General features: G+C 37.7%; 5 protein-coding genes across 9 annotated transcripts; all 5 read right to left on the reverse strand.

Moving 5' to 3' along the window:
* Positions 1 to 525: 525 nt before the first annotated feature.
* cisha (cytokine inducible SH2-containing protein a) lies at positions 526 to 4,433 on the reverse strand. The gene is made up of 3 exons (XM_081381676.1): positions 3,823 to 4,433; positions 3,062 to 3,219; positions 526 to 1,587 (listed from the first exon to the last, which is right to left on the reverse strand). Exons 1-3 carry the CDS (start codon positions 3,840 to 3,842, stop codon positions 1,097 to 1,099), a joined length of 669 nt encoding a protein of 222 aa, XP_081237802.1. The 5' UTR covers positions 3,843 to 4,433; the 3' UTR covers positions 526 to 1,096.
* A 1,516-nt stretch (positions 4,434 to 5,949) lies between these two features.
* twf2 (twinfilin actin binding protein 2) lies at positions 5,950 to 19,502 on the reverse strand. 2 transcript variants are annotated; one of them, XM_081380663.1, is made up of 9 exons: positions 19,139 to 19,502; positions 13,068 to 13,246; positions 12,030 to 12,125; positions 11,049 to 11,153; positions 10,875 to 10,889; positions 10,311 to 10,436; positions 10,069 to 10,219; positions 9,843 to 9,964; positions 5,950 to 7,342 (listed from the first exon to the last, which is right to left on the reverse strand). In XM_081380663.1, exons 1-9 carry the CDS (start codon positions 19,233 to 19,235, stop codon positions 7,175 to 7,177), a joined length of 1,059 nt encoding a protein of 352 aa, XP_081236789.1. In that variant the 5' UTR covers positions 19,236 to 19,502; the 3' UTR covers positions 5,950 to 7,174. The 2 variants fall into 2 exon arrangements, with proteins under 2 accessions (XP_081236789.1, XP_081236790.1); XM_081380664.1 differs by lacking the exon at positions 10,875 to 10,889 and having other exon boundaries at positions 19,139 to 19,501.
* A 996-nt stretch (positions 19,503 to 20,498) lies between these two features.
* wdr82 (WD repeat domain 82) lies at positions 20,499 to 26,441 on the reverse strand. Its single transcript, XM_081381089.1, has 9 exons — positions 26,032 to 26,441; positions 25,202 to 25,299; positions 24,542 to 24,608; positions 24,364 to 24,463; positions 24,170 to 24,286; positions 23,927 to 24,082; positions 23,773 to 23,842; positions 23,535 to 23,677; positions 20,499 to 21,609 (listed from the first exon to the last, which is right to left on the reverse strand). Exons 1-9 carry the CDS (start codon positions 26,190 to 26,192, stop codon positions 21,580 to 21,582), a joined length of 942 nt encoding a protein of 313 aa, XP_081237215.1. The 5' UTR covers positions 26,193 to 26,441; the 3' UTR covers positions 20,499 to 21,579.
* Positions 26,442 to 26,771: 330 nt separating this feature from the next.
* cplane2 (ciliogenesis and planar polarity effector 2) lies at positions 26,772 to 33,112 on the reverse strand. The gene is made up of 5 exons (XM_081381090.1): positions 32,890 to 33,112; positions 32,576 to 32,728; positions 29,259 to 29,383; positions 29,026 to 29,162; positions 26,772 to 28,327 (listed from the first exon to the last, which is right to left on the reverse strand). The coding sequence occupies exons 1-5, from the start codon at positions 32,993 to 32,995 to the stop codon at positions 28,090 to 28,092; spliced, it is 759 nt and encodes a 252-aa protein (XP_081237216.1). The 5' UTR covers positions 32,996 to 33,112; the 3' UTR covers positions 26,772 to 28,089.
* Positions 33,113 to 33,988: 876 nt separating this feature from the next.
* cadpsb (Ca2+-dependent activator protein for secretion b) lies at positions 33,989 to 117,093 on the reverse strand. Of its 4 annotated transcripts, XM_081381633.1 has the most exons (31): positions 116,494 to 117,093; positions 90,673 to 90,786; positions 87,000 to 87,332; positions 76,752 to 76,832; positions 75,458 to 75,691; positions 74,111 to 74,232; positions 68,771 to 68,882; positions 66,968 to 67,107; positions 66,363 to 66,429; positions 66,070 to 66,178; positions 65,512 to 65,724; positions 58,404 to 58,540; positions 58,058 to 58,245; positions 57,592 to 57,696; positions 56,641 to 56,742; positions 55,823 to 55,886; positions 55,473 to 55,596; positions 52,460 to 52,492; positions 50,198 to 50,304; positions 49,687 to 49,716; positions 46,395 to 46,551; positions 46,098 to 46,239; positions 44,929 to 45,090; positions 42,772 to 42,927; positions 42,490 to 42,637; positions 41,982 to 42,056; positions 41,798 to 41,881; positions 41,581 to 41,613; positions 41,366 to 41,473; positions 36,424 to 36,528; positions 34,000 to 35,335 (listed from the first exon to the last, which is right to left on the reverse strand). In XM_081381633.1, the coding sequence occupies exons 1-31, from the start codon at positions 116,830 to 116,832 to the stop codon at positions 35,159 to 35,161; spliced, it is 4,101 nt and encodes a 1,366-aa protein (XP_081237759.1). In that variant the 5' UTR covers positions 116,833 to 117,093; the 3' UTR covers positions 34,000 to 35,158. The 4 variants fall into 4 exon arrangements, with proteins under 4 accessions (XP_081237760.1, XP_081237759.1, XP_081237761.1 ...); XM_081381634.1 differs by lacking the exon at positions 52,460 to 52,492 and having other exon boundaries at positions 33,989 to 35,335; positions 116,494 to 117,078; XM_081381635.1 differs by lacking the exon at positions 57,592 to 57,696 and having other exon boundaries at positions 116,494 to 117,078.
* Between the last annotated feature and the right edge of the window lie 26,831 nt (positions 117,094 to 143,924).

Consider the following 143,924-nt stretch of genomic DNA (forward strand, 5'->3'; position numbering starts at 1 on the left):
TTCAGCACGCCTCAAAATTGTAGGCATTTAAAATAATAATGTAGAAATAGACTACAATGTAAATACTGAAATTTTCATCTTTTCTTTGACATTGTTTAGCAGTGAAACCTATATGGCCGGCGATCAGGGCACATTCAGAATGCCATCTAATAATCTTGTAGAACACATTTTGTCCTGAAATTAACTAAATTGCACAGCAATTTAATGCACATTTGTTCATCCAATAATCCTATTATTCTGAGATTACAGTTCTGAGTGACCTTGTTTGATAGTCTTACTGGAAAGCCAGTACTTAGAAGAGGAGTGAGTCAGATTGTTTGATTCTGTGTATCACGTGTGTTTCATTCTGTGAAAAGGTCCAATTTATTCTCTCTCCAAGTTAATCAGCACCTGCCCTCATCATTTTAGTTTTTTTCTCCATGCCATGCATTTTACATGATTATACTCTTCTATAAATAATTCTTATAATTATTCTCAGAAGTGGCAAATGACACAAAGTGTTGGATAAAACAGTATGACATCAAGTAAATTTGATTGTCACTTTTATTATAAAATGAAAGGATCTTTCATCCATAAATACATACAAACTCCACATTGAGCGCATAGAAAAAAATATGTAAATCTTGATTAAAATAGTAAAAAAAAAGAAAAAAAATTCACTGCATTACACTTTCAAGAAAAGAAACTATTCCAGTCAAGGCAGCGCAGTGACTAAGCTCGGGCGCTGAAGACCAAGCCACGTATGTGCTTCTTGTGAGTTTCAGACAAGCTGTGTGATCTCATTTCAAACCATTTTTGAAAAGGGTCATGTGACCTGTACAAAAGTTTAACGACATTACTTCAAGCCTGTGGTTTAACCTGTCACACTTTTAACAGTATGACATGAAGGTTGAGTCCCGACTTGCTTCTCATTGAGTCAATTCAAAACAAAGTATCTATCTATTTAGATAGACTTGCTGACCATCAAAAACTTGCTCCAGAAACAAGTGTCAACACTTCTTTTTTGACCCCAAACCTCTCGTTGGGGCTGTGCATTCCTTCAAAACATCAGCATCCAACCTCGTGATTGGCCGTGGTGTGCGATTCCATGGTGACCTCAGAGCTGGAAAGGGTAATCCTTAAGATATTGAAGTACCGGTCTGGGTAGAGGCAGGTGCTCTGTGCAAGTTGTGTTTTTGTTGATCACCAAGCGAGTGAGATGTTGCAAAGAAGGAAAGGCTTGAGGACGATGGATGGGCTTTTTGAGTTTTAGCAACATCGCACATTCCTTGGGTGTTAAGGAAGTAATGTGATCAGACTCCTCAGTCTTTTCCCCCTCCTCTTTGTTCCTGGAGCCCACATAGTGCTGCAGGAGGCTGGGGACGTCAGGGAAGGACTGCAGGCGAGATCTGACCGGGGAACTGGAGTCCAGATGGAAATGTCCATGACTGTACTCGATCCGTACGTTCGTGGGCCCACGGCTGGTTTTAACAGACAGTGTCAACATATAGAGAGGGTGGCTGCTGTCCCGTATTAGGAAAGTACCCTCCGATGCCTCCTGTAAGACAGAGTGGGCCTCACTGGCAGAGATGGCACCCCAGTACCAACCTGGAAAAAAGAAAGGGATAATTCAAATTAGTTATTACTGGAGACTTTTATGGATATGGATATAGAAATAATAATAGTTATTTATTATTAATAAATAACCCCCCCTTCTAGAACAGTGTTTCCCAACCTGTGGTTCGCGTCCAGAGGGGTCTTTGTTTTAGCTATGAAATGGTTAACAGTTTGGCTTGTGGTTAGTATTACAATTTAGTATTTTAATAATCGTTAAAACTATTTGATTGCTAGGATATTAACTATTTAACGTTAGCGCTGTCCAGTATTAAGCGAAAAGTAAGCAACAGCAAGCAGCGTTGGTTTCGTTTTGTTTGAAAAAATGGCGGAAAGAAGTGAGAGAGGTTTTACAAACGAGTGCTGAGGGAAATTATTAAATTGAAGTATGAATTAATTCTATGAATGTATCTCTGAAGGGAACTGACGGTCATGAGAAATGTTTTGATGGTAATTTCTTGTCATCATCCTTCCGGGTAACAGTAGTGTTTATAAGCATAGCTGCTTTGTTTACAGAGGTTCCCGTGGTTACCGAAGCTTTATTTCTGCTGTTCCATAAGCGCCACCTACTGACTGAAAGTGGATTTACATTTTCATTCAGTCTGTCTGTCGTTTTTTTTTTTGTGAAACTCAGACCACATTTTTATGCTGCTGTAAACTTTAACCAGATAATGGAACATAAGCTAATGTGCATTCTAAAAATCTAAGTAAAAAAAAAAGAATCTTTAAAAAACACCTATAATCATTTTGACCCATTCTGTTTCATTAAAATGCTTTAAAGGCTCGAATATTAGGTGTTTCATTTTATAAAACATTTTGGTCAATAGGCTACTTTAATTGAACAGTTAGTACATGTTAGTAGATAACATTATGTTGTAAGTCAAATACGGACGTCTGCTGTTGTTGAATTTATTTAAAAATAAACTGATTTTGTAATCCCTGTCATTAAACAAAATGTGTGGTGGCTGGGCCGTTAAGGATTTTGAATGTTAAAATAGGGGTCTCCAGGAAAAAAGGTTGGGAACCACTGTCCTAGAAAATCGGTGCTTTTAGAGCTGTTTTTGTAAGCGTTTTTTTAAAGCATGTCCAACTTCTCATTGCTGTATATACACATTTTGATAATTATGTTTTCAGAAAGGTCAATTTTGATAGCTAAAAAATGACCTTCCTAAAAGCAGTGTGTATGTATATGTATATATATATAGGCTATATGTGTGTGTGTGTGTGTGTGTGTGTGTGTGTGTGTGTGTGTGTGTGTGTGTGTGTGTGTGTGTGTGTGTGTGTGTGTGTGTGTGTGTGTGTGTGTGTGTACTTGAGAGTAGACACATTGTGCAAACTGGAAAAGGCACCAGTTTTACAGAATGACCCTTGAATAATTATTTATTATTTGTGGATTTATGAATGAATTCTACTTGCCAAAAATAATCATAATAACAGAGATGTATTTTTTATTATTTTCTTGTCTTACCTGAGGCATCCAGATAGCAGAAATTTTCAGAGATAACTTTTAAATCTTTGCTAGGGTCCCATGAGGTAATGGCCGGGTGAATGCGGCGAGGAGAAGAGAAAGTCACCACCGGAAACCTGACCGTCGGATCGGAGGTATCAGTCAAATGAGCTCTTGGGCTGGAAAAAAATAATGATAAAACAACACTATTTTAAGGACTTCAAAGTTTACAATCCTTTCAAAAAGAAGGCACGTATTATTTTATTAATAATATTTGTTTATATACTGACTTATTACCATCTATTCAAATGTGCACAGTAATACACATTTTCAGAAATTAAGCTTTTTCATTTCGTTCAATTTAATGTTAATTCTGAGCCATGAGTTTCAACAGTTTCAATTCACAGGAGCATAATGAAAAATCATGTGAGAGACACAAATACTGTAAAAAAATTAATAAAAATAAAAATCCCTGTTACCGTAGCCTATATATTATTAATGTATATAATCAACAAAAATATATTTAATTATTGCAGACAGCTTTAAATATCAGATGAATGTAACCTGCCTGAAGTATTTCACTATTTTTAATGCAATAAACAATGTATATTTATATGTACTATTTTACATATAATAAGATAATTGTTTAATAATTTAGGAGTCCTTTCACAGGATGCTTAGCGCATCCTAAAGAATGTGTTGTATTTAGTTAACGAACTATTAGATGGTATGTTATCCATTTTGTTGTGATATTTAAAGAAAGATGAGCCGCTAAAACTCACCCTTGAACGCAGAGAATCATTGTGAAGATGTCCGGTTAGATATCTGCCAGATTCCTTAAAGTTTCTTTGTTCCTGAGGTTTTACTCGGGCTGGCAAAATAAAATGTTCTTTTTTTGAGCGATGACAAACAGCTCAGTAATGATATCTGTCGAACTGGAAGGCTGTTGAAGAGGGTCAGGATTCTGTCAAATAAGTGCGCGCGACTCGTCTACGGATTTGTTTAAACTACGCGAGTAGATCAGACGGACGTGGTTCTTGAAAACGAGCGGCGTTTCTGTTCAGCTCGAGCCCTAAAACTGAGCAAGAAGCGCTACACTGCAGGGCTTGGCTTGTTCAGTTCGTCTGACTTCCCAGAACTGGTTTTCTCAGAATCCCCCCGTGTTTAGCGCCTCTGACGCCATCGGCAAGTACAGCTCTGTGAAACCCACATAATCAATCCCCTCTTCTTCCTCATTCAAGCATACAGCAGTCTCGTGAGTAATGAAATAGCACTGGAACTATTCATTTGGGAGTTTTATTATGATGGTGGTCGGTAATTGCTTCCTGATGTTTGTGATTGACGTTCGAGGATAAAACCGGCGTTTCTCCTGAAATCGCATGTCTTGCGTTCCAAGAACTTTCCAGGAAAACTGAGCGCCTGCCCTGAGTTAAGCCAATCAGGTTCCTCCCATTCGCCGAGGCCCCGCCCCCTCGAGCGGTCAACGAATTAACCATTTGTTTACTGCTGAAATGAGTTTCTGGGGAAAAAGACACACCCGCTTTGGATATCGAGGAAGATAATTTCTTTTAAACGTGAAATTTAAACTTTTAATTAGGCCAGTGCATTAAAATATTGTGAAATTGTGTCCATATGCATCTTAGCGATTGATATATTCTAGTTTTTTTTATAATTTACAGAACAACAATATACAGAAATGTACTGAAAATATTCATTCATTAATCAAAAACTATAGTCTTTTTTTGCTTTTTTTTATTAGCAATACAAACAAGTATGGAAGCTTGTTTCCGCCACAAAATAAAAAAAAAAAAAAGATAATTGCGACTTTTTATCTCACAATTGCGAGTTTACATCTCGCAATTCTGACTTTATTTCTCAGAATTGCGAGATATAAAGTCAGAATTGCGTGTTTTAAAGTCGCAATTGCGTGTTATAAAGTCAGAATTCTGACTTTTTTTCTCGCAATTGCGACTTTATATCACGCAATTCTGACTTTATATCTCAGAATTCTGACTTTATATCACGCAATTGGGAGATATAAAGTCAGAATTGCATGATATAAAGTCGCAATTGCGTGTTATAAAGTCAGAATTGTGAGATATAAACTATTCTGAGGTAAAAAAAAAAAAGTCCGTCTTTTTTTCCCCCTTAGAATTGGATTTTATATCTCACAATTCTGAGAAAAGATGTCAGAATTGCGAGATATAAACTCGCAATTATGTGTTATAAAGTCAGAATTGCGTGATATAAAGTCAGAATTCTGAGATATAAAGTCAGAATTGCGTGATATAAAGTCGCAATTGCGAGAAAAAAAGTCAGAATTCTGACTTTATAAGACGCAATTGCGACTTTATATCTCGCAATTCTGACTTTATATCACGCAATTCTGACTTTATTTCTCAGAATTCTGACTTTATATCACGCAATTCTGACTTTATTTCTCAGAATTCTGACTTTATTTCACGCAATTCTGACTTTATATCTCGCAATTCTGAGAAATAAAGTCAGAATTGCGAGATGCAAACTCGCAATTGTGAGATAAAAAGTCGCAATTATCTTTTAAAATGTTTTATTCAGTGGCGGAAACAAGCTTCCATAGTAGTAGTCCTTGATCTCCTGGAGAAAGTGAACGAAATTTGGCTTGGACCCTGAACATTTCTTCTTATGTATGTATGTATGTCTGTGGAACTTCCTCAAAATTGATATTTTAGCAGCATCTTGATTTATTAGCGTTTCTAACGTTGAGTCTATTCTAAACACTTATTTTTTACTGCCATCTAGAGGCTATCAGGTGTAAGTTGCAGTATTTTTGCAGGGATGCCCTCTTTTTCCCTCTGTGATTTTACATTTATTACATTCATAATTTGTGAATAGATCTTGATTTACCAAATAATAATTACCACCAAACACTCAGTGAAAGTTTTTATTGATTTATGCAACAATATGTTCATAAACAATGCAAGAGAGGGCTGTAGATTTTCATTTACTGTTAATTACAATAAATTTTTATTACGTATGAATATCTTGTGTATGACCTTTCACTCTAATCACTGACAGACAAAAAAAAACGGGGGAAATAAATATAAATGATCCATGTCAACATAGTCCTGGCCAACCATCAATAACATACATGAAACAAATTAAAACACATTTTTGTTTAGATATAGCTTTACCTTGGTTCTGCTAACCATGATGATTTTAAACATTTCACTAGCTGAACTATTCACTCAATTAGACAATCATATTTTCAATGCTGATTTTTTTTTTATATTTGACATACAAAAATATTTCATTTGGAATTGTTCTAATTACTAACAGAAGCTTATACACAAAGTATGTGTTTCACAGTAAATACTGTACTATGGGGCCATGTAAATCAAAGAATGGAGTTATGAGACATGTTTGTGTATTGTAAGAAAAAAATGAAGACACCCAACTGCAACTATAAAAACACCTAAAAGGTTATCATCATATACATTTTTTAAATATTAATCCTAAAATGAATCTGAATCAAGTCTAAACCTCCATACATATCTGTTACTTAACTGTAACTTGATTGGCTCTCACGTAGCCAAGTATAGCATTTTGTCTGCATGTCACATTTGGCTCTGGTGAGTACGTGTATATATGAGTGTGCCTTTGAAATCGCTGTAGGTTCTTGCTCTTGTGACTATTTCAGTTTTTTTTTTTTTTTTTAAAGCTTCTTGGACAACTTCTTTTCTAGACTTTTAAAAAACACTTTTAAAATAAGAGTGATCTATCATATTTCACAATAAACACTTTTAATATGCTTAAAATTTTGTTGAGTTGAGTTGAGTGTGAATGCATTCACGAGATTACGTAACAAAAATATGCTCAGAAAATTTACTGAGATAAAATTAATTCCTGAGTTTTTCTTTTAAATATATGCACATTAACACACCAAATGAATACGCATCTGATAACACTGAGTAAATACAAGCCAAAGAAAGTAAGAAAGTTTTTAACAACAACTGAGCACAGAATCCCAATTTTTCCTTTACTATACCTGCAGGATGAACAAATTAGCCTGAAAACAGGTGGAAATAGGGAACTGTGGAAAATTTAGGGTACAACCGAAGTTCATTTATCTCTCCCTCTCACTTTCTGTCCTTCCTAGCGGTTGCCACCATTCTCTCCACCTCCCTTTATTAGACGTTTGTTTCCCCTCTTCCCAGCAGGGCCACGAGGTTTGGCGAATGCTTGCTTGTGGGCTTGCTGCTTAGGATGGACCTCATCATACAGATATTCCTCAGTCAGCTCCTCTCCACTATCTATCTCCAACTAAATGAACATAGACACATTTACAAGAACACACACACACACACACACACACAAAAAAAGCAGAATATATTGTCAGTGTAACTGTATATAAATTGTCTCTTATTTGTTAAAGTCAACATGAAAAGACATCCACAGTGCATTTTTTTCCATATTAGGGCTTTTCACACTTTTCACACTCTATTTCGCCAACGAAAACAGTTCAAAACAAAGCCACACATGGCGGTGTTTCCTTACTGAGTGAATCAGCTTTTTGAACGAATCAGTTGATTCGCCCATTAACAGTGACTTGCTGCCACCTATGGCGGATTCAATTTCACATTTAAAGTATCTTTTCTTGTTTTAAATAATTTTAAATATCAATATTCAATATTGCAAAGCTGAATTTTGTTGATACTGATTTCATTTGATTGGTAAAAGCCCTATAGTGTTTTATTTTTATACCTGAATTTGATTACATTTATGAAATTGACACAAAAGATGATGCATGCATATAATTAGGTTTAAAAAATGGCTTTATAACGTAAGAATGCCCATATAAGGTAAAAATCAATTGAAACATTGGAAAAAAATAATTTCTGTCACTGCTGTGAACTGACCACCACACAGAGTATGAAGAATATCAAAAACTTTAAGAGTCGGCTGTCCACGACAGTCCTAAACCTGCCAAAGTACCAACACAATAAACACACTCAGCAACATACCGTCTAATAATCATTATCGAGAAAATCCCAGAAAATTTCGAGATATAATTTTTTGTCAATATCGCACACACCCCTAGGTCCCCCCAGTCAGGGAGTAAAACAGCTGGCAATGGGAAGACTCTGGAGAGGCGAACAGGTCTACATGCATGTCTCCGAAACGTCTACAAATCAGCTGGACCACCTGGGGGCAGTAAGAAGCGGCTTCTGGCAGTAGAGGTGCCTTCCAAGACTTTGAGACCTCCTCATACACCTTCGGGAAGAAAGGAACCGGGGTAGGACGATGCTGTGCAGCACGCCCCATCCCGAGAGACCAATTGTCCAACTGCATACGTTCGAGACAGTGTGGAGGGTTCCACTCGAGCCCGACACTCGTGATGACCCAGTAAAGTAGTCAACTTAGTAGTCATCCCCAGTGGACATAAGCCCGCTCTCTGATGCTTCTATTGACATCCGGTCCTCCATGAGAGCTCCAAATGAGATGCTGGGTCCCCCATGAGAAGGACCCACAGCCTCACCAGGAACCTCCACGACCTTCAATGTGTGTGAGGAGTGGGAGGGGTGGGAGAGGTGGGAGAGCTCCCACTATAACCCTCAGATCACTCTGAGTATTAACTGAATTGGTCCTCTGCGGTGCAGAGAACCGCAGAGGACCGGAGAGGTCTCAATCTCATCATCGCGATGGTCATGTTCAGTGGGAACATAAGTCATCAACAGACACTGCCTCAGCGTGCTTACGGCCCAGACACGTTAGGCAGTGATCGTGGCTGTCAGACAGGGCCAGGAAATGGCCGCATCCAGAGACACACGGGTGAAATGCCATCTTTAAAAAGACGCAACATCACCTGTGCTTGCTCTTTTAGGGAAACTGCTCTTTTGTTTGTTGAAGCACCCAGGTGTGTGATCACTGCACTTAACTGTACACATTTGCTCTTCCTGCGAAAACACACCGCTGAATGCTCCATCTCTCCAACTCAGAACGTCTCCTCTTTGTCAGCTCGAAGGCAGATTGGCAGAGCACTGAAGATCAACCTCTCCGCTCTGAAGCAAAAAGCTAAATGAGTGAGTTGCAGGCGAGCTTATATACCCATAAATCCAGGGGAGGGGCTTGCCATGCAAATCTCACTCACCAATGCTTATTGGCTAGTTTTCTTACCACTTGAAGTTGATTGGGTGTGAGATCCCACAACGCAAGCACAGAATCCCATTTTTTCCTTTACTATACCTGCAGGATGAACAAATTAGCCTGAAAACAGGTGGAAATAGGGAACTGTGGAAAATTAGGGTACAACTGAAGTTCATTTATCTCTCCCTCTCACTTTCTGTCCATCCTAGCAGTTGCCACCATTCTCTCCACCTCCCTTTATTAGACGTTTGTTTCCCCTCTTCCCAGCAGGGCCACAAGATTTGGCGAAACTACCACTATAACCCTCAGATCACCCTGAGTATTAACCGAATTGGTCCTCTGAGGTGCAGAGAAACCAGACCGGGGAATAACACAGGGCACTCCACCATTTTCAAGGTATTGGAGTCTCGATCTCATCATCGCGACGGTCAGTTTGTCAACGTAATGCCAAACGTGACTGACTGATATGGAACCATATTGTGCTAAAGCACAACCAAACAATGTTCTTCCGCAAAATGCATGCAGTTTTGTTTAACAACCACTACAGGGACAATAATTACAAATTGTACCTTTAATTGCATGTTTACTTTAAACAAAGTTTTGGGATTTTAAATCTGTGAGAAATCGGGAGAAAAAACAAAATGAACATGTGAGAAGTGTGATAGAGTGTGTTTACCTTTTTAGCCACTTCTAGGTGGAAGTCCCTCTCTACTCCTTCCAGAAGTCGACTCTTACAGCTGGAATACAGCATCCTTTCCTTGATGCTGCAGCTGTATCCTGGCATGGAGTATATGAACACTATGGAGAGCGATAGAGGAAGACATGTGAAAAAATTGACATAACTGTAACACAAATTGATATAGATGAGATATTTATAAGGAATGGTGGACGGAGTGACTAACCCACAGACTCGAGGTAGTCTCCTTCATGTGAATGTTTGTAGAGAAAGAAGTGGTATCTGGGTGTATCCAGGGGGATCCGGCAGGGTAGATCACGGATGTCTGTCGGGCTGGTGTGCACTAGTTCAATTGTTTCCTTCTCTGTATCTAACTTCTAAATATTAAGCAAAAATTTCTAGTCAGTTTGGTAAGAATGTATCTGATAAGAACACACTGAAGTATAAATGTGTATGTCTGTGTCGTACTAGTTGAATGTAGTTAATGCGTCTCTCTGCGAGCTGCTGTAGAGCACGTTTGGCCTCGGCCTGTAACGGGAAGGCAAGACCCTGTAGAGTCTGATGTTTGGGGTCCACAGTGATCTCAGTTTTCACCTGAAGACACAAACACAAACACAACCAATTTTGTATTCCAGCACTGTAAGTTATGACCTAAAAAGTTCCTGTCAATCTATTAAATACATTTTCCCAAACAATTACTATGAGCTTTCAAAAAAAAAAAATAATAATATATATATATATATATATATATATATATATATATATATATATATATATATATATATATATATATATATATATATATATATTAATGGTCATAAAAAAAAACATTTTTGGCAGATTATATTCTTACTGCACATGTACTGTATGTTGCAAATCAAAAAGATGAAAAAGTCTTTGTGTTGTTGATATAATGATTAATTGAAGTATTTGAGGTTTGTCCTTTAATTAAAGTTGAAAGGACACTGTAATCAGCATACAATTTGCATACATACACAGTAATGTGTTTTACACAATACCGACAGTACTCACCTGTTTAACTCTGCTCTGCAACCATAAAGATTGAACATAGAATATATTAAACAACGAACTGAAGTAAAAAACAAATATAAGAAGAAATATAAAACAAAGAGCTTAAGTAATTCATGGATGTATACTATAATTATGCTTTTAGATGGATGTCTGCACTCTGCAGTCGTTTCTCACCTCTGTGATTCTGATTCGCTGTAGCTCCTGCTCGGCTGCAGTCAGGGGTGCTGGTGCAGAACATGAAGTCACATGTCGCAGGTAGCCCTGAAAACAAACGTCCTCCTGGTGATGGGGGAAAAAAACAAAAAATTGTACTCACAAATTGTATGTGTATTTATTGAGCCATTATTATAATGTGGTTCATTATTAATTGATCAAAAATTAAATAAATGTAATTTAATTCATTGTAGATTAATTCCCAGACAACCTGAAGTACAGGGTGGGCCATTTATATGGATACACCGTAGTAACATGGGAATGGTTGGTGATATTAAAGTCCTGTTTGTGGCACATTAGTATATGTCATGGTCACCACCCATCTTGAGGAGTTTGCCCCCTCACATATACTAATGTGCCACAAACAGGACTTTAATATCACCAACCATTCCCATGTTATTACGGTGTATCCATATAAATGGCCCACCCTGTAGTCATTTCAATATGTCAAAATTATAAATAGACTTCTTCCCATAAAACTTTGTTGTTGTTTGTTCAATATTTTACTCTATGTGTATGTAGAGTATATATTTAGTCCTCTCTGTGTTGACCATGACTGGTAAGCATTTCCAAGAACACTGCCAACAGCCACAGGTTGTCCAGTTTCTAAATTAAGGAACATGGTGGTCCACTCTGCAAACTTTTTCGACTGTAAATAATACAGCTTCAGGGTATTTGACTGACAGCTGAAGACACATGACAAGTTGAGTCCATTTATCAGCAGATCCCTCATTATAACTTTATAACTATTCACATAGGCAAAATTGTTTGAACAAATGAATTGTGGTCCATATATAAAATTGGTGGAAGTGAAAATAATAATAAAAATAAATCAAAAAGATAGATAAAGCTCCCTTTGTAAATATAGAGAGTATAGAGAAAACCATTTACCAATTGTACTACCAATATTATTATTCTTGATATTCCAGTTTATACTAGTACCTCAACTGTGCCGAACATTTCATCTTTGACGTGTCCACCGCCAAACTCTTTCTTAACTGTGGCACGAGTGGCAGCATACAGCATCTTATGTCTGACCTGTAGCAAAAGCAAATGCTCACTTTATGAAATAAATAAACAGTAACAAAATAAATACTCACAGCTCTAACCACAATGAAGCGTACCCTATTACAATGAATTTGATTTTTACATTTTCTGAAAAAAAAAAAAAATCAAAAAAAAAATCTTGCAAATCTATGCTTCTAAGAGTGTTTTAAATATATTTATGCAGTTGCTAGCGTTTTGTGGATGCTACATTCTTATAAGAAAAGGTTCTGTATAAAACATTAAAGGGTTCCTTTAAGGTGTTTCATATATATATAACCTTTTAGGGGTTCCCATCATTTTATGGATTTAGTTTTAATTCACTTAGTTTTCATTTGTTTTTTATTTGTATGGGAAAAAAATTGGGGCATAAAAGGTTCTTTAAAATTCAGTCCTGGGGCCTCATTTATAAAACATGCGTATGCACAGATTTGATCATAAAGTGTGCGTGCGCTTAAACACGCGCTGGTTTAAAAAACAGTCAGTCTTTGACGTGAAAATATTCTTAGCGCCACGTCAGGTTCTAAGCAGCCGTACGCACTTTTTCTTTGTGGCAGAGTCGGAGTACTGCAGGTATTTGGAAATCTAAGCGCGAATAATTATGATAATAATAATAATAATAAAACCCTGTTAGCATAATGACACAGAATCAAAGTTCAAATATTTAGTATTTATACTGTGGCTTCACACTTGCAAATTGTGTTTCACATCTGGATGAGAGGCATACGCACGGTTTTGTGTGAGCATGTTGGTTTTTTATGTGTAGGCTATGTTTGTTTTCTCTGAATCACACGTACACACATTTGAGAAAGGATCTTAGATCAATGTACAGTTTCTAAGCAACATTTTATAAATGAGGCCCAAGAACATGTTTCTATATGAACAGTTGCATAAGCTGTTCGCTTTATATCTTCATGTCTGGATGTTAAAACCTACAGGAGACTGGTCTGGTGACCAGGAGATGAAGAGCCACTCATAGCCTTGAGCGTTCTTAGAGTCCAACCGGTATAAAATGTAGCAGGGCTCGAGAGGGTCCAGCAGGGGGAGCAGGAAGTGGTCATAGTCTTTGTCCCAGGTCTGGCGTGGCTCTCTATATGCCCCCAGCACCAGCTGCTCTGAAACACACATAAAAAAAGCTTTCTCATTACAAACCTGGTGCAACCAACATTGCACACAACAATTCCAAAAAACTGTTGCGTAATGCGTAATTTGATGTTGCATCAAATAGATCAATCTAAATGTGTTTACAAGGCAAGCCTTGGGTAATGGCCTACTGCTGATAACAAATAAGGGGAAATATTATCCATTATCTACGTCCTGCTATAAAAAGCGCATGACACACCTTGTATCTTACACCCAATATAGCACATGATGCTTAGTTCACCTAGAGACACATACACAATGATACACATCAGTTTAATCTTCAGTTATATAGCCTGCCTGGTGTATTAAACAATCCAGTACTGGGAAATGTCTAATATCACAATCTATTCTTGTCAATAATGAACTGATAATCATATCACATTTAATGAACTGAACCATATTTAGTGTATCTTTGTTTACACTTTGTTTTTGATCAAATTGGTCAGTGGTATAATGGTGACTTTGATACTGCTGGTGTTTTATAATATAATATAATATAATATAATATAATATAATATAATATAATATAATATAATATAATATAATATAATATAATATAATATAATATAATATAATATAATATAATATAATATAATAAAAATGACTTGAAAAAATAATATGAAATAGTTCCACTGAGAATGATACCAATCAGATGTGATTTTTAAGGGCCTTTCGATATGAAAATAGTTCTTAGAAGCAATTCATCCCCATTTGAAAAGAAGTGGTCATATTTATGAGACTTTTGGCTTTATAAATTCTCTGTTATGTACAGTGTTCTGTATAATGCAGACCATTGTAACACTTGTAAGATATAGGTTTTCAAACAAGACTCCATTAAGAGTCCACTGGTAACCATTTCTAATATAACAAATGATTAGATCTTTCTATAATTTCCTATTTTCTCGTGACTGCATTCACCCATCAGCCAGTTGAGCAACACAAAAATGCATGCCCATTGCCCACATGAAAAACAGGACAGCATGTATCACTTAATGTTACAGATGTCACACCTGATCCTACTGTTTCTCCATTGTCTCAGTTTACAAACTTTGCACTGATCACATCACACTCAAGCGCACGTAATTTGCTTCCTGAAGAGTGCGACCAGAACACCCTCTGTACTGTGCACTGGTAGGCTTCATCTTTTCTAATGGGTCCTCTTTATGATTCATTGAGAATAGTGCATGTCCTCCAGAGCCCCACCCTCTGCTTTCAGGCGTCAACACTCAGATTAACAGCTATGGTTCTCAGTACGCATCGCTTATCACATCAATAATCTACTTACTAGTACATCTGTTCACTTCCCTCCCTGCTCTCCTCAGATTTTCTTTGTACACAGACGTAAAAATGCTGTTTTTGTTTAAAACGTAGTGATTATATTTAAATTTTAAATGTAGAATATAAGAATATTTTACTTATATTTTAGTATTTTTTTATTATAAAAAAATGTTAAATTTTCCTGGACATAAAACATATACATACAGTCAGTCATGTTATGTTAACAGATGACAGTTCACTCCAAAATCAGAAGACAAAAATATAATATTATATTTGACAAGATAGATAGATAGATAGATAGATAGATAGATAGATAGATAGATAGATAGATAGATAGATAGATAGATAGATAGATAGATAGATAGATAGATAGATAGATAGATAGATAGATAGATAGATAGATTATTTGTGAGAAAAAGCTTCCCTGCCATGTTTTTAATCCAATGGCCTTGGCCGTGATTGCACTCGTCTAACCTGTTATAGCAAGAATGTTGTTTCATTCAGTCTTATACAGCAGTCCAAACTACAGCTTTGTCAATAGTGGATTAAAGCATCTAAAGGTCGTGCAGAGTGAGTGAAAGATTTTGCACCAAACAGAAATAAACCATTAATGAGCACAACGTCAAAACAGCTAGTGCGTCAATAACCACATCTAATGCAAACATCATCCACCCACATACACGTCTAGTCCGAATGACCTTGGAGGGGGATTTCCTGATGGTCTTTTGCAGCAGCTGCTATTCTGAGGTTGCACACATTCCAGCTATTAGCACAGACACATACTTTCCATCAGCCTTTTACTCACCCCTAAAAAACACACGGACAGAAAGCTGTTTGCACACACACATGTGCCAGTTTGAAAAGATAAACATCTGTCTACCTCCCTGAGTTCTGTCATACAAATACATTCATTCCAAAGAATATCACACATAAACACAATCCGGCTAAATAACTGAGTGTCTGAACCGTATGTCGGCACACTGCCCAGAAAGCCATGGCTTCATGTTTTTCTATCACCATGAACACTGACTAGCACCTGACCATGTGGTCTGATCTACCCACCAATAAGGGTTGGGATACACATGTGACTTGGTCACCAGAAAGATCCAAAACTGTGTTGACCTGTTTTATGTTTCCTGAAATATCATCTCTGTGAGATCAAAGGCAGCCTGTGAACCCAAAACAACCCGATCTATTCAGATCCAGACGTCTTCATACATCCCAGGCGTCAAACAGACAGTAGTCTATCCACCTGTGACAGCCATTAGATGTCGGAATGGCTGGAGCTGTCTAAAATGGCCACACAGTCTACCTGATTAGAAATCTTATCTCATTTCACCATCTAGGTTAACTATAGACCTGATATAGTCTGGCTATGAGTAACCCACTTCAAGCCAAAATAACCTTGAATTTGGTTACATGTCGTTTTTGCCAAAATAACTTGCAAGATGTAGGCTATGATATTCCAAGCAAAGTAAACAGTGATTACAAGGTGTTTGCTTTCATTTCTTCACTCATTTCATACCTTTGTTATCCTATTGATGACTAGTCTATTCTTGGGCTATGATTAGACGTCTATGTTCACTGACAGCCCAAATTTTGCCATGAACGTCTGGGCTGTGTTTGGGAGGCTATTAGACGTCATTTAAACGCAAAATTGCTTGCTGGGTAGCAACCATCATCTTTCCAGGACAAAACTGTCCTGCATTATTGAATTGTTTCATTTAAAATGTTAGGTTACTATCACTAATAGTTTGAAGCTAATGTAAACTTAGCTTCTAGAAATTTACACTCTTCTAAAGTTTGGGGTCAGTAAGATTTTTTAATGTTTTTGCAAGAAGTCTCTTCTGTTCACCAATGCTGCATTTATTTGATCAAAAATACAGTAAAAATAGTAGTATTGTGAAATATGGTAACACTTTACAATAAGGTTTCATTTGTTAACATTAGTTGACTACAATAGTTAACATGAACTAAAAATGAACAATACTTCTGGAGCATTTATTAATCTTAGTTCATATTAATTTCAGCATTTACTGTAGATCCAAAGTTCTATCTGCTAACATTAGTTAATGCATTGTGAACTAATAGGATCATGAATATGAACATTTTATTAACTAACATTAAGAAAGGTTCATATGGCATAACAATACATAGTTATTGTTAGTTTATGTTATTTAATGCATTAGCTTAACAAAATGCGTTAACAAATGCGACCTTATTGTAAAGTGTTACCAGAAATATTATTAGGCTACCATTTAAAATAATTGTTTTCTATTCTTAAAATATAAATATATAACTAGCCTTATTTAGACTGAATTTTGTTGCTCAGCTAGCTTTTAACTCCAGTCTTCAGTGTCACATGATCCTTCAGAAATCATTCTAAAATGCTGACTTGTTCAAGAATTTTTTTTTTTTTATTATTATCAATGTTGAAAACAGTTGTGCTGCTTAGTGTATTTGAGGAAATCGTGATAAGGTTTTTTTTTCAGGATTTCTTTATGAATAGAACGTTAGCATAGCCTATATTTGAAATAGAAATCTTTTGTAACATTATATTGTCTTTACTGTCACTTTTGATCCGTTTAAAGCGTCCTTTTCTTTCCTTGAAAAAAATAATAATGCTGACCTCAAACTTTTGAACGGAGTAGCCTAATACTGCACTTATTAGGCTACTATTCTACTATTCGCTCGGAGCTACGTGTGAGTAGGCCTAATGCTGCGTTCTATTATTTATCCGTGTCGGAGTTCCGACTAGAAAGACAGACGTTGCCTAGCAACACGCACCAACACGCCCCCTTTCCTCGGATTTTGCCGCTCGGAAGTTTGGACAACCGTGAGGACACCGAGCAAGAATTCCGAGACGGAATCCAAGATGGCTGCGCCCTGTGTGACTTGTTTTCATTGTTTGTGTACCGCTTTGGTTGTTTAAATGACGTTGTTTAAATTTTAATCACTCGTCTACTGCGTCCGTATCACTGCCTGTGGGTGTGGGAATCGGTCTTGTTGTGAGTGCAATATTGAATGAAGCCTTGTTTCAAACAGGTGTTACTAACGTGGCTAGCGTTGCTAACAGAAGGTAAACTAGTTACTAGGTGAAGCACATAGTGCTACTTATTTTGGAGCGCCTGGTACTCGGCCAGAGCTACATAGCAACAGCTTTCCGGGTGGCGTCCATGTTTTTCTCCGACTCGGACGCGCAAAACATACCAGAACGCTTGAAGCGTTGAAGTGACGTCATATCCGAGGTCCGAGTCGGTTCGTTGACAATAATAGAACGCACCATTAGTGCATTAACACGTCATGTCAGGCAATGGCAGAGTGACTTCACTCAAATTTGATAGTGTTTTGCCCTTTCCTTCCCAGCAACTGGATCTTGTCATCTGATAGTGACTAGTGAGCTAACATTTCAACAGTAGCCTACCTGACACTCGGCCTCGTACGCAAACGCACGCTCACACACAAGCGCTTTTATTGCGACAGAGAACCGTTTATCGTTCCATGACCTCTGCACAGTTAATCCCTCAAGAACCATTCAGTTTCCACGTCAAATGACGCGTCATCCGACCTACTATCAACATTTGAATGCAGAATCAACATACATTGTGAAATGTGTTTTGGTCCTATTTCCTCAAGTCAGCTGATACCTAGGCGGTAAAACAACAACAAATAAAAACCTCACCTAAAAACAACAAATAAAAACACAACAAATGATTAATAAATATTAAATTCAAATTGTAAAATCACCCATTTATGATAAATACTTTAAACTCCAAATCAGTGGATAGGCTACATCAGTAAATATCAGTAAAGTTGCCTATTTATTGGCAGAAGCCTAAAGTCGTCATTTTAGTTTACCATTAATTAATGGTCCAAGCATATTTCTATTTTAACAGCCTAATTGTTGCTGAAGTACAGATTTTAGTTGAATCATAGGCTACATGGGAAAATACTGTTACATATTTGCAGCTTTGATAGATGACCCACATAGATGATAGAGATTTTAATCCTTCTGTATGGCTCTTGAACATTTAGGAAGTGAAAATTAAGGAAAATTAAATGAGAGAATATTGATCTTCCACTAACAAAAGGTGTTAAAAAGTACAATGGTACAACCACGATTTTTGGACTAGGTACCATGGCCATACTAGAAATATTTAATGTAGGCTATTTGTTGAAGTCAACCTTGGACTAGGCTACTATGTAAATGCATTAATATGGTTATCATTCAGAACCACAGTATTGCCCTCTGACACCCTCAGTGTACCACGATACAATACCGTGTTAGTGTGTTAACAGAATAGGAATACTGAAAGTTTTATCTCACTGATTGCTAATATTTTCTAGGCCTCATTAAGATTAAGATGGTTAAGATTCATTATGAGTTGATTTACCTGCAGGACTCTTTTAAATCTATCAATTAAAATAGTGAACTTGATTTATTGGTCAACAAGTGTGCACAAGCATTACTGCTGGATTTTTTGTTTTGTTTGACTCCTCAAGATAGCAATATGTCACCTTCCCCTTTCTGATTCATTAAATTCCCTTTGAACTGAGTGAACCCCTGAGACGTCCTTCTCACTCACCGTCTCTGATCAACACCTGGATGAGGCGGCCGGTTCCACTTCGTGCCCGGGACAGGAACTCCCTCAGCTCCTCTGTAACCACCAGAACCAGAAACATGGCGGGTCAGTGTGGTGCCCTAATTCCTCCCCGCCAAGGATCCTTCTGAAGTTGGATGAAGCTGGACGCACAGGTCGGGTCACCTGGAAGATCTTCTTTTTACAAGCTATCTTCAAGCGATGGTCAATGCCAGATTTGTGCCTTAACCTATCAGAAACTAAACGATATGCAAGCAGCAGTAAGAGTATATGATGTAAGAGTTTGGTGTTTGAGAGACTGTCTGCTATCCAAGTGAGAGGGCATGTGAGAGCAGTAAATGAGTGAGAGAAGGCTCCTGTAACTAGGACAGGATCGTGTGTGCTTGCAGAAGGAACCCGATCCCTCTTGCCCCAAATTTAGCAGGCACACTGTCTGGCCTCGGGTAACAGCCTGACCATCCCCCAGCACAGCCCCGGGGCCAGTTGTTTAAATCCTCTGATTTGGATTTGAAAATAACTTATTAAGGATCAATTCGTTCACCAAAGCCACAACTAGACTCATTTCAAATCTCGTAGCACCCTCTCTTGGACAGGTAAGAAACTGCATATCTGAATGAGTTACTTTGTTGTGACGTCATTGGTCAGCATCTTCGCACCATAACGACAATTTCACACACTCATTCTTGGAGAGACTTTGTTTCTAATATTTACTAGGTTAACTCTAACTTCTCAACGAGGCAAAATCATTTTTTTTTTGTGTTAGTAGACGGCATGATGTTGTAAAGTGCTCTAAAGTCGTCTTTTATTCAGCGAGATTACAAACTAATATGCTGACGTAATTCGTAAATTTTACTCAATAACAACTCTCTTTCTGGTATCCCCCCATGTAGCAAGTTATCTAACGTTATAGCCAACGATTTACCGGCTTCACATTAGTAATATCGTATATCGATACATTTCCTTTTTAAAACTGATAAACATTTCCAACACTATACTTAAATTATATTACCATGGCATTAAATTACAAACAAAACCTAGTTAACACTGCGAGGGTGTTTCTAATACAAAGGCTGAGGGAAAAACTATAAATCTTATATTTCAAATTAAGTAGGCTATCGTGCTTTTCAATAACATGGTCAAATCATCTCTTGCAAGGTTATAAATTCATGTTATGTATCCTAAATGCACACAATATTTCACTTTTTGGATAATTTAACAAGATTGCTTGATTGTAAAACACACAAAATAAATATATTCTGATTTACAAGTAATAATTAACTTTTCTTCACGTCTCAAGCCTTTGGTTCACTGACACAGCTGGTTCTTCAGTAACTGCTTTGTTTTTAAAACTCTTTATTGGGGCAAACATTAGTCATATATATAAAAAAAAAAAAACATCTTATTTCACTCTTCGTGTATATTTTCCGTTTTAAAAACATTAAAAATTATATTATGGATTTCATAGTTTAAGACTGAAAGGCTGGAATTTGAAAAGTAACATGCAGAAAACAATAATAATGCAGTCATTTTAAACAGTTTGGAAGGGAGTTTTAATTTGACTTTCTTAAAAGAAAAAAAAGTTGAAGCCTGTTAATAAAACTTAACCCTAAAGTGCCCATGTTGGTAATTCTGAGAAACTAAACTGAGAAAACTAATGAAATATACCCATTTGGATGCAAAATAACCTATATTGAATGAATTTTAAAAGATCTTTAAAAAGAATTTTAAAATCTTCATTTGAAGTATTGAATTAACTCATATTCTCCCCTTTCCCCCACAAAACTAAAGTAAACACAACTGTTTCCTCAATAAGTGCAAACTTTAATAAAATAAAATCAAACTTGAGAGAAGGGTGATCCATTGATATTGGTTATCAGATTTGTTTTATAAGCAATTCACAAGAATGCTGGTATTATAAAAGAAAAGTATGTAAAAGAAACCTGTAAAAGAATTGCATAAAATCAATTTTCACTCACACACGGGTACAATCATCAAGCTATGATTATTAAATGTTGGAAAACCATATCTTTGGACATTTGTATAAACACGTTTATTTAAAAAAATGTTTCATTGACATTTCTTCAGACTGCACAAGATACGAAATCTACATATGCAGAGTTCTGTTTTATTTTGATTAGCTAAGATCAGGTCTGCAAAAATGTTTCACCTCACCTCTCACACAAGCCAATTTTATCGAGCATTTTGTTGCAACCTCAAACAAAAGAGAAATGTTAACAAATTACTTTACAATGTTTTACAAAAAAAGTTTTAATACAGATATAAAATAAACAACAAGGAAATACAACTTGGCATCAAGGCCAATCTATTTACAGTCCATAAGTCCTAGGTTGAGCAAACCCATGTGTGCCAAGAGAAGAGTGAATGCTGCCACCTGCTGGAAGAACACGACACTGACAGCTGCCCAATCAGTCATCAATCGTGGGTAACCAGAACGCCTGTGGAAGTGAGAATTTAATGTACATATCAAGTTATTGTAAACTGGTGCACAGTGAGTACTGCAGTATTTATAGTTATAACCAGACCTCCAGGAGAATATGGCACAGAAAATTGTGTGAATTTTTATTTTTTTATCATATTTATATATATATATATTTATATATATATTTATATATATATATATATATATATATATATATATATATATATATATATATATATATATACATATATATTCATATATACTGAAATGCTTTGGTACCTCTTTGCACTTGTTTGTGTTTGTTCTTTAATATTTGTTCTTTCGTGCAAATTAATCTACAGAAAAATGTGTTTTTTCACAATCTCAAGTCAAAATCAGCATTAAATCAAGGCCCGCTATTATTTTTTATCATTCAATATTTAGTTTCACTTAGAAATAAGTCTCAATACTTAAAGTCAGTCAAACTTGAACATCATGAACTGTGATCAGTCACTTGGAATCAGGTGAATAGAAAAAAAGATCACATCAGAGTGCACATGCCTCTTGATGCAGCATACACGCAGTGATAATTTTTAACTGGATGATGGAAAAGTTCTCTCAAAATAGGGATGCACGATTATGACAAAAATCATAATTGTCGATTATTAATTACGATTATCACAATTTACATTGAATGATGTTTTGAATAGCTTTATACCAGTGGTTCTCGTTTGGCCATGGGACCTACATTTTCCCATGGTCATCAAGCCTACTTTTTTAGGAATTATACGTATCACACATGACCAGAGTCGCCCAATAGTGAGCCTACGTGGTGACGTGCAACACAGACGCGCTACGCTTAAACACTACGTAAAAAGACTCAAGGTCCAGAGAGAAGGAAATGAAAAGTGGAATAAAGTCGTTATTTTTGTTTGTTTTTGCGCACAAAAAGTATTCTCGTCGCTTTATAAACATAAGATTGAGCCACTGGAGTCACTTGGACTAAATTAACAATGTCTTTAATACATTTTCTGGGCCAGCAAGTTAAGGTGTCCATAAGCCTGCAGGAGGCGCTTTCAGATTTCATCAAAAATATCTTAATTTGTGTTCCGAAGATGAACAAAAGTCTTACGGGGTTGGAACAACATGAGGGTGAGTAATTACTGACAGAATTTTCATTTTTGGGTGAACTAACCCTTTAATACAATGTTGGTATGAGCCACCCCAGTCAATTAAAAATATACAAAAAAACATTAAATGAAAATTAAGTGGCATTTTGGGGTTATGGAAACAACAGTTACCACGGTGAATACACAGTGCTAACAAGGACTGTTAATGAAACGTGGAAACTGCTCGTGATGAATAGAATGAACATCATACCTGCATGCAAATCCTTCTCAGCAAACACATGACGTAGCAGTATTTTAAGCTTTATATATAGTGAAGCGATATACAGCGTGCACCTCCGAATTTGCGCGTGCAATTAAAAAGTGCGTGCCAGTAGCGCAGTATAACAGCTGACAGGACAGGAAAGGCTATTTTTCTGAGGTGAGAGACTTTTTATTTCAGCGTACACTTACGTCACTGGTAGTTCCTATTGTGCTGGGTTCTCTGAAGTAGTCTCACAACGTAACATGCTCTAAACACCCCTCTTAAGCACGCAGAATAATGTTAGTGGACTTTTTTGCAATCGCAGCGTTGAACGATTACGTAATCGTGCCATCCGTAATTAATTGTGCAGCCCTATCTCAAAATTAATTCTAAAACCTATAAAATTCATAATTCGCCTTAATTTATGGAGATGAACAGGAATGCTAATGCATAACTCCCTCTAAGTATATTAAACCTTTACAAATTTCCCTCAAACCAGTGCAGAAATTGTGGAAAAAGTGCACATATTCCATTTACGCCGGGCTATAACCAATATATCAGATACGTTTCTACCTTATGGTTAAGCCTTACCATGTTAGAGCAGGCACTGGCAAAGGTCATGAATTTGGGGTTAAACTGCAGACAGGTGACCGGACCAGTGTGCTTCCCATCAAGAAGTGCTACTTTCATCCCGCTCTCAGCGTTCCACACATGAATCTTCCCATCCTCTGATCCTGAAAATCCAAATGTTGAGGAGACAGGCATCACTCTCTGTGAACTCATTTCTAGTCCTTTCTCAATCCGTTGAAGAGCGTTGGTGAAGACTTACCGATCATGACAAACTGAGAGTCTGGTGTGAAAGAAGCCTCTAGAATGACACCTTTACTGTTGTTATAGCCCTGCAGTAAGGAAGAGAGACACTCCATTAAACACTTAAACACAAACTTGGACAAAACTTATTCAAAACGGAACTATTTTCTCACCCCAAACGAGTGGAGCACAACTCCTTTGAAAGCATCCAGCACTCTGAGCGTTCCTCCATTGGTGGAGACCAGAATGAGCTTTCCGTCATTGCTGAACTTGAGACCCGTCCACTCGCATGTTCGCTCATATTGTAGTTTAAATGTGGCGAATGGGCCCTGAGGTAGGATACAAATGTATTAAATTTTACCATTTAAAGTCAGATATCATTACAGCTTCTTGGATGCAGTTTTATACAGTGCTACCTTATCAAAGGACCGTAGATCGTAAAGTTTGACCATCTCTGAGTTCACTCCCGCAGCAAAAATCAACCCCTCAGGATCAAAAGAACACACAGGTTTCCCTTGCAGGTGCATGAGGCCCTGTGAACACAACCAAGATTAGAATCAAAGACAGGCCATCAAGAAAAACACCAACCCAAAATAAAAACACTGCTTACCTGACAGTTAGGCGAGCGAAGGTCCCATAGGCGAATAGTTTTATCAAGTGAGCCAGAAATGAATGTGTCATCAACAGGAGACATAGACAGAGCAACAACCCTGAAATAGCATAACATATAATAAGCACTATAACTCAAAAGCCTTCTTGAAACCAAGAATAGACAATTTAATTCTCACCTCTTATTGTGTCCAGGAAAGTAGCGAATGTACTTATTGTCATGTAGAGACAGGTATCGTATAGTGTCTGTAGAACCACATTGGTAGTGAGAAGAAAATATCACATTTCAAAGTAAAGCTACAAAAACAAGACTTTATAAGAGAATGTGTAAAATGTATGGTATATGCTGTCGGATGAATGGGCTCAACCCTGGGCAAGGCAGTAGTCTGTACAGTTAGCTCCTTAACAGGGCAGAATAACAGACCCTAAAAACTGTACAAACAACTACCTCAACCCAGAGCAGGCACAGGTAGACACAGCCTCACACAAACATCAGGAGAAAACCACTAATCCAACAACAAAATTGACAAATTATTTTTAGAGTTACAAATATGCAATTTAATCTCTCATTTAATATAAAGTCATAAAGCTGCACGTAATTGAACAAAAAAGTATGTATAAATAAAATGTGATAAAAATAATCGATTTTTTTGGGTGAAAAAGCATATCATGTTGCAGGACACTGCTGTCATATGTAATAATAATAATAATAATAATAATAATTATACTAAACAACATACTTCTGCATAAACGTCTGGATAATTTATCCACATCGTAACAAACCAGAACGGCATAGGAAGTGAAAAACAACATCATACTGAAATTTTATAGAGTCCTACCATCAATCTTGTTAGAGCTGTAGACGACAGTGTTGGCGGCATGGGTGTATCTGATGAGATCCACACCATACTTCTTACTGTAAAGCGTCCGTTTGGGTCTGATTTAGAGAACAGAAGAGGAAATAAATGTTAATCTGGTGTCTTATTTAGATACATAAAATATCTGTATATATACACGGAACACTTCACCTTAAAACCAATATATCTGACTAGTCACAAGGCAGGGTATTTATCTCTTAAGAAGGCGTGAATGCTAACGGTTAGCACGCGACCTCTATTGCACTGTACATTTGACTCGTTTACGCGAATCGGTTCTTTTGAAGAGATCCGGTTAAAGGATCAGCGATTCTTTTATGTCATTACGTGGTCATTGACGTCCGAACGTGACATTTACATTAAATAATTCAGATTAAGCCATACCCAGCGCTCTTAACATTTTTATTACAAAATGAACTTGGAACTAAATTATAATTTGCATCTATAAACAATACTAAATGCATATGAAGAGAATTGGTTTTAGTATGTTGATAAAAATGGAAAGTCAGTGAACCGGTTCAACTGATTCATTGAAAAGATCCGACTCAAATAAAAGAATCGTTCACGAACCGGACATCGCTAGTGTGCATAAACACATTCAAACCATTCGCTATGAACAGTAAACTTCATATATCTCCTTTATTACTACGGGAGTAGATGATCTTGATCTTTCACATATCTCACAGTAATGCGCCTGTAATCAATATAAGTGTTTTAAAACTGCAGTTAAGACCGAATTAGTACAACACCACAATTGTAGTAAAATCACATTGAGTAATTTATAAGCGACTTACTTTCCCTCCTGGCAGTCGTATAAGACAATAGAGTCATCATCGCTACTCGATATTACTGTTTCGCCGTTTGAACTGAAGTCAAAACAGTTGATTTTGTCCGAATTCTCTCGGAACACCTTCGCAACCCTAAAACTCCGCAGCACATTGTCTGTGAGTTTCATTGTGGCCTTTCTGCCTGGCCAGGCGTTAGGGGTCGTCTAGCTAAAAACAGCGAGTAGATCTGGATGTGGTTAAATAGCTGTGTGGGTTACGAGTGTGTCGTAATATTATTTTTAGATGAAAATAGTTTTCAGATGTGCATATCTGTCACGTTAAAAAAGCCCGCCGACAAAATTCGTCAATGAACTGGATTACGGAAGACGAGATGAAGCAAGAGGTAGTAAGCCGGTTTACAAAATGGCCACCACACCTGCGAGCGTTTTAGAATAAAAGTCCCATATCGAGTTGAGTTGAATGTTGAAGCGAAGGGTAGATTTTTAAGTTAGTTAGGGGTCTGTCTATTTATTCTACCCTTTTATATTAACTTTCCATCACGTACACGAAAAACGACAAGGGAACTTCTGGTTATTTAGTATTGATATGACAGCTGTAATGTAGATGTGGAATTTCACATCAGCTCTCTGTTGTTAATTTAAATGTGTTGCTAGGTTGAGACTAATTTTTATTCAGTCATGATCAAATTATCTCACATTTGTAATCAGTCAACATATCGTTTAGTTTTACCATTATACCTTTTTTTTGGTTCCAAATTTCTAAGGTACTCTCTAAAATACCATTTTAATGCAGTGCTGACCAGACAGAGGATATTATTATCATCCTACAAGATGAATCTCTTCTCTCTATTATATGATACATTCTGCACATAGACACCATACAAGCCTCACCCAAAACCAGGCTGTGGTATAAAAGTAGCATCACATTGTTCTTTCTAGACAATTTCACTGAGAAATTGAGCATCAAAAGCTTACTGATTACAAAGCAGACAACATATTAAGTGAACTAAAGAGCTGGATTAAGTGTCCTTTGTTTCCTTTCTAACCAAACAAATCTACAATGGCAAGTGGTGATTCAAAGGTAAGTTTTGTAATAATAATTCCTTTAAACATGGTGTTTGTAGACCTCTGCAAATAATTTATTCAAATTTCTAACACAGTGAACATATTAATATGAACATATAACTTATAACTAACCACAAATATCTGTTTTTCAAAGGGGGGAATTTGCACTGTTGGAGATATGTATATATTCACAGTGAATGTCAGTGAGTTTGCACCAGAAGAAGTTATTGTAACCTCCACCAATAATACTATACAAGTATGTGCGGAAAAGGTAAGCAAAATAAACTAATGGCTCTATAGATTATTTAGTATTGGATAGGATTGAAATCTCTAGGCATGTTTTTATTTTATTTTGCTCTTAAGTTCTTATGTTTGGTTTAATTTCTTTTCTTTTCCATTTTCCCTACCTGATGAATCAGTTGGCATCAGATGGCACAATTGTGGACGCTGTTTGTCAGAAGTGCCAATTCCCTGCTGATGTGGATCCAATGTCAGTCACATCTTCAATTGGGAAAGGTGGCTTGTTGAGTATTAAAGCCCAAAAACACACAGCAAAAGGCCCGGTAATCATGGATTCAATCAAAGAAGTGAAGACCTAATGCATGGGTGTATGTTTGAGCATTTTAGGAACTTGAATTTGCTTTCTCCTTTAAACTGTTTTACTTTAAATGTCATAATTTGGGTTAACAAACAAAAACATAAATGGTTTTTGACTTCAATATATATGATCTGAGGTCTATGAATATATGCACATAGCAATTTATACAAGCAGACTAATTTTGTGACTTTTTTTTAATCACCATTTAAAAGACTATTTCTTGTCTCACAGATATTTGCACTTGTCAGTGGAATGAAATGGCTAATAAACTGGTAGGCATTTAGAAACCAAAAAATACTTCAAGTAATTGGGTATTCAGAGTATTTCCATAGCAGCATAGTCCATCCACGAGTTTTGCCTTATACTGACCAATACGAAATTGACCTACAATACACATTCAAGCTATACAATGATCTCTGAGCCTGTTTCTCTAAGAGCAGCCTGTGGGGAGATGGAGACAGTTGAAGCAGCCACACAGTCCTGGTGCCACAGATTTTCTGCAAGAGCATTTAGGAGGGGCGCTACTTCACCAAGCCCCGCACTCACATCACCTCCCACTCGGAAGACCGGAAGACCCCACACCTCTTGAAAATGTGCTATGTCACTCTCTGTCACGTCTGTGTGCATAAACAAGTCAAATCTTCACTGTTAAGGGCCAAAACAATGTCACATAAAAATATACCTTTAAGCTGTTACAACAACATATCAATGTTAGTTTTAGTATAATTAAGATACAATAATAGATTTTATTAATATTTTAAATTAATTTTTATTTTTATATGTTCCATTTTTAACTTAGTCCTGGTTTCACAGACAGGGCTTAGATTAAGCCAGGATTAGGCCTTAGTTCAGTTTGGACATTGAAGTAGCTTTTATGAATGTGCCTTAGAAAAGAATATTACTGGTATGCATCTTTTAAGATATGACAGAGCAAGTTGCGTTCAGATAAGGCGGCTCAAACATGCATTTTAGTCTGGGACTACTAGGCTTAAGCCTTGACTGTGAAGCCAGGCATTAAAGTTTTAGTAATTTTGTTGTGTTTTCTGGATGTGTTCGAAAGTGGAAAAGCTCAAAACATTTTAGACCCCGTTTACACCTGTATTTAGCGTCGCCCAGTTGAGATCAGATTGACCAAAACACAAATCTTATCATCTTATCAAATCACAACATCTTAATACCAGATGTAAACAGGGTCTAAGCTTTGTCTGTAAAACCAGGCCCAAATTATATTTTAGTTAGTATATAGTTTAGTTTATATATATATAATAGTTAACTATAATGACCCTGCAACATATTCATTTGATTGTACGGTAAATAGATGCTAAAGCTGAAGGATACTTGGTGCCAACCACCAATTTAACCACTTGATCTGAAGATTCTGTGATCCGTGAGATCTGATTTGAAAGATCATCAAAGGAGCCACGATCAGTGAAGGAGAACAGGAAAAGGATGCCATCCACCTGTTCCTTACATGACTGGACAGAGAAGATTGACATAAACATCACAGCCTATATTCAAATGTGAAACAGAATTTGTAGCTTTAAGGGAATGTAAGTGCTGGAGATGCTCACTGGTAACATGTGGTCAAATCTTCGCATGGCACTTTCCCCACAGTCCCAAAGCTCAAAGCGGAAAAACAGCACACGGCCACTGTCCTTTAGTCTTACAGGCCAGAAGACCACTGTTATCTCTATGCCTAGAGGAATCAATAACAGGTCTGATGTTCTTTTATTGATGCATACTGACACCTATTGGTGTGGATGGAAAGCAGTGTAACTATTACCAATGCCATTGTACAGAGTGGGCCATTTATATGGATACACCGTAATAACATGGGAATGGTTGGTGATATTAAAGTCCTGTTTGTGGCACATTAGTATATGTGAGGGGGCAAACTCCTCAAGATGGGTGGTGACCATGGTGGCCATTTAGAAGTCGGCCATCTTGGATACAACTTTTGTTTTTTCAATAGGAAGAGGGCCATGTGACACATCAAACTTATTGGTAATGTCACAAGAAAAACAACGGTGTGCTTGGTTTCAACGTAACTTTATTCGTTCATGAGTTATTTACAAGTTTCTGACCACTTATAAAATGTGTTCAATGTGCTGCCCATTGTGTTGGATTGTCAATGCAACCCTGTTCTCCCACTCTTCACACACTGAATGGCCCCCAAGGTCTCCCGATCTGACCCCCTTTGACTTTTATCTTTGGGGTCATCTGAAGGCAATTGTCTATGGTGTGAAGATACGAGATGTGCAGCACCTGAAACTACGGATACTGGATGCCTGTGCTGGCATTTCTCCTGCGGTGTTGCTATCAGTGTGTGAAGAGTGGGAGAACAGGGTTGCATTGACAATCCAACACAATGGGCAGCACATTGAACACATTTTATAAGTGGTCAGAAACGTGTAAATAACTCATGAATGAATAAAGTTACGTTGAAACCAAGCACACCTTTGTTTTTCTTGTGACATTACCAATAAGTTTGATGTGTCACATGGCCCTCTTCCTATTGAAAAAACAAAAGTTGTATCCAAGATGGCCGACTTCTAAATGGCCACCATGGTCACCACCCATCTTGAGGAGTTTGCCCCCTCACATATACTAATGTGCCACAAACAGGACTTTAATATCACCAACCATTCCCATGTTACTGGATTCCCGGTGTATCCATATAAATGGCCCACCCTGTACTGTAAACATTCAAATACCATATAAGCAAGAATATTTGTCATCATCCATTATTAATCTAATTCACCTCTAGAAGCGTCTTATTACAATAGGTGTGTCATGTGGCTGGTCATCTCAAGGCCACCATTAGTGAGCAATAGATATGTAAACATAGATTACACATTCCACCACTACAGATACATAGGTGCCTGTCATCTTGGAACGTCAATTACAGTAAGAATCATTGATGCCACAACATTGCATAAACCATTTAAATCCACAGGTGAGAATGTGTTGTTTTGTGTTTTTATATTTATTAAACTGTGTTTTTTAAACTATGGTAACTTTTAGTGTCGTGTTAGCTGACACTTTTGTCTTGTTGTATTGTGTTAGTTTAACAAAATCTAGACAAAGTCTATTGCAAATATAGATATTTATACATGTGTCTATGGTTGCAGACGCACAGTCAACTTGCTCTCGAGTGTTCACGGACCGGCTTTGACCATTCCAATATGGCGTACAGCTTACGTATAGTGACCCATAGAAAAGGTCGCTAATGAGGCATCTATGTATATGGGTAATTCCTGGGATTCGGTAATATTTCAGTCCACCAAAATGAAATGTTAAAAGCTTTTCACATTACTTTGGCATGTTCATTATTATGAATACAAATAATGATTTGCTTTAAAACTATTTTAATCATGAAATAATGTCTCTTTATTTCCAACTTCACTTAATTTGTTTAGAAAATATTTAACAAAATGTGCACAGGGTCTATAATTTTTGGTAATATTGTAAGTATTTAATTGTTTTACTTTCTTGTGAAAAATATTTTTCTAAATAAATGCAAGATATTTTATAAAAAACAGACTATAAAGTGTTCCTAAGTCATGTCATGTCATGTCAACCATTTTCCGCCTATAATAATTTAGGCTCCACCCATGTGTGACATCATTTACCAGAAATGACATCATTCACATCTCTTTAACAGTGGTGTAGAAGATGGTAAGTAGTATCATACTTTTTATTCATATTTTTGAGGATTATTATTGTTAGGGAGGGTACTGTCATGCTTAACAATGCAACCCCATCACAAAGTTGTGAAAATTAATTTATTTTATAAAATTGATTTTGATTTTAAGTATATACATTGTACTTACTTCATTGCAGCCAAATGTGGTCTACTCTCCTACACTACAGGAGGAGCAGTGGTCATTTTGAGCAAAAAAACTCAACCCCATCACACTCAACCCCATTACATATCTAACTCATTGTTTCGGGCGTTGAAAACTTGTGACAGGGTTGAGTTTTTCCACTTCATTTATGAATAATTTGAATTGAAAAAAATAGTCATAGTTTCAGTAAAGATATACTTACCAAAAGTATGACAACCAATACATTTGTTATAAATGTAATATTTGATGTAATTTATCACCTTAAACACTGAAAAGCATGTCAGAAATGGCACCCACATCAGCAGAAAGACAGTGTTGTGTATGCAGATATGTTGGACAGAGAGAGACACAATTAAAAATATAAAATTGAAGGCAATGTCCCTTCAAACCTGTTATAGTCTTCAACCCCGTCACACTGTTCTCAACCTTGTCACATTAATATTTTTGGGAAAAATTTGGGAAGGCGATTAAAATGTAAGGCATTTCTTGCTGATTACCATCTGACATGTCAAGGACTACACAATTGGTCTACTTCAGTCCCATACAAATATGAACATTATCATAAATGTTACATTTTTAGTTATTAAATTGTTATGAGGGACACATGAGCAGTCGATAGATGTTTGTTTTATAACAAGTTTTGAGTAAAATAAATTTAAAGCCAATTTAATTTTGTCCGTTATGGAGTTGAGAATAAAAGGTGTTTAAATCTGAAAAATAAAAAATAATAATGAAAAATAAAAATAAAATAAATAAAAAGGTCTTTATGCCAGAGGTGGGAAAATATGATTTGTTTGAGGTTTGATATGTGCCACTGCCTAATGATGTGGGGCATTCAGAAAATTAATTATATGTAGACAAAAAAAGAAATATTTAAAGTTGAAATATTTGTTGACGTGTGGTTGACCCGCCCCGAGTTCAAAAGAATCACTTATGGATCAGTGTCATTTTAAACGATTTTTTTTTTAAAAGTAGCCTAGTATGAATTTATTGAGGAATCTTTTTTTTACGAACTACTTTAAATGTGTTGGTTTGTTTACCTGTGGTCTCATAATGCATTTTGGGCAGTTCGAGGCCAGCGAGACGGGCAGCAAGAGCGCTCTTCCCGACTCCACATTTTCCCGAGATAAGAACCTTGTAGCGAACGATGTCCACATTCATATGAGGAGGCATCATCGGCGCCTCCAAGAGCCCTTCACAATATATAAAAAACACATAATTTATGAAGAATTTAATACGTTGGCTATAATTCATTTAGTTGTTCTTTTCTTTTTCATTTAGATGTTCCACAATAAGAAATACCAGACCTAAGGTAATGACGCCTAACTTCTGTATCCATGGTAATCATCCTTACCAAACTTTCGCCGTCTCTTCTTGTGCAGTATTTTGCTGAAAAACTCTCTGCTGTCTGCACAGTGGTACCAGTCCGACACGATTATGGATCCAGGAGGAATAGACATTTTAATTTAGATAAATTATATAAATGTAGAGACTATTGTGCTTTATATTATCATGGGCGAACGTGAAGCCAACTAGGTTAAACGCCAATATAAAATGCGTCAAAATAAAAGTCCATTATCCAATGAGGAAAAAACAGACTGTAAAAAAAAAAAAAAAAAAAAAAAAAAAAAAAAAAAAAATAGAAACCCAGAAAAATTACATTTTAGTTTAACCTGATAACTGTCACCCCCTTTTTGAACATATACGTGAAAATTCTACTTTAAATGTTTACTTGTGAAATTGGAATACAGTGGTCTCTTTTTAAAGAAAAAGTGGAGAACAAAGAAAGTGTAAAAACGTTTAAGTTCACTGTTAAGCAAATGTGGCTACTGTACTAAACATTTTTAATAGAATATACGCCTAGCCTATATTAAAAATATAATTTGGACTCTAAAATTACTATAAAATCAAAGCAATACCAAGTTGTTTTCCAAATTGTAAGTTTGATAAGATGTAAAAAACAATTGAGGTTCGTATGAGATTTTCTTTAGACGCTATAGATTTTCACAGGGTTTTAAATGGGAATGAAAGCGAGGCAGTGAGGCATACAATTCTTCAGTGGGTTGTTGTGCTGTTATTAAATGTTTTGGATTGTTCTGCTGACGAAACACTGCAAAATATCTTTCCAAGAAATTTCAGTAGCCTATTAAAAACTCCAGACAACATGAGCAAGTGATCTAGGAGCTTTACAACATTTTACTGCGGAATGTGCGGATGCCATTAAACATGGCAAGTCTACCCCTGACAGCCTTGCTATCATGGAGCTGCTGAGAATAATAAGGTCTATACCAAAAATAGCCACTGGGTGACACCCACATTCCATTGATTTTTTTAAAAAGCGTTCTCCTGTCACAAATTATCACATAGCCTAATATTCACCAAACATGTAACCTTCTCAGAGCTTTCCAGCGATATGTTTAAGGGCCACATCTGAAAACGAAGAAACAAAATCTACAGTTAAATTAGTACATCATGTATCTTTATTGAGAGGCCACAGCTCTTGCATATTACAACTGTTGGCTTTGATAAGGCAAACGCAAGAATGAATCCACCAGCTAATTGACACAGAAAATCAAAACAAAAAAGCTTTTGGAGAAGGTGGATCCCACAGGCATGCAGCAATGGCTCAGAATGCAATGTACAGCATTGTATATACAAAAATAATAGTGAGACCCCAAAAAATGGCACATAGCAATTTCAACAGATCTACATAAAGAGAATGGCTTTAATTGGACATACAAACTTAAAAAAGAGAGATAGATAGAGAGAGAGGGAGATCCTCTGTAAAAGTGAAACTAAACCAAAAATATAGCCGTTTTTGTTGTCATTTCTGACATCTAATTAAAAGACGTCTCCATGAGATATCAAAATGGAGGTATGACAATATTGCATTTCTAGAATACCAATTCATTTTCATTTTAAGATGCCTGTGAGACAATGGCTAGTTGGATATTTGCAACATAGGGCCACAGAGCCTCGACACAAATAAGGAAAAAAGTACAATGGAAGTGAGCAGACACAGAAGACGTTTACAGTTAACAGTTTTGAACTTAAATACAGTGGTTCATTTTTAGTTTCGAAGCAGTTGGCATCCACTTTAAAAACAGACAAGACAAAGAAAAGGGTCCATACACTCATCTTCACAACAATGTACCATTAATGTATGTAAGAGTACGTCAAAGAAGCGCCATATATGTTATCGCATTGGACAGGGACACACCTAATAATCTCACTCGACATTATCAAACAAATGGTACTCCATATTGCTTAGGAACACATAGAAACAAATTCCTCAAATAAATGAGTTGGAAAAACTGGTGCTAGTTTGTTGTTCTTTATTATGATATGACACAGCTAAAATTGCCAATCATGGTCTTTGCAACATTCTTTTTACTCTTTAGTACAATTATTTGATTTTTATTGTTTTTTTTTTATAGCTTCGTTTGTGGGCAATTCGAGCTGATGGGGGGAAATCCTAGAGTGGCTAACTGGGTAATCAGAGTTGTTACATGCATCTTACGTTATCAGGCTAAGTTTAAAGTGTTGGGGTAGGGTAGGGTTGGGTTGGATTGGATAGATGGGTCGGGTTCAGGGTGGTGGGTGGCACCGGATGGCTCGATGCTCTAATCGTCGTCCTCGTCTTCCTCATCGCTGTCCTTCATCGAGATGCCCTGCATGCCCCCCTCCCTGACAGAGGCAGTGGCTTCCTCCAGGGTCAGCCGGTTCCGTACCGTATCGTACGACTTGCTGTTCAGTGTAGAGTCAAGAACGCCTTGCAGCCTAAAATCTCGGTATTTTTTCTATAAGAATGAGAGATATCAGCCGGCTTCTTAAGCATTGTATTTTTGGTTTCAGTACATACTATCAGACTTATTTGCCCCCAAATGGTAAATAATATCCATATGTCAAACAAGACCAGAAACAATAGCAAGCCTAGGGATGCAAGATATTAAAATTCTAGACAATACCAATAAATAGATGATATTAAAATTCTATATAATTTTTTTCTAAATTAATTCATTTATTAATTCATGAATTTAGGAAGCACAACATTATAATGTACAGTGTGAAAAATGGATTTGCAATGTTACTGAATTACTATTAAGCTTAACTTTAAGTCAGTGTTAGACGTCAGCAAAGGTAATCTAAAAATAGAGGAAATAAGCATGCATAATTTGATATTTAATATAGTGAATATTCAATAGACCTAAATTTAAAACTCAGCCAGTAAACAATATGGTACAGATATTGTGTCTAAATTAATTTCAAATCAATCATTTTAAATGCTGCAAGTGAATTTAGGAAGTAGTACTACTTATACTACCGAGCTTAACTTTGAGTGTTAGATGACAGCAAAGGGAATTTAAAAATATGGTAAGTGAGCATGCATAATTTAATATTTAACACAAAATAGCGAAATTCCAATAGAATTTAAAATGTAAAAAAAAAAAAATATGGTACCAATTTTGAAAAATATACTGTATATGCTACACAATTTTAAATCAATTATGTTAAAAACTGCAAGTATATTGAGAAAGCACAATAATATAATGTACAGTATGAAAAACAATGGATGTTAATGTTGAGATTTGCCGTGTTGACTTAAAGCTTAACTTTAGAGAGATGGCAGCAAAGGTAATCTAAATGTAAAAACAGGGGAAATAAGCATGCATAATTTAATATCTAATACAATATAGCAAATATCCAGTAGACCTAAATTAAAAAACACGGCCAATAAACAATATGGGACCAATATTGCGCATCCCTAAGCAAGACCCGAATCACAGACTGAAATATAGAACTAGACGATGTGGTTTTACCTTGACTAGAATCATATCACTCCAGCTTCAGAGCATACACACTTCCATGTAAGTTAGAAAAAAAATACCTTTACAACCCTGATGAGGATTTTGAGTTGATAGACATGAAGCTGTTGTTCCATGCGCTCAGTCAGCCAGGTCGCCAGAAGATTCATAGTGGCTGTATACCATTGCTGCAAAGCACAAAAACACAGCATTCTCCAGCAAAACACAGACAGACAAACAAACGCATGCAAAAGACCATCAGCATGTGTAAGACGTACAGTAACAGCCACACAGGCAGACATAAGTAATCTTACAAAACACGAACCGACGCACACCATTCATAAACACACACACACACTGGTGCACTATCTTTGTGAGGACTGTCCATAGACGTAATGGTTTTTATACTGTACAAACTGTATATTCTATCCCCTTACACTGCCCCTATCCCTAAACCTACCCATCACAGGAGACATTCTGCATTTTTACATTTTCAAAAAAACTAATTCTGTATGATTTATAAGCTTTTGTACCCATGGGGACCTCAATTTAGGTCCCCACGGTGACACGAGTCCCCATGAGTCTGTGTGCATTCAGGTTTAAGTCCCCACCGGTGTAGAAAAACATGTCCACACATACACACACACACACACACACACACACACACACACACACATCTGATACCAACATTTACAAGATCACACCCTCACTTAGAACCAAGGTTAGTCAGACAATTTGAAATTAATTTCAAGAGCCAGCAGTACGACCATCTGAAAAAATAAATCATGCATTAGGAAACTGCATAATTAATAATAAAACAATTACTTAATCTGCCCTACATTTACAGCTTAGCCCATAACCTAATGTTCAAACAACTTAAAAAAAATCTGGTTATCTGGCATATGATTTGAATAAGGCTTTTGTTTAAGCTTAAGTCTTTAGATTTTAAAAGCCAAACGAGAATGCCCCCCCCCCACCCCCATACTTAATGTTATAAAATAGCACTCGTGTATGAATAACTGTAAATTAAAAAGTTTAAAAATCACACCAGAACCCAAAAGCAACTCCCCAAGATTAATGCAAAAACAAAATCAATGCAATCACAATCAGAATTCTCAGAAATAAACTAATAAAAAAAAAAAGTGAGAATACGGCACTTGCAGGCAAAAGTGTTGTACTGTTATCTTAAACCATATTTATCTTTATGTAAATCTCTAAATCTGAGAACCATGCTTATTCAGAATGACCTAAATGCTTTGTAGTTCAAAGAGAACAGCACATGTGTGGTTCAATGAATGATGTAAACTATCATCTCGAAGAGGATTTCCTACTGTATGTGGACAGATCAATCTGGGAGTTTTGAAGTGGGCTATTATCAGTTCTCAAGAGAAATAGCCTCTCCTGTTTAACTGAAGGCTTGCCAATTCATGTTTAATTGTATACGTATCATACAAATGATTGCTTGATATGCTACTGTGGATTAAATTAGATTTCTTGTTGTATTAGGGTCATTCGATGGTTTGATCGGCGATTTCTGTTTTGGCCTGTCCTCTTCAAAGAGCTGACTGGTCGGAGCGTGCAGTGCATGCAGAGAGTGCAGGTGAGTGTACAGGGCTGAGAGCTGTGTGTGTTTGTGCATGAGGTGGGATTTTTAGGAGGTGGGTCATGCTAGAAGATGTACACAGGAAGATTATTTGATTAGAACTCATGCCACTCGACAGAATGTGATCAAACATCAGGACATTTAGAGATAAGTTCCACTTTGTCCTAGAAGGAATGCAGAATGAGTCAGGATGCTATCTTAGGGTTAGGATAACGTGAGTACAAAGTGTTTAGAGAGGGAGAATGTAATGAAAATGAAGTAACAGACATACAGAAATGTAGTAGCATGCAACTAAAATCTGTAAAACAAGTTGCATAATACAAAAAACAAAAACAAAATAAATACGCCATGGTTCCCCATTCAGACCATGATACTGAGAGAGATATATTCAGCTTGTAAGATAGAGGGTTGTAGATCCCGTTGATGCTCTAGTCCCAAGATATGGGATTTTTTTATTTGCCTATTTTTCCCCAGCAAGCCAGTATCATTCATGTCCATGCACTGAAAACTGAAAAAAATTTAGTGTAGGATTTACATCGAAACGTTTCACTCAGAAATGGCTAATTTCACAAATAATTACAAAGAAACGGCAAGTAACACACTGAATTAAACATGACATTTTGAAGTAGATAGACTTAAAATGGTATTTTCTTGTAAAACAATCTGTAAAATGTATTTTACAACTTTGAAAAATCTATTTTTACTATGTAATACAAATTATGTTTACATACGCTTTAAAATTGAACCCTTTGGGTGAGTGTTTTTTAAAAAAAAATCTAACCCTGAATGTAAGTTTGATTAGCAATTAGCAATTAACAGAGACTAATCAATCCTGCTAATTGTTTTTGACGTACAGCCCTCAGCTGAATATGCCTTTTGACAACTGACCTCATAAGACCACACTGAATCTTTTTGACACAAATGTCCAAGCAAGAATTCGAACTGGAATGACTCAGGGAATCATTACCTTCAGAAACCTTCATGTTTCTATCTGCTATTCTGTTCTTGCCTTTAAAACGTCCAGTATCAATTGTTACTACATGGCAGCTACCATACTAGATTTTACTATTTTTGTAATTGCTTATGATTTCATGCCTCTATACCTTTCACTGATGATGACTAGTTTGGTATAAAGTATAAAGCAAAAACATGCCAGATTCATTGTGGGTCTTTGAGGTTGGATGTTAGCTGCATTATTGCAAACTTAGTGTGGAGAAAAAAAATACAATGCACATAACAAGCACTGAATTTTAAATAAAAAGGCAGATCCAACAGGCATGCATAAGATGTGTGTCACAAATGCTTCAAACACAAGCAAGTAAAGCTGCAAAACGTTACGCAATACTCTTCCTAACAGTCAAACAGCCACGCACACACACATACACACTTTTTTCCACAATATTCTGATACACACATCTCATTACAGTATGGTATGACACACAACTAAATGTTCAGATGCACATTTATACTGGAAACAAAAACAGAAAACGAAATAATAATAATAATAATAATAAAAACGCTGACAAACCCCTCACACACTCACTTATCCAAAACAACCACTGGTCCACACATCTGTTACATTTCTTATTAAAATATAAACACACATGTATGCCATTGTGTAACCAAGACACATGTTCACAAAATCACAAAGGATTATTTTTCTAAATCGAACAGTGCTCTCTTATACCCTTCGACAGTTGATATTTAAAATTAGGGCATTGATTTAGCTGCATATTAATATTTGCTGAGAAAACTTGCCAAATAAATTAATTAAAACAGTTAGGAATTGTTTTTTTGGAGTTGCAAAAACGATATTATAAGCTTGAATTGCTTTGGTTTGAAAATCCCTTATTACCGTATGAGTAAAATTATCATTATATTACATGTTTTTATTAAAGGGGTCATATAATGCTACATGCACTTTTACAAGTTGATTGTACTGAAATGTGTGTTGGCAGTGCCTGTACACAACCATCATAAAATGATAAAAATCCATCCAGTGTTTTTTTTTTAATCTTCTTATATGTTTCCTCCTGTCTCAAATCAAGCTGTTCGATATTGTGACGTCACAAAATCGATGCCCCTCCCATGATGGCTGATTGACAGCAGCGTTTCAAACACAGACCCGCCCTCGCGAGCGAGCTGTCAATCATAGCACGCGCTGACCGGCGCGTTCATTGTTGATAGCTGGAGTGCTGAGTAGAATGGCGTCTAGCGATTGTGGTGTTCTGTTCTTGGGTGTAATAAGGAACACAGCAGTCATATTGATGATGTTCCTAAATCCGAACCGCTGAAGATGCAGTGGCTGAGTTTGTTTTCGAAGGGAATATTCCCCACGATCAGCGTCTTTCATGTTTGCGCGAATCATTTCACCAGACTGCTTTACAAACGAGGATCAGTAAAAAGCTGGTTATTTGCTAAGAAGCTGCTCCTGAAAAAAGGATCAGTACCAACTATTCGTGTTCCTGCTGAACCTCCAGAAGAACTGAAGTGAGTGAGTGACCTTTATATTAATCTTTATATTAATCTTTGCAAATAGCTTGCACGCTTCACGATGAATGTGGCTATTTTTACACTCAGGGTACATTATGGCATGTTTTCTATGTACGACGTTATCAATATAATTCATAATCCCACGTTTATAATGAACGACGCGTTATGGTTATTGTGTTATTATTTCAAACGGTGTGCGCACAGAACAGAGGGGCGGGGTGAGCAAAGCTCATTATCATTTAAAGACACATGCACTTAAATGGAGTGCTGAAAACAGAGCTGTTTTTGACCAGGAAAAATTTGTGTTTTCTTACAATACTAATGAGAATTTTTAATTAAAGTATATTACAAACTTTTAATTTAGACCCTAAAGAATCATATTAGCTTGTACAAAAATGACATTATATGACCCCTTTAATAAAAATAAAAATTGTATAACCAAAAAATAAATGAATATGAATATGCAGTCTTATTTCTCTAAGCTGTTTTTGTGTCAGCAATGTTGCTAATACTTAAAAATAAATGTAAAAGATAGTGTGTAATGTCACATTTTTGGGTTTTAAATACATTTCACACTTTTGAGAGCACTGTCTTATAAATAATCCACTTGGTGACACTTTGCCTCTTAAACAAGAAACTGCTGTGAGCATAAAATCCAACGAACGTTAGCTAAGACAACACCAGAGCACAAAGGTCCAATGCATTTTGGCTAATGAAACACCAGAGCACAGAGAGCTGGAACAGGAAGTCACAGCAATGAGACATTAGGGAGCTGACTGAAAGCTTCAGGTCATGATTGGCCTTATGTGTCTGGATGTAAGATCTCCAGGCTCGGCACTCAAAATGTGACTTATCCCTCATATGCCCCATTGTTTTGCCACATTTTGGATGGGCCCTCCTTTGTTAGGCGGCTACGGCATCTTACTTACATCAAATAATCTCTCTATATACACCTCCTCATTGACCTTATCTCTCAGAATGTCCTGAGAGTGACGGACAAAGGTCACATAGCCATCCGCAACGTCCATCCCTGGTTTCTGTAGAAGGGGGACGTAAAGAGAAAAAGTTAGTTTTGCATAAAATGGATTTGAAAAAAAGGAGAAATATCAGTGAATGTACAGTATGTTGAATTTTTAATACTCACAGGGACATCCACATATTTTGATGCAGCTTTCACCTGAAATGAATAAAAAGTTCCTTTAAGGTACAATAAGAATGTTTTCCTCTTCTTAAATAAGTTAAAAACCTAAAGACATTTTCAGTATATTCAGTAAAGTAACACTGTCATATTGAAATACAGAAATAGATAAACAACAATTACTTGTCCAAGAATTGTACTAGAATATAAAAGAGATTCTTACTGTGAAGGAGAGGAAGGAGGAGAAGAGGGTTCCCTCATCATACCTGGAGATCTTGGCAAGTACACTCTCCAGAATGACCACAAACTGTTCAGGTGGCACAAAACCAATAACTCATTGAAGACTTATCTAGACTCATCTAGACTTTTAACAATCCAGTAATGTCAGCCATTTTCTCAAAACGTACCTTTGCCACCAAAAGAGAAATCATCTCTTTTACACTCTCTTCAATAAGCTCATCGATTTGAGAGTGGTACTGTTTCTAAAAGGTGAAGACAGGTTTAAATACTCAGACAAGCTTATATAGTGCATATATAAAGACAGCTGTAGCCAGTGTTCACTGCACATCTGTTTGTTTAAACTCAGATTTATCATAAAGATGCAAGTGCCTAAATTCATGCTTGTATGTCACTAAATATACTGGTTTACACATTAAAACATGCAGCCTTGCAAAATAAATACAAACTAATGAGAAATTGTAATTAATGGAGACCAAAATATGTATAAAATATGATTTCACTTATATATTATACAAAACTCTTTTGGAAAAGACACACTTCCAATTCTATGAAAGTATTCTCATAAACAACTGCATAAAGTTTCTGGCATTCTTGAGGATGATGTGATATGTGAAAGTACCAACATAGATCAAGCTTTTGTCAATCACAACAAACAGAAAAAGTTCTGCCAATTACCTCCTGGCCCATTTCCATGGCACACAGTTTTGCAGACTGGTCCTTGGCGTCCACCATCACATTGAACATGGTGCATAAGGACAGTGGGATGCGAAAGTCTGTGGAACGGCTGCTTTTGGTCAGCTTCGATTCAAACGCTCCCTTGGTGCTGTTGACCAGCAAAGTATGTGAAATAGATGAGTCATCTTGCATTAAATGTCATTCATATTTAACAGACGTTTCAAATCTTCATGTGTACCATCAATCATTTTGAGTCTGTTTAGTTACGAGATACTATTTTACCGTTTAACGCTTGTCTCAATCATGTCACTAGACATGAGCTTCATACGGTTATCCAGGTGTTTGGCAAACTCTTCTTCCGGCCAATGTAGGTCCCTGATGAAGGTCTGTAGGGCATCCAACTTCCAGAACAAATCTTCTGATGTTCCCGAGCCATTACTGCCAGGTATAGTAAGATATTAGATATCAAGAGTTCAAGATATTCAGGTATTAAGAAAGATGCAGAGTATCTAAGACTTTAAGATCGCTTTATTTTAGCCATACACCAACTGGCAGTCCTAAAGTATGACCCTCAGAAATGGAATGAGTACTTTATAGGGAATGTGATTGCACAATCAGTGCATGGCAAAATAAAAGATTGGTGTGTTTACAAAACACATCAATAAACTTGCATTTTTGCGTGACTATTAAACCTTGTAGGACTGACCTAAATTCATGCATAGTTTGCTCTGTCAACTTGCTCTAAAGGAGAGGGGTCTGGGAATGTCATGGTGAGAGAAGGCTTGCAAAGGTACAGTTGCAAACTAACAGACGTTAAGCAAGTTGTTACTTTAAGATGAAGCCAATGCTCTAAATGACATGTTGGTTACCTAGTAGGAGAATCAATACTCCTTGGAGTTAATGTTAAAGACGATATATACAATATTAGACTTAAAGAGTTCAACCCCAAAATGAAATTCATTCCAAATTCATGTATTCCTTGGAACACAAAAGATGATATTTTGAAGAATATTTTTGTCTATATATTGAAAGTCAATGGGGTCCAAAACATTGAGTTTCATTGTATTACATTCTGTGCTCCAAAGAAGGGGAAAAAAAGTCAGGTTTGAAATGACATGGAATGAGTAAATGATTTTTCACTTTTGGGCGAACTATACATTTAAGCCAAATAATTAAAGCAGGTAAAGACTCTCTCTCACCACCCATGCCCACCAAGACTATAGGAGGTCCCAAGATCAAAACACACCATGCAGTCGACTCTGAGGACGCTGCCATCCTGAGTAGACAGATGTGTCGTAAGGGCCAGGTTAGAGTAAAAACATAAGAGTGAATCATGCTGCTATCTTGGAATTGGTTAGGTTCAAGAAATGTAGAGTATGAACTGAGCTTATTTCCTTATTAAAATGGGTATGATTCAGTGATCAACTGTAAATGTGATGGCGTTCTAGTGTATATGTTGAAAAAGAAGCCCACTCTGATGTTTAAACTCTTTGGGTGTTAGTTTCTACTGCCTTGGATGCCAGCTACACTGAAGTAACCTCTACTTCAGAGCATCAGCTACCAACGCAGTGACAGAGCTACGACCAGGCAGGGAGTTCTACCAACCCACACCCACTGGTACCTTCCACACAAAAAAAAACCCAATGTCTCTTACTGTTTTAGAACACCTATCTGCCTCGCTATTCTCAAGGAACATTTTTTCTTATCATTGACATGATTCTACCAGTACTTCTGAATAAAGAATCAACGAAGCCTAATGTCCCACTTTTAGAGTATAAAGAGAATAAAATAGTAGCTAAATATTGACTACAATGGCATTGGTCAGAAATAGGGAATGAAAAATCTAAGAATTTTTTTCACACAATACTGAGAGGAGAAATGAGAGGGATGACTAAACTTAAAGACCTCATGATATCAAAAAGAGCTTTATTCCATTATGAGTTGTTTACTTGTGATTTTAGTCGAAAATTAATGGTTGTCAGTCAGTGTGTCTTGGCTTTAAAGCCATCTATATTACTTGATATAATGTATGGATTGTATAGAATTGCATTTGAATAAAAAACTATTGGCTTGACTGTAGGTTTGGGTTGCAATCCAGATCTCACCACCACCACAGTTTAACCTCAATGGCATGCACATTGAGGAAAATGAAGAGCTTTTCAGTTCTCATTTCAAATAACAAAATCACATGAGCCTGTCTGGAACCCTTTGCAGGCTACTTGACATGAGAATGATTCTAGAGGCAAGTCATCTTGACTTGTAGTTATCTTGTATATAGCCATAACCCAAATGTCATTTAACCATTGATAAATGTAGCAAATATCTTGCAATGCAATAATGCTTAACTGCAGATAAGTTAACTAAAGCCACTCAAAACATTTTCATGCCAAGAAGACTTTTGAATGCATCAGATCTCAGGTAAATGCATTGAATACACACTCAGAGTCATAAATAGCAGCCATCCAGGACGGAGTGGAAAAGCTAGGCATTTGTGGAAGGTTAACAGATAGTCCTGCTACTGGCACGGGAAGATTTGGTACTTTGGGAATTTGAAGGTTCACATTTGGTAGATTCACATTGGGCAGATTACTTGTTAAACTCCTGCAGAAACAGACAAAAAAAAGAAACAAAAAAATCCATAACAGTGGCAGTGTGGAATGCTGCAAATAATGCAATGTAAGACATACAATACAAAAAAATAGAAACTGAGAAATGGAAAAGACCATCTTTACACATAAAGAGCAGACACATAAAACTGATCATTAAATGTAAGGAGAGAACCTACAGCACATTTAAACAGAAGACCTGAGTAGAAAGAAACTTGTGGTCAATAATATAGACAAAACAGCACACTTGTATAAAAAGGAAGTAAAAGCAGAATTTTTCCACAGCAAGAACAAACAGCAGCTTGAAAGATTAGAGGACGGTGATCGGGTTTTACACATAAAAACAGACAGCAAACAAATGAAGAAAACCATACTGACATATTTCTCAAGGGGCATCAGCTTAATTGACAGAAGAGTATTGTGTTAGGCTGGGAATATTTGAGAAGGCTGTATCTTTTCTAAAGATAGCAGGTCATCTAAACATTGTTATCTGTTCGTTAGGATCTGGTTCAAAATTATTAAAATGAACATGCAAACCAAAATCAAGCATGACAGAACAATTGATTAGGAGATAAAAAGCATTTTGTTTAAAGCGCACAATATGAGGGTTAGTTCACAAAAAAAGAAAAGATGGAAACCGGCAAGACACTGACTGAAGACTGATAGATTGTGGACTTGGTGAACTTCCTCTGATGTTTGGCAGCTTTCTCATGTAAGGCATGGTTAAGGTCACTCTACTTAGAAAATTGAAATTATAATGGTTCCAATGGAGTAAACAAACTGGTTTTAGATTTTACCTGAGAAAATCTAGCTGGATACTAAAGGGTTTCATTCAATTAACTACATAGATTTTTCAGAGAACAATATCCGTCAAAGGATGAGGATATGCCTGCACCTGCTATCTCATGTATATTTGATTTTTAATTTTTTTTTGGTGATGGTTTTGTCCTAAAAGGCCCTGGCTCCCAGTCACCGCACATTGTTGAGAAAGTGGTGTCTTACTTTACAGGCTCCCATGACTCCCGCTCAAAACCCCTGTGAATGGACTGAGCGATGGAGGACTCCATAAGATCCACATATCGCACCACAAGAGGGGCGTACAGGTCCTGCAGATGTTTGTGAAACTTTCCATTACATAGGTGATCTGTAAAAACAGGAAAAAATTGTTTATTTTTTGACAATTTTATGACAATTTTGAGAGCAACATACCCAACTTTTACATTATAATAGCTCATTTATCCAGAGTTATAACACTTTTACTTTCAGAACTCTTAACCAAGTGATGGAAGAAGTGCTTACAGTCAGTACGGAGGAAGTCATTTAGAAGTTGAAAGAGCGGGAAACTGTCCCAGCTCTCAGGAGACTGGATCTCAAGAGCCGCATCCATTTCAACAGCGTAGAGCGACAGGAAGTTCTCAGCGTGCTCCACCATCAGGTCTGACCACCATGCAAAGGCCTTGATAGTCCAGTAAAGGAAGAAAGAATGGAGAAAGAAGCAGAAAGTTAGAAATCGCAAGTGTATAACGTAATCTCAGGCAAGAAAAAGACTGTAAACTGGTTAAGGGTCCGCCATATGATATTTCACACGTTCACTTTGTAAATCTATTTGTAAAGTAATGGCCCTTCATTTGAGCCTGAAGGCTGAAGTAAGAGTTTTGGTCTGAGGGGTTCATGTTTTGCTTTATTGTTTGAGGTCATAATGTTTATTAAATAGATAAGGCATTCAAGTAACCAGTTTACAAGGCTAAAGGGTTAAGGTAAAAAGTTAAGCATTATGGACTTTAAAACTGGACTTACATTAAACCATTTATATTTGCAACACAGAAAATTCTACTACATAGCTTTCAAAACAAAGTCTAAATATTGTGAAAAACATTTCACCATAAGAAATATATGAAGCTTCTATATAAAATTGCATATCTCAAGAATTATGAGGCCCTCTAAAGTAACCATGTTAATTAAAATAAGAGTAACTAAATTAAAATTTAGCCTGTCATTGAAATCTAAAAAAATGACAAATACACCTTAAATCTTGTGTTGCAAATGTTTGTATATTTGTGACCTGAGGTCATTCCATTTTTCCTATATCGGGTCAATTCCCAGTGGAGTCAAGATGCCAGAGGAGGTGCAGTTCTCATGCAAGTGAGGTAGAAATTCCTGCATGCTTTTGCCCTCCAAATGGAAGATGTAGTTCAACCGTTCACATCACTGCATCCCTACCGTTGGGATGGGGATGTGTCTTGCGATCATGCAACATTGCCGTCCCTGATACGCCAAAGACTGCAAGCAGCAGGCTTCTTTACTTAGCAAAGCATATGGTTTGATGAATATTTCTTCTTTAATTTCTTAAAGTGACCATAAATTTTGGGCCTGTAGTGGGGTATTGAGCAGGAGTTTCTTAGATCAATCAAGCCTACTTGCAGTCTTGGCATAAAACACTTTTCTTCTAATTAAAACAACCGACCAGTGATAACCCCATTCAGGGATCTGATCAGAGGCTTAATCCTTCCCTTTGGTTGCATGCTACCTCCTTTTTTTTACCCCTCTAAACCCACAGCTTCAAAGAGCCCCGAAACCTTTTCCCCCAAATCCGCTCTGCTACAAAGGGATAGCAAGCTCTAAAACCAGACTTACCATAGCACTTACCTGCATGCTTCATATTTAACTCTTGAAAAAGCTACTTGGTTCATAATGTCAGCACTTAATATAGCAATTGCTAGTGGAGCAGGGCAATGCATATGGCTGAGCTTAACCAGACAGACAAGTAAAGTGTGGTAAAAAGCGATAAGAGACACCAAATCCAAGCAACCCATGAATCCTTCCCCAAGGCCCTTCTTGCTAATCTGGGAGCGCTGGATAGGTGTTATCATTAACATACTGATTGAATGCAAAAACTTTACTGTAAATTAAAATCAGCAAGAGTGGTCCTGGGAAGAGGGCTATGTTATGACATTGATTTGGTCATTTCGAGGGATTGTTAAGTCCAAGTTAGAGGTCTTCACGGATCCACTTCAATCAGATAACACTATTTCCGACAGGAGACCAGAGCAGGTTCGGGTCCAAAACTTTGACGAGTGCCTGGGACATGGGTCACATCAGATAGTAGTAGCTGAAATAAATGTGCTTTTTCAGAATGGACCCAAAAAATGTCCAACTTTCCATTATTTATTTCATGCGTTTATCAATATATTATTTAAAACAAATATATCAATGTGTTATACTGTATATAACAATGTAACTAACGTAAATAAATCGGAGAATTAATGTTTATCTACAGATAAGGTCGGAAGATGGTAATACTTTTAAATCTACACCTGCTGTGGTGTTTCTTATTTGTCGTCTCTGATTTAAACCTGTGTCAAGCCAGGTAGAAAAAGTAACCGCTTGACACTGGCATGCTGGGCTGCAGGCATGTGTAGACGTTTCTGCCTCTGTTACGTTCGGGTAACAAAGGAAAATTGTCTAAAAAAGGTATGGTCGGACTCAAATTTTATAGGGTCTGTTTCGGGCGAGTTTTTCTTTTCTTTTTATTCATTTATGCACGTTGGGTGCATGGAAAGAATTGATTCGGGTTGGGTAGGACCTGAGAAGACCTCTTGTTCAAGTACACTAGCAGAAGGGAACACGACTAATTGGGAAAGGTTAAGGTGGTACATAGTGTTGCGGGTGCGTAAATATCTAAACATTCCCCCTTGGAAGCAAAGGAATCATTGAGCATTGACCTTGCCAGTGGGGGACGCAAGCCTTTCAAGAAGTTTGAAGGGAGACTTGACAGGCACAATGCTGAGGAATTAAGACAAACCCATGTCGGACGCGGAAATACATTCGCTCACGTTGTGAGGAATGGGACATTACAGGGGGAGGGAACTCTTCATAGCTCATGCACAAGCCAGTGAGGGGCTTTTTTCATTGCATTCATTTTAGCCACATACCTCTTTTCCCTGCAACAACACCATGGAGTGAATGGTGAGGAAAAACATGAACATGTAGAGAGTGATGTATGTGCAAAGTGTTGATTATAAACAATTTTCTTCCAAAACTTTTGGACAAAAAGTCACAATTGCGAGATTTAAAGTGACGTTGTGACATATAGTCACATTGTGAGTTATAAACTCGCAATAATGAGAAGCAAAGTCGCAATGGTGAGATTTAATGTCACAATTGGGGGATATTTTTACTCTAAGGTTGAAATGGCCTTCAAATAGTTATATAGTATGATGCCACCAGTTGGGCAGCAACAAATTTCTAGCATTGTAGTTTCACAAATGTTAACAGAATGATTTACAGATGGTTCTATCATAATGTCTTGAAGATAAAGTGCTTAAACTCAAATATTTTGCTAATTTGTGCATTTTGATCAGTGTGTGTGTGTGTGTGTGTGGGGGGGGGGGGGGGGGTATTTCATTTCCCAGAAATCCAAGAGACCAAAGCTAAACACTTTATGTCAAATCCATCATGTTCTTTAAGCATCGTCTTGCCCCATCCACCCAGACATAACAGAAAAGCCCTTAACTGCGTGAATCAACATGCTTGAGGGAAAAGGTACACTATGTGATGACAACTTAAGAAAAAAAGAAACATGATACTGTACCGACTGGTCTCCTGTACTTGTGACCGCAGCCTGTTAAGCATATTCAGAAAGATACAGTAAATCTATAAATCTCAGGAAGACCATGGATTACCTAATACTTAAAATTGCATCTGGGAATAATGCCAAAAATGCATTTGTTCCTAGAGTAGTAACTGTTGAAACAGGCCAATTATTATAATTACGGCTGAAACCTTTACTTGGCTGAAAAAGGCCAAGGGGAATTGCAAAGGAATCTGTCTAACATTTAGAACACAGAAACAATCTGTATTCTGAGGCTTACTTTAGAGTATAGATCCAGGGAAAGTGGTTTAGAGACCTAGGTCTCATGGGAGAGTGAACTCTTGTTGTTTCACTAATTTACACTAATACAAACTGCACTGTGCAAACTGCACAGCTGCCTTTTTTGTTATAAGAGAGGAGCCACTGGCACTTTAAATCAACCTTATTTTGTACTAGATAAAGAAAAAAAGAGAGTGAACGTAAGGGAAAGAGAGAGCGAGTCCAGACTCACCTCTGCGTGGTGGTCCTGGTTCTGATGTAGAACCTCAATGACTAACTCCGCAAGGCGGATGGCATGCTCCAGTTTTTTAGCAGGCGTAGCTAGGTTAGCTACATTCTCTGGAGCAGAATGGTGGGGAGAAGAGGGATGGTTAATATTACAGTCATTGATTAATATATTTATTCTATGAATCTGTGATTTCATGAGCACTACAATGCAGTCTAAAGAAGCTAAGGTCATAAATACCTAACTGAGCATGCAGAAATGACAACACTGTTGATGACACTCATAACACTTCAAGAAAAGATGCCTAACTGATGTCAGAGCCACTAGAATGCTCCTGTAAATCGGTTATTTGTAATCTTTGAGGCAAAAAAGCTTGCGACTAAATTGGGGTTCAAAAGTCTTGAGACCACAAGCGGTTCTATTTTTTCTTTTTCTGATTAAAATTTTATTTCGTCATCACAAATATTATCGACATCATAATTTAAATGAAGAAAATCAACATAAAATGTCTTAGTATTTATCTTTTGCATCTTCAATGGAGAAAAAACATCTGACTCTTAAATTTGTAGAAAATTGGTCAATGTCACTCACGAATTACAGAATCTTGCAGAAGAAATGCAGAATCATTACTATGCCGTATTTATTTCACGTCATAACATTTCCTAAAGCCTAAAACTTTAATTCCGGATTTGAATTCTAGATATTTAATGTGGACACAGACGTTTAGACCCCACTGTAGGCTATATCCATTTAATCCTTAAACTGTATTTTTAATCTGTCTCGGTATATTAATATTAATTAGTAGGACTTTTCATTTAAGGCCAACACATGAGAGAAAGAGTAGACCAGATTGTCAGACATATGCAACACTTTGATGAAATGAGGACATCAGGACACACAATAGTGTTTCTGATTTTAACATATAATTAACTTTTGTCTGAACAAGATGAAATGAATAAGACAGAAAACCAAAAGAAAGAAAAAAAGCTAAATAAATAAAGTAAAATACAGACCAACTCAGCAATGCTGAGGTCTCCACTGAAGGAGAAAAAAATCTTTAATTTATTGACTGAAATGCTATTTCAGACATGAAGGACATTACTTATTTATCATTTCGTCTGACTCTTTAATCTTGGTGTCTAGAGTGTGAAATGTTCACTTTTATGCCAATGGTTTATTGGTCTGTTAAATTTGTGGGTTATTAATGGAGTTGTGGGGCACTGTACTGAAATTTACTACACTCTGAAGCTCAGAAACTCATTCTAACTCTTCCTAAGGCCATGATGTCATCAACACAACATGATAAAGTAATGACAATGGATCTAATGATAATCTATGATTACCATTATCCAAATTTCATACTTTATCTATTTTCAATGTGTCCAAAATGTCAAATTTCTAAAACCAGGGCTGGGAATTAAAGAAGCGAGATATCTCTTAAATGGATGGTGATTTAGAAAAGTAGTTCTCAACTGGTGGGTTTTGTCTCAAAAACAGTTTGCAAGTCCGTTCTGACAAAACAAAAAAAAAACAAAGCTAAATGCAACAAATTGGCATTCCATTTTGTTGCTGATGTCAAATGTAGTGCGTAAAATCAAACTTTAGTTAGCGGATGGAATGTAGCAAAATTAGACAAAGAATTTGGCATAGTTTCAACCTAACAAAATATAAAATAAATAAATACAGTATTATTAAGTTTGTAATATTAATAAAATGCTATTTTTTGTTTTACTTTTACATGAAAAACATTTTGATAAGGTGTAGGTTTAGCACTTGGTGCCCAATGAAACATCTAAGTTCTGAAGCAAAATTAGTTGAGAACAACTTATTTAGAAAATCCATTGATGTCAAGATTCAGATATACTTCAATTATCTTATTCCCAGTGCTTTAGAGAGAAACATTTGCAAACCATTCTCCACTCACATTTTAACACATTGAAAAAACTGCCACTGAAATATTTGTGAAAGATAGAATTACTTCTTGTAAGTCTGCATAATGTAACACCATTAGGCAGACTGTGTAGCGCTCAGAGGCTCTGTTTCAATTTCTAAAGGCATAATATAACACAAAATAAGTTTTTACCCAAATTTTGTGCATATATTGATAGAAGAATACTATCTTCACAAAAAAAGAATTGCACAAGAGTGGACCTTGTGTCATGGTGAATACAGGACTTTCAGACTAAAAAAAGTTCTCTGTAATTGTGTCATGTGCATGTGCCAGGATGTGTTGAAGGGGACAGGGGATGACGTCAAACATAGCTTCACCTGGATCCTTCTGATCCTTTAGAGTTTTCTCAACTTGAGAGAGAGAGAGAGCGAGAGAGAGAGAGAGAGAGAGAAAGAAAGAAAGAAAAAGAGAGTCAGAGCCACATAAGGAGAGGGAGAAATAAGGGAGAGAGAGAAGGGAGAACTGGAGGGAAAAAGAATTATTCCTCAAGGTGGCATGTTTTAGCCCAAAGTCACTGCAGCATCCCTGGTCATTTCACTCTTGGTTGCTCTCCAGAGAATTAGTATATATTTGATATAGAATAATAAAAATAATAAAAAGGCAAATAAACACACATGTAGATATTTACCTGGAACGACAAGAACAAAAACACATAGCACAGTAGCAACTGAAGGACACACTGAACAAAGAGACAATAGCCATTGTTCGGTTGCATGACAAATCGCACACAGCTGTAGTAATCACGAACAAGACAAACTTGTGATGTTGGAACACGTAAGTTATAGCTCGTACACGTGTACTAACTCCTGCTCTCCTGGTAGCTCAGTCACCTGTTGATGTGTCTGGAACCCCCCAGTGAAACCACCTACCACACCACAGTAACGATATACACTCAGACAAAGTAAAATAGCGAGCAAAGTAAAAATGCATTCAAGTCACAAACAGGAGCTTCAACCAAAAATGAACACGAGGAAGCAGAACGGATGCATCAGTCATGTCGTATTACAAACAGATGGAACATCTCTGCCAAACAAATTGGAATCGGAACATTACGTATCGCTCTCTACTCAGTGTCTGTCATCTGTATGAAAATGGCAAAACAGAAAAGTTCAGAGAAGGATGCGACATGGAGGGTTGATTTGATGGAAGAGAGGTAAAGAATGAGGGGTGAGGAGTTGTTACTCACGGATGGTTAAATCCATAACTTGTGTTGCCAAGGAGTAGACAGGATGATCATACATTTCCCTCTTTTTTCCTAAAGAAAAAGAGGATTCCGGCATGCAAGAGTTTGGGGTCAGAGGAAAGGGGGTCAAGGGTCGGTTATGGTGAAGGGATGTCTTGTGTTAAGGGAAGTTCTCATTAAGAAGAATAAAATCTGTTTTTGGAAAACGTTGGATAATACAACATGATTTGATGGTTAAAACCATTAAACCACAATCACCCTTGAATTCTCACTTAGAGACACTAAAAATGAAGAATAAAGTAGACGTGGAAAACTACTGTTCAAAAGTTTGGGGCAAGTAAGATTTTTTATTTTTTTAATTAATAGATCAAAGGTGACAGTAAAGACTTTTATTTTGTTTCAAAAAATTCTATTTTAAATAAATGCTGATTGAATCTCCACAAGCAGCACATCTGTTTTTAACATTGATAATGATAAGAAATGTTTCTTGAGCATATTAGAATGATTTCTGAAGGATCATGTGACACTGAAGACATACATGTCGTAAAATAAATGCAGCATTTACAAGCATAAGAGACTTCTTTCAAAAATCTTACCGGCCGCAATTTTTTTTTGAACAGTAGTGTATTGTTCACCCAAATTAAAACTCTGTCACTTTCTTTCTACCATGGATTACCATGGATTCAGCAACTTTTGTTTAATGGAAAAGGGCAGCAGACAGTGAGCGGAATATCTCCAATGTGTTCCACTAAAAAAAAGAAAACCATGTGCATTTCAATTGACACGAGGGTGAGTAATTGATGACAGATTCATTATTGGGTGAGCTATACTTAAGGAAATTGTGTCACTTTATACAATCAGGGAACAAGCAGTCAAGGCCCATTAGAGAGGCACAATTGTAAACTGATACTGTGTTTTTTTTTACTTTGCCACCATTTGTGGCATTTGTATCATTGGTTTGTCACCTTGTTCGAAATAAGCGACAGAACCAATCATTTGAGCATTCATTCAGAGCGATGATTTAAAAATATCTTCAAACATCTAAACACAAACACCCTCCTCAAAACCAGCTCTCAATGCCTTCTACTCCTCCACAAACAGAAACCCATCACTATTGCCCATCTTTTGCTTTTTTTTAATCCTCTTTCACGCTTGTTGCCCAGTCTGGCATTGTTTCATGGATGCTTCCCTCTTCATCTCATTGCTCTTTTCCTCAACCTGTTTTCCTCTAATGGACTCTTCCACCCTACAACCATTCCTTCCCACATATTTAATTTATTTCACCGCAAGATTATTCCCCATTCCTGCATTCCTTTCTGTTCACCGACTCATTTTCCTTGTTTCTTTTTCCTCCTCTGTAACCATTTCTCTACCCTGATGTCTTTTATCATCCTGATCTCAGCCATAATAATAGAAAAGAGAATGTGTGGAGAGCATGTGAAAAATGTCCAATTTCCAATCTTCTATGTTATCGCAACACATAGGAAAGGGTCAGAAGCTCTTCTTTGTGTGGATTTGAATGCATTTTTTTTTTACACACAAGTCCACAAAAGGAGAATGGACAAGAAGACATTGAAACTTTTCTTGAAAACAGAGAAATAAACAAAAGCAGTAATTGACCGTAGAAGAAACAAGTATATTATTTCAAACAAGACAGATGCAGCGTAATTCAAGAATGTGCTCTGGTGTAAAATAAAATAATCAAATTAAGTAAAATATAAATGCAGGTAATTCATTTTATATATATATATATTGTAAATAAATATATATATATATATATATATATATATATATATATATATATATATATATATATATATATATATATATATATATATAAATCGCATGTATATACTTAACTGCATCAAAGATGAATAAAAAATTCATCTACAATTTAAACAAAATCCTAATTAACCAAACCTAAATTTATTTTCCTCTCACAAACTGAAAGTAGAAGAACAGATGATTTACTCAAAGCACATTATTCAAATATGGACCACAGTTTATGCATTAAATCGATTCAAATTAATGGAAACGGAGTTTAAAAAAAAGTTAAAAGCACAAAAGTTCCCTTCTGGTTCAAATCATCATATGGTTAAGTGCTTTAAAATCATAATGCTGTGAAAGAAAAGCGTAATGCTAGTCACCTTCCACTCTGGCGTATTCAGTGATGCGCTGGTAGTTAATTTGAGCTGCTTGCTCTAAGCATTTACGAATCACAGCTTTGACTTCCTCCTGCGGCACTGGGGTCACAATGTCCTTCATAAGCACCTGTGAAAAAACACAAATCCCAATTTTTATATCTAGTGACATAAATGTTGTTGGCCTGGTATGAATGAGTCATACTTTGTAAAACTTTTTTATATTTATTTGAAATAATGATGCATGGCAGAACAAGTAAACAGAGGCAGGCGGCACTGAACAAAATACCATCAATTGCTTCTCTTTTCCTTCTACAGCTGCTACTCTGAATCAATATAAGCAATGTTGTCATTACCCTCTCCAGCAAAGACAGAGTGGCTTTCAATGCTCCCTCAGGGCGACCAAACGGAAAGCAATACCTACAACAAAAAAAATTGCATTGTGTGTGTAGAAAATCCTGTATACAATACACACATTTTTGGATGCAATGTCGAGAAAAAAAACCCAGAACGGTGTACATCAGCGGTTCTTGACTGGTGGGATGAGAACCAAAAATGGGTTACGGACAGCAAGGGGCAAAAAACAATGCTAAATGTGAATAATACAATGCAACTCTTTTAAAGAAAATGCTTCCCATATCTTTTGTGGCTGACGTCAAATGCTGAAAACCACAAACAAAACTGTACAAGGTAAAAGACGCACTGAGAAAAATGAAACCACATGCTAGTGTCTTGTTTGATTTGCACAGGCTATAATTTGAGCCCTGTTGTTGAAATAACATTGACATGTTTATGCACTTATGGCTGTGCACCGCTCATGTTCAGCCTAATACAATATTTGGCCCAGCATTTGTTCCATGCATTAAGCTGATAAATCACCTCTGCTGTTGTTTATGTGTTTACAAAATTGTCCAATTCCCTGCTCTGCCTAATAATTTGCATATTGTTGGGACTACGCAGCCAGTGGTGATATCATTTTTAATGTATGATTTTAAAGGACATTTTTGTCTACTTTCGTACACTAAAACTGTAATGAGATGTTGGATTGCACTCGATGTTCAATATAAAATATGTGTCTTGAAACAAAACCAAGAGAGCCACTGGTGTACAAAGTCTTCTTGCTATAGTACAGGCTGTGAAATGTTCAATAAATGCCTTAAGTCTACATACTCACCTAAAGTTTGTGATCTGATTCTCCAGAAGGACACGTAATCGTTCTTTGATTTCCTCAAAGCGTTCTTTTTCTTCCACCGTTACTGTTCCAAGACCATCAGGCCTATTTTACAAGCAAAACATGCCATTATTTGCAAATTGATTAGGAAGAAAGATCAATGTTGAGTCAAGACGAAAGTAATAAAAATCAAAAGAAAGTTTTGACCTGATTTATTATTACAACTAATTATGATACTACATAATTGCTTTATAAAGCCCTGTATATTTTCAGTGAAAGCTAATCAAACCACATTAACATTTCAGTATGCTCTATATCACACTTGTAACAATAAAATACAGGCCTGGCACACTGAGCCCAGAAAGAACATCTAACCAGAAGCAATGTCTGGTTTTCTTAAATCTAATACACAGGCTCTAAATGTATTTGTACCCAGCAGATGGGACCCTGTTGTGATACACATGGGGGACATTCTTTCCAACCCATTTTTTTTTTAAATTTACAGCTATTGATGTCACAAAACTCCAATTGGGCACCATATTTCATTAAAATATATTTATTACAGAGCTAGCTTCAGCACAGTAATAAATACACTTTCAACAAGTCAGTGGGAAGAGAAAGCTGAACTAAACGTGCTGTACAAGTGTACAGGCTTGTATGAAGTCAAAATTCAAAATATTTTCTTAATGCAGGATCTTGGTCTTATTGTTAAGATAAATATGTCACATGAAATATCATGATGACTTAAAAGAAATGAAAGGTTTATAGTTCTTTTTTTTTGCCTCGTGTTCAACTGAAAAAAATGATGAGATTAAAAAAAAATTTTGGGGGTGAGCTACAGTATACTTTTAAGATATCCTAAGCTGTACAAGCAATGTCACCCTGTGTGAGATACATTTGCTGCAATATAAAATATGATGCTGATATGAACACATCCTTGATAAGCCCTCTTACCTTGCGCTCTCAGGGGCCAGCTGTGTTTTACATTTCCTCTTTTTTTTAGACTCCTTTTTCCCTCCTGACATTGAGCCAGCCCCCTGTAACTCAGACCCCCTCTGACTATCAGGAACATGTAATGAATGAGCAACACAATGAGATTTGGAAATTAAAATAACAAAAAAGAAAAGGAGAATGGAAAAAGTGTAGTGGATAAAAGAATACTGCTGAGCTTTGGAAAGTGGAAAAGAAATGAAAAATGATTGAGAACAAAAGACACAACAAATCAAACAAAATTTGGCAAAATTATAAAGAACATTCACAGGGGAAAATATAATAAACGCTAAAGAAAAAATACAAAAATATGCTGATGACTTGCAAAGCGCCCTTGGTTCTGCACTCTCGTTCACCCTGCTTCCATGATCGTATCTCTCCCGACATCTAACATCACAAGAACGCAGTGTATCTTTACGCAAGCCTGTACCTGTTACCGTGAACATGGGAGGCACAAAACGCGAAGCTGTAGTGCAACAGCGTCGGGTCAATCATGTGCCCGGCATCTGCCCTCTCCAGTAGGTCGCCAAGATAACACAGATGTCTATGGCATCCTCTCACCCCGTTCCGAGCGCAGTACTCATCCAGAACAAACACCTGACCTGGGCTAAACCATCCCTACAATTAAAAAAAAGGTAGAAAGTTTGAAAGGAAACATTTCTTTTTATGATCACTGCTGAAAACAGTTGTGCTGCTTAACATTCTGTGGAAACCATGTTGAATTTAGTTGCTTTGCATTTAGGTCAGCATTTAAAATAAAAATAAAAAACACTTACCAGACATGCAAAGTTGTCATTTAGCCTGTGGTCCAACGTGAGCCTCTGCACCATCTCGAACAACGAGGCATGATCAAAGCTACATGGGTTAGCTGAGATAAACTCATCCATGCCGTGCTTCTGTGCTCTGTCAGCATCTATTCCAGCCAATCATGGGAGAGGAAGGGAGAGGGGGTGGGTTCAAGGAAGAAGAAATTAGCAAACAGCAAGGAGAATGATTTGTTCTCCTCTCACCACAAAAAACTAAACACCTAGAATGAGCCCTCTATGGCAAATCAAGGACATTGAGCTATTACATTGTCAACTTGCAGCAAAAGTCAAGCAGAGTTCAATCGGACCTAGCAAATGTGGAACTGAGTGATAACTCTCAGCTCACATTCATTCTGGACGTGCATGCATGAGCTGATCAGGGCCTGGTCTCTTCCTGTTCTCTCAATCAAAAGCTTTTGTAAGTAAAAGGCCACCGATGGCCTTGAGGAAGTGGCGTAATTCCAAATGTAGTTTCTTTCATGTGAATACAATAGATTCTGCCATTCGCAATTGATTAATGTCACTCATTTTAAGAGAGAAGATGGATTGTGTGCTTGTAAAAGTGCAAATGCCGAAAAAAGAAATTAGGGGAGATATGTTTGCCATTTTTGCTATATTATAATTAACTAACCAGGAATTTTCTAATGTAATTTAATAGTACAACAGCATCAACTAAGTCTCTAAGATAATATTTAAAGGCCCCATGAAATGTCCTGACAAGCAGTTTTCTGATTCAATTGATTAGACAGACAAAAATATGTGTGGGTCAGCATGAGTCATGAATATTTTTTCTCTGTTTTCCTTTAAAAGAAAAAAAAATACTGTTAAAAGTGATTTTTTTTTTTTTTTGGTAAATATTTACTAGCATATACACTACCGTTCAAAAGTTTGTGTTTAAAAATAAAATAAAAAATTAAGTCTCTTATGCTAACCAAAGCTGCATTTATTTGATCAAAAAACAGTTCAAACAGTATAACACTGTGAAAAATGATTACCGTACAATTTAAAATAACTATTTTCTAATTTAATATATTTTAAAATTTAATTTATTCCTGTGATGCAAAGGTGAATTTTCAGAATCATTACTCCAGTCTTCAGTGTCACATTCTAATATGCTGATTTGCTGCTCAAGAAACACTTTTTATTATGATTAATATTGAAAACAGTTGTGCTGCTTAATATTTTTGTTGAAACCATGATACATTTTTTCTTCAGGATTCTTTGATGAATAGAAAGTTTCAAAAGAACAACATTTATCTAAAAATCCCTTCACTGTCACTTTTGATCCATTTAATGCATCATTTTTGAATAAACTTAGCAATATCTTAAATAAAAAATGTTAAGCAAATTAATAAAACCTCAATGACCACAAACTTTTGGTAGTGTAGATGTCCTCAATGCTAATAGACATGGCATAAAAGCAAAAAAAAAAAAAGTGTTTTATTTTTTCGTTTTTTTTTTTTTTTTTAATGGGTTCTTTAATATGCTTTTTGTTAAAGGCTAAATGTCAACAAAATCAGCTAAACAGTCTATGTAGTTTTTTAAGTTCTATGCACGTGCTTGAGAAAGTAGTAAAAGAAAAGAAAGGTAAGTTATTCCTAAAAAAGAAACCGACTCCCTGATGACTTACTTTATTAGCAACAGAATAATAGAATCTAAATCTATGCAGTGATGAGGTGCTCTAATGAGAGAAAATGTGAGGAAAGAATGTGCATCGTGTTACACCAATGATCAGGGCGTGTGTCTAGATAACAACAATAACCATGTGAATGTGTGAATACATATGGCTAAAAATAAAGTGCAAAAACAAATAAATACTATCCAGATCTGCTTAATTAGAGGAACTTGGATAAAGTTATGTTATTCTTTGGCCAAGTAAAGCATTGCTACAATTATAGAGACGTAGACTAAACTAAAAGAGAGGACAAAAAAAGGAAAGAATAGAGGCACAGGAAAAGACACGGGATTGTAGGAATGAAGAACTCAGTGAGGAAATGAGCAAGGAAAGACCACGGACAAAATGAGAAAAGTTCAACATCAGAATGAATGGCAAAGAAGCCTTATAACTGAGCAACTCAGGATAAAAAACAAATGAGAAAAAGAACTATATGAGCTATATGAACCATGGAATTAAAGGGAAGAAATAAGCGAATGTGTCCTAATTACAGGGTAAACCTACAGGATTAAAGGATGTGCCTTATTCATTTGCATTTTTATATTTCATAATTATACATTAATTAAAATAATGTACTTCCACATTCCACAGTTTTAAATCGGCTTGTGCAAAAAAAAACGCTCTGCTGCATTCAAATAAGACTAGGACTTATGGGGATACTAATAAACTAGGAAACATTTCCTACCCTGTTATTAATAATATTTTACTCCTATAAAATAACTCCTGATGCTTTAATGGTTATATATGATATTTCATTGAAAATGGATGTCTTTTACATGCAGGAACACAGTGAGACACTCCACTGTGCTTTCCAATGTCATGCAAGAAAAAGGAAGAAAAAAAAAAACTGGAGTAACATTTTCCGCTTGCCTATCTTTTAGCATTCCGCATTTTTCTCTTAGCATTTGCAAGTTGACAATACTGTAGATAATTTTCAGTGTTTTCATAAGGGTTGCTGAGCACACTGACAAGCAAGCCACTTCAGTGGCGTGCCAACAGGCTAGCATTACTGTTCTAGTGCAGATACACGGCTTTAACGGGAAGCCAACAGAGTCTAAAAAGTAATTAATTCATTCTCTGTGAAAAAAAAATGGAGAATAATCAAGAAGGAAGAACATTAACTTGTCTTTCCATCAGCATCTGAATGGATAACATGACATCAAAATGCTCACCTACTCAAGCAGTATAAGGGCAAACACACACAGGTGCAAATAATGAACTATATCTTTGCTAAGTTCTACATTGGGTTTAGGGACTACTTCAAAGAGGCCCATTTCCTCCGGACGAAATATAATTAGGAGTATTTCTTGGTGAGGAGGGACGGCAGTGCCTGCTCCTTCACATTGGCATTCAGAATACTCCACTTACATATTTGCCAACTCTTGTAAAGCTCAAGTTCAAAAATAAAGAAATCAGTTGAAAGGCAACTGAACCCTCGAGAGTAAAGTCCAAGTGGTCAAACATGTACAGTGCTTCACTGCTGCTGTTACTGTAGACAGAATTGATGGTCAAACTTAGGAATGGCCAAATTTGACTTAGTCAGTCATCCCAAACCTTCTCAGAATTGTCCCATAAGAATGAAATGCCACCAAAACAAGTCAAACCCAATCTTTTACTTTACTCTGAGGGGTCTTGTGATGCTAGTGATGTTTATGTAGAGAAGGCAATTATGCAAATAAATCATAAACCATATTAACTTAGCTAAATAATAAGTACAAACGCACTAATTTACATGCAACCTAAACTGGCAAGAATAATGAAAGTTTGTAGTTTTAGCCATCATCAAAAAAAAAGTTCAACTGAAAAGTAAAATAATCTACTTAGGTCTAAAGCATGAGGAGTGAGATTTGAAAGGAGGAGAAAAAGAACGAGAGAAAAAGGATAAAGAGAGCACGTTGCATTGGTCAGATAATGGTTTTATGATTATCTGACTGGTGCTAGCTAACAGGTTAGCACTTACCCTTGAGTCCAGCTAGAAGACAGCAGGGTAAGAAGGGACAAACCAGAATAACATAAAGACTAGCAACAAGGCTGAAGGAAAAAGCAGACACGAAAACCCTGACTCCACTACAGCTGCAGGACTAAAGAAGGGTACAAGCAAAGCATGAACGAAGAAAAAACACAACGTAAAATACAACAACCTGTACCGACATGATTGTGCAGTTTGAACTGGTGGGTGGTCAGATCGAGTAGTGAAAGAAAGAAAGACAGTAAGAAAGAAAGAAAGAAAGAAAGGACTATATTTCGGTGTATTACGTTGTGCTCTGCTGCAGCTGATTTTGACAGGATTCTCACAGGATACAATCTAGATCAGACTCAACTATCACTGAAACATATACTAACACTGTACTGGCAAAAACACTTACCTTCAGACATACAGTATATTTGAATGTTGGTCAAATGTGTATTTGATGCCAGAATCAGTTTCTAAATTGATTCTATGAAGGCACTGAATGAGCATCGCTGAACACCCAGACACACTTTTGGCAGAGGTCTGGTGACTTTTATGTTATTCAGTCTGAGGGTGCCGCACTAATGTTGATTGACAGGCACACATAAAATGTTATATTAGTATTGCCTTAATGTAGTATTTATTGCCTCAGAATGTTGTTTTAGAAGTTGTCGAGGAATTCCGGTGAGGAAAAGAAAGTCATTTCTATTCTCAGAACAAACATAAAACGAACACACCAGAACTATATAAAGGCCATTAGCACGTTTAAACTTTTATTAATTTGTTATTAAGAACAGACATGCCAACTGACCTGATGCAGACTAATATACACAATAGCTAAAGCGGTATATCGTCTTGGTCTGGAGCTTGAAAATAAGCGGGGCAGTCTGAAATCTGCCCCAATGGCTCTCAAATAGAGCGCTGCACTTCCATTTTTCCTCACAGATTTACATTGGAAAACTGTGGGGTGCTGTAGAGCTGGGGAGGGCTTAGGCACCTGCTGCCCGGCTTAGTATACATGCCCGCCAAAGCCATACACTAATATATCCTACGACTTAAAATAGTATAGAAAATCCAAAAATATATTGTTACAGAATGCTGAACACATTTACAATTTATTATTGATTCAGTTTATATAGATTTCTATGTTTTGGATGAATACTTTGGTGGGTCTAGCCGTTAGACATGCGGGCTGTCATGAGGTGCATATAAGGCGCGTGAAGCATCTCGCAGTGTACTTGTGTACCCCTTTTTCGATTTTTTAAGTGTCCCTCGTGACTTACCGATGTGGTGTTAGTTATATATGTGCCAACATACCAGTGTGTGCGTGCCACTAGTAGTTTGGGCCGTAAGGCTTGGCTCTAGTGGCCTATTAGACTATGTGTGCCTGAGCCTGCTTTGCAGAATGGCTTAACTCTAGTGGCCTATGACTATGTGTGCCTGAGCCAAAAGGCTCAAACATCCAATTAGAATGTGCATTATGTGTGGCTTTAACAAATGAAATACACGTTGCAGGCTAATAGAAACCCCCCACAACCACCTGAGCAAATAATATGATGATTTAGCATCATTTGATAATCGTCATTGTCAAAACCCTCTATACTCCTATTTGTAAATGTTGAGGTCATGTGGATGAATAATGGAGTATGACTCTAACACGCGTTCAGCTGAACCCAGCCCGAAACACACACGGCCACGGGTAAATTAAAACATCAGCCTTAGAAAAAGTGTTGCTGGAAGTTGAGCAAATAAAGTTAGCCTTTCTAAAAGCGCACTGCACTGCTAAGGCAAATGCTACACAAGTATGTGAAGGTTGAGCACGCAAGCTCTTTGGATATAGATAACGATGTGATTACGAGCAGGTTAAGTTAAAGGACCAATTAGCCTGCGCCATCAAGAGTTCCATGACAGAACTTTGTATTTAACAAAGTGAACCTTATTGTAAAGTGTTCCCAAACATTTCCATTTCCCTTTTAATATTACCTTAATCATTGTATGTTATTATGATACATGTACTCTGTATTCAAGCAGAGTAATTAATGCATATTTAATATATTTATGTACAAATATAAACTGTTGCCAGAACCTTCATAGTATTCCAGAATCTGTGAAAACCTTCTGCAGCAAAGGAATGTTTGCTCGTGGATGTATGTACAGCATGTTATATTCCACTACTCTGTGCCATTCAAGACCACCTGGGGTGTGTTAAGGTGGAGTGTGAAACATTTACACAGTGTAATAATGTTTCAGAGGGGAGAGGGTCTGTCTTATAGTGAGAAAATTGAATGGCATCTGAACTTGTGAGGGAATCATCTGACCACAAGAAACATTCACAAACAAGACAAATAAATCAATGGAAAAACAACACAGAACCTCTACCTTTAGATTTTGTATGAGGTTAAAACGTTAGCTATATTTTATTGAACTTATTTTAACAGTGTATAAATTCTGTTAAGAGACATTTTGTGATATAAGACATTGCTATGGACAGATGCTGAAGTAGATGCACACCAAAAGACAAGGTTCTGAATAGCAGGATCTATTATTATTTAGATGCTTCAAAGGGACTTGATATTAGTGTGATGTATTTTTTTTTTAAACTTTCAATTGTTGGTGAGAACATTTGTGGCAGAATCGTAATGCAACAAAAGGTGCCATTTACGTCTTAAAGGGACAGTACACCCAAAAATGAAAATTCTGTCATTATTTACTGATTCTCATGTCATTCCAACCCCCTAGAACGTTCTTTCTTCTGTGGAAAACAAAAGGACAAAATATGAATTTTTGCATGCAAATAAACAGGGTTCAAACTTAATTTACAAATCTTCTGAAGCCATATAATAGCTTTGTGTGAGAAACTGACCAAAATGTGTGTGTTCTGCAGAAGAAAGAGGCTTTTTTTTTATAACATGAGGATGAGTAAAGGGTGTCATAATTTTCATTTTTTGGTTGATAATATCTTTATAGAAAAAAGAAAGGCCTATTTTAAACTGACCAATTTAAATAATTTAAACCATTGTAAATTGGCTGAATAACACGCAAATGTTAAAGCTAATCAGGAGTGCGTGCGGGCAGAAACAAAGACATGGACATTGAAATAAACACATTGCTCCACTATACACACTCGCTCTTACCTTTTCCTGCTACTTGTGCAGTGTGCTGAGAGTGCAAGGTTACATCACTATGACATTATGGGTAACTAACTCAACCTGACAACAACCTGAATTCATCTATTAATTATTATCCACTTTGTGACGTGTTGTCATGGGAAAAATGTCACTGTCCGTAAGTGGTTGAGGGCACGGGGCTCTAACCTAAATAACAGAGCGGTTTATAAAAGATGGTGATTAACAAGCCTTGCTATGTTTTTAATTTACTCGCCATCTCAGCTTCAGTATTTTTTTGTCCTGATTGATATTGTAATGAAATGCTTTACTGGTATGTTTACTTACAGAACTGAGAGATGGGGGCGTCCATCTGTGCCGCAGCTCCGCTCTTAGAATTCAGTTTCTGGACCTGGGTGGGCGGGACGGGTTTGTGTGATTGGCCAGTAGCTCGATACATGGCCTGCACCCATAGGATGCGGTCCTGCTCATCATCACTGGCAAAGATCACAGTGTCACCCTCCTTCACTGCATTGAAAAAAGCCCGGCCTCCATCCAGACCTGCACACACAGAAAAAAAAGAGGTCAAATTCAGGTAGACATTGGAGGATACACTTAAAATGCACTTTTGCTGCACTATATACAACATTTCAAATAGCATCTGCAAAGAAATTATTCTAGACTCTTTCTCAGAATTGGCTTCACTTTTCTGAGGCTTTTTTGCGATAACCAATTGCACCCAAGATGGATGTATGAAGTTAGTTCCCCTTAAATACGCAGGTGTCTCGGCGGAGTTAACAAAGATGTAGTTTATTACAATAACAATGGACAATGACAACCAGAAAGTGATAATAGTTCCATAAAGGAGTGGTACATAAGAGTAATCTGTGAATGTGAGAGTTTTACCTGGCTGTGGGTCAGTGTAGTCCACAGTATAGCCATCTAACTGCAGCAGCTCCTGCGGTTCTGACTTCTTCTCTCGATAGCTGCACATGGCAAACGTATACTGACTTACCTTTAACAGAAGAGAAACAAATAGTATTAAAATACTTGGCATTAGGTTCTCAGGTTAAATCAATGTCATATGCACTACCTAGAATTGTACATGGTTCATCAAGACACTGAAAACAATAAACTTCACATGGAATTACAAAGTCAAACTATTCTTCACTCAAAATTGTTATGTATAAAAGATATACCTGGACCAGGACAAAGAAGCGCTTTTTCCAGCGTTTCCAAACATTTTTGCCAACAGCCCATAAATACCTGATGGAATAATCACAGGCTTCATCAGTATTTTACTTTACTGATTTATCTCATACACCACCGTTCAAATGTGTGTGGTCAATAAAAAAAGAAATAATTTTTTTTTACTTTTATTCAACAAGGATGCATTAAATTGATCAAAAATTATATTAAAGTCATTTATAAAATAATTTATTTATAATAAAAAGATTTTTATTTCAAATAAATGCTGCTCTTTTGAACTTTCCGTTTCCACAGAAACATTAAAATATATTACAATAGAAAACAGTTATTTTAAATTGCAATAATGTCACAATATTACTGGTTTACTGTATTTTTGATCAAATATATGCAGACTTGGTGAGCATAACACACTTCTTTCAAAAACATTTTAAAAAATCTTACCGACCCCAAACTTTTGACAGAAGTGTACATACTTTTTCATTTAACCATGAAACAAAAGATGATATGTGTGGATTTTACTGTTTTAGAATGTAATCTCCATTATGATCAAAAGACTTTTACAGAGAAGTATTTCTCTACCCACAAAAGCCCTTACCCACAAGCCTTCATGTTCTGAGGCTTGTCCATGCGGACAGCAAGTTTGATCTTCAGATCTTGATCAGGGCAAGCCTTGGTCACAGTCATCTTGTGGAGTTCTGCCTGCTTTGGGCTGTTTGGAGTTGGGTGAAGAACCACCTAATCATTCAACATTAGAGAACCATGATTATTAGTCCATATAATCACAATCCAGACCAGACTGAGCAACCACTGACTGAGAGACAAAGCTATCACCATTAAAAACAGCACACCCAAAATGAAAATTCAGTCATTATTTACTTACCCAAATGTCTTTCCGAACCCATATGACCTTCTTTCAGGATAGAATGACAGAACTTTCATTTTTGGGTGAACTATCCCTTTAACATGTAATCCTATAGCCAGTGCCTGCCCTAGAAACGCTAAGACATTTTCACACATGAAGCATTCAGTAAACGGATAAACAGGTTGTGTGGGTGTGGGAAAATATCCCTGAGTCTGGGTGTGAGCTGATAATGACATATTACTTTGCCAGTCAGCGCTTTTAGTGAAATTCTCAACATTCAATTCATTTTGGCTCATGCCTCTGTGCACTGAGAGTTGGGATGTGCGGCTCTTCTCTTGGCACCTTATCAGAGAAGAGCCAGTTTCTCTCTATTCTCTCCTGTGCTTTTTTTATTTGCTCTCTTCTCTCTCTCTGATAAGTTGGCTCAATCTATTTCTTAGCTAGAGTTGAATGCTTAGAGATGCCTGCCTACCTCAGTCTTGATGAAGACACATTTATCAACGATGTACCAAACATCCGGCATCAGTCAAGATCAAAAACCATGTTAACAATTTCATAATTAGAGGACCTCTGAGTCCTTGAATGTAGACTGCTTTTTAAATTCCAATTCACGATTTCTTATTAAGGTTATATTAACATAAAGGCCAATTGCAATTCAAATTTGAATTAAAAAATGCTCACCAAGGCCGCATTTTTTGATGAAAAATACATAAAAACAGAAATACTGTGAAATATTAAAATTTAAAATACCATTTTTTCTTTTTAAATATATTTAAAAATGTGAGAATTAATTAATAATTTATGTCTGTGACAGCAAAGCTGAATTTTCAGAATACTTTCAAAATTTCAAATACTTTTAAACATTATTAATATCTTTACTGTCACTTTTGATCAATTTAATGCGCCCTTAATAAATAAACATACATTTTTTCATAAATAGAAAAAAATATTCCGGACTCAAATTTTTTAACCATAGTAAATGTCTCTATTATGTTTAATAACATAGCTTTGTATTATTAATTGTATATAGAAAAGCATGCCATTTCCCAGAATGCTATAATTTACTTAATATATTATATCAAGAGTTAGGGTTAGTTTTAAGAGTTTTGGTGCCATTGTTAACAGTTTTGATCTTATTATAGCATAAACATGCATAATTAGCCAAATCAGTTGTCATTTGGTTAATTATTAATTTTATTACAACAATTCAACATCCGGAGGGGCGTGGTTAATTCAGTTCAAATCCTAACTCAGGAAGCCTGTTTCGTTCTTTGAGAATATAACCCATGTAAGAAAAACAAATATTCACTGTAGAAACAGAGCAGTGGTTCAACTTTAAAAGCCAAACTTCTCGTTTCTTTTACAGGGATTTTCAAGACTGGAGATTCACAGGCATCAATGAAGCAAAAGGAGGATTACAAAGTAAGACATCACTTCTACAACTCCACCATAACAACCTCAAACAAACTCCACAAAAACTCAACAGAATGACAGATGTCCAAAGCCACCAGAAAGAAAAGAAGGATTGAGTGTTACCCGGCCCAGCTCCTTGTCCTCCAGGGCCAGAACCCCTGTGCTCTCTGTGAAGAGCTTCACTTTGACGGCTGGCAGAGGGTGTGTGGTGGTGAAGTCTCCTTGGGTTCCCCAACTGAGAACACACATACACACAAACACCATTCATGTATTTGATGGTAGGCTTCTATGTACTTTATACACAAATTTTTATCCATCTCACACACAAAACACACATAAAAACACAAAAAGCACAGCCACCAAGTGTTATGCTTCCAAGGGCTCTGGAATGTATGGCTTTCTCCAGGTATATTAGATCTCCTTGACACTCGGCCACTCTTTATTACTTTATCACTGCGTAACTGCTGAGCACAGAGACATCTCGCAAACCTTGTTTTCATTGTATTACTTTGATCAGGGAGGAAAACAATCTCTGCAGTCCTATTCGGCTACATGGCAGGGCTGATGAAATAGTTTGCCAACCATTCATTTGATAAGGTCGTAAAAATCTAATACTGAATGTCAAGTGCATGAGAGACAGACCAGTGGTAAAGAGTATCATCTGACGTTTTCTGCATAACGCATTCAGCCGAGGATATTCTCTGGTGATTACTGGTACGAGATTCTCCCACACAACAGACAAGTCTGACATTTGGAAAATAATAAATAAATGAAAAACCTAAAGAAGATTTCGAGAGTTCACATTCACAGTCCACCATTATTTACTCTTTCTCTACCCATTCATTATCTGAATCCAATGGCGTGTGGCAGACCTCGAGGCAAAGTTCTCTTTGCAGTTGTTTGGCTGACTTACAGATCATTTAATGTTTTAAGTTTATTTTGATTTGCTTTACACACAGTTCCCCTTATAAGTCCAGTTATTGATGTCATAAGTTGTAATTGCAGCTGAGTGCTGTTCAGCCAAGAGGTCTGTAAATGTAAATCTTATACAAGAATGTGGACAGATGTTTTAGAAGCATAGTTTTATTATTCTAATATTCTTAAACAGTTGTCTAGCTGTTTATTACAAAAAAGTTTATTGCAGTTGAGCATTTCAAACTTGTCTTAACTGCCTTCTGTACTAAAACAAGTTCACTTTACTTGAAGAAAAGTTGGAAAACAATTGCACAGATCTTTAAGCCTCCATAGCTTAAAATGGAAGATTAAATCCATATTGAGAAGTAAGAAAGAATAATAAGTATTTAGAATATTTGCAGTACACATTCTTACAATGTTAAATTAAATTAATACATTCTAGAGTGTAACTGAATCTGGAATATTAAACTAACCTGATATTTATTAATTTACCAATTTACTCAGGAAAAGTTTGCTTTCTTTGCTTTTTAGTTGATTACTCAACTTCAAATTTCTCATTAGGATAATAAAAAAAAAACCCACAAATATGATGTTTAACTAAAGTCCTTTTTGCTTAGTTTGGTTGAATTGGATCATCAAAGGTCAGCAGCATTGGTTAATAAAGTAAGATTAAATACAGTATATTTGTGTTATTTATCATTTAATTATTGCAGGCTTGCGTAATATTTTGAGTTTGCATTTCACTGTTTTCATTCATTTTGAGGATTTCTGATTTTTTTGTGCAAGTGAGATGAGTGAATGCATGCTCACATTTTGCCGTCAATAATTGGGGAAAAAAAGTAACTTGCATTACTTAATTGAAATATTTTTGATGCAAATTTAAAAGTAATGTGTTTAGTTACTTCACAAAAAGTAATCTGATTACATAATAACTCGCATTACTTGTAATGCATTACCCCCCAACACTGTGCCTTAGTATCTCACTCAATGAGACTAGAGATGGTGCATCCATTTAAAACTTCATCTGCTAGTGTCACTGACTTAGATCTCATATTTCATTATATTTGATTTTTAAGATTGATTATTTTTTCATCCAAATTTTTCTAAGTAAGCACTGCCTCCTTTGCTTCCTTTAAGAAAACGCCCCTGCTATAATCTCTTGACACTCGCCCCACTAATCCATATGCATGTAGTGTAAAGCCGTCATAAAGGGAAAAATATTATAACTCATGCATGTATGAGAGATCGCACTGTCGCAGGGCTCACACCATGCTTTATATGATCAGTATTGATATTATAAATAATAAATGGACACAATCTCAGAACAATATGACGCAACAGTATAGAAACGTTCACCTAGGAAAACACGGATATACTCTCTCTCTTACACACACACACACACACACGGTGAGTGGTAAAGTTGGCCTAGTAAAACCGGAACACGTGACATGATCTGCTGCCGTGGAAACAGGCTGCACGTTTCAGAGGCAGCAGTCAAGTGAGACAGAAAGAAAAAGGGGAAGAGAAAAAGAAATGAAAAATAGGGCAAAAAGGGAAAGCTAGTGCAGGAGGGGGAAAACTGCTATGTGTGTGGTGGGAAGTGTGATTTAGCACTTAGAGAAGTGACAAATGCAGACTGAACGATGGGAAAACACAATCGTCAATCTGCTTGATGACCACCAGGGGGCGATAATCATGTAACGGCTGAACGGTCGAGGATGAATAGAGACCAGATAGAGACCAACAGCAATCAGCAAAAACATAATTTGCATGTGAAAATATGAGCTTTAGGGAAAATTTGTTGGCCAAATGTTTGCCACTATATTTTTCTAAGGGCCTACAAGGGATATTAAATGTTTTATAACAAAAGGGAAGAATTCACTAAGAATGATTGTACTCGCTGATCATTTTCACATTCTGTCTGCATTGTTGTAGCACCAGATTCACAAAAAAGAACTATGCAAATTACTGAAGGTAATGGAGCAATACATCCAAAAATTTTACTCTCTGCAGACAGTAACAGCCCAATGTTAAATATAAATATTGTGAATTAGGCCCAATTTACAATTTATATAAATAGAGGGTGAACCTAATTTATTGTATATAGAAAAAAGAGACTTGTCAGCACTGAAAGACTTAATTTAAATACACTAGAGCTCTATATCACTGAATTTAGCACCTGGTTGACCATGCAAGATTGCAGATGCTTAGTCAATAAGCAGCAGGTTTCTGCACAGATAAAACACAAATAATAGTGAAGTCTTATGTTAATGAACGAAACATGTTTAGTTTCTGGGCAAGTGTTTGTATGGCTTCCATGGATACGGATGGGTTAGCATTCTAACAGTGCTAACGGCGTGTCAGGGAGGTTGCTGACACTGCACAAGGCCATGCATGACTGAACCGTGTGTATGTGTGAGATCGCCTTTGGGACAACGTAAGACAGGTTTTTTCTTAAACAGCTGACTGAATAACATTTTCTGAGTACTTCTGAATGTCAAATTTCCTTTTCTCTTCGATTCTGCCTCGTTCGCTCTCCTCGATCTCCTCCTCCTCTTAATCTCTCTCCTTCAGCATGTCTGTTTGATGTGACACATTCTTGTGTGTCCATTAGCGCTGTTATGCTTTGCCAAAATGAGCCAATTCTCTCCGTTTCCAACCACCAGTGACAGCATGAATACATGAATATAGACAGAGTTCTATGACTCATAATCATAAGGCTTTTATAAGAGCTAAGTGCTTTACAGTTGAAAGAAGAAGAAGAGAGAGAGTGAGAAGCAAAATTTAAGTTACGAAAAGAGGAAAAGAATGGAACAGAATCGTGGATACAGAATAAAAGAGGAGCAGGGGAGCTGTGATATGGGAAGAAAAATAGAGCTGGGAGATATACTGAATATTCATGATAAATTTATAATTTTGCTGTTCATGTAAAATGAAACATTGTGAATGCTTTAATATCATCTTTCATTTGAAGTTCAGAAGCAAAAAAGTTCAATTTGTGATTAATTTAGTGAATAAATGAAATCAAATGGATCTGTATTAATATATCAACTGCAAACTGATTCATTTGCACTTAAAAAGTCTCTGCATGGTATTAGTCATATGATTAAAAAATATTGCAAAATATATGTAAGCATACTGTTTAAATATGTATTGGTGCAAAATAAATTCCTTATGATCAAATAGTGAAAAAATGTATACTGAATATTTTTACAATATATTGAGATATTTTTTAGCCTTATTTCCCAGCCTTGTAAGGAAAGGATGGAACGGAGAAAGGGATAAAACGGGGGAAAAAAAATGTCCTAGAAGACGATGCTTCGTTGAGGGGAAAGAAGGTGACCTTGTATATGAAACAGATTTTATTCCCGTCAAAGGCGTGCTAAACGGTGCGTGCGGGTGTGTGTAAATTCTCACTTGCGCACACAAAAGTGAAGGTTGTTGTGTGTGATGACAGAATTTAAATGCTAATTCTCACGTGACGTCATTATTCTTCGGCAGTGCCGGAGGCTCTCTCTCGCTCTCTCTCTCTCTCTTTCCCTCTCCCCCCTCCGCTGGGATGCGCACTCCTAATCAGTTTCTCCACAGCTGATTACTTTTCTGAGGGGACATGGAGGCTGTGTCTTGTATTCCTGATTCTTTCTCACTCTCTCTCTCGCTCTACCAGGCTCCCTCTTGCTCTTTAGCTCGTTATAAATTGGCATCTGATCCAATGATGGAACGTAGGGCCCAAAAATAGCACCACATCATGTGCTCATCCCTTGAGTAACTGCCTCTGGCCAAATAAGAGACTTCTAATTGGAGGACACAACACCTGAAACTGCACTGCCATTAGAAAACTGTCCCATATTATGGATTTAGTGAAATCTGTAGAGCATATGACTAAAACGTAGCTTATTAATAATTAATAAGCTAACGCCGTCGAACTTGATCCCAAGATATCGGCCCTAGCCACTGCAAGACCCATATCTGCATTCATTTACACATATTTTAAAAGCAATTATAACAATACACACTACTGTTCAAAAGTTTGGGGTCAGTAAGATTAAAAAAGATGTAATAAGGGTGCATTAAATTTATCAAAAGTGACAGTAAAGATATTTATAATGTCAAAAAAGTTCTATTCATTAAAAATCTTGAAAAATAATCATGGTTTCCACAACAATATTTTTTAATAGTAGTTTTTTAAACATTGATAATAGTAAGAAATATTTCTTGAGCAGTAAATCAGCATATAAGAATGATTTCTGGATGATCATGTGACACTGAAGACTATTAATGGTTACTGAAAATTACACTTTGCCATCACAGAAATAAATTAAAATTTAAAACGTATTAAATTAGAAAACAGTTATGTTTAATTGTAATAATATTTCACAATGTTACTGTTTTTAATGTATTTCTGGTCAAATAAATGCAGCCTTGGCGAGCATAAGAGACTTCTTTCAAAATATAAAAAAATCTTGCCAGCCCCAATCTTTTGAAAGAGCAGTGTAGATGTTAATTATGATCATGAAAATTGTTTGATTCTTGACATTAATGGCCTACGTTGGTTTGGATGCTTCAGCCTGGTCAGTTTGTAGCTTCTCTCCACCCTCCACCTCCATCGTGCAGTACACGATGCGGTTGGGAGCCAGCGACTTCAATCCCTGAACTTCCATAATCACCACCTACACAGAAGAAACATTTGGTTTTATTTCATATGCAGGTATGTGTTGTAATACTCACATAAGCAGTTCCCTTGGCTGCTTTCATTTACCATGCTGTTAGCCAATCAGGATCCAGCTCAATCTTTTGACCACATTATAAATGTTTATTATCACTCAACTTTCTTGCTCTTGACACTCAATGAATTAGCATTGTTTACGTCTGGACCGAAAATCAATCCACACACACCCAGAGCACCTATAAAATTTGCCAGCTCGTAGCTCCTCAAAACAAAATAGACTCCAAAGACACAAGCCAGGCTATCAAATACATAAAACACTGCTCTGTCAGCCTCTGTGACTACTAAAGCCATGCCAAGTTATAATCAACTGCCCTGAAAATGAGCTAGCTCAAGGTAGTATAATTATAGCAAAACCTCAGACTTGAGAGGGGAGATTTCTCAGAGGCATTCAATATCCTCAGGAATCATTAATCAAAAATGCTGTATAACCTTTTTCTAATATGCTGCAGCCCATTCTGTCTATAATTTATGCAATAGGAAAGGCTGGAAATTCAGTAAAGGTTAAAATCTCACAGACGCATGTGTTAAACTAACGCTGCAGCTGCTAATGTTGCTAAATTTATCATTACTTCTCATTTAAATTCTCTATCAAAACTAAGGGGTGTTCATTCATTCGAAATGATGAGAGGCAAATCCTTAGACTCCAAAAAGATATTTATGATCAGTGGTAGTAAGTGTTACATGATATTTAATGCAAAAAAAATGCAATTTGTTTTCGACTATATAACACAGGCTTCTGACTACTTAAATTAATGTTTAAAATAGCACATTTCAATGGTTCAAAGGATAAAACAACAGCTAAACCCTTAAAAAAATAATTGTTAATGTTTGTAATTTCTATTCCACTAGCACCAAAAACGCTTAATGTTTCCCAAACTGGCTTCTCAAACACTTCTGCCACCTCTTCTGCATCTGCCATTGTCTCACAATTTTGGTTATATGTTTTACACTTAATGGTTAATTGTGTGCGAAACATCAAGAATGTCCAAGTAAGGCGAAATGCCACAAACCTTCACCAAAGAAAGTCAAAGGTATGGAAGCCTTGAGCAGGGCCACCACTAAAAATCACTCTTTCTCCCCTGGGCCCGATGAAAAGGCACACTATACTGAACCCTGGCCTTGAGCACAAAACTAATACACTGCCTGTAGGCTAGAACAGTTCTTACCTCAAGTGTGAAAGACAGGACAACATCAGACTTGGACAGCTGGTTTTCATCTTCCTGCCCCATATCAATGATGGAGGTGTTGTGTCCCCTCTTTAGCTTCTGCAGTTTGAACTCTCCTCCCTTTGAAACCGGCATACTCTCCAGGTTAGCCATCAGCTGGTTGACTGAGCTTTTCAGCTCCTCTATATACATAGCCTCCATCTCCTTCGACACAAACTTGGGGAATTTGCCAGCCTGAAGTTTTGAAAAACAAAAAATAAAGCATAACATTTTTAATAATTGTTATTATCTTTATTTTAAATTATCACTGGTGTTAACACTATTAAAAACTTAAAAATATATATTTTATAAAAATATAAAAAAGATATAGAAAAGTACTTTCAAGCTCAAAGCTTAGTGGAAGAGGTTATTCAAATAGTTTACATGGTGATTCTCCTATCATATTGACAAACTATTTAAAGTTATTTTTATGTCATTGTTTGTATGGGGAAAAAATGGTATAATGGTATAAACTTAATGGTATAATGTTATGATTTTAGTCTGACCAGTGTGTGTGTGTGTGCGTGTGTTCGAGATATTATTTATAACTTTATTTTATGAGAAATTGTTACTGGGGTTATAATAAGATATTCATAAAATATATATATATACTGTATATATATATATATATATATATATATATAAAAAAGAAAAAAAAAGCATATAACATTATGACTAAAACTTTAAATTGAAAACGTCTTGGTTACTGATTTAACCCTCAGGGAACGGAGACGTTGTGTCGACTGCCAAATGGGGTCTCACTTGGGAGCCCCAATCACCTCAGAGTTTTGGAAAAACGGCCAATGGAATTGGCAAGTGGAACTTGCATGCTGAGCCCCTCCCCCGTACATACGGGCATATAAGATGGCGGCACGCATCCACTCATTCAGGGTTATGCTGAAGAGCTGAGACGGTGTGCCGGCCATTCAGCTGGAAATTCAGGGTTGTGGGGAGGGGGACATAACGACTCTCCATCAGGGTACGAGAGTTACATTAGTAACCAAGACGTTGCCTTATCTGCCACTACAACGTTATGTCGACTGACAAATGGGGTCCCTATGGAAAATGCTACAACCACTGAACTATGTATGAGGCAAACAGGTCTAGTCGAAGGTAAATCCCGGTTTAAATTATGAATTGAATGTGGGTACATAAACTCAATTGACTGAGTTGCAGAGGAACGGATGGCAGTTCTGTTTACAGCACCTCCGGAGCATCTCTGTCCACGTGCAAGTTATCAAATGATGAGACTTACCCGGGCAATCTGATCAGCCATCTGCAGACGCCCATCCAGTTCTCTCCTGATCTGAGCTGCTTGCTCGTCCAGATTATCCAACTGCAACCACATATACACACAAAGTTACATTGGTTACCATCAGCCCTCACAACTCAACACACTAATACCAACCAATACATCTCCAGAAGGCAGCTAATTAGTTCCGATCCACGTAAAAGCTTCCCTGCACCCCATATGTGACATAACTGGGGTCACCAGGGGTCACACTCTGAAAAGATAAATGGTCACACATATTCTGAAAACAGAAATGCAAGATTTGAGGGTTTTGAGGGTTTATGTCAAGTTTAGGCTTACAAGGACGTGTGAAAGTGGATAAGCTCAAAATGTTTTACACCCGATCTACACCTGTATTGTCCACTTGTGATCAGATTGACGGAAACGTGGTTTAATACCAGGTATAAACAGGGCCTGAGTGAAAAGTTGTCCTCAGGCCAGTAAACACATCATCAGAGAAGAGTTTATAGATTTAGAGATTATAAGCACATGATTTACAATAGAATAATTATGATGTGCACATAAATATAATTTATAATCTTCAATGTTCCATAAAATAATAAGAATTGTCAATTTTGATTTCATTGTGACTTTCAGTGATTAAAGGAAAAATTGCATTCATTTTAATTTCTATAAATAAAATTTGAGTTCAAAGTTAATTTAGGTTGTTACAGTTACGTTACTTTAAGATCTGTTAATTTGATTAAAATAAGAGATGAATAACAAAATTAGTTCAATTTATTAAAATAACTAAATTAATTAAAATAATTTGAAGTCATATTTTTCATTTTTACCAACTAACATGTCAAAATGTACATCTTTTTTATTTATTTTTTTGTGCCTGAATTTCCACAGAATTCTGCAACCCACACATAGCATCAATAAAACATCTAATATATTCCATCTGTAACCAATTTTTGCACTGCTCGTATATACAGCCTCTCATACATAAATACATGGCCATAAATCATGTTGTAAAGCATAAACTATATCACATCCACAAGGACCCCGGGAAAGATGGAGAACCCCTATGGAGGAAAATCTGATGTGATGGAATAGGAAATAATCTCTTCACCCCTGATAACTCTGTTGCATGTGTGTGGGTGTGCGATCGTGTCACTGTCTGTTTGTGTGTTATGACATCTGAAGCCTCCCCATCCAAAGCCATCACATCCTGTCTTTGTCACTCTCCTGCTCCTGTCCACACAGAATCCAGGGGCGACAGCACCACGGCAACCCTTGCCATGGCGACAGTCAGTCTGGAGTGGGAAACCTTGTCACAGGGGGCAGAGTTGAGTCCTCGTCCCCAGAGCCCTGTCTATCTTCTGCCCTGCTCTCCAGGGGCTGTGTTCTAATTAAGCATGGCTCAGCAAATACGGGAACCCTCTTGTGTGCGCATTTGTGCTAGCGCAGCCCCCAGAACAGAATGAAAGATGGCATTGCGATGCCAGTGAAAAGAGAAAGTATATTTCCAGTTTTACAGCGCAGAATTCTCAGCTGCATTGTGTTCGACTAAAAGCTTTTGTTTAAATTATTGATCATAAGTCCTTTGGTCTTCAAAAGTCTCTCTCACATGGGTTTTATTTAAGCTAAAAATACCAGAATGAACTTTTACTGGCACACTGAGAGCACTACAATGACCTAATGACCAGTTTCATGATCGCATTGTTCCCCGGGCTGCTCGGGTCAGAGCCTCTGCTCTCAGTTTATGCTAAATGACTATCTCTCTATAGTTCTTGAGCATTTTATGCACGTAGCTAACAAATAAGCTGTTATAAATAATTTACAGGAGACATCTGCAAACACAGCTGAAATGCTGGTCAGGAAATCACCTGGTAGATCCAAGTACAAACCAGCTCAATTTCCTTATTTATTCTGCATGCTCTTGTTCTGTTTGGACGTAAATGCCTCTTTCATCAAAAAGCTTGGCCTTAATAATAGATGGCAAACAAAACATGGAGGTTGGGTGTCTGTATAGAGGTCAGCATTAGCCTATTTCCCTCAGTTCTTCATTTAACAGCTGTAGCTCTGGTGTTGTAGTCTATGTTTAACATTAAAACATTTCACATCAAAGCATAGTAAAGCAACAAGCCATGGGAAGTCATGCATTATATTGATTTTACACCGATAAAGGGGTAATGTTAAAGCAATCAACCTTAACCTTGCTAAAATCACTGTAATGCACAGCCGTAAGTGGATTATCACTCTCATAAAGCAGCATAAAATGCATTGTTATTTGGTTAGTTTGTACCCTTTAATTCAAAAGACACTGAATCCCCGTTGGTTTTACATACAGCACCCACCCATCCAACACAACAGGCACAAGGTTCGAACGGCAATGTTCGCTTCAGTGCTGTGATCTGATGGAGTTAGACGGCATCTCAGCAGAGGGAGCTCCCAACAGCTGTTACCCCGATTCCTTGATCCTCACCGAAAGGCAAGCGCAACTCAGAGACTCACTGCATCAATAATGCATTCACACATTTAGATTTGCTGATGGCAGACTGTGTTCTCAGCCTCGCTCGTTCCTTCCACCTCTCTCTCTTTCTCACCGTTTTCTGCTGTCACCACATTCCTTCATGGCATCTCTCTCAACCACCTCTCCACCTCGCTTGATTCTCTCTCTTCCCTTCAAGGTTCCTCTGCTGTGTGTGGGAGAGTGACATCTGTGACATTGTGTGAAGTAATAGGGCAGACAGCACAAGATTGAGTCATGTGACTAAACCCTACAGCATGACCTTCGGCTGTCCACTGATATATTCGAAAGACTGAACATCTTGGCCACTATTATTGATCTACTGGTCAGTCTGGCAGATAGGAAGTGACAGAGGTTTTGTGTGAGTGTGTGTGAGTGTATGTGTGTGTGGGGGGGGTGGGGGGTGGTTGGGGGTAGATTAGAAAACATGTTGCAGTGGTCAGCAAAAGCAGGGTATTAAGACAGGCAAAAGAACACAAAAAAAGAAAGAAAAGGAAGGATTTGGTGTACCATGTAAAAAGGCCATTTTACACAGTACACAATTACAAAGGGTTTACATTTCATTTTCAATGAGACAGAGGCGGCAGAACGGAGGCGGCACTGAAAGCGACAGTGGTTGCCATGCTTCTGCTCAAAACTCGACTGCACGACTCGTTTCGGATTTTGTCTCAGTATGACATCAAAGTGTGAAAGACCGCCCCTGCAGAGGATAAACGCCCACATCATTCCCTTTGAGCCCCGCCCACCGATTCACGCAAGAAGTAGAAGGTGAGTAAATGTGAGAGAGATGCAAACACAGGATTACTCAAGAAACAAATCGATAGAGATGTCTCAGAGGATTATAAGACATTCTGACGTTTCGCCAAGTTGTGGGAAAACACAGTCTTTCCATTACATTGCCTTTCTTGTGATCCTAACGTTAAGAAAGCTTGGATGAACTTTATTTTTAACAAAGGTTCAGATCCTATTAGTAAGACACTGTTCATTAAAAGTTGATGAGTGCTGACAGCTGACTATATTGGATCCGACAGTAATTTGAGTAACAATGTTTTTACCATGTGTCACTATTGCTTTTTCTGTTACAGATAGATTGATATGTACTCACTTTACTGAAAACGATGAACGATGAATATAAGAATGACAGTGCGACAAACAACATTCATAATTCGTTTCTACGAAACACCGTTTGTCAACTATAGCTGTAGTAACTCCAAGTATTTCAACTTTGCCAAGACTTATAAAGCATATTTAATTCGCAAGAATAAATTCTGTACTGCTACAACTGCATCTACATAAAAACATTACTTTAATTAGTATACCAGAGACCAGAAACATCACATTACTAAAATAATTTTATTTTAGCCGGATGGGGGAAAAAAAGTCTGGAGTAGACACAACGCAATGAATGCTTGCAGTGTAAACCACTTCAATGATTATAATGGGAGCGATTTAGTTGCAAAGTGTTTTTTTAATCAGCTATCACTAACATGCAACCTGGAATATAATGTTTAGATTATTTGCCTCATTCATAAATGCACAATGTTTTGTGTTCTAGTATTGAGCTAAAGCAGTGTGCATTGCATTGGCATGTTTCCTGTGTATAGAAAATGCAAAAAAATTGAAAAAAAGTTTACTGCCTAGCATGTACTGTGTAAAATGCCCTTAAGACAGAAAGAAAAGTAAGTGAGACAGAAAAAAAGAGACAAGTAGACAGATACGCTGACTGATGGTTTTTATTTTAATAGTTAAGTCAAATATGCCGCAGTTCGTCATGTACTGTAAAATAATGAAAGGACAGAACATCCGAACTGTTCTTTTAAAAAGGGCAGAGGCAGACACATTCTTTTGAGGGACAATGAGAAAAAAAGACAACCAATTATGCACATTATTATATAGAACAAATGCATCGTTTCGGTGCATGATAGCATAGAAATATGAATGATAATTTGCTGTGTGTGTGTGTGTGTGTGTGTGTGTGTGTGCGTATGCTGTAACCCTGCTGGTTCATTCTGAGCTGTTGATTAGTGGAGCACATAATCAGCTCCTGTCACCGGCTGCAATGAACCAACCTCTCTTTTTCTCTATTCCTCCACTGTTACTGTTTCCAAAACACATTAAGAAACTGCATTTGTTGTTGGGTCAGCTGGACAGCTATGAGTTGTATCAACTTTTTCCAATTGCTTTTGAGGAAATGAACAGGAGCTTTAAATGCAAAGCAGTGGGCCTGATAAATTAAAGGAGCTTTCAGAGAGAGAGAAAGAATAGAGAGAAGAAGTCTGACAGCACAATTTCACTGCCAGTTTACATATGCACACATTAATTACTGTATGTAGGCTTGGCAAAGACAGCATACTGTTATTGTATAAACTTATGTTAGGGCTTTCATCACAGATCAGCTTTGTTCATTTACTGAAACACTGTATCATGAGCTGCACATGTAAATGATGAAACAGTAGCACATAAAAAAAACAAAATAAAAGCGCAAAGGTTTAACTTTTGAAAATTAAGATGTAAACGTTAATGGAATTTAACAGTTGTACTATATAATTATTTTTTATTTTTTATAAAACATTTATTTTACAGTATTATTGCAATACATTTCTTATTTTTGTTTAAAGTCCAACTGAAATCAAAATTGACCCTATTTACTTTGTTAGCGCATATTACTAGTCTTGTGGTGAACAATTAATCCGTGCAAGTTAAAACACAGAAAAAAATTGTTTGCCGTCGTAATCTTTAATCAAAGTCTGGAATGGCGTCCCTTCTCTGATGACGTAGGTTTGAGGACTTGGGTTGGGAAACGCTTAACCACTCCCCTCAAATCGTTAGTCTGTAATGAGCGAGAGATGGAGAGGAGGAGCGCTAGAGTAAAACCCTGCCCTCTGTTCAATATTCCGTTTCACCTGGAAATACGTCACAGCACTGGAGAAAAGTCGTTTGCAACTTCCGGTTCACGCGGACTTTAATATTTTTATTTAATTATCACAATAAAATTATATTATTATTTTAGTCATACTGAAAGGGTGGGTCAAAAACGGTGAAAATAACTCAAGTGGAAAGAACTAAAATTTTCACATTATGGTTACTGAAACGAGTTGGTTCGAGTTTTTTTTTTTTTTTTCACCCCAATAATTCTAGAAAAACTAATTCTTTCCGAATACAGCTATTCAAGACACAGTGTATATTGCAGAATAGCAAAATGTAACAATGCAATGAGGTTTTTTTCCAATATCGGCAGCCCTATCCATCTATCTAGATTGTAAATACCATCAGACAGTTCTTTACATGCGTTTTCTAAGCTGTCAGAGAAGCGAACATTCAAAGTTATACATGTCCACTAAACAACAAAGAACAGACAACAAGGAGAGAGAAGAAACAGGAAAGGCTGAATGAATCTATTCAATGAGGAGGCTCTGAGGGCACCAGAGGTGTGCATCACAGAGAAAATCTATTTGTGACTGCAGGGAGATGAGCGTGAATGGACCAGTTTGAGCTAGCACTAACTACAGTGCAAAAGACATTCACTATTTTCACTTAGAAGTGATTCAAGCAGTGATATTAAAAAAAAATCTTCTATGATAACTGAATCCTAATCTCTTACCCATAAAATAACGATAATTCATGTTATCAGTATAACTAATAGAAAGGCTGCGGTAAAGTAAGACATGCAGACTTTGCTTTCAGTCGCCATGGCACCGGCAAACATTAAATACGCCATCTCCGCTGCATTATTTGCAAACATTATTTGACAAAACACTCCCGCCACAACTGCCCGCCACAGTTCATTAACCATTGTGTGGCGAAATAATCAGAAAGCAATCCTAAACTCATACTCATCCATCCTGATTTGACAGGTTTCCTGTAAAAGGTTTCTGTTTATTAATGCACAAATGGCTGATAATAACGCTCTTTTTGAGATGCTTCACTACCTCTGCATTCAAATGGCCTGCAATGTTTGCTGCTGAAGTATGCAGTAAATCTGAAAACACAGTAACCCCAAAATGAATATTTAAGCCATACTTGTATGTCTGCCACTGTACTAGATAAGACAATATAAAACCCAGTCACAATTCATAGACAAAATGAAGAAATTGGGTTACATTTTATTTCAAGGTTTAAATAGGCTACTGAGTAATATTAATGAACCACATGTGCTTACTATAGGGATAGGATTACGGTTTGATTTACGGTTATTGCATGTAATGCATAGTTTATAGTTAAATTACTAATGTAACTACATGTCACGTGTGACAAAGGCACTAAAATAAAGTGTTACCAAAAATTGTTTAAAGGTTTTAAATGATAAAAAGTGAAAAACCTAGCATCAAGTTTGCAGATTTAACTTGGTTTGATGTTCTGTTGTTAAATGTAATTATATTTTAGACATTTTAAGTGTCCAAATACTTTTTTGGTGGCTGTATGAATGATTTCAGCTCTGAAAAAGGAAAAACAGAGCCAGAGGAAAGTTAATGCAACGGATCGCTTGTTTTTGTTTGCGATGATGGGTATGTGTATGTTCAGGGCAGTCAACAGCGCAGTTGCTCCAGCTGAATGCACAGAGCGCCAGACAATTTTTGCCAATTATGTGTGATTGTGCTTTCATTAAATACACTGCAGGTGGTGTATGAAGCATCTTTTGGCAGCCAAGAGAAAACGCCTCCCACACATGGCCTTGCGACCCACACAACAGAGTCCTTCCTGAGGATAAAGGGAAAGAGCAAGAGAGAGGCTTTTTGTAACTCTACAAAAGCAAAATATGCTTGGTGGACCGATTGATTCTTGTTTAATGTGTAAACAAACTCATGGTAGACACGTTGCTGTCTCGGCTCGGAAATCCAACCTATTGCCTGCTTTGAGATCAGCTGAGAGTTCAAGTTGTAACATTTCTGAAATCATCAACAAAAAAATTAAGCAACCTTTCATCAAATTAGTTTTTCAAAGCTAGTATAAAGCAGTGATTGGCCAGCTAATTGATGATCTCCCAAAGCAATTACAAGGGCTTTTTGATCATAAAAGGACTAGCCAACAGGATGATAGACACCCAAACCTCTGAGTCATCCCAAATGTACGCCTGTGATGTATTAAATGTGGGTTTGAAATAGCTCTTTTATCTGTGTCACTGAGTTCTCCAACTACACCATAAAGCATATGCCTTGGAGGATGCTGCAAAATCCTAAAGCTATAGATTTATGACCATTTCTTTTTGCCTCCTCTAAGCCTATTAATGAATTTCAATCATTAAATAAGGTCCCAGGTACTCTACCGTTCAAAAGTTTGGGTTCATTTGTTAATGTTTTTGTCTCTTAATCTCAACAAGCCTGCATTAATTTGATCAAGTGAAATGATTTTAATATGATCTTTCAGAAATCATTCTAATATGTTGATTTGCTACTCAAGAACATTTCTTATTATGATCAATGTTCAAAACACTTTAATATTTTTGTGGAAAACAGTAATAATTTTTTTTCCCCAAGATTCTTTGATTAATAGAAAGTTCAAAAGTACAGCATTTATTTGAAATAGAATTTTTTTTGCGACAATGTAAAAAGTCTTTACCATCACTTTTGATCAATTTAAGGCATTCTTCCTGAATAAAAGGTTTTAAAAAAACCTTCTTGAACCCAAACTGTTAAAGAATATTTGTTTGGCATATATAAGTCATAACATAATGGCGCATTTGAAACTTGACATCATATGACTTTGTATGACATTGACATTGTATGGAAAAAAATCGGACATGCACATTCTGGTAGACTTCTGCTTTTCATTCCTCATAAGAAGAAAAAAAACACACATGTGAGTCTGATAACACGGTGATGAGCACATGAGTCTGACTAAATGATGACAGAACTTTCAACTCTTCCTGTAAGTGTATGTACCATCTGCATTCAACAATATAAAAAGCGCCTATGAAACTGGCAGAAAATCAGCGGCAAAACATTTTTTGTTTGTCATGGAAACAGTGCTTGCAGGTATACTTGTCACACAGTGTCACACAAGTGGTGAAAACTGCTGGTTGTGGGCTTACTTGCTGGCAGATGCAGCAATTTTGCCCCTGACAGCACTGTGATGGTTTGACTACACTGGCACAAACACTGCCAGGACTAAAGATATTTTATGCTGAACTTCCCTCCTCCACTCTCTGACTATTTGTTTGTCCATCGAGAAGATCAGTTGATATATTAACGATTTCTTACATCACGTTTCCCTGAAGGCATTTTTCAACGTGTTATAGATCCCTTAAGTGCTTTCAACAAATGCCTATTTGCCCATTTTTACAAATTGAGGACGTTTAATTAGGAAATAAACTTAGTCTCCAAGTAAATGCTCTGTAGCATTCCATCCGAGCAATATAAAATCCATTAAAAACAGAATGGACGAACACGGATTTTCTGTCAGTTTAGCTGGGTTTTTTTTTTTTTTTGCTTTCTGAGTGACGAACATGGGGAGACTGTATGCTAATTCCTCACCCTGAAGTCTGAGCTAGCAGGAAAAGTAGACAAGGAAAAGTGGGTTAGCCATCTTCAAAGCACATTTGAAAGAGAGAGATTTAATGGCAGAGGCACAGATGAGATCTCTCTCAACATAGCTGAGGAAAAAGAGCTAAAATATGAAGACGACTATAAGAGTCTGCAATTTTTTAAGCCCAGTGCTTAATAAGTGTTTTCGTACGGCTGTGCCTTTTGGCTTAGAACCTTTTAACGATGCTATCTTAAGGTGAAGTGTGCAGTTTTTATGTAAAATACATGCTCATAACCCAGTTTAATGTGAAGAGACAACTTCACATTAACTTGTGAAAGAATGAAAACGCTTTGCCGACAAGTCAACTTCTGGCTCAGCCAATGGTGACAGTTTGTGGCGGAACTACCTGTTTGGTCTAACAATGGAAGACAAGGGTAGTGTTCGGGAAAAGCTGTATGAAAACGATTATAACTTTTGCACAAATACATAACCACAACCAAGCACGACTTGGTAGAAAACTCTACCTCAGTAATAAAAACTTCAGACCAATGAGATGAAGCCGTATTAATGTCTGCAGTCCTGCAGTGTGTGAATACAGGTACATACGCAAATTTCTCTTGATTTATCCTCCAAAGACAGTCATTTCTGTACTTCTAGACAAATATCATAACTGTGCCAGTATTGAAGTCTCTGTAAGGCAGGGAAATGTGATTTATTATGAATTCAAGGACAATAAAACCAAGCACGTCCTTCACTTGAGAAGAACATATTATTTTAGATCTGGAAATATTATGTTGATTGAAGTAGTCATGAGGGATCTTTGCCTTACTTAGATCTCGGTACAGTTGGGATCTTACCATAACATCACACTGTGAACAGTAAGGGGCTGTTGACACAACACGTGTATTTGCATTTAAAGTAGATTAAGTGCAAAAACTTGGAACAGAATGTAGGAGTCTTGATATGCACAACACAAAGAGGAGCGTCGCAACATCCAAAACATCATTCTGATGCATATGTTCATAAACCAGTAATTAAAAAACATCGCAAGTGGAATGATAGATCGCAACTTGTGTGTATGGCCTTCCATTTTCAAGGCAAAACAAAAGGAAAAAAGAAGGAAAAAAGAGGTCAGACCTCTTAGTGTGTGTGTGTATATAACCAAAATATTTTATATAACCAAAACACTGTAATAATTTTCAGAGCATCTCATGGTCAAATTGTGTCTACTGGCTCAAAAAGCTCCTTTGCTCGCTCCTATGTTTCCCACTCACCTGGCAAGCCTGGTACAACAGCTGGTGCTCAAACTTCTTGATCCCCAGGATCTGCTGGAACATCTCGTAGAGCTGGTCTTTGCTCAGGATGAGCTCGGAAGCGGCGCTGGCTGTCATGCGCTGCTGCGCCTTTCGTGGGTCCTCGTCTCCCCGGTAGATGGTGTCAAACTTAGCCATCCAGGAACTCAGCACGGTCTCCTTGCTCAGACCATCAATCTCTGGCAGGCTCCGCACACGTTTCTCGATATGGCGCTTGAACACCTCGCGACAGTCTAGAGCAGATAAACCTCCTGTTTGGACCATTTTAGCGACACGGTCGCTCTTCAGAAAAACCTGCAGGTCATACAGACAAGGGGAAGGCAACAAATAATTCAAGACATATTCAAAATTGGAGTGCTAGTAATCTATATGCTACCAAAACATTGACTTAATTCACTTTTAAATATCCAAATATATTTTATTATTATTGTTCTTAATATATTGATATAGTGTGTGTGTGTGTGTGTGTGTGTGTGTGTGTGTGTGTGTGTGTGTGTGTGTGTGTGTGTGTGTGTTTGTGTGTGTGTGTGTGTGTGTGTGTGTGTGTGTGTGTGTGTGTGTGTGTGTGTGTGTGTGTGGCTCTAATGTAAGTATGCTAAATAACTAAATACTCCTGGTGATTAAAAAAGGGAGGGGTCCATAGATATGTCCCATCAAAACTTCCTGTTTCTACAGGAAATATAATTAACATAAGAAAAAAATTTGCACTCGCCAAACCATTTCATTGGACCTTTAAAGTTGAGGTGGGGATAAAGTCAGGAAAACAATTTCCCCTTCAAAAAGTTTCTCTTGGGTGACTTTAAAACATTCACTGTGTTTTCAATCACTCCAATCTGCTAGAGAAAATTATGCCTCAGTGCTTTGCTTTAATATTCTATGCTGTGATAGATACAACATCATCTACTGTGAAATACTGCAGTAATATAACCAATGCCATTAAAGCCATGGAAAGCAATGGTAACTGTAAAATTTCACTGCTTTGAAATGATGGGATCAGTGTGGGAAAAAATGTTGCAGTGGGCTCTCTCTCTTTCTCTCTCTCTGAATTATTCAGAAGATATTTCCTAATTCAAACCAGAGTATAAGGGAGTCCAAACGAAATGGCTATTGAGTTCCAACTGCCTCCTCCTTTCCTATTCGCAATGTTTCAAATCCGGTTTATAGAGGTGAGAGTAAAACATGATTTATGTTTTTCTTAACAATTGGTGTGCTTGGCAGCTGCTTTTCTTCATTCCATTTAAAAGCCTTCTATCGTTCTCCATTCAAGAAGACAAATAGAGCTTTAAATTGCTGTCTGGTCCCAATCCAGACTGCAGTTTACAGTGAGCTTCTCTTTCTGTAGCCTGCTATGACACTGATTTGGAAATGAACAGTTCCGCAAACAGGCCCTGCAATGACTTTTCCTAGCTGAAACATTCCAAGAAACCTGAGTCTGATTTCAGAGGTTTCAGAAATCTCAGAGGAATATTACAAGCAGTTCACAATTTGGTTTCATAACTAATATTCTGTTAAAGCTGGGACTTGTTAGCACTGTAGAAAACATTACAGATGTGCTACACATACATATTTATTTATTGTACTATATATGTACTGTATAAACATTTCTCATTTAGCACTCATAAACACTCTTGAAATAGTCTTGAAATTGCTTCTGGCTACATGAAATAATTATTTACAACTATGAAAATTAAACACAAAGCATTTGTATTAACGATTTCGTATGCGAGGCAGTCTAAAGTGTTCTAATAGCCACTTTCAGTCATATTGCTCAAGTAATTAGCATGCAGAGAAGCCCAAACCGCAGCAACAGGATGTAGTAATGTAGTGACCTTACCACAATACTTGAATCCATTAGAATAGCAATCTCTTCACAGAGCACGTGTAAACACTTGTATTTGAGATGTGTTTTAGCTAAGGAGAGCCCTGAAGGGCTGTTTAGGCGCTCTCATCTCCGTGATAATTCACTTACGAAGGCATGTGATCATCTAAATGTTTTGACTAATCTGTAGTGTGGCAACTACAACTGGCTATGCAACATTTCAAGACACACAGTTCAATAATCAAGGGGCGGGATCATGATATCGTTGTTTGCCATCATTAGCCCCGAGCTAATCGCCTTAAGGAGAGGTTAACATGCCACGACCTCACACGGACAGAGACACCAGACTCATTTTCATTCATTCAGCGCAATTTGGCGAATTAACAGGAAAAATGTTAATAGCAAAGCACTTATTGCTAACAGATTTACTAGCAGCTTGTGTCAGCGTTTTTTAACCCTTTTTTGGCATTAAAAAACTACCGTCAGGTTTTATTAAAGACTTGCAGTGAAAAGTTTGCGCTGAAAAGGCGTGGACACAGTTTTTTTTGCGACTGACCTTATTGCATATGCATTTGTAGGAGTTTCCCTTTCAAATGTAACATTTATGGGAGGAGAGTATTTAAATGAATCATGCAAGGTGATTTACTAAGGTTTGCGCTATTATTTACCACCCAACATAAGCATGTCTTAAAACAGACACTAACTGGTAGATTGCGTTGGTCATTATGGAAATGATCCAGCTGTATCTGTGTTCTTTAATTTGTGTGTCATCAGTAGATCAAGCGCAGAACTTTTTCACTCCCATCGGCTTTTTTGGAACTGCGCTCTCTCGCTAATTTGCCCTGTTTAGTAAATCTGGCCCTTAATGTCTTAATACTTCACCTAATGTCAAATACTTTCAATGTTTTCAAGTTTTTTTGGGAAGCAAGCATAAAATAGCACTATTACCTGTCAAATATCACTGAAATATGTGTTGTTGGGAATGCACACTTGTCTTTGTGACTGCAGGCTCTGGTAGGCACTAAAAGGTTGCGGCCTGCACATTTTAAGCTTATCAGAAAAAAATTAAAACACTACCATTCAAAAGTTTATGTTTTTGAAAAGTCTTTTAGATCAAAAATACAGTAAAACAGCAATACTGTGAAATATTATTACAATTTAAAATAACTGTTTTCTATTTTTTCACCCCATTTTAATGTTTTAAAATGTCATTTATTCCTGTGATCGCAAAGCTGAATTTTCAGCATCATTACTCCCGTCTTCAGTGTCACAGGATACTTAATTCTAATATATTGATTTGGTGCTCACAAGCAAATTGTTATTATCAATGTTGAAAACAGTTCAACATTTAAATATCTCAAAAAGCTCAATATTTTTGTGGAACAGATAATTTTTTAATGAATATAAAGTTAAAAAGAACAGCATTTATTTTACAATGGAAATCTTACAACAGTATAAATGTCTGTAACTGTCACTTATAAATGTAATGCATCCTTGCTAAATAAAGCATTATTTACTTACTGAATCTTACTGACCTCAAACTTTTGAACAGTAGCATATAAATCATTATAATATAGAAGAAGATGAATATCAGCAACATAACACACTATAACATAACATAAAATAACATCTCTAATTAAAAAAAAGTCTGATATGTTCTCAAACCAGTTTGAGGCTGGTTTAAATGTTTAAGGGTAGATGTTTAAAAAATAAAATGTAAACCAATCATTTTGGTTGAGCAACCAATAATGTCATGGGTGATTACTTGAGCAAGACAAGGGTCAATTTCATTCTGCTGTTGCAATGATAATTCACCTCAAAATAGCTCTGAACAGCGTTGATGAAGGCCTCATCCGCCACAATCTGGGTGTCTCCTTTGAGAAAAGACTCAAAGCGGTCCTTAGTGGTCTGCAGCTGCTGCTTGGTGATCTACAAGGAGAAATGAAAGGAAAAAAAAGTCAAAATTCAGATAATTTGTGAAAACGCAGAAATATTTCACAAGACCAATGCATTTATATGTTATTATTATAGGTAATACAACATTACAAATGAGATCTTTTTAATCAGTGACTTGATCTTAAATGGTTTCCGTTAAATCTGTTCTCAGATTTTTGCACATTCAGATATGGATCCAGATCTATATAGTTCAAGACTAAAGTAAATGATGTGCTGTCACAAAAGGGTTAGAGATTTTTCAGAAACAAATGACCAAGGACAGTGGGTTTCTTTTTATTAGCAAGAGACATTTAATACATCCTTGTTTTTACCAAAACACTCCCACAAGTAGTCTCTTCTCAAGTCTACACTTAAAAATACTCTTTCTGCTTTAAGAAAAAAAAACACCCACCTTCAAACTCAATAACACACATTCTCTCTATTCTCACAGCCAGATATCTCTAGCTACATCTTTCTCACACTAGTTCTCTCACTTGCACGCTCTAATTTTAACTTTCCCTGGCCGAAAATGTGTACTTAAGTCCTTCGTATTTTTTAAATATGTTGATTTTTCATGCATAATACATCTTGTATTTCACTGAACGCCTCTTCAACTTCCTCTCTGTCTCTCTCTCTTTCTCTCTCTCTCTCTCTCTCTCTCTCTCTCTCTCTCTCTCTCTCCCGATGTGATTCATCACTCTGCCTGAATGTCATCAGGGCACAAGATGACAGAGTGACGAACGAGTAAGCAACAGAATGAGAGAAGTGTTGTGAAGGAGAAAAAGAGCAGGCCAAACAGTATCCTCCTCCTCCTCCTCATCATATAAAGCAGAAGCGCAAAGCTCTGAGAGTTACAGTGCCACTGTGTTTTATGGCAGTGGTTATAAACTGGTTTTGCTTCAGGACCCAGATTTTACAATAGATATAATGTGGTACCCCAACACAATGAATTTTTTTATTATTATTATGTTATTAAAAGCAAACCAAAAAAAAAAGAAAGAAAAAAGCTCACACAAAAATGAAAATCCTATAATATTTTATTTAACATATAATTTTACACATTTTAGAATTATATTATTTATTTTTAGGGGTAGCTTGAGAAATCACTACGAACTTATATATTTTAGAAATAGATTATATTATATTATTACATACATTGAAAGAGCTGTTTAAAAGGGTTCTTTACTGCTAACAAAAGAGGCTTTCAAAAAAACTTGGCTGCCTAAACATTAGAAAGATGAAAGAAAATTTGAAATCAGTGCTACCTGACTAGAGAAAACAGAGGAAAAAAGGCTGTTGTCTTCCCTCTTGCCAAATACCCAAACACCCATAATGCACTGGGCATGTTGCCGTCCAAGGCCACTCCCACCAGTCTGCTATGGATTCGCTTCACCAGAGTCAAATACTGCCTTGTTTTTGTAGGAAATACTTCTTATCAAACTTTTTGTCATAATGATGTGAGTTTCCAGTGAAGGATTCAGCTCACTGTAGGCAGTGGCTAAAGGCTGCAAAGAATCTTAAATATGGAGAGAACGCTGCGACGGAAACCTCTGTATTTGTAGTCAACATTTCAAACTGGATGACCTCGAACACAGTGTTTTAGGCCAAATGGAGGGGAAAAACTGAAAGAAACTGCTGTTTTCACGAAAGCCTTGGAGCTGTCAAAAGGGAGCTGTTTAAAAAAATAAAAAAGTCCAACATTACCATGAGGTGCCCAAAAAGATGCAAAATTGTGACATGACAGGTTAAATAGGAAAATGTCAACACTGTAAACGTACAAACAGCAAAGTGTGATTTATCAGCCTAACACATGGAGCAAACATTGGGCCAAATATTATATTAGGCTGCTGAATATGAGAAGGGAACAGCCATTAAGTGCATTAACACTTAATGGCTGTAATAATGTCAGTGCAATTAACAACAGAGGCAATAACTAACAGCACAAACGCATTGTGGTCGCACAAACCATCCTTGTTAAACCAGTATTTAATCTAGCCTGGGTCGTGTTTTCTTTTCATTTGGACACACTACATTTGACATCAACATTTAAATATTTTTTCCCTTGTTTTTTAAGGGTTGATCTATTGAAAAGTTTTAAAAGACCATTGTATAAGGTTAAATTAATTTTATTATTTGCATTTAGTACTGCTTATCCATGTCCTTAGAGCAGGTTCACTACCTGAAAACCACTATTTTACTGTAAAGTGTTGCATACTAGCACATGTACTATGAAACTGCTCTCTGGAATCCTTGATTCTGATTGGTCGATCATCCTGTGGTCAAACATTTTCATATAATGTAAGGAACATATTCTCTAACTTTTGTTCTACACAGCTATGCTAGTTTCATGTCTCTCGTATCCCTCCACTCTTTCTCCCCACACAATAAAATAAACTCAAATCAATATTTCACGACTTTTTATTTATTCATTTGGTAAGTACCAGTGTAATAAGCAGAAGAGTTTTCAGTGAGCCAGTCATTATCACAAAATATAATCTCCCTCCTCCTAACGACTTTGTCAGAGTATAATTTGAAAAATGACTGGCTGACTGTACATTATAGCAAACATATACTATATTATTATATATATTGTAGAGTACAATTATACAATGACATGCATTATTGTATTCCTTTTTTCTAGCTTACATCACTGTTTTCATCACATCACTGAAACATTCAAAACCTCAAATTGTGCTCTATTGCGCTGTCATGCATATGGTGGCTTGCTAAGCATACCAAAAAAAAAAAAAAAGTTTAGCAAGATGTTATGTTGCCGTTCATCTTGAAACCACCAGTGTGACAAAATCTAAAGGAAACAGGGTTTTCTGTGAGCAAGTGTGTAGGAGGAAGGTGGAAAAGTACAAAGTAGCATGTGCCTGTGAGGCATCACAGCACCATCTGTGTTCATCTCTCTGCTACTGTCCTCTCTACTTCACACACACATGGCAGTTGACTTTATCTGCCTTCTGAACTGTCTGTACAGAGAATACTATAACCCTGAGGAAAAGCTTGCAGCCCTCAATATATCCGAGTGTGCTTTTCTCGTTCTTATTTCCAATGGTTTTTATGAAGGCCGTGTACGGGCATACAGGAGGTGATGTATGTTAACGCTCTAACTTGACAACTCTAGGCCAGGTAAACCCAACATTATGGGGACAAAATGCCCCACAAAGATGGCAATATCCAAAATCATTGTCCTTGAGGGGACATTTTTTGGTCCCCATGAGGAAAACAGCTTATAAGTTGAATTGTTTTTTCCTCCCATCGCATATTTTTTTTCCATCATCATGTAACTTTAGTGCCTCCGTGCTACTAAATGTAAATCTGAAATAAAAATGAAAGCAATTCAGAAATATTTAAATAAAAAAAGTAGGGATGTCCCGATACCACTTTTTCACTTCCGATACCGATACCGATGCCGCAGCTTTGGCTATTTGCCGATACCGATATCAATCCGATATTTTTATTTTATGCTTGAACTAATACTAATAATAATAAAATATAATGGAAGCACTTTGCTCAATTAGCCACATAAAAACATCTCACTCAAATGGAGAACAAATACTTCTCCAGTATATAGTCCACAACAACAGCTGATAATGAAAGACTGCCAGCCTTTATTCAAAAGACCTTGAGATATGTTTGGTAACCTGAATGAATTTAAAATTAATTTGCTATATTTCAGATCAATATATTTGTTTCCTTAAAATTTTAATTAACTTTAACTTCATTCTCATCTGAATTATAAATAATTTATTTCTGTTTAAAATAATACTACTTTTAAAAACACATTTGATTTTCTTTTTTATTCAATGTAGAATGTGTAACTTAAAAATAAACAGATGAGTGCTCTGTTTTAGGACAAGAAATGAAAACCAATGCAATGATGAATGTCCAAAAGATGAGATCATTTTTGCTTTTAAACAGCGAGTGTGTGTGTGTGTGTGTGTGTGTGTGTGTGTGTGTGTGTGTGTGTGTGAGAGAGAGAGAGAGAGAGAGATTTTGGTTGGGTGACAGTTACAGTTTGACAAGAGTTTATATACAAATATAAGTAGGCTAAACACTTTTTGCAGTTTTAATGATGTCCTGTATGAAAATGACGGAGTATGTTTTTGTGTTTCTACTGTTTGATCGCGCCCGTGCCTCTCTCTCTGACACACACACACTCCAGCATTGCAATCTTGGCATCGCAGCCTGTTCATTTTGCTGCGTTCAAACCCTATGGTTCAAACCAAATGCGAATAGAGCGTCAAATTTGCGTCTATCGCGTCTAGTTCGATGCTTGAACAGTTTGAATCCATTCGCGCGTCCAAAGCGAATAGGACGCGCGCGCGCGTATAATGATAAAGTGAGCGTTTGAAGCGATGTAGACGCGCGTTCAGAGCTAAGGCGGGCTACAGATTAGGTGTCCCTAAAGAACCCGCATATGCGCGTATCTAACAGTAACGTTAGTTCCGTATTACATTAATTAATGTGCACGCGAGATTTATTTATTTTTATACCGTGAATTCTCTGTGTAAATCCATGCACCGGACGAACGTTCAGTGCGAATACCACCCCTAATGGGTATCGGATCATAGGTATCGGATACATTTTTTTTCTCCCCTCCGATATCCGATCTAGCATTTTGGGCCAGTATCGGCACGATACCGATGCCGTGGATCGGATCGGGACATCCCTAAAAAAAAGTCTAATAAAAATGTCAAAAGCACATAACAAAATTACTAAAACTTAAAGGCACAGAAGGATTTTTGGATAAAAAACAAACAAACAAAAAAAAAACCACTAAAACATTGTTATTTACTATATTTTGTTGACTCGTGTACTTGGCATTAAATTGCTTACATATACACAATATTTTTATCCAGAGACTATATATTAAATCATTGTTATATAGTTCAAAACTGTCTTATTGTCTTATAGTCGCTGAGGGCAACATGTTTGTACCATGCCTCAGAGATAACACTATATTGTCTCGTCAAAGTGGCTAACATAGCAAAATCAGAAAGAGCTTTATTTGTAGTAACAGTAACAAAGCATTTTCTGCACCATACAATATTTTAAAATTAACTGCATGTCATTTAGTAACATAAATGGCATTTAGCTTTTATTAAAATGATACTTAAATATCGATGTAGCTTTTTGACCAAGTAAAACAGCGCTGCGCCTGCGTTACCCCACAATTTTAATTAGTCAAAAAAGTGACCTGTATTAGTAGTAATTTTGGCTATTTCATTAGAATGAAATAAAACAATGTGAATTTATGTGATCAAATGTAACTGTAACAAAGTTCAAGTTCAGGGAAGAAGGAGGCAGATGTTAAATACAACTTTGCTCGTAAAAAAAAAACAATAAAATGAAAGGAGCGGCAGCGGCCGACTGCAGCTTGTGAGCATAAATACAGCAATGTAAAACGTCCCAGTCTCTCGGCTGCGCCCTGCTTCATACCACACAGTTATTATTAACATCAATACAACTTTAATACATTAGCGCATCCATGAACATGATTTCTGCCTGAGTCCCGTTGGATTGTTTTCCATCAGCTGTGGAGGTGAATACGACGCCTCCATGATTCCAAGCTCATTCACGGTGTCATCAAGCTAAGGCTTTGTTACTGTTTTGAATAAGCGAACTCTAGCAGCGAAACTTACATACTGTGCCTTTAAACTAAAATGTAATATTTAAATGAACAAATACTACAATTGTATATAAATTATACTAAAATAGCAATTGTGTTTTTGTGTTTAAAGGTGTAACAGTTCAGATGATCACCTTTTTTTAAATATATAACTACATTAATCTATACAAAGCACCCCTATAGTTCTCATAACAGAGTAGCCAATATCCATCAGTACTTTAATGGTACATCCACCCCCATCCTCCCAAGTAGAAGTCCTATAGATTCCCTATGGATCCCTCTTATCATGATTACCCTGTAACAGCATGATTCATTTACAAACTCAGTCAAACGCACTATTTTAACCTCTAAATGTCACTACCAGGGGAGAATGCAAGTTAATTTTAAGTAATGCTGCCCTACAAACAAGCACAGCAAACCTGGATCTCTTAAAAATAAATATAAATTGCATTTAAAATCACAGTCGCAATTTTTTTTTATCAGAATTAATTTTTCCCAAATTGTAGAACATTGCTGCCATGTACAATTAAAGGAGAACTCCGGTCAATTTTAACATTGAGCTCATTTTTTTGTACATTTGGAGTGCTGTCAATACAGAGAACAACGACAAAAAATCGGTGTTGCCTACACCGAGTTATTGTATTTTTAAAATTTTCACCCTATTGACTTCAATGGGGCAAGTACTAAACCTGCTTTTTAGCCTCTTAACATCCTTTAAGTGTCATTACAAGTGCACAGAAAATGTGAGTGACTCCTTCCGAGTGAACACGGGTGAATCTGACTGCAGTAGATGTTAGAAATATGAATAAAAATGAAGTTAATTCAGCCAGCGCTCATACCTGTGTTTACATCCTGTTTTCGGTCGAAGGCCATAGTAATCGATTGTCGAGTTCATGCGCGTGATCATGGGTATCTAAGCAATAGCAGTGAACTCGACAATCGATTACTATGGCCTTCGACCGAAAACAGGATGTAAACACAGGTATGAGCGCTGGCTGAATTAACTTCATTTTTATTCATATTTCTAACATCTACTGCAGTCAGATTCACCCGTGTTCACTCGGAAGGAGTCACTCACATTTTCTGTGCACTTGTAATGACACATCAAGGATGTTAAGAGGCTAAAAAGCAGGTTTAGTACTTGCCCCATTGAAGTCAACAGGGTGCAAATTTTAAAAATAGAATAACTCGGTGTAGGCAACACCGATTTTTGTCGTTGTTCTCTGTATTGACAGCACTCCAAATGTACAAAAAATGAGCTCAATGTTAAAATTGACCAGAGTTCTCCTTTAATATAAGAATGTTCCTCCTCTGCAACCTACAGGCAAAAAACAATATATCTAGGCCAAACTTCCTGTTTCAATAGGAAATATGTCAACACAGGATGAAAAACTGCACTAGTCAAGTGATTTCTCCAATGAGCAATTCGACAGAATCACTTAACAAGACTTAAAAGATGGTTCATCTGCCTTGAACATTGTTGACTTACTGTCTTTTTCAGCTTCACATAATCAGACTAGAGACACTCTTTCTTTGGAAATACTATCAACAGTGCTTTTTACTTCAACCTCTCCTGATGAATCCATTCTCCTGCAATAACGTTATCATTTCAGCAGCCACATCTTATTTATAGAGTCATTTACATTTCATCCGTGTGAAAACTAAAGTGTTCCTTTTCTTTTGTGTGAATGAAGAAACAGCTTTCAGTGTGTGCGTGTGCACACTCAGCAGCAGACTGCAGAGTCTTTAGTAATTATGATAATTGCATGAGTGCAGCAGCTTTAGCTGTGGGCCAGAGATGATGCATGAGAAATAGATAGGAAATGTGGACGAGTGATTTCAATGTTAGTCCACAGAGGGGGAAGTATCACGTTTGCATTCAATCTTAAACGTGCATCTTAATTATTTTCGTAAAAAAAAAAAGAAAATAAAGTTCAATTAGACCTAATTTAATTTTAAGCTATCTCAATGTAAATTTGTTTTTGGATTTGGGCTTTCAATTTCTTACATTCAAGCCTGGCACCAAAAAAAGGTGTAGATGAAAAAAAAAAGTGTTACTTAACTGAATAGGGGAAAGAAAATGAAGGTGTTTGTCAAATTTACACCCAGATAACTAAATGAAATGGAACAAGAGGCTAAATTTAAAATGGAACACACTTCCCACCTGCTTTCAAAATTTGTATGAGACAAAAGACACAAAATAAATTATAAGAATGCATTTTGATTTTGCTGCCCTTAAGTCAAGAATTAAAAAAAAAAAAGTAAACATTTTTGGAAGAGGCATTTTATGCACACCAAGGCTGCATTTATTTGATTAAAAAATACAGTAAAATCAATAATATTATAAAACATTATTACAATATTATTCAAATAACTGTTTTCTATTTTAATATAATTTAAACCGTCTTCAGTGGCCGGGATCCTTCAGAAATCATTCTAATATGCTGATTCAGCGCTCAGTAATTATTTCTTATTATTATCTACATTGAAAACAGTTAACATTTTTGTAGAAACCATGATAAATTTTTTTAGAACTCTTTGATAAATGAATAGTTTAAAAGAAAAGAGGTTTTTTTTTGTAACGCTGTAGAAGTCTGTAATTTCTGATCAATTTAATGCATCATTACTGAATAAAATCATTAATTTAATTATTATTTTTAAATCTTACTGACTTCAAACTTTTGAACAGTATTCTAAGGGACTAGAAAGATAACATGCTATTTCCATGTTTGGTTACACTGTCCTGTTGTAGAGACAAAGTATTAAATTATATGAATTATATTTTATTATATAAATCCTACCTAATAAAATGTAATTGATGTGCTGCTTTGGGAAGCAGGCATTACCACAATGAAAACACTAAGTATAAGCACTATGTAACATGAATAATTAACAGTCATTTTCATTTTTATAGTCTGGCAAATTATTTGAAATATCATTTTAATATAATATTAAATTAAAATATTAAATTTGATGACATAAGACATATTTGTATTATACAATCACACATGTATTATATAAGATGAAATACTGAATGAATGAGATAGTGTGGTTAAGATAATGCATACTCATTTGGTTGTATGATGATGCTATTTGTATTATGTGCCACTGAGAATATCCAGACATTAAATACCAAAAGAGTCATGTACTTTCATAATGCTTGCTGTACAGGGAACAAATGAAAGAAAACAAAACACGCAGCACTGCAGTAATACAAACACATATAGCGTAAACTGATATGAACACTCTGAATACAGGGTTCAATCGTTAAAGCAAAATCAGCACTGCAAAACTGCCCTAACCAATCATTACCCAGCAGCTTCATCGGACTCACTGGAACTCAGGGATACTGATCTGCCAATGGGGAACACAATGTTCTGCATTGTCCTGGAGCCCGCAACTCTTTTCCTCCACTCCCCTCCCTACGTTCCTTCATGCCATTTTCTATGTTTAGCATGATGCTCGGAGCGCAGAAGTGCTATGGACCCACAAGGCCAGTGCTGAAGATAGCAGCTGGTTAGTTTTGGTGTCTCTGAGCCACAAGGCAGAGACCGGCACTCTACTGTGCAGTCCCCAGTAGCACATTACATCGAAAATGAATGAATAACCGTGCAATCCAGCATTTTGCACCTCATCAGTTGCTGTTTGAAAGGCATGCTAATATCTCCGTTTTGGATTCCATTTGAATGCATGTCCTTCAGCATAACTGAACTCCCATCAACTCTGCTTAAGATGATTGAGTCAAGCAAGCATTATTAAAGTAAGAGGATTTTGAGGACAAGGAAGAAAAATCCAAACAGCAGGTATTCAGAAAAATAGCTGTGAGTTTAACACCGCATTTATATACCATATACCACCAGTTAACATTGAGTAACTTACATTTTAGACACAATATTTCCAGTTAATTGGTCTGGTTTTGCTCTGACAACGAACATATTTCCAAACATAGTCACAGCGTTATCACGGCGGTGTGTTTTCTTCCTAAATGAATCAGTGTTTTGAATCAGTTGAGCGAATGATTCATGACTCATTCTAAAAACAGCGCTTGGAATGAATCGGTTGAGTAAATGATTGAATGTTTCGTTCTTGAATGAAATAGCGCGTTGAACGAATCGGTAAAAGGAATGAATGACTCACTCAAAGACAGAAACCTGTCGACTCCTATGGCATATCCATGTAACGTGCAAGAAGAGTCACGGAAAAAACACCCTACACTAATGCACAGTCTGTTCATTAACATAAGGAATTTTTCTGTTGTCATTTGCTACTGCTATCATCTGAATTTAGTATACATAAATGTAAATATGGAGAAATTAGCCATTGCTTTTAAATTTTGAAGACAGATGTTCAGCAATATCTAAGGATCATATCTAATAAAAAAAGGCTGTAGGCCTAATATGTGTTAATGTAAACATTTGAATGTTTTTTAATATAACCTTTATATACAGTGGTGTGCCGTCAGAGCCAGCAGGGCCTTCTCTGCTGGCCCTGTCAAAATAAAAAATAAATAATTTTTCTATAATTAAATTAATGTGTGTCTGAACATGTCTAAATTCAATTTCTGTCTATCAGTACGTTACGATTATATTTCCAGAAAGAATATGGTTATTTTTTGTGAGTCGGAGCTGGATTTTACATATGTCATCTAAACGCAGCTCCGTGGACCAGCACTAGTAGTATAGCTAGCCTTGCGTTGAAGCTGCCGTTTTCCATTTGATTATAACTTTGACTGACGTGTTTTATCAGCCAATCAAATTGTGATGCGTATTACAGAACGCCCCAGAGGCCCAGCGATGTGTCGACGGCTAGCCCGCGCTGATGTCATTGACATGGGTGGGCAGATAAAATACATGTTTGTGTACAATAACAATTTTCAGGAAAAATAACATTACAATGTCCAGAAATCAATTTCATTAGTACATTGGGTCATTTTGCGTACATTTGTCATTCTAGATCTACTAATATTGTTAGTACCGAGAATTTCCACGTGACTGAATACATTGATACTTATGTGATTTTTGTGTTCTGCGATGGTCTAGTGGTAGAACTTTTGCCAACAGTGTCAGAGGTTTTGGGAACGAATCAACACTCGTATAGGTTTTTTTTATTTTTTATATATATATGTTCATCAGTGGTTGGTTGTATATCAAGCAGGGCGTTTGTGTGCATTTTGTTTAGTAAGATTTCAATGAATAGAAAGTCTCCGCAACGGCGATAGATTGAAGCGCGCATCTGAGTGAAAACCAATTTTTTTACAGTCTATGATGAAAACTGTGCGCGAGCCACAAGAGAACACTGTATCCGCGCCACTGATAACAGCGGCAACAAGCACTCAGCTTGAACAACACATTTCAGCGCTAGAATGCATCTTATTCAACAAACGAAAATTAATGTCCTGCTAGTTAACCGGAGATGTTTTATTTATTTGTATTAGGTACATGTACATCCGTGCGCGAGATGTTTCAGCTCAGCTTTTATAATGTACAGTGGTGTGCGTGTGCGCTGAGGTTGAAGATCAGCTGTCTCGTCGTTGATGTTATGCAGTAGTCCATACAGTGCATGATTGTATTTTGCATGAATGTGTGTGTGTTGTTATGGCGATGGGGGGGGGGGGGTTAGATCGTTACTGAAGGCCCTGACTGAAACCCCACGGTACGCTACTGTTTATATAATAATAGTATATATAATGTTGCATTACTGTCAGAAAGTCTTGCTAAAAGAATTTTAAAAATTACAGAAAAAAAGAATGCAGAATCTGTTGTACAAAAGCAAAAATTACTTTCATGAGCAGCTGTGCTGGCATTCAGTACAACAGCTCTTTTGCTGCCTTGCAAACACTGTTGTAAAACATTCCTTTGAAACAACCTCAAGCACATACAGAATTCTAGAATAAACATAAAGCCTTAAAGCAAGAGAAGCTCATCTCAGAGCAGTAGTGTTAGAGGAAATGCGAACGCAAAACTTTACAAAATGCCTTCTTAAAATATGTTAAATTAAATCGCCGGACCTTGACTAGTGTGTCTGCGTGTGCACTTTGTCTTACTAACATTCTATCAGCATATTGACAGCACAATAAGACTATGCGTTGTAGGATTTGGGTGTTGGTGAAGTATCTATAGGCAGAACAGAATATATCGCTTCAATGGATTGTGAAACCGTAGCATTTTAATCACAAGAGCCCACAGCCAGCTTTTTTCTTTGTGCATGAGAGAAGAAAAAGACATGTTCAGAGTGAGTAAGGGAGTAAAGTGGGGGAAATGATGGGAAAAGTAAAAAGTCTCATGCGATGGAAAGACAGAGAGTGCCTTTAGAAGGTTTTTGGTGCTTCTGTGTGAGCTGAGAGGTATCTAAGTAGTGTGTGTGACAGAAAAAAGCTACAGCGTGCTCAGTATTAGAGTTAATGGGTGTGTGTGTGTCTGTCTCAGAGAGAGCTAACGTGTGTGTGGGTGAAAGCACTGAAACTCCACTAATCCAGCTAAAAATAAGAACTTGTGCCATGTGACACACAGCCTCTGTAAGATGGCTTCCTCCTGTGAAGAATTAATGCTACTCTGACAGAAAAGATGCAGTCAGATCAGACAAACTATGACAAAAACGACACGCATGTTCCTCTTCAGCCAAATGGATTTTGAATGTAACAATTTAAAATGATTTTAAATATATTTAAAAAACATTAGTAATTTTAAAGGGTTAGTTCACCCAAAAATGAAAATTCTGTCAGTAATTACTCACCCTCATGTTGTTCCAACCCCGTAAGACTTACGTTCATCTTCGGAACACAAATTAAGATATTTTTGATGAAATCTGAGAGCTGGATCACTCCTCCACAGGCTTATGGACACCTTAACTTGCTGGCCCAGAAAATGTATTAAAGACATTGTTAAAGGAGAACTTGGTAACTTTTTTAACTTAATAAAACTGTCAAGAAATCATTTGGATGGTTAAACAACCTGGTATGGTGATATTGGTGACATTCCCCGCTCCCCCCAGCGTTCCCAGGCGGAAAACCAACCTTGCAACTTGGGGACTACCGTCCCGGCAAGATAGAAATTGGAAGTCTCGTGAGAAGCGAGAACGAGAACGAGCGCGAAACACGAATTGCTTTATGGCAATTCGACATAAACACACGCATGTATGATGTATTACCAGATTACCCACCTCGGTAGACATAGCTCCACACGATACAGTTGGCTTGCTCCGATCAAAACAAACGCACATGAGCAGCGGTAGAGAGGGGGAGGAGGACGCCGCAAGTGAGTTTTTTACGACCGTGTTGTGAAATATACGCCCCCCCACAGCTGTAGGGGGAGCTCGTGGGGAAAACATGCGGCAACAAAACGGAAAATCAGCGAAGAAGTGACTAGAGTTCGCTAGAGTTGCCGAGTTCTCCTTTAATATAGTCCAAGTGACTCCAGTGGAGAAGGAAATGAAAAGTGGAATAAAGTCGTTATTTTTGTTTGTTTTTGCGCACAAAAAGTATTCTCGTCGCTTTATTATAAACTTAAGATTGAGCCACTGGAGTCACTTGGACTATATTAACAATGTCTTTAATACATTTTCTGGGCCAGCAAGTTATAGTGTCCATAAGCCTGCAGGAGGAGTGATCCAGCTCTCAGATTTCATCAAAAATATCTTAATTTGTGTTCCGAAGATGAACGAAAGTCTTACGGGGTTGGAACAACATGAGGGTGAGTAATTACTGACAGAATTTTCATTTTTGGGTGAACTAACCCTTTAAGTATTTGTGCGTAAAGTGCTGTTGTAGAACACACATTTTCATATGTTTGAATAGTCAGTGAAACACTTCATTTATGTATTGACATTTAGGGTCTGACGTACAAATCTTTACAAATCCTTTTAGGTTCAAAGAATACTGAATGACTGCAATTAATAACTTGATTTATTGTATTTAATAAATGACATTTGTAAAATATGTTCAGTGACAATGAATTTTCCTAATTTTCCTAATTTCCTAATTTTAAGTATTCTGTATACTATATTGTGGCTAAAATTATTGTCACTGTGCATTTATCCGTTACATTTCTTTTATGGTTAGAGGTTTAGAGGTACAGGTGTTATTAGGGGATCAAAAATATTTCTATAATAATCAAATGTGCCTTGTAAATATATTTAGAATATCAGTATAAAGGTTTTGTACATTTCTAAAACAGTGTGCACGTACATATATTGGTATTCGATGTCGCCAATATGTCCATATTGTGCTTTTTATCAGATATCCAAAAATACTGAAAAATGTATATATTACTGATGTAAGAATAACATGAGGCTGAACATGTCAGGATATGAATCCAGGTCATATTTGCATGCAAAACAATAGCTATGCTCTTATAATCTTAATTTGCTAAAAAAGTATTCCACCACCCCTTAAAAATTATGGGATGAAAGGGGGTTAGAGGGAGCTTTCATGCTTAAATGTAATAGATGCTCTCTTCACGCGCTCAATGTCGAAATAGAGACCTTGAGAAAAACAGAAGGTCATGCCGGTCTGCCAGGAAATAGAGGGAGAGGGAGAGATAGGGGGTGAAAGGAAGGAGTGCTAGTGCTGTAATGGATTATAGGATATGGAAAAAGCTGTATGGGAGGGAGGGAGAGAGAGAGTGTGTGTGTGTTCTAGTTCACAAGGGGGAGAGTGGGTGTGTGGCAGCGATGGCATGAGAAAAATCTTTCACAAGCTTTAGAATAAGGGTTCAGGCAGCTCTCCTAGAGCGACACGGCTGTAGTGCCACAACAACTAGTAGCTACTGCTGTTCATCACACTACATTGTGTGACACAATCTTCCTCCTCCACTCTGGCTAATACTACTTCCTTTCATCCTACTCTCCATGCCTCTAGGCGAAAAAACCTCAAGGCTAGTGATGGACATAAATATTGGCCAGACTGTTTTGAGATTATCAGCATCAGACAGCCAATAACTGTTCCCACTTGACTAATGAACTCTCCCGTGTCAGTTGTGTCCAAAATCTACAAACATCCTTTAAGATTAATAATAATTTTAAAAAATATATATTTTTTTCTTTAAATTTTTGAAATGTTAATTAAAATACAAATATTAAAGTAAATTTTATTTAAAAGGTAGCACATTCGCAGATTACTAAACATCCTACAATTAATTTAAACGCTATACAATATGGTGAACACAACGTTTAGTTGCCTTGTTATTTTGTGATGTTCTGCTTTTCAGCTCTTTTCAGCTTTTGGTTGGGCATTAAAGCAGAATAAAACCATCAAAATTCAATATATTCCTTTGTGCGCCAAATCAAGGTTTATTTTTGGTTTGCTTCTGCACTAGAGAGGGTTGTTATTATTTCTCTCATTGTTAATTGAGCCATCTATCTTCAAAGAAGTGCACAAATATGAGAAGCCAATTAGTGCTGAATAGCAACATAAATTACACATAAGTTTTGCCTCGAATTTATCACCATAGGCAGGACACTTTATTTCCATGAATATTAGAAGTCTCATTAGGAGCTTTATTAGGGCAGAAGTGAGTTACCCATAGTCCCTGAAATATGGTAAGTGTGAACGCACATTCATGATCTTCTTAAGCATGTAAAACAACCACATAATTAAAGGATTAGTTCACTTTTAAAAAACTTTTGCTGATAATTTACTCACCCCCATGTCATCCAAGATGTCCATGTCTTTCTTTCTTCAGTCGAAAAGAAATTAAGGTTTTTGATGAAAACATTCCAGGATTTTCCCCCATATAATGGACTTCAATGGGACCCAAACGGTTCAAGGTCCAAATGACAGTTTCAGTGCAGCTTCAAAGGGCTTTAAACGATACAAGATGATGAATAAGGGTCTTATCTAGCGAAACGATCGGTCATTTCAAAAATAAATAAAAAAGTTTAAGTTTTATAAGCACAAATGCTCGCCTTGCTCTGTTCTGTGATGCGCGTTCGTGACGTCACGTAATACGCAATTACGTTGAAAAGGTCACGTTTGACGTGTTTAAAAATGTGCGGAAGGAGGACCATATGCACATATTCAAACGTATTTGTGTCAGTTTATCGTTTAAAATGCCCATTTCGTGTGCGTATCCTGGGTGCTTTAATATTAAAAAGCCTAAAAGAACATTTTCTTCAGGACAGAATTTTTTCAAACGTGACCTATTCAACGTAATTGCGTATTACGTGACGTCACGAACGCGCATCACAGAACAGAGCAAGGCGAGCATTTGTGCTTATAAAACGTAAACTTTTTTATTTATTTTTGAAATGACCGATCGTTTCGCTAGATAAGACCCTTATTCATCGTCTTGTATCGTTTAAAGCCCTTTGAAGCTGCACTGAAACTGTCATTTGGACCTTGAACCGTTTGGGTCCCATTGAAGTCCATTATATGGGGGAAAATCCTGGAATGTTTTCATCAAAAACCTTAATTTCTTTTCGACTGAAGAAAGAAAGACATGGACATCTTGGATGACATGGGGGTGAGTAAATTATCAGCAAAAGTGAACTAATCCTTTAATATACTTTCAACAATTTTTACAAATTAGGTATCATCTTCATTACCCAAAATAAAGACAAACTCACATAAACAAAACATCACCTCTCCCTAATTCTGTCTGATCTCTGTTATATAAATGCACTTTATGGTATCCTTGGGTCTCTTATTCTGTTCTTAATCATTACAGAAAAGTGCTCAAATAGCTTGAGCAGATGTCCCTCATCTCAGCATCTTTCTCAGACTTCTCTCGAAGCAACACTTATTTAAAAAGCCATGAAGAATATGTATACAAACAGACTTCCGCACATACTGCAATGCCCCTAAATATATGAACAAAAAAAATCAACCCTTTTTCAGCAAAAGCAAACATTTTCAAACACACACTGCTCTGGCTCTTTAGGAATGCAATAAATACACAGTTCCAAAAGTTCAAACACAGCCTATGTATTATTATAATGATATGTGTGTGTGTTTGTTTATGTGTGTGTGTGTGTGTGTGTGTGTGTGTGTGTGTGTGTGTGTGTGTGTGTGTGTGTGTGTGTGTGTGTGTGTGTGTGTGTGTGTCCATTTATCAATATATTGATGAATCAATATTACATTTATCAGAATTTTTTATTTTCAAGAGTGCTAGGCTAAATTTACTCTCTGGGTCATAAGTTAATTAAAGCAGCACTAAAAATAGCCACCATTTATTCCACTAATTAATAATTCACACTCAAATGTGTATGACCTGCTAAAAGAGGTTTAAGAACCTTTCAGCTGGATGTTATTACTTCTGACAAAATGAATCTGCCAGTCTCTCACGTTCTCTTCCTCTCCTCACCTGTCCTTTTCTCTCAGTGTGCTTAATGAACCGATAAAATTCATCCCTTTCACCCTGTTATATTAATAAGGTAATTTCAGAATCTCCAAATCTCATCAAAGGAGATCCAGCTCTGGCCTTTCAATCAAACATCCTCTTATCTCCACAGTAACCTCTCATAACTAACTCCTTCTCCATCCAGCTGCCATAACCGCTGCCGTCTCTCAGGCTCTAATCTGCTGTCTGACCTCCACTCTCTTTCTATTAGTGTCGCTGTCATTGTTGTGTCCTCAACCTGTTCCCTTCACCACAGACCCTTATGTCTCTCCTCAACCCTTAATATTCCCCGCTTTGGAATTAAACATTCATTTCTATGCTTTCCGTATTGTTTTAAATGTGTTTTTTATTATTATTTTAAATAAAAACATATATTTTTCCTTAAAGTATTAGAATTCCTGTAAACAACCAGCAAACATCAATAGTCCAGTTCATGTATTATTATCGGTTCACATCATTATTTAAAAAAAATTATGTGTAGGCCTACTCATAATATTTAATGAAAATAACTTCCCGTCCCTCTTGCAGCGACATCTGTTCTCTGATGATATATTTACTGGCGCGAGGGCGGGGCAACCTGTCACTCATACGAGATCACAGCAATAGCAAACCACAATGATCCAATCAATTCCCGATGGTCAAAATCAAGTCCCGCCCTACATTTTTTCTAGGCTATTTCACTCAGATAAGTCACAATAGGCAAGTCGAACTTGTTTTGAATGGATTTTTTATGGACAAAATGATCACACCTGTGAATTTAATAAAAAAAGAAACTACTGGTTGAGGTCAAATTGTTTTCTGAGTCAATACGAAGACATTGAGGTGCTTTCTGCCTGTCAGTCATTCTGAGTGATTGATCGGGCAGCCCGTAAAAGAGAAGCAACAGTGTGATAGTTGAAGCAGATCATTCTCATTAAATGCCATATTTACTTTCATAAGCCGTTGTCAGTTTGAGAGAATGCTGTTGTGCCGAGATGTGCTGCTGCTGTCCTGCTCCATCTCGAATGAATCTTTGAGGGTGTGGTTTAGGAAAGACGGGGACGTGTCTGTTCAACAAATGGCCATCTTTAACAGCAAAAGCCTTGTTTCAAGCATTTTGGCAAAATAAATGTGCTTACATAACTGTTCTATAAATGTCAGTTGTCAGTGATTTGACATACACAGAAACCAAAATAGCAAATATAATGTGGATCCATTAATCTCTCCCATTCTCACTGACCTGCTTTAAATGAAATTCCTCACAACCCACACTGCATTACTGATGTTACAGACTGTGTCATGTGTGCAACATTTGCCTGGATTTTTTGTTTTTCTAGAAAACAAAGCATCACTTGAATTATAATTGGTAGTAATGTATTTGGGCTTATTGATGCAAATGCAGTTTTACATATTGTTTTTCATTTCAAAGCCCATCACAGACAAGACCAAAAGGGATTGTTGTTGTTATTTGAGTGATTTGTATGTTTTTCTTCCCTCATATTTTTCAGTTTTCACTGCTCTACAAATTTGATTTATGGTTGATTTATGAAAGTTGAATCCTTACTTCATCTTCATCTTGCTTCAGTAAACGGCAAGAGATTTTCTTAAATATGTCGTTGCAATGAAAATCCTCATGAACTTAAAGGAGAACTCCGGTCAATTTTAACATTGAGCTCATTTTTTTGTACATTTGGAGTGCTGTCAATACAGAGAACAACGACAAAAATCGGTGTTGCCTACACCGAGTTATTCTATTTTTAAAATTTGCACCCTGTTGACTTCAATGGGGCAATGTTTAAACCTGCTTTTAGCCTCTTAACATCCTTGATGTGTCATTACAAGTGCACAGAAAATGTGAGTGATTCCTTCAGAGTGAACACGAGTGAATCTGACTGCAGTAGATGTGAAAGATATGTATAAAAATGATGTTATTTAAGCCAGCGCAAATACCTGTGTTTACATCCTGTTTTCGGTTGAAGTCCAAAGTAGTCGATTGCCGAGTTCACGCGCATAGGTTTAGTTACCTATGATCACGCGCGTGAACTCGGCAATCGACTACTATGGACTTCGACCAAAAACAGGGTCGCAGTCCGCAGTAGTTTCAATTTTTATATTTTTAGGTCAAACCGTTCTTGTCTGTCAGTCATAATGCAGGTCTGTGGTCACGGTCTCAAAGAGCATGCACAGAGTCCAAATTAAAACAATTCCCCATCTTCCAAATTCAACAATTCCCCATCTTAAGTACACATTGATGGCCTAAGACACGAAACGAGCGGTTTGTATTGTATTTATATCGTTTTTACCTCTTGTAACACAGCCACGTCCAAGTGATCTGAGGGCGCGAGCGCATCCTGGTGTGTGACGTGTGCGCAGACTGGTGCATAGATATATACACCAGATGTCGCCTTGGCTACGGCAGTTCATTGGAACGAATGTCTTTAATGCGACATCTAGTGTATATATATCTATGCACCAGTCTGCGCACACGTCACACAGCAGGAAGTGCCCGCGCCCTCAGATCACTTGGACGTGGCTGTGTTACAAGAGGTAAAAACGATATAAATACTGTTCGTTTTCTCACACAAACCGCTCGTTTCGTGTCTTAGGCCATCAATGTGTACTTACGATGGGGAATTGTTTAATTTGGACGATGGGGAATTGTTTTGATTTGGACTCTGTGCATGCTCTTTGAGACCGTGACCATAGACCTGCATTATATGACTGACAGACAAGAACGGTTTGACCTAAAAATATTCAAATTGAAACTACTGCGGAAAAAAAAAACCTACATCTTGGATGCCCTTGAGGTAAGCTAAAACATACCAAAATTTAATTTCAAAGTGAACTATCCCTTTAATACATTTTATTTTATTAATAATTAACAATTAGACATTTGTCTATCCTTTCTATCTTGATTTTTCTCTTTCCAGTCTTGTCCTCTCCTCTTGTTACTTTTGCCTGTCTTTCAACATGTGCGTGTGGGATTGCGGCAGAGGTTTTATACACACGCACACAATACATGCTGGTAGTGTCGCTCCGTAAAAGACCTCAATTGGAAATCAGTGGAGAATGAAACTGAATTTGTGAGCCTGGCAACTCGATACAGGCATGGTAACTTCATCCATCACACAAAGCTGCTCTGATTTGCCTTCCTGTCTGAACAAGAATAAAATCATGTGGCCAGCAGGCCAAACCAGTGGGGCTCTCAGACCATATAGAGAAGGCCTGTAGGGTCATTCTCATTGGGTTTGATTGTGCTAAATACTCTGAAACACAGAGTTTGATTGAGTTCATTCCCCATTCACCCATCTTTCATGTGCTTGCCTCTTGTAATAAAGGGAAAAAACTTTCCCTATCTCCTTTTGCAAGCCCTACAGCAATGCAGACATTTAACTGGTTTGTAAAGCCTTTTAAATGGGACAGGCATTATTTCTCCTAGATAGGCACATCTTAGTGTGTGAACACCAGACAAGACTCAAGGTGATGCATCTCATTTGAGACCAGCAGTTCAGTATATTTCCATCAATTTATAACCTAGTAGCAATACATTTTTCACATTTATGCACGGATGTTTCTTTGCAATGCAACAGCAGACCCACTGCACATCTAAACAGGGCCCTTGGTTTTAGATTGCAAATAGGCATCCACTAAAGGCTTGTACCTAGATAAAAGCCTAGCTGTGAGTGACAGTACAACACCGCAGTCCCTCTGTGCTGTTTTTCACAAGGTCAAAAAGCCTTTACAAAGGTGTGACTGTGCAATACAAACAATAGTCAAGCTAAAACTGTCAACATGTGATATCACATGCAAATGTACACGCCAACGGATGACAATGTAAATGTGCAACCTCAAGACCAATGTGAATCTCTTAATCTGAGCATAAAAGCCTTATCCTGACTCAATTTAGGGTTGTATAATAAAGCAATGTATAATAAATCTAATAAAGCAGCTGTTACATATTTATATATTTAAATCAAATATTTAGATACTGCAAAACTATATTGCAAATATTTTATTAAACTATTTTATTCCAGAAAATACTTTCAAAGACATCTTCTCTAAACTTAATAATGCTTTGTGCTTTAATATACCAGTTATGTAAACAACACATTAATACTATTCCACTTAAACTTCCATTTTAGACACATTTGTCTTTGTTTACTTTGTTTATTTTTGCTCCGCCAACAAAAAGTTATGAACAAAGCCACAGTAAAATTACCATTGCGTAATTCCTGTTTGTGAACAACTGAATGACTCACTCGTACTTGGCTGGTTCCTAAATGAATCACAAATTCAAATAAACCCTTATAACTATCACTTGTCGCCACCTACTGGTGTAACTATATTACTTGCAGAAATAGTCGCTGAAAAAAAAAGAATGAAATACAAGAACCAGAACTAACTTTGTTGTATATTTATAATAAATTGAATCATTCATATTTATTATATTTTATTTATAGATATGTTAATAAGATTTTTACTTTACATGTTAGTTGAAATTAGTATAGGCCTATTGAAATTTGATACAAAATGTCTTTTAAAAGCGGACCCTATTACACAAACATGTAATTGCGACCTAAAATAGCAGGTAATTAGGTAAAACACAGAAGAAGATAAAGATGAAAATAAAGCTAAAGGAGAAAAGGGCAGGAAAGAAGACCTCATCAGCAGATAAATTCATCTGAAATGACACAAAGATGTGCTTAGCCAGCTAAGTAAAAGACAACGAGCCCTTGAAAGCTGTCACCATCAGTATTACTCTGCGAGGAGTGATACCTCAGCGGGATGTACACGCTGTATGTACTGATCTGATGAAAATCCTAATGTTTCAGTTTATAGGTGCAACAAAAAGCTAGAGGGTTGGGAGTCTGAAAGAGCCTTTACATCCTGATGATGTGTCCTTGTTATGAGACCACCTTATCTGCTGAAACAGGGGGACATCTACCATCTATCAGTGATGAAATCAAAGACGGGAAGGATACAGATAATTGAAATTCTATCCTCCCCCAAGGCCCATGAACAAAACTGCTGAGAGATCTCTATCGTGTGTCTGTATCATCTGGGGTTCAAGCTAGAGCTGTCGGCCCAGACCAGAGGCTCATGAGAGCAGATCCAGGGTGAGTACAGGAGACGCTGATGACAGCATACAAATTAGTCTAAGGCAAAACCAACAGTAAAGGTAACCTCCTGGACTAAAAACTAAGAGAATGAAATGTGATTCACATGCTATAGAAACAATGAGGCTGTCATTCAACATTATTGAATTTTATAATGGACTGGCTGAGCAGAGGACGGCTGACTAATGAGCAGTTTGCTGGAGACATGAACAATGATAAGCCTTTCAGATGCACCAAACTTAAATGAAAAAAACTCAAACAAACTAGGAAGGCAGCCTTTTAGAAGAAAAAAGATTTTAAATCTAATTCTGGATTTGATTGCTTTCCACAGCAAACACTCACTGCACACTAGGATGCTTCAAGGTATTTTGCGAATAAGCAAAAATCGAATAAGTTTTGTTATTAGCCAGCAGCTACACTCTAGAGAATGGATGCAAGAGTATAGATGTAAAATTGACAGCAAATTTAATAATGATATTCCCAACATATGATGTGATTTATAACTAAAGGACAAAATATTATATTATAATAGATTATAATGTCCAATGCATAAGGCTTTAGTTAACCTTTAAAGGGGCTGTAAGAATTCTCATGTATTTTTCTATGTAAAAATCACATTTTTATTGTCAATGCGTGAACAGCTTATACCGAAAATGTAAAAAAGAAAATATCCATATCGCTAAGATCACATGCTTTCTATCTCCTGCTTTCTCACTGCTTTCATTTTTGTGGACAACATCGGGATTTGTGCAAGTTGCTGGCTACAATTCACTTAACAGCCACCGGTGCGCTAATGACAAGGGTTTCTGAATTCTACATATAGCCCCTTTAAAAGGATAGCTCACCCAAAAATGAAAATTCTGTCATTTACTCACCCCCAAACACGAATGAATTTCTTTCATCTACTGAACACAAAATAAGTTATTTTAAAGAATATGGGTAACCACTATCCTTTTTGAACTATCCCTTTAAGAACTTTCATAATGACTCAGAATAGAAGCACAAGATGTGTCATTCTCCCTGCAACAAAATAACCTGCATGACCAAATTGGCTTTATAGTATAACATAACATTTTAGGTAGCATCATAATCAACATGTGAGCATTAACCCGATAAAGGACATATTGTTTACCTGCTTTTGCAGTCAAATAGCAGAGAAAGAAAATCAAGCTGCCCCATACACATAAGAAATAATGCACAAAGGAGATTTTATTACTTAATGAGACATATGCTACAGCCATTACCTTCAATCCCCTGAACTCCTCTGATATCACATTAGCTGAATAAGCACTCAGAAAACTACTAGTCAAGCTTTCTGCAAATAAATTAGTGCAGCCTAAAGAGATGAAAATTTTTTAATTATTATGATTTTTAGTGACGATATCTTAACCCTAAAATGCTAATGTGTTTATCCAACTTTTTCATTTGGCTCTCCAGAAAAACCTAAAATACAGTGTTTTTGATAGTTTGAACTTATTGTTTTTATCTTTAGCATGTTATTTTGTATAATAAATTGGAGTTAATGTGTACATGTTGGTCTTTTTTTATTTTCCATCTGTTATCAATAGGCCCATATGCAATGAGTTTGTTCAGATTTATATTTAGTGAGTATTGATTATTTAATTTCTTTTTACTGAATTCAATGAATGAATGCTATTGGGAAAAGTTCATCTTAAAACTACTATTGCGATATGAAATGATGATATGATATAATACTTTATTGTCAGACAAATCTGACTTTTTTCTTGCATGACAGTATTACATGACGTTTACAACAATCAACATCCAATAAACACTCACATATTGATCCACACAAAACTATACATTACACTCCCTTAAACGTTACATTACACCTTACACTCCTATACGCTTATACAATTACAACACTACAACACCTTCGCTTATACTCTTGATTTTTGATTTAAAGTGCATGTTATTCAACTCTATAAGATAGCCTGATGCACAAAAGAGTGCTTCAGCCTCTCTTTGTTGAATCTTGGAACCCTTTACCTTCGGCTTGATGGTGCATGAATCTACAGCATGTTTTTTAATAAAGCCACTGATCTTTACCATTCACCATAATGTGCATCTCAATGACGTTAGTGCTGTCTTAAATGAGTTATACCATTCTTTCAACCCTGTTCTTGATAGAAGTCCTTCAATGTCGATGATTCACATGGATGATTCTGAGTCACTGAAGTGATTGACTGCAGTGATTCTACTGAACCTAAAGGACCTCAACAGTGACTCAACTCTGAGATTCATTGTAAAGACCCAAATACCACCAGCCCTGACTTACATGACTGAATCAGCACACATTGTGAAGATCAGAGCGTTGACATCTTGTAATGACAAACATTGGAATTCCAATACAATTGATCACAGCTTTTACATCTAAAGTCCTTTTCGACCTCACGTGATGCTGCCTAGCATTGAATAATTTGGAACCCATACATCCACTTTTCAACAAGTCTATCGTGTTCTCATCTGACGAAGCCATATTGCATAACCAAATCTACAGCTACGTTGACAATGTCAAACAGCTTTTTATTTAAAAATGTGATATTTACACATTACACGTATATGCCCGAAAATATACACTATGAAAATAACACTAACATAATGTCCAGTCAAATCCATACACTGACAACAGTCTTTCTAGAACTGTAATGTTTAATTATCAAAATCTTTTCGCTTTTCTTAATTTATTTAAAAGTGTATGGAAGCAAATACGATAAGAGTGTAAGTATAAGACTGGAGCGTTGTCACTTACTATAGCAGTAATAGCTGTTAACTGTGGTTTCAGAGCATGTTGTTGTGAAAAGCTTGGATCAATAACTGAGGGGAATTGGTTGGGACCTCTGAAAGATAGGCTATCTCTCTGAACAAGGAAACATTTTTATGTTAGTAACTGAAACAGGTATCTTTCGTTTCTTCCAGTCTCAAGTCAATAGTCTGTAAATAAAACTCTCAGGATAATTTCTAAACACGTTGCATTTCATTTAGACTTGTTTTTTATCAACAGGCTTTTGAGTAAAAAATGCCTTAATAAATAAGTGCGTAAAAATACGATTAAGTATTTACATAAATCAGGTGACATTACAAATACGTTCGTAATGCCTTTTGACCTTCTGAACAGTGGATTCAGCGTTCGCATCTGTTACGCCAAAAGTCACCTTGGAAGATGAATGAGTGGCGCGAGAGATGGCGCAAATGGAACTGAATATCCTATGGCCGCAAGACTGCACACAACCACTGACTTCCAATGTGAACGAGTCACATGACTGTACTACGGCAATGACACCGCTTTATTTTGGTCCATCAACCTCTATATAGAAGAATATCTATAATTAGAGCTCATCTCGAGCGGCCGAATTTGACCGAATGTGCACGAATTTGGGGGGCTCGCGACAGGACCTTCTGACTGACAATGAAGACTGTGATTTTATAGGTGTTCCATGAAGGATATGGTGATTTTTTACAAATGTTCCCTCACTTTATGAGTAATATCACCCTACATGTGCAGGCGTAGGCTATTTAATCCAATGTTTGCTGATAATGTCATGACATAAAAGGAACGTTATGATGCATAACGCTTTTCTCAAGGTGAGACCCGGACACCTCATGCTCTTACCTTCAGCTGTCGCCTTGCCATGTCGGTAGGCTGCTTGGCGTTGAAAGGATAGGCGACGCATCGCATCACAAAGACATAGAGTTGCAGTTTCTTCTTTCGTTCATCTTCTTCCCTCTGCAGTTTCTCCACGTCCTCCTTTTCTGGCTCGCTGACGGCCGACGGACTCGGGCTGGATGGTCGCGCGCTGGAGCCTCGGCTGGTGGTTTGGAGCCTATCGGAGCTCTCGCTGGTCCTGCTGGGGGAGATGCGAATGGATCCGGACTGAGGAGCCATCACCTCTCGGCTTTCCTCCTCCACTATCCCGTCCGATTCCTCTTCGCTGGAGGATGGATCCAACATTTTTTTTTCGCTCTCGCTTTAACCGTACAAGCGAATTAAACGCACGATGGGATATTTACGGCGTGGAAAGGTATCAGTTTGTTGACGTAGTGTTCGGCATTCAGATGGGCTGGTCGACTGTTGGTGAATTTTGAATATCCTGACACACTTTCGGGTGCGGAAGCAGACACTGCAATCTCTTCACTCGCCCAGAGTAAAGATGCTGCTGCTGCATACGTGTTCTGTGCTGTGCCTCCGTTCGCCAGTCATTGCGAGGGACTCGAGAGGAAAGGGGGTGGGAGGGGCGCGCGCGATGAAAAGAGCGAATGATGGCCACTTCCTGCTGAGGCTCGCGTGAGACGCAGGCGCTGTCCGCGGTGCTGGATGAGAGAGCGGGTCCTTTCGGTCGCAAAAATGGTGAGGATGGTTGACACCGAGAATGTGCTGTTATTTCATCTGACCTCTGTGTTTCACTCGCATAACAGGGACTTGCCATATGACGTTAGCCTACCACATCACCACATTATATATTTCGTATTACATTTGCTTCATTTAACTGTTTTTAGTCTTAAAACAGTTACAAATTCCAGAAGTCATAATCAAATATTTGAACTATTTATATAATTATCTGACTCTCCGTAAACCATAAAACATATGTATGGTAAAACTTTACACTAAGGTCTCATTTAGTTAATATATGAACTAACATGAACTAACAATGAGCAATACATTTATTACAGTATTTATTCATCTTTGTTAAAATTAGTTAATAAAAATATAACTGTTCATTGTTTGTTCATGTTAGTTCACAGTGCATTAACTAATGTTAACAATTACAACTTTTGATTTTAATAATGTATTAGTAAATGTTTAAATTAACATGAATAATATTAAATGTTGTAGATGTATTGTTCTTTCTTAGTTCATGTTAACTGACGTAGTTAACTAATGTTAATAATTGAAACTTTATTGCAAAATGTTACCATATATATATATATATATATATATATCATTTAACTATTTTTTAGACAACAAACATACATGATCTTTTTATTGAATTAGTAGACTATCCCTATAAACACCATAAAACCAAAATCACACATGCAGAGTACAAGATTCAAAATATGTATTGTGTGATCTTTTTATTAACAAAATATGATTATCTGATGTGACTATATCAACCTGAATATTAGGTTACACCAATGAAAACGATTTTAAAGGTCAGATAGAAAAAAGCTCCTGAAGGATTTACTGATTATTCTTTCCAAAAAAAAAAACAAGGAAAAAAAATCTGTGCAGCTCTTTAATTGTCACGAAGGGTCGTTGATCACACACGTCGAAGATGATATGATAAAAAAAATTCTTTAATGAATAATCCACAACACGAAACTCAGTAGAAAGCAGGCAAGGTAACAACCGTGATATCCTGACGAGATCGGACAAACCTCAAATGAAACACGAGGCCTTAAATACAAGGAACAAACAAAGGGAACTAATAAAGGACACAGCTGAAAAGAATGACTAATCAAATCAGTAACCAAGGTAACTAATAAGGAAACACACAGGCAGGGAGAAAGCAAATACAGAAAACAAAAACTGAACATAACTGTGACATTAATATTTAGTAGATATGACATCCTCCAGCAGTTTGTGCACAGTTGGCTAAAAATGGAAAACTTAGACTCCACAGAAGGACATTTAGTCCTCACAAGCTGTTTAGCATTTAGCAGAAGCTTTTCTATCCCATGTGACTTTCCTTACTATGGCAACAGTCCCTTTGGAGCGACCTGAGGTTAAGTGTTTGACTTCAGGCCACGTGGTGGTAGGGGGTTTTGTTTGTAGTTTTCTTCCTGAAAGTAGCATGTCTTAAAGGGTTAGTTCACCTAAAAATTAAAATTCTGTCTGTAATTACTCACCCTCATGTTGTTCCAACCCCGTAAGACTTTCGTTCATCTTCGGAACACAAATTAGGATATTTTTGATGAAATTTGAGAGCTGGCTCACTGCTTCATAGGCTGCTAGGTAATCAATATCTGCCATCCCAGAAAAGTGAGTGTAACAGCGCAACGCTTCTGGGTTGTATGTCAGAACTTAGGCTCACTATTAGCATCACACGCATGATCACACACATGACCAGCGTCGGGCAATAGTGAGCCTACGTTCTGAAGTACAATCCAGAAGCGCTGCGCTGTTACACTACGTGAACTTACCTAGAGGCCCACACAGAAGAAAATGAATAGTTAAATAAAGTCATTATTTTTTTATTTATTTTTGCGCACAAAATGTATTCTCGTCGCTTGATAAACTTAAGGTTGAGCCACTGTATTCACTTGGATATTTTAACTTTACTAACTTTTCTGGGATGGCAGATATCGATATAGCAGCCTATGAAGGAGTGAGCCAGCTCTCAGATTTCATCAAAAATATCTTAATTTGTGTTCCGAAGATGAACGAAAGTCTTACAGGGTTGGAACAACATGAGGGTGAGTAATTACTGACAGAATTTTCATTTTTGGGTGAACTAACCCTTTAAGGTCGTTTTGGGGGAATTTCTGAAGGAGCAGCAATTCAATGAGTGCTTAGTCCTAACAAAACCACAACATAAGGTGTTTCCAATTGTAGCCAGAGACAAAATCAATAAACAGCAGACACAAAGGAAGAAAATCGGATAAATTACAGTGGCAGCTGATAAAAGGACAGTCAGATTTATGACAAGCCCCTCCCTTATTCGAGGCCTGCTCTTTCTCAACTATTATGACATGTCGAATTACATTCACGGTAAAAGATTTAGGATCTGTTGTCTTAAAAAACAAATACATATTTCAGTTATTTTGTGACAGCGTGATAGTCTTGTGACTGATACATTTCATCTTCATAAACAGTCCTGAGGCAAGAATTAGTCCCTTACTATGTGCAGTCTTATATCCCAAGACTTATGTGAATTTTTCTGATGGATATGAGAAATGAATTCCAGTCATGTTGAATGCATTTTAATCATTCATCAGGATTATTCACCCACTATGAAATCAAAATTAAAGCTTTTGTACTGCGTTGCATAATAATTATAGAGAGACTTCTGAAAATGGAGGAAAAAGGGAAAGAATAAATCCTGACATAAAAATTGGCAAAACAGAAATACCCCGGCCCTTCAACAGTAACACGCACATTGTTTTACGGGGCTTGTCGGCGAATTAACAGTTAAGACTATAAATACAAAGTCCCAAGGGTTCAGACTATCACACCAGATGTTCAGTAAAAGTGGTGCTCTCCAAAAACACGTCTGCATGTTCACACATTTGCTAAATATAGCTAAGTGCTTGGTTTATTTCAGAATGATCACACTCCTTGAATGTGGCGATGAACCTAACCAACAATAATGAAAATATCTTGCTGCAATTATATCTGAAGTACACACAACAACTCACTTTATTTTTCCTACCAAACAATCACCAGCTCACCAAATAGGTACTATAAATACTAATACATTTATTTTAAGCTAATGTGAGAAGACAAATATTTTAATTTCACCAACACTTGTCACTGTATTTTAATTGATGTCAAACCAAAAAATTATCACTTCCGGTTCAGGCTTTTTTCGGTGGATGTTGGGACAAATGGTTCTCCAGATCCCCCTAACACCCACCCTTGCTCCATCTGTAGCAGCACTCTCGCTCTGCATCTTAACCATCAATAATTGATTGAGTTTCTCTCTGCCCTGCTTTACTTCAGCTTCAATGTATGTTTCGCCAATTTCTCTGTAGGTTGGAGTTGAAGTTGTATGGTAAAGCTAATATTGGCTTACAGTGTTTTTGGCTTGGAGGCTGAAGAATAATCAATTTCTGGTGATGTTTTGAATTCTTTAGTTGTTCCAGCATTTATATTATATTCGTAAGGTTAGCTTGTGCTATGCCGTTATATTGGCTTATCTAATGCATTCAACTTTTTGAAAACCACACCCTGCATGTACAGTAATAAATAATATAAAGTCAAAGAGAGTGCTGTGTGTAATGGTTTTTTAATTTATTTGGTATGTGCATGTTACATTTGACAATATGTCAGTGATTAATTCACATCAGAAGCAGAAGCAGTTCATTTCATTCTCTTCATATCTTGTTTTAATAAATGGGTTATTAACTGAATGATCTGAGCTGGCCTTAACCCTGCCATTTTCTCATCCCCCCTCCTTTTCTTTTTCCCTCCAGTCTACATTGACTTTAATATCTTAAGTTCCATAATTGCTTTATTTTCATGATTTTTAACAGTCCTCTTCCCTCCTCTTGCTCTCTATACATAAAATAATGCTGAGCATTGTAAGGACATTAACTCAAAGGGGAAATATTAATAATCCATAATTACCAATTATGATTAATTATTAATATTTGGGTCAGTTAATTAGATTAACTTTGAGGTAAGCTAATTAATATTACAATCAATTAATCAGTTCCAATGAACTCTTTGATTATTCATTTATTCTAAGAAAAGTGTATCTTTCATCGTCACTGGAAAATAATTATTCCTTAGCATGTACAGAAATTAGAGCATACTGTAACATAATCAAAATCGTACAAGGAACTTTGTATGCAAACAGAGGATCAGAAATCAAATTCATAATTGTGCACAAGTTTTATTAACTAAATCACAAACATAAATAACACTAAACAAACATAAATACATTCATACATCCATACATACATGCATAGGTAAAGGGGTGAGTGATGTGGAACCGGAAACAGGAAATAGAACTATGGAGCAAGATCTATTTTAGTATAAAAAAGAACCATCAGCTTATTTCAGAGCACCTCATTAAATGTATTCCTTGCATGGTCAATTCTTGAAGTGGTTGAAGATTGAATTCGTCGCTGGGTCCTTGAGTGTCAAATGTCACTTTATGAGTTGCAATCGTTTCTTCTCCGTTGGATGAAGGAGATTGTATTGTCGCTGTTCTCATGGCTGGAATGCAGATTGTGGCCTGCACGCTCTGGGCCGGCAGGACACGAAGAGCACATGGTGAGAGTTGCGAGGGACTTCGTCCGTGTTGAATGACGTCACTGAACTTCTGAAGTTGTCCTTGATGCTGGAGTGAGCACATGTCCTGGATGCTTCGAAGCCTCCTGCCCTGGGCCTATTGAGGCCATGCTGGAACACACGGCATCCTTAAGGCAAGAGTTGTCCGTTTCCTTCTTGGTTGGATTTAAGAAAGGCAGTCTGACTCGGCTTGCAGAGGCCTGCAGGGCCCAGTGGGGGGGAAAGGGGGTCCCCTCCCCCCACAGGATTCACTTGGAGCTGCAGTTTAGGTCCGAGGACAAGAGCTAAGAGGGCCGGATCTTGTGGTCAGTGACTTTTAAAGCATGAAGATGGCACACCCATTTGGAGGTCTAAGATCCAATAAGAAGTGTCTTCCTTTGGAGGGAAATTTTTTTTTTTTATGACCTTGTTCAAGCATGCACATTTGCAATGGGTACTTTCATTGGGTGTTTAAGAGAAGAATCTTCAAGATTCTTATAATTCTAATGCGTCACAAAGTTAGCAAAATGTAATGTAAATTAACAAATTGGGGACGCAGATTGGAGTTTATAGAGACCAAATACGCCACACATCTGATTTTGGTAAACCATAGTATGCAACAAAGTCTGAAAATCATGAGGTGGGAGAATTAGATACGTCTACACATTTCTCAAGAGGTTATACATAGAATACATAGGTTTATCTCCCCTTCTCAGTGAGAGTCCCGTTTTGGTTGTATAATCAAATATATATCAAAGTATATACATAATAGTACCCAAGCCAGTAAATCATTCACAAAATGTTCTGGAATGTATGTTAATTTCATGTTGGTCAGTTCATTGTTAAATGAATGCAGGAGAGTTCGTTTTGCAGATTTTGTTTCTGTCTTTCCATGGTCTCTCTCTTGCATTTGGCCTGCATTCTTTAACACCCATAAAACCTTATCTGATTGTTGTCCGGGTAACGGAGACCGTCTTGTTGGAGGATGGGACGCAGATCCCAGAGAAGTTTGAAAGTTTTTATGGTACATGTACCAAATAAGTGTGTCTGATCTGGTCTCAGTTGTTACAGCATTCAGAGGTGTCATGCCAAATCAAACCGAAGAGGCAGATGACCTATCAGATTTTTGTGACAAGTGGATGTTGAATATGACTTCAAAAAAAAAAAATATATATATATATATATATATATATATAAATTATCTTTTATAAATATGTTGCATGATTGTAATCACTCATTCACAGTGACATCACAGTCATCATCTATTCACCCTCATGCCACTCAAAATTAAATTTCTCTTTTATTTAAAACAAAACAAGAGATTTATTAGCTTTGAATTTTATCAAGCAAATCCATGCTAAATAAAACCTTGCAATTGTTACTCTTAAAGGGTTAGTTCACCCAAAAATAAATTTTCTTTCATTAATTATTCACCCTTATGTTTGAGCTTCCGCAAGAGGTTTGTTCACTGATCAAGCAGGTTCAGTTGAGCTTCTGATCAATGTTTATATGTGAATAAAAGCCTAAATTTAATCTGTTAAATTTATGTAACAGGAGTCTCTCCAGAAAATTTGGACTGCTCAATTCATATAGATTAGTTTTACAATCTCTTAATTAACTTTTTGAAGCGTCAAAGTGTCAGTTGCGAAGCTGTCAATAGAGGGACAGAAAGAAAAAAATCTTAATTTGCGTTCCGAAGATAAACAAAAGTCTTACGGGTTTGGAATGACATGAGGGAGAGTTATTAATGACAAAATTTTCATTTTTGGGTGAACTATCCCTTTAAGTTGGAAACGTTTAATAAATAAATAATGATGTTCAGTCTAAAATAAATATATGCATAAACAGTAGTTCAAATGTTTTAAAATTGGTAAAGGAAATAATTAAAATGTAAAAAAATCATACTATTTTTTATAACAACGAAAATAACAGCCTAATGAAACTAACAATACAAATAATATTCAAATAAAAAGGTCCCAGTCATGAAGAAACATAACTCTGATCATTCAGTGAAAATATGCTTTTTTAGACTGTAACAGATCTGGGTAATTCATTACATTTTTTATGTATGAAGTCCTTAAATTGAATAAGATATCTGATATTAAGGCTGCATTCCCTATTTCTGCCCTTACAACAATAAACAAATTTCCGAAGTGTAAACACATCTGTGTACAAGATTTAGACATGCTAGACACGTTCATTCTACAAACATCTTCTTATAAACACTGTTTACTCGCTCTGTGTAAGGCAATTAGACTGATCTGAAATGAAACAACAGAGAGGGGATGGGGGAGTGTGGGGAGAGGTGCACTGTTCTGGTAATCAATCAATTGAACAACCATAATTTGCATATTCATTAAGTACCCCCCACCCCAGATGATGGATTTTAAACAGTGAACATATGCACATGTATTGACAAATAGATTGTCAAAGATGTTGCAGTCTCTTGAATAAGTCAGTTTTCACTCTTCAGGAAAGCAGAAAAATATTGATGATATCATCTTGCACTTAGGGGCGTATACAAATTTTTGTCCAATAAAGTGCTCTCTAAAATGAGAATATCCACTTCCCGAATAGCAACCTAATAGCAAGTAAACCTATTGGCAATTTTTCATCTGTGCCCTGTCCATATCTTCCATTTTCAATAGGAAATACATCAATACGAGAAAGAAATCTGCACTCGTCAAGCCATTTCATGTTTTCTTTAACTCAAAAACCTCTAATGTCATGGAGTACAGAACATCTAAAAAAGCCCAGTCTTTCTTCTTCACCATGTGACATTATCGAACAATGTATGTGGTGTGTGTGTCTGTTCAGACTCAGAATGTGAAAATACAAGGCAGAGTCATGGGAAAATGACTAAATGTGTGACATCTCAGTGGGTCAATGGCAAAGGCTGAGTTTGAGTGCTTACAGACATAGTCGAAAAGCTCTCTAAAATATTAAAACACTTTAAGTCTCTCGTCTTTTTTTCCTTCAGTCACTGTTTTCTTTCCATGTTCATAAGAAAACAATCTAATGAAAAAGGACACTTGTGTACAAGTATGATAAAGGCACCTTCATGTACGTCTGTGCAGATTTTTAGATCTATAATTATATTTAAATATAGGTCCTCATGTCTTATTGATCAGAAGATCTACTCACAACAACTCATCACTTATTCTTCAGTCATCTTTCAGATGTGTATGGTTCATCAAAGTCTACACTGAGACCATCTTTACATGCATGCTGCAGGCGTCTGCCATTTACTTCTCTGTACCCCTTCCTAGAACAGAGCCGGGTTTAAGAGGACCATTATTTCTAAATATAGAGCTCTTTAATGCACTGGTCCTTGATCTGGTACACCATGCAGAACAGCACTGACACCAAAGACTACATCTGCACTGTCAAGTTCTCTCATTCTAAGGTGAGTCTCATCTTAGCACTCACCTCATTCAATCTCCATTATTAGAGCAAATGAAGAAGAATGATGATGATTAGATCACTCCAGAATGACCTGTGATTCTCAACCAGAGAGCACTTAAGAGGTACAATATGTAAGAATTTTTTATCAAAATATCCAAACACTTCTTGCACAGTGTTAAATATTTCTTTCAATTGTGTACATTCTCCTAAATATTTCCAAGAATTTCTAAATTCAAAGAAATTCACACTTTTAAATAGTGCCCAACCCTTGTCACTTGTCAATGACCTAATATAGCCTACGCGTTATCCCTGGTTTCCGCTTGAACTGCCATAGTGACCATGGCGACAGACGTGGACAACTGCGTTACATCAAGCGGCATGCTGTTTCACACTGTTACGTTCAAATATTATGGACCATGGCAAGCAGACTTTGGGACAAAAGTAGAAATAAAACGAGGATCAATATCAGCGTGGGGTTTTCGAGATGCTGTGAGCTCCGCGACAAACTTGGACTTGACAGAGACGCCGCTCTTGCATGTACTTTATTAGGCAGGTGAGCAAATATACACCGAATCAATGTTATATAGCTCAACATGATGAAATGTTAGAATATGATCAGTATGTTGATCTAGCTTACTACTAGCCTCATATAGCCAACAAACTAACACATAGAATAACATTATAACTTTCAACAAACTCAAGTGCAGTTTAGTATGATAGTGTAGACCACGTGAAACAGCGCTGCGTTACCTCGCAAGTTTAATTTGTCAAATAAACTGACCTGTATGAATAGTAATTCAGCATTGCGGGTAGTTCGGTAGAATGAAATGTCTAATTATTCCTTTATATCCACGGGACTCGCATGTTGCGCTAAGATCTGTCTCTCAATAGTAATCGTGCCATACTTCATACCACAGTTATGTTAAATGAATGTTTTCACACAAACATTATTATATCCATCAGCATGACGACAAGTTCCATGATTCCGCTTATCAGTGCGTCATCAATCTACGCCTTTGTCATTGTAAGAGGTTACAAAATTACATATTGTAGCTTTAAGAGGAGTTCACAGAAAAAATATTTTAAAGAATGTTTCAACTGTTTTTGAGAGCTAAATCCAGTCATTTCGATAGGAATCTGCATGATCGTAAGTTTCCCATTAGGGCAAAAAAGTTCCATATACAGATTTCGCTCGTGTTCCAACGGAAAATTGCTTTCGTTTGAAAGTGAATTCTGTTTGTGAGGTGCTTTATGCATTGCTACAATAGACAATTAATTTACCATTGACAACTGTCCTGTATTTGAGAGTGATCGTGAAAAGACCAGGTGTAAATGCCCTCCGAAACGCATTCAAGACGGATTTGAATCCGATCGCTCAAACCACTTCAGGAGGAGGTCTGAGTGAGAAGCATTCCAGACGAAACTGGACAAGTGTGCATCTGGTTGTTGAAACCACATATACAAATTGTACTTCTCCCAAAAATGCAAAAAAATAAATCATAATAAAAAAACGTGTGAGAGCATGTTATAGGCTATATGTTATAGCCAGTTATGACGACGCGCTGGAACACGCATCACCGCAGATGAGAAGCTGAGCATCAATTCATCAAGCCAACGTGCAAACTATCGCAAATCAAAGTGAAAGTAAGGCAGATGCTTAACACACAATCATCATCATCATTAAAAGTAAAGAAATGAAATTATCTTACCAGGGATAAGTTAGTTAGTGCTCTCTCTTTTTGCGGCCTTTTTTTATTTTCAAATTTTAGCTGATGATCAATAAAATGCAGCTCATATCTGTTGCTTTCGGTGACGTGCACTCCATTAAATCTGCATATAGCGCGAGAATTGAAGATCGGATTTAAATCCGTTTCGCAAAAACACATTTATGTTACCAGGTGTAAATAGAATCGTTTTGATAAATCAGATAGCTATCTGATCTGAGAAAACGCACGAAGTGGCCAGTAAATAAATCTCTTATTTGTAAACTTGTTTGCATTCTATGTTGTGTGTTGTTGCGCTTGCTTGTAGTATGTCATTTTTTTACATGCTGTTCATTCATCCATTGCTGATAATTAGACCAGTCCAATAATTTCCACATATGTCTAGCTAGCTTTCGATTATCAGAGCTGTTAACAGACAACAAACACTCGTTCTCTTATGTGTTTTTTGCGTTATGTTTTATTGCCTCACAAACTAGTTTGCCAGCTGAACTCAGGTGTTGTGAGGTGTATTTATCACGTAGTCCTGAGGGATATCAGACGACGCTGTTGACGGTTCTTGCTATTATCATGAGAACAGTTTTCAATATCTCACATAAATATCAGGACATAAATAAGCCTAGCGTAGAGGTTGTAAATAAACGAGCACAATTTGCAAACTGTTATGATAAATTGCAATAATCATGTCTTCGGAGTCTGTGTGCCTGTTCCATGCCCGACGCAGGTACCGGTATACTATGGAGCTATTCTTGTGCCAATAAAAATGAACGTAGCTTTTCAAGAAACTAATGAAAATATAAATTGAAACTAAATAAATTATCTCTAAAACTGAAAAAGAATAAATCGCAGGCAAATTTTTTGACTTCGTTTTTAATACACTGCATGTTTTGCTAACTATTTCTCATATTTCAATCGCTGATCTGAACTTACAAATGCGCTTCCAGAGTTTTCATTTAGGCTTCTGAAGTTTTCGTTTTCACTCCCAGAGTTTTCGTTCGCAGTTCTGACACATTTCTCTCGTGGGGGCGGGGCTAGTAGCAGTGTGTTCTCATTGGTTACTGAGCTTTTGATTGATAGCTTCGTGACCTGGAAGTGAAGACGTCAGTGGTGTGTTTATGTGTGGATGTGAGCTCTGTAATCGCAGCTTTCTATTTCATTTTAGCGATATTAAGTTTATATCTGTATTTATTTGCTGCTACACTATATTGTTGAGATGATCTCTTATAGAAGGAATAGTACAGACGATGACAAGGCGTCATGCCTCAGACTAAAAGGCTTCAGTCACAGGACAAAACGGCATTGTGCCTCAGACTGAAAGGCTTCAGGTCTCAAGAAAAACTATGTCAGGTCTGGTGCAATTAGACATTGGACAAAACGGACTCAGATTAAAAGTTATCAGACAAAAAGACATCAGTCAAAAAGTTATCAGACAAAAAGACATCAGCCGAAAAGTTATCAGACAAAAAGACATCAGCCGAAAAGTTATCAGACAAAAAGACATCAGACGAAACGGACTCAGATTAAAAGTTATCAGACAAAAAGACATCAGCCGAAAAGTTATCAGACAAAAAGACATCAGACGAAACGGACTCAGATTAAAAGTTATCAGACAAAAAGACATCAGACGAAAAGTTATCAGACAAAAAGACATCAGACTAAACGGACTCAGGTGGAATGTGACGTGTCGCGCTGCCCCGCCCCATATGACGTCACGCGGTTCATAACAAGCAAACTGGTGTGGAAAGGTAGATGATGGCAGATAGAGGTAAGTCGCTCCTGATATATTTAATTTAAACGTTTTTAATTAAATGCTAAACTAATTCAGTTGTACACACAGGAGAACATGCATTTCATGAGTATTGTGTGCACGTTTAAAAGTTTGTAATAATGCAATTAGCTAACGTTAGCTTGTACGTTGGCAAACTGTAGTAACAAGTTAAAGTTATCGTTAAAATTAAATCAGGAGCGACTTACCTCCATCTGCCATCATCTACCGTTCCACACCAGTTTGCTTGTTATGAACCGCGTGACGTCATATGGGGCGGGGCAGCGCGACACGTCCCACTCCACCTGAGTCCGTTTAGTCTGATGTCTTTTTGTCTGATAACTTTTCGGCTGATGTCTTTTTGTCTGATAACTTTTAATCTGAGTCCGTTTCGTCTGATGTCTTTTTGTCTGATAACTTTTCGGCTGATGTCTTTTTGTCTGATAACTTTTAATCTGAGTCCGTTTCGTCTGATGTCTTTTTGTCTGATAACTTTTCGGCTGATGTCTTTTTGTCTGATAACTTTTCGGCTGATGTCTTTTTGTCTGATAACTTTTCGGCTGATGTCTTTTTGTCTGATAACTTTTAATCTGAGTCCGTTTTGTCCGATGTCTAATTGCACCAGACCTGACACCTGACATAGTTTTTCCTGAGACTTGAAGCCTTTCAGTCTGAGGCACGATGCCGTTTTGTCCTGTGACTGAAGCCTTTTAGTCTGAGGCATGACGCCTTGTCATTGTATGACTGAGGTCTGACGATGTCCTAAAATGTACACCGTAGTACGGTCATCGTCGCTATATCAGGAGGATAACGTTACTGGATAAGCCTACTCGTGGTAAGTCTGATTTTTTTTTATACTATACTAATACTATTTATAATACAGTACTGGCTTTTTTCAGGTAGAGAGGCATTAGAGCTCAGTGAGAGCCCATAACATTATACAGCTGAGCTGTGTTGTCTTGATTTAACTGTTAGCCCAATCATTACATGACTTGTTTATCTACATTCGGTTACAGTCTTCGATTAGATCATATTTGCTTCGATTAGATCATATTTCCCCCCAGCCACCCCAAACAACTTTGAGCTAGAGTACTGTACAGTAGCCTATCTGTACTGTATCAGTCAATGACCGATGCCATAGGACCAGAGTGCAGTATTTATTCTAATTTTTTTTTTGTGATAAAGATGACTAATAAAGCTATTATATGTAGCTAGTATGAGTAACAAAATGCTTTTTCTGTGTCCATATTTGACTAATAATAATGAAAAAAGTGCACTTCAAATGAACATTTATTTGACAAATGTTAAATCTTTAATAGTCTTTAATAATAAATATATGTCCACATTAAAAACTTAATACATGCAAGTAATTATGACTGAAAACATCCAGCTACTAGGGAATACACATCCATATGTTTATATATAGGGCTATACAGCCATCTACTGGTTACACAACAGTATTACAGATGATAAATGCTGCTTGACTCCGAGGTAAATATTTAGTACTGTAAAATCCCTTAAATATACTGTATATATAATAAATATTTTAAGTCTGCAAATTGTTACTGTATGGGGAGTTCAAAGCAGTTTGTATTGTTAGATTATAATACATTTCTTCTCTCATTTTCAGGGAGTGGAGCAACTTTTCCATAAAACTGATGCTGACACAGAGTGATGCTGATGGAGTGATAGTACCAGAGATCCACTGTCCCTGTCAGACAATAATCTTTGTTCAGACACATCACCTTTGAATAACTGGGATCTTGATCTTCAGTCACCTGATTTATTTTAATATAGCAAATATTTCAATTTCCTCTAGATTAAAACAAACATAGTTCGCAAGTACACAAGAGGTTTCACTTTATTCTTATTAAACTATGCTAATCTTGGATTAGCATACCAATAGCATATGAATGTTGAGGGGATAGTTCACCCAAAAATACAATTCTCTCTTATTTTACTCACCCTCAAGCTGTCCCAGATACATTTTACTTTCTTTCTACAGATAAACACGAATTAAGATTGTAAGGAAAGTAATCCATCTCTGCGAGTCCTAAAGACGCTTTAAAAATCACACACAGTGAGCGTGACGGTAATCCATGCGACCTCAGTGGATGAATCAATGCCTTCTGAAGTCAAACAATACGCTAGATAAAATAATAATAATAATGTAAACTGTTTTAACTATTAAAAATCATACGTACATTGGTTACAATCCACTTGTATTATGGACTCACAGAGATGGATTATTTCCTTAAATATCTTTGTCTATGTTTATATGAAGAAGAAAGTCATATACATCTGGGATGGCATGAAGGAGAGTAGCCTAAATGATAAGAGAATGCTCATGTTTTGGGTGGACAATCCTTGTTCTGCTTGTGTCCAGTCACTGCTTTGTTACTTGTACTGCAACAGGAACTTTTTTAAAGAATCATTGCAACATTTAAAATGTATATTAATTTTTAAAATGTGTATTTGTAATTGTACATTATAGTAATGTATATCATGAGAATACTGTGCATTGCATGTATATTATGCAGTTAATGTTTTGTGGATTCTGGTCTTTCCGGTCACAACATAATTGCATCCAAGACCTTCACTCTGATACTTGTGTATATGCTTTAGTGACAATAAAGAATGTACATTTATTTGAATTCATATTTTCAATTACATTAATTTAACTGGTTGTATAAGTCACGATTGAAACGGTTGATGATTGTTAAAATATATTTAAATTAAATGAAAATGTTAATTAAATGAAATAACTAAATATAATTATCAATAAAAAAAATGGCAATAAGAACATTCTTTGTGTGACGTAATGAAATGCCCTTTGAGGTCTGTATCTGACAGCAGGCCAAGACTGTAATTTTCATTTTGTTTAAATTCCTCTTATTTAAGTGATCATTAATTTTGATGGTGTAAACGTATATCATGCTAACAATGAGTAGTGTGATGGCCATGGTTGCCAAATGCCAACCTTGATTACCTGGTTGAAGTTTGACTTTCTTGACAGCTGAATATATCACACACGTTTGCTAATATTCTCTTTAAATTGTAACAGCTGAACCTAATCAGAGCCTAACATGCAAAATAATCATCAGGAATAAACAAATATTCTCCGAAAACATTGGACACTACAATATTTTAAGTATTATATACAGACAGTACTTTAATGTGCAATTACACCTGAATAGACTGAATAGATCTCTTGTGAGTAGTAGTAAGTAGTAGTAACTAAGTAGTAGCAGCAGGTAAATACAGATAAAATTAAAAAACAAATATAACTTATCACTAAAATGAAATAGAAAGCTGCGATTACAGACGCTCACATCCACACATAAACACACCACTGACGTCTTCACTTCCAGGTCACGAAGCTATCAATCAAAAGCTCAGTAACCAATGAGAACACACTGCTACTAGCCCCGCCCCCACGAGAGAAATGTGTCAGAACGGCGAACGAAAACTCTGGAAGTGAAAACGAAAACTTCAGAAGCGTAAATGAAAACGATGCTCGGTTACTCACGTAACCTCGGTTCTCTTACGAGAGGTTCTCTCGTATTGCGTAAGCTTGCTTACGCTGCGGGAAAGTCTTCTTTTCTCGAGATACTGAAGCCAAAAATTATCCTTAATTTCATTTTTTTGTCAACGCAGTGCAGCTGCGGGCAGCTGAGCTAGAGCGGCATACTGCGCGCTCATTGGCTGCCGCGCGGCAACTGCTTAAGCCTACCAGTGAGCCTGGCGTGACGTCACGCCCAATGAGGGCGCGCGCGCCCTAGCGCGTCACAGCCCGCCAGAATGGGCGGCGTCAGAGCATATATAAGGAAGGCTCGTAGGCTATATTCTCTGTTTTCTGTCGAATGAAGCGACACGAGCTACAGGCTTCAAGCACGGCAGGGAACGCAATACTCGTTCCCTCTCTAGAGAGAACCGAGGTTACGTGAGTAACCGAGCATCGTTCTCTTACGAGAGGTTCTCTCGTATTGCGTAAGCTTGCTTACGCTGCGGGAACCCCTTGTCCACGCCGTGCGAGCCTAACAATCACATATGACTCTATGAAGAGCATAGAGGTGAAAAACAGGTGGCCAGCGGTGCGGGCCAACACATGTTCATAAGCACATCTAGGGAACGCAAGAACGGCAAGGCCGGTCTATGTATACTGACCCTGAGCGTGCAGCTCAACAGACAAGCTAGTCAATAGTACAACCTGCGCATATGGGCAGGACATGAACACGACTAGACTGACAGAAGTTTTGCCTGCAGAGCGGGAACTTCCAGGTTATAAAACCTAACAAAAGTGGAGGGGGACGCCCAGCCCGCCGCCATACAAATGTCATGAATGGAAATCCCGCTGGACCATGCCCACGATGAGGCCATGCCTCTGGTGGAATGAGCCCGTATGCCCAACGGACATTGCAGGTCTTTTGACGCATATGCTGCCGCAATAGCGTCCACTATCCATCTGGATAGCGTCTGTTTCGAGGCGGCGCGACCCTTAGCGCGCCCTCCAAACGAAACGAAAAGCTGCTCTGAGAGCCTGAAGGCTGCAGAGCGCGTGACATAACACCTTAACGCCCTGACCGGGCAAAGGCGGTTGACACCCTCCTCACTGCCGGATGACGGCAGGGCCGATAGGGTAATGACTTGAGCCCTAAAGGGAGTACCTAACACTTTGGGGACATAGCCGTGCTTCGGTTTGAGAATGGCTAACGAGTCGTTAGGTCCAAACTCGAGGCACGACGCGCTGACAGACAGCGCATGCAAATCGCCCACTCGTTTGACTGAAGCCAGAGCTAGCAGAAAAACGGTTTTAAGCGTCAAGTATTTCAACTCCACAGAGTCCAAAGGCTCGAACGGATGCACTTTCAGGGACTCTAGGACCAGGGACAGGTCCCAAATAGGGACTGACGGGGGCCGGGGAGGGTTCATCCTCCTGGCCCCTCGCAGAAAACGGGTGATGAGTTCATCCCTGCCCAGTGAGCGGCCGCGCGCCGAATCGGCGAACGCTGCTATGGCCGCGACGTAAACCTTGAGCGTGGAGGGGGACCTGCCCGCGTCCAACATCTCTTGGAGAAAGTTCAATACCTGTGGGACTCCACAGGACTGAGCATTAGAACCCATTTCCACACACCATTTGTTAAACACTGACCATTTAGACGCATAGAGCCGCCTCGTCGAGGGGGCTCTGGACTGCGTGATCGTGTTAATTACCCCTTCTGGCAGATCAACGAATATCCGTTGATTTCCCACGCATGCAGAGACCAGTGCTCTGGATGGGGATGCAGAATCGATCCTCGAGCTTGAGAGAGAAGATCTCTCCTCACCGGGATCGGCCATGGGGCTGTGTCTGTCAGCCTCATTAGCTCGGAAAACCATGGTTGGTTTTCCCAGCGCGGGGCTATGAGGAGCGCTGCGCAGTTCGTCTCCCTGATCCTCGCTAGCACTTGAGGCAGCATCGAGATCGGGGGGAACGCATACAGCGGAACGCTGGGCCATGTCTGGGCCAGCGCGTCCTCGTGTTTCGAGAAAAACCTCTGGCACTGAGCGTTCTCGCTCGCGGCGAAGAGGTCGATCTCCGCTTTGCCAAAGCGATGCCAAAGCGCTTGGACCGTCTGGCGGTGTAGAGACCATTCCCCTGGGGGAACGTTGTCCCTGGACAGTCTGTCCGGGCCGTCGTTGAGGCGACCGGGTACATGAGCTGCCCTTAGGGAGCGCAGCGGGCCCTGAGCCCAGGATAGGAGGCGCTCTGTGAGAGCGCGCAGGGCTCTGGATCTGATTCCGCCCTGGCGGTTCACGTAAGACACTACTGACATGTTGTCCGAGCGGACTAGCACATGGTGTCCCCGTAGGAGTGGTAGAAAGTGCTTCAGCGCTTTCTCGACCGCCAGCATCTCTAGACAGTTTATGTGAAGGCTTTTCTCCGTATTCGACCACCGGCCGCAAATCGGACTGCCCTCGTGAGTCGCTCCCCAACCCATGTTGGACGCATCTGTCGAGACCACTTTGCGGTGTGCGATGACCCCCATCGACACTCCCCGCTGAAACCATTCGGCCGCCAGCCAGGGCTGCAGGGCTGAGACGCAGCGCTGAGTCACTCTGACTGGTGCACGGCCCGAAATCCATGCTTTGCGGGACACTTCCGACTTTAGCCAGCACTGAAGCGGGCGCATTCGAAGTAAACCCAGCTGCAGGACCGCTGCGGCTGACGCCATATGGCCCAAAAGCCTCTGAAAGGTTTTTAGGGGAAAAACTTTTCCCACCTGAACGGAAGCGGCGAGGTGCCGAACACGGCGCGCGCGCTGTGTTGACAGTCTGGCCGTCATCGCCGCCGAATCCAGATCTATACCCAGGAAAGTGATAGACTGGCTGGGGGTTAGAGAGCTCTTGTCCCAGTTCACGGAAAGACCCAGGCTTTCCAAATGACCGAGAAGCGCTTTCTTGTGAGAAACTAGTTCCTCTGTTGACTGCGCTATAATGAGCCAATCGTCCAGATAGTTCAGAATTCGCATCCCTTTCGATCTCAGGGGTGCGAGGGCCGCGTCCATGCACTTCGTAAAAGTACGGGGTGCCAGGGACAAGCCGAACGGCAGGACGGTGTACTGATATGCCTGACCGTCGAAGGCGAATCTCAAGAATGGCCTGTGACGGGGAATAATCTGAATCTGAAAATACGCGTCTTTCAGATCGAGAGAGATGAACCAGTCCCCCGGGCGAATCTGCGCGAGGATTTGACCGGTCGTGAGCATTTTGAACGGTCGTTTCACGAGCGCTTTGTTCAAATATCTCAGATCTAGTATAGGTCTGAGCGCTCCGCCCTTCTTGGGTACGAGGAAATAGCGGCTGTATAAGCCTGCCTCGGCAGCCAGAGGGTGAACCCGTTCTATGGCACCTTTGTGCAGTAAATTCGCTATCTCTGTGTGAAGCAGATGGGCTGCATCTGCTTTCACTTGTGTCTCGACCCGGGCGCGAAAACGCGGGGGGCGGCGAGCGAATTGAAGCGAATAGCCCTTTATCACTGTGTTTAATACCCATTCCGACATTCCCGGAATAGCTTTCCATGCATTCGCACTCATAGCTAGGGGTCGGATAGCCTCCGGGTCCCGCCCGCCGCACAGCGCGGGACGGGGAGCCTGTGGCGGTATGTGCGCGAGTCGCGCAGTGACAGTGAGGGGAGACGGGGGCTCGCTGATAGCGGCAGCCGGCTGAATGACGCTGTGAGAGAGCGTTTTGAGCAACGGCTCGCGGCGCGGAAGCGGGGCGGGCTCGTGAGTGTGTACATGAGAGCGTGCGTGCTGTATAGCGGGCACAGGACTCTTTATTAACGCACAGCCGGCGGTGGAGTGCTTTCGTCCCCGAATGTGTGAGGCAGAGCGGGCACTGTGTAGGTGTGAGCACTGGGTTGTGGGCACGTGACCTACAGCTAACACTCGAGCGGCCGTAGCGCGCTTTATGTGAGTGCACTCTGTGGGGTACACAGGGGGGATTGTGCTTGTGTGTAGTGATGAGCACTGGGGTGTGGGCATGTTTACTACACTCATAGCACTGACGGCGTGAGCCGGATGACCAGATTTTACACTCTTTATTCGATTTATCTGGGTCGCCGTAAAAACGGCGTTTGTGTGCAGGCGAGAGAGTTGAGAAACTGGCTCGTTGGCTGCGGTGGACACTACTGCAGTAGCCTTTATCAAGGGGACTGGCAGAGGGATACAGGTTAGCTTCGACGGCGGTCCGGCCGCGGCGGGACTCAACCGTCTTTTCCTCCTTGCGAGTGCTAGGAGGATTTCGCAGGCTCGGTTTTCAGCGAAACTCTAGGCCGGGGACCCCGCGGGGGTGGCGGCCTGTGTTGGCTGGTGGAGCGGGACCTGGGTCGGCCGCGCTGACGCTGCTGCGATGCTGGAGGTCGGGAGGGGCGCCGCGTGGGGCTGCGTGCAGGAGGCTGAGTTTTAGAGCGGCCTGCAGCGGAGCTCGAGCGGCGGGGCAGGAAGAGGTTCATGGCCTGTGACGCCTTCTGAACTTCCGAGAAGCTGTCCACGAGGCCACTTACCGCGGGGCCGAAGAGGCCGGCGGGTGAGAGCGGGGCGTTGAGAAAAACGGACCGCTCTTGCTCTCCCATGTCGGCTAGCGTTAGCCAGAGGTGGCGCTCAATGACAGTCAGCGAAGCCATAGATCGTCCGATCGCTTGGGCTGCTGTTTTCGTCGTGCGAAGAGAGAGATCCGTCGCACTGCGCAGGTCGGTCAAAGCAGATTTATCAAGTTTTCCCTCGTCGAGCTGGCTGAGGAGGTCGGCTTGAAAAACTTGTAAAACCGCCATTGTGTGCAGGGCTGAGGCGGCTTGCCCAGCGGCGGAGAAAGCGCGGCTGGCAAACGCCGAAGTAGTCCTGCAGGCCTTGGACGGGAGGGCAGTCTTTGAGCGCCATCTCGCGGATGGGGGGCAAAGATGCGCTGCAACCGCTGGTTCGACCGGTGGGATCCGGTCATACCCTTTCTCCTTGGCTCCGTCTACGCGAGAGAGAGTAGATGAGGCCGGAGAACGGAGTCTGGCCGAAACTGGAGCGTCCCAGGATTTGGTAAGCTCCTCGTGAAGCTCCGGCAGAAAAGGCGCTGGCCTGGACACTGGAGCTCGTCGACTGGCGGGCAAGAAGCACCCGTCGAGTCTGTTGGGCGGAGTCACCGCTGGCGGGGACCATTCGAGGCCCAGGTGTTCGACTGCTGCCGTGAGGAGGCGGAGAAGCTCGGCGTCCACACTGGCGTGAGTCCTGCTGGACGCTCTGGTGGAGGAGGCGGAGCGGACAGAACCGGACCATTCCTCGCTGTCCGACGCCATTAGTGAGCACGTGTCCAGTAGCGCGTCATCATCCGCTTCATCCCCTGAGGCGACGGCATCGAGGGCGTGAGCCGTCGGCTGCGCGTCGGGAAGCGGGGGCGGAGAAGGAGAGAGCGAGGCTCGCGGGAGAGGCTCCGGCGAGGCCTTGGCTCGAGTCTCGGGCTCCGGTGGTCGCTGCGAGCGGCGTTTCTTCTTACGCGGCCCGAGGACAGTTGGAGCAGGTTCCGCGAAGAGGGCGAGTCGAGCCCGCAGGGTCGACATCGGCAGCTCTTCACAGAAAGCGCAGCCGCCCGTGGAAAGCGCGACGGCTGCGTGGTCCCGGCCCAGGCAGAGAGCGCAGAGAAGATGGCGGTCTCCGTCGCTGAGCGCGGAGCGGCATGAGCCGCACGTGGTGCGAGGCATTTGCAACAACGCCTCTGCTCTTTTAGAAAGTGCTGCGGAAGCAAGAACACACACAAAAGAGCTTGCAAAGGATATTCGCCGGATAGCTGAGCTGGCACGGCAGGCTGAAGGCGGCGAAGATCGTCCGGCTTCCTCAGGCTGACCTAAGCTGGCTCGTTAGCTGGGCCTTGAAGGACAACGGCGACGGCTTCCTCTCCGAGATCAGCGATGCGAGTGCTTCGCTGAAAAGACAGAAATCAGAGAATATAGCCTACGAGCCTTCCTTATATATGCTCTGACGCCGCCCATTCTGGCGGGCTGTGACGCGCTAGGGCGCGCGCGCCCTCATTGGGCGTGACGTCACGCCAGGCTCACTGGTAGGCTTAAGCAGTTGCCGCGCGGCAGCCAATGAGCGCGCAGTATGCCGCTCTAGCTCAGCTGCCCGCAGCTGCACTGCGTTGACAAAAAAATGAAATTAAGGATAATTTTTGGCTTCAGTATCTCGAGAAAAGAAGACTTTCCCGCAGCGTAAGCAAGCTTACGCAATACGAGAGAACCTCTCGTAAGAGAACTCTGGAAGCGCATTTGTAAGTTCAGATCAGCGATTGAAATATGAGAAATAGTTAGCAAAACATGCAGTGTATTAAAAACGAAGTCAAAAAATTTGCCTGCGATTTATTCTTTTTCAGTTTTAGAGATAATTTATTTAGTTTCAATTTATATTTTCATTAGTTTATTGAAAAGCTACGTTCATTTTTATTGGCACAAGAATAGCTCCATAAGGGGTCGCTGTTTGACAAAAACACAATTTCTCCACAGTGTGCCTTTAATTTCCTATTGAATCAGAGAGAAATGTAGAAGCACGTTGACCTGCCAGTTCTGGGTCTTTCATGCAGAGAACTCTCACCTTGTGTTTAATGATGCATTTAAAAGTTTATGACCAAACGTATCTTTATAAAAGTTTGCAATGCTGTTGCAGATTAAATATAATGTGGATAACATTTCTTTTCATCAGGTTAGATACTGATTCAAGCATTCAACCCTCTTTATCTAAACCTCTCTACTTAATTTTCAGTCTTGCAAATCCACCATTTTTGTAGTTTTTAACACTTGTTTCGTGTTTGTAGTTCTAATTCGAATCCTAGTCCAACACGCAATGGTTTGTGGCCAATATTTGCCATTAGAGTATGCATGGATCATTCTGTGCCCAGTTGCATAAATTGCACTTTGGATTTTAACTGGACAAAGTACACCATCCGGGTATTTCAAATACTATTTAGGCCGGATAATATGTGAATTGGGACGCAGGAAGTGTGAATTGCTTAAATTTTAAAGAAGATACTTGATGAGTCTATTTTTCTCCCAATGTTTTTAGTTAAATGAACGAATATTGTAAATGGGCACTTTAATCATATTGGTGATAATGCTAAATTATATCAAGTATAAAACAAGTTTTTTAAAAAATTAATAAACGCACGTCTGGTTTGGTGTTGATGAAAGGGCCTTACTGATGGGACTGTGCCTAAGACAAAAGGTTCAGAAACACTGGTTTAGATCACAGTTTAATTACAGTGAAATATGCATTGTTTTCCCGTTATTTAACAGCGTGTAATCAGTCTTTTTCTTTCTTCTCCCTCTTGTACCTACACTAGACAGGAACTAGGAACAGGAGAGAAGAAAAAGAGTCATTAAATATGCAGTGAAGAGCAGCAGCACTTCAGGCGTAATGAAAGACTCAGTGCTGTCAGAGCTTCAGACCTGCCATCCACCGGGAAACACCAACTCCTTCCTTATTTCGAGACAAGCCAGAATATACACAAGTGTTTGTATAACACAAGACGATCGAAAGGGTTTAGATGAGCATACAGGGATCAGCTATTACTGCTATTCAGTCATAAACAAACGAAATGTATCACTCTTTACCCATTACTCAGTCGTGGTGTATCACTCACCCTTACCAAATATTAAAACAGCTGACATGCTTAAAGACACTAAGTGCTTTGATTCATTGAACAGTGCAGTATTGCATACATGTGATAGAGGAAATCTGTAAAATTACCTGCAATTTTCTCCTTACAGCAACGCAATCAAACCCTTTTGTTCGCTGTATATTATGACACCTCTAATTAGGCACTCTGAAATTAGTTTTGTGTTATAAATGTATTCATTTTTCTTCTCTGATATTCAGTACAAGCTAAATTAATTACCCATAGGCCCGCCATGTTATTATTTCATAGGAATATTAAAAGGAAAGCATTTTTCTTCACTGTGTTGTAGAATTTCTCAAATGTAAGCTGTTTCAGCTTAATCTTTTTACTGTAACCACATGCAGAACATTATTTAGTTCTGTTCTCCCCTGTGTAGCTAAGGGGTTTTCTTGCCAAAGGTTGCCTGCTTCATTGGCTCCATTCTGGGACATGTATTTTTTGTCTGCCCTAATGCAAAAATCCCACTGTATGTGAACAGAGAGCTGATAGGAAGCCAGAATTAAATTAGCTTTGAGTGGATCCTGCATATGAGAGATCTAAAGCAATGAGCCAAAGAGAGAGATTGAGCGAAAAAAAGAAGATTGAGAACAAGACAATTGTGAAATAACTTAATAATTTTGGCAATTTATTAATGTTTTTGACACACTCTCTCTCACACACACACACACACACACACACACACACACACACACACACACACACACACACACACACACACACACACACACACACACACACACACACACACACACACACACACAACACACAGACACACACACACACACACACACACACACACACACACATGTTTTCATGTTTTATGGGTAGCCTACTTTCCATTGACTTAATGATTTTAAACTGTACAAACTGTATATTCTATCTCCTTACACTAACCCTACCCCTAAACCTGTCCATCACACAAAACTTTCTGTATTTTTACATTTTCAAGAAACATCACTTAGTATGATTATGAGCTGTTTTCCTCATGGGGACCAAAAATGTCCTCATAAGGATTTCGGATATTGCCATTTTTTTGTGGGGATATTTTGTCTCCATAATGTAGGCTTTACCAGACCAGACCAGCCCTCACACACATACACACACTCCTTCAATAGAGCTCCTAACACCAGGGAGGTAATCCTGTAGCAAAAGCTGACCACATAAGAAGAGAATCCTAGCTCAGGTCTTCAAATTAGTTAAATAGTTATTTTTTGTGAAACTTGTGGCTACAAAATGACAGGGGAAAACAGAAATTCTCGCCTCCTTGGCTGAGTGGAGTTAAATCTTTACTTTAAATGCAGTTCAAACCATAGACTGTAAAAAATTCAAACACAACAGCCCTCCTAGTGGAGAATTAAAGTAACAGCAAGTTTGCTAAGATTCAAGTTGCATATGCTTGAAAGGAAAGCACAAAGAAGCTTCCTATGTGTTAGGGGAGTTATATGTAAGCCCTTGATTAAAAGCCTGTTTGTGCAAAAAAAAAAAAAAAGAATTAGGAATAAAAGCCAATATATAAATATATAGAGATTCTGAATGTTTGATGGAAGATCGTGCAGGAGACAGTTTAGAACAGCAGATGGCAGCATTGTATAACAACACAGTTTTTTTGTTTTTACAATCGCTATAGGACACATTTCTCGACTTGGGTCACTTTTTTAAACCTTTGCACATGCAGTGAGCACAACATCAGTCTATTTGGGCTAAACTGAGCACTATTTATCATTGCTTTAGCTTAGAATGCATTCACTGACTACATATTTCACTTTACATTAATTTGCTTCTCACTTAGACACAAACACCACCAAAACTATATGCACCTACACAACAATTTGAACATACTTTTTTCAAAACTGTTAAACTTGAAGGGGAATTATAAACTTGAATTATATTATGCCCGTCTTTACAAGATGTAGGCTAATAGGCAACGGCTAATAGGCAACATCGGTCTGTTGTGACCATACCATTAACACAATTCATGTTGTTTTCACACAGTATTCACTTAACACGTTTCTAAAATGGTCTTATTTACAAAGGTTTTAACACAGCACAGAAATTAAGACCTAATGTTCCAAACCTTAGTATAAAAACCTCTACTTCTTTAACAACAGCAACTCAAAAGTGCTAATAAAATATATTACACAAAAAATATTGAAACTGATAAGCATTTTTTGGTAATAGATCACTGAAATATTAAGAAATTGGAGGTAGTCAGGTGTTCAAGTTCTTTTCATTACACTAAAAGGGACTCTTTGAATTGGTTTAGTTTAATGTGAAGTTGAACAACTCAGAGGAGCAGAGAGAGAAAAATAATGGGTGAGGAAGATGACTATTTGTAGGAGGGAGAAAAGAAGTTGTATCAGGACAAGGGAGAAGAAGAGGGGAGAGGAGGAAGAATGTGCTGGATTGCATTTTATGTTTTTCGCCCTTACACATGTGGAACCTGAAAGCTTATATCTGCCATGGAAATATAGAGGTAATGACATTTTATCTCACAATTCTGAGAAAAAATAAATAAAAAAATTAAATGTGAGATAAAAAGTCACAATTACCTTTCTTAATTTTTGGAAAAAAGCTTCCATAGTTACCATGGCAGCAATTTCATGTTTTTATTTCAGTAACCGCTTCATGTAAAGCTTTTACTACAATGTTTCATTTTGCTATTATTGACTTTATGTTCATGTTGGATAGAAAATTAGTGCTAGTGTTTTGACTGAATGATTCGATTTTGAGTCGGATTCGCTGTGTTTTGATGGAGTTAGTACATGTAAAGGTTTTTAGCATTTAACAAAATGCGGTTTTGGACTGAAAATTAACTATTTGGCCAATGGTGTGATAGGTGTGTTGCTGTGTATAAGAGTCTAGAAAAAGTACTTTAAGTGTTGGTAAACACTTGTTAGCAATTGTAAAAAACTTTAATGTTCAAACACATATAAAAGTGAATTTAGCATAATAGGTCCCCTTTAAGTTCAAATCCAAACATAACACAAAAATGATTAAAGATAGCAATGTGTCACATTTCTACGTTGATACCATATTGAAATATATTCTGAATCTAAAAACTGAAAAATATGAAATATTTTGTAAAGAAATTATACAAAGGACAACAGTGTAATGCTACCTGTTGTTAGTGTTTTTTATATTGTTGTTTTATGAGTGACAAAGTGTGTTTGTTGGGTGAAAAACTTTGCCAGTGTTATGGAAGAATAACTTGATTTGAGACATGGATGAAGTGTTTTGGTAGTTTTAGTGCAGTTTGAATGTAAAACTAATTGCTGTGCCAGGATGAAAGTTGGTTAGGAGAACTGTGTGAAGAGTTTTGAGAAAGTACTTCCACATTTAATCAATTATGTGTTATATACATTTGAATAATCATTTTCTTTGTTGTATCATTAACATAGCCTCTTAAGAAGGTAATGAAGTGAATACAAATATTTTATACTAAAATGAATTAAAATAGTAATAAGTAATAGCTAATTAAAAATAACTAATTTTGTTATTTTTCTTTAATTAAATTAATATTTATATAAAGTAATAATCTTGCCACTGGGATGAAATAGCTTATTCCATGTTATTTTAATAAGTCTCCAGTTGAATCATTCACATTAACAGCCCAGATATTTAATCATTAAGCTGTCAAAAAATTATGTAGGGAAAAAATAATTTACCAAAAGGCTTGATTCCACTATAATCATTTACAATAATTAAAGACAATAGTGGGCCATTATTGTGGCAGATTTATTTATAACCATAATTATGTTCGGCATGTAAAACACTGATGTAATGGCTGTAATGTGGCCAGTATATCTATCAAGGATTACATACTGATTATTATGCGTTTAATTTAATATTTTTCAATGACTGTGAGTGCATGTACAGAATATGTGCATGGATACATATATGTGTGCAATAGGTCTGCATATATATAATCTGCCAGGGGTCTGCGTATGTCATCGTGTGTGTGTGTGTGTGTGTGTGTGTGTGTGTGTGTGTGTGTGTGTGTGTGTGTGTGTGTGTGTGTGTGT

The sequence above is a fragment of the Scardinius erythrophthalmus genome (genome assembly GCF_964197995.2).
Source record: "Scardinius erythrophthalmus genome assembly, chromosome: 12".
In the NCBI taxonomy this organism is placed as follows: Eukaryota; Metazoa; Chordata; class Actinopteri; order Cypriniformes; family Leuciscidae; genus Scardinius; species Scardinius erythrophthalmus.

Excerpts from the sequence above, each read along its gene's own strand:
- cadpsb (XM_081381633.1), bottom strand. The coding sequence starts at position 116,832 with ATGTTGGATCCATCCTCCAGCGAAGAGGAATCGGACGGGATAGTGGAG. Across the intron at positions 45,091-46,097 it reads GAGTCATGGGAGCCTGTAAA|GAGTTTAACAAGTAATCTGC; the intron begins GTAAGACACCAC and ends CTGTTTCTGCAG. Across the intron at positions 41,474-41,580 it reads CAAAATATGTGGATGTCCCT|AAACCAGGGATGGACGTTGC; the intron begins GTGAGTATTAAA and ends CCCCTTCTACAG.
- cisha (XM_081381676.1), bottom strand. The coding sequence starts at position 3,842 with ATGATTCTCTGCGTTCAAGG. Across the intron at positions 3,220-3,822 it reads ATGATTCTCTGCGTTCAAGG|CCCAAGAGCTCATTTGACTG; the intron begins GTGAGTTTTAGC and ends ATTTTTTTCCAG. Across the intron at positions 1,588-3,061 it reads CTGCTATCTGGATGCCTCAG|GTTGGTACTGGGGTGCCATC; the intron begins GTAAGACAAGAA and ends TCTTTTTTCCAG.
- wdr82 (XM_081381089.1), bottom strand. The coding sequence starts at position 26,192 with ATGAAACTCACAGACAATGTGCTGCGGAGTTTTAGGGTTGCGAAGGTG. Across the intron at positions 24,464-24,541 it reads TTTCCTGGACACAATAAGAG|GGTTGTTGCTCTGTCTATGT; the intron begins GTGAGAATTAAA and ends ATGCTATTTCAG. Across the intron at positions 23,843-23,926 it reads TTGTGCTCCACTCGTTTGGG|GGCTATAACAACAGTAAAGG; the intron begins GTGAGAAAATAG and ends TCCTTACTGCAG.
- twf2 (XM_081380663.1), bottom strand. The coding sequence starts at position 19,235 with ATGTTTCTGGTTCTGGTGGTTACAGAGGAGCTGAGGGAGTTCCTGTCC. Across the intron at positions 12,126-13,067 it reads GGTCACCAGACCAGTCTCCT|GTCAGACATAAGATGCTGTA; the intron begins GTAGGTTTTAAC and ends CTTTTGCTACAG. Across the intron at positions 9,965-10,068 it reads AGACTACCTCGAGTCTGTGG|TGTTCATATACTCCATGCCA; the intron begins GTTAGTCACTCC and ends CGCTCTCCATAG.
- cplane2 (XM_081381090.1), bottom strand. The coding sequence starts at position 32,995 with ATGTCTATTCCTCCTGGATCCATAATCGTGTCGGACTGGTACCACTGT. Across the intron at positions 29,384-32,575 it reads AATGCATTATGAGACCACAG|GCATAGAGATAACAGTGGTC; the intron begins GTAAACAAACCA and ends TGATTCCTCTAG. Across the intron at positions 29,163-29,258 it reads GATTTGACCACATGTTACCA|TCATGTAAGGAACAGGTGGA; the intron begins GTGAGCATCTCC and ends TTCTCTGTCCAG.